At 31.0% G+C, this 144179-nt stretch overlaps 1 protein-coding gene across 4 annotated transcripts; it reads right to left on the bottom strand.

Annotated features, from left to right (window-relative positions):
* Positions 1–43276: 43276 nt before the first annotated feature.
* LOC129959999 (C-terminal-binding protein-like) lies at positions 43277–118009 on the bottom strand. Of its 4 annotated transcripts, none has more exons than XM_056072973.1 (9): positions 117614–118009; positions 72560–72613; positions 61268–61412; positions 60016–60173; positions 53065–53209; positions 49883–50089; positions 49550–49774; positions 48522–48653; positions 43277–47427 (listed from the first exon to the last, which is right to left on the bottom strand). In XM_056072973.1, exons 3-9 carry the CDS (start codon positions 61314–61316, stop codon positions 47066–47068), a joined length of 1278 nt encoding a protein of 425 aa, XP_055928948.1. In that variant the 5' UTR covers positions 61317–61412; positions 72560–72613; positions 117614–118009; the 3' UTR covers positions 43277–47065. The 4 variants fall into 4 exon arrangements, with proteins under 4 accessions (XP_055928948.1, XP_055928949.1, XP_055928950.1 ...); XM_056072974.1 differs by lacking the exon at positions 117614–118009 and adding an exon at positions 104369–104387; XM_056072975.1 differs by lacking the exon at positions 72560–72613.
* Positions 118010–144179: the final 26170 nt, after the last annotated feature.

Below are 144179 nucleotides of genomic sequence, written 5' to 3'. Positions count from 1 at the left end.
ATGTATGTAAATGTGTATGTGTATTTATGTATGTGTGTGTGTTTGTGTATGTTTTTATGTGTGTGTATGTGTTTGTGTGTTTGTATATGTGTGTATGTGCGTGTGTGTATATATGTGTGTTTGTGTGTGTGTGTGTGTGTGTGTTTATGTGTATGTTAGTATGTTTGTATGTATTTATGTGTGTGTGTGAATGTATATGTGTGTGTGTGTGTTTGTGTATGTGTGTATTTGTGTGTGTGTGTGTGTGTTTATGTGTGTGAGTGTGTGTGTATGTGTGTGTGTGTGTAAGTGTTTGTGAATGTGTGTGTGTGTATATGGGTGCGTGTGAATGTATGTGTGTTTGTATGTATGTATGTATGTGTGTGTACGTATGTGTGAGTATGTATGCGTGTGTGTGTATGTATGTATGTGTGTGTGTGTATGTATGTGTGTGTGTATGTATGTGTGTGTATGTATGTGTGTATATGTATGTGTGTATATATATTAGTATATGTGTGTGTATGTGTATGTGTCTGTATGTGTGTGCGTATGTGTCTGTATATGTGTGTGTATCCGTGTGTATGTGTGTGTGTATGTATGTGTGTATATGTGTGTGTGTATGTATGTGTGTATATGTATGTGTGTATGTATATTAGTATGTGTGTGAGTATATATGTGTGTGTGTGTGTTTCTGTCTGTGTGTCAGTGTGTGTGTGTGTATGTCTGTATGTGTATGTATCTGTGTCTGTATGTGTGAGCGTATGTGTGTGTGCATGTATGTGTGTGCGTATGTGTGTGTGTATGTTTATTTTTGTGTGTATGTGTGTGTTTGTGTTTTTGTGTGTATGTGTGTGTGTTTGTTTGTGTGTGTATGTATGTCTGTATGTGTGTATTGTGTGTGTGCATGTGTGTGTGTTTGTGTGTGAGAGAATGAATGTGTTTGTATGTGTGTGTGTCTGTGTGTATGAATGCATGTGTGTTTCACTGTGTGTGCAAGTATGTGTGTGTATTTGTGTGTGTGCGTGTGTGTGTGTGAGTGCGTGTGTGTGTATGTGTGAGTGCGTGTGTGTGTGAGTGCGTGTGTATGTATGTGTGTGTGTTTTTGTGTGTGTGTGTTTGTGTATGTGTGTATCTGTGTGTGTGTATGCGTGTGTGTATGTGTGTGTGTATGTGTGTGTGTTTATGTGTGTGTGTATGTATGTATGTGTGTGTATGTATATGTGTGTATTTATGTATGTGTTTTTTATTTATGTGTGTATATGTATGTATGTGTGTGTATTTATGTTAGTATGTGTTTGTGAGTATGTATGTGTGTGCATATATGTATGTGTGTTTATGTGTGTTCTTATGTGTGTATATGTGTGTGTGTGTATGTATGTGTGTGTGTGTTTTTGTGTGTATGTATGTGTGTGTGTTTGTCTGTGTGTACGTATATCTGTGTATGTATTTATGTGTGTGTATGTGTGTGTGTTTGTTTTTGTGTGTATGTATGTGTGTGTGTTTGTCTGTGTCTACGTATGTGTGTGTATGTATGTATGTGTGTGTGTCTGTGAGTCTGCATGTGTGTGTGTTTCTCTGTGTTTGCATGTATGTGTGTCTGTTTGTGTGTGTGTATGTGTGTGTGTGTTTGTGTATTTCTGTGTGTGTGTATGTATGTATGTATGTGTGTGTATGTAAGTATGTGTGTGTGTGTTTGTGTGTATGTATGTGTGTATCTATGTGTATGTATGTGTGTATGTATATGTGTATGTATGCATGTGTGTATGTATGTATGTGTGTGTGCATGTATGTGTGTATATATACGTGTGTGTATGTGTGTGAGTGTATGTGTGTGTGTATGTATGTGTGTGTATGTATGTATGTGTATATGCATGTATGTATATGTGTGCGTGTGTATGTGTGTGTGTCTGTTTGTATGTGTATGTATGTATGTAAATGTGTATGTGTATTTATGTATGTGTGGGTTTATGTGTATGTTTGTATCTGTGTGTATGTGTTTGTGTGTTTGTATATGTGTGTATGTGCGTGTGTGTATATATGTGTGTGTGTGTTTGTGTGTGTGTGTGTTTGTGTGTATGTTAGTATGTTTGTATGTATATATGTGTGTGTGTGAATGTATGTGTGAGTGTGAATGTATGTGTGAGTGTGAATGTATGTGTGTGTGTGTGTTTGGGTGTATGTTAGTATGTTTGTATGTATATATGTGTGTGTGTGAATGTATGTGTGAGTGTGAATGTATGTGTGTGTGTGTTTGTGTGTGTTTGTGTGTATGTTAGAATGTTTGTATGTATATATGTGTGTGTGTGTGAATGTATGTGTGAGTGTGAATGTATGTGTGTGTGTGTGTTTGTGTATGTGAGTATTTGTGTGTGTGTATGTGTGTGTGTTTATGTGTGTGAGTGTGTGTGTATGTGTGTGTGTGTGAGTGTTTGTGAATGTGTGTGTGTGTGTATATTTGTGCGTGTGAATATATCTGTGTTTGTATGCATGTATGTGTGTGTACGTATGTGTGAGTATGTATGTGTGTGTGTATGTATGTGTGTATATGTATGTGTGTATGTATATTAATATGTGTGTGTATGTCTATGTGTATGTGTATGTGTCTGTATGTGTGCGCGTATGTGTCTGTATATGTGTGTGTGTATGCGTGTGTATGTGTGTGTGTGTATGTGTGTGTGTGTGTATGTATGTGTGTATATGTATGTGTGTGTGTATATGGGTGAGTGTTTGTGTCTGTGTGTCAGTGTGTGTGTGTATGTCTGTATGTGTATGTATCTGTGTCTGTATGTGTGCGCGTATGTGTGTGTGTGTGTATGTGTGTGTATGTGTGTGCGTATGTATGTGTGTGTGTTCGTTTTTGTGTGTATGTGTGTGTGTGTTTGTTTCTGTGTGTATATATGTGTGTATGTGTGTATTGTGTGTGTATACATGTGTGTGTATGTGTGTATTGTGTGTGAATGTATGTGTGTGTACGTATGTGTGTGTGTTTTTATGTATGTGTGTATATATATGTATGTATGTTAGTATGTGTTTGTGTGTATGTATGTGTGTGCATATATGTATGTGTGTTTATGAGTGTGCGTATGTGTGTATATGTGTGTGTGTGTATGTATGTGTGTGTTTGTTTTTGTGTGTATGTATGTGTGTGTGTTTGTCTGTGTGTACGTATGTGGGTGTGTTTGTGTGTGAGAGTATATATCTGTGTGTGTCTGTGTGTCTGCATGTGTGTGTGTTTCTCTGTGTTTGCATGTATGTGTGTGTGTGTGTGTGTATGTGTGTGTGCGTGTGTGTGTGCATGTTAGTATGTGTGTGTATAAGTGTGTGTGTATGTATGTGTGTGTGTGTTTGTGTATGTGTGTATTTCTGTGTGTGCGTATGTATGTAAGTATGTGTGTGTGTTGGTGTGTATGTATGTGTGTATCTGTGTGTATGTATGTGTGTATGTATGCATGTGTGTATGTATGTGTGTATGTGTGAGTGTGTGTGTGAGTGTATGTGTGTACGTGTATGTGTGTGTGTATGTATGTGTGTGAGTGTATGTGTGTGTGTATGTATGTGTGTGAGTGTATGTGTGTGTGTATGTATGTGTATATGCATGTATGTATATAAGTGTGTGCGTGTGTATGTGTGTGTCTGTTTGTATGTTAATGTATGTATGTATATGTGTATGTGTATTTATGTATGTGTGTGTGTTTGTGTATGTTTGTATGTGTGTGTATGTGTTTGTGTGTTTGTATATGTGTGTATGTGCGTGTGTATATGTGTTGTTTGTGTGTATGTGTGTGTATATGTGTATGTCTGTGTGCGTATGTGTGTGTGTGTGTTTTTGTGTGTGTGTATGTGTGTGCGTGAGTGTATGAGTGTGTATAAATGTGTGTGTATGTGTATGTATGTGTGTGTATGTGTTTGCATGTATGTGTGTGTGAATGTGTGCGTATGTATGAGTGTGCATGTGTGTGTGTATATATGTGTGTGTATGTATGTGTGTGTAAGTGTGTGTGTGTATATATGTTTTTATGAGTGTGTGTATTTGAGTCAGGTTGTGTGTTTTTGTGTGTGTATGGTTGTGTATGTGTGTATGTGTGGGTGTGGGTGTGGGTGTATGTGTGTATGTATGTACGTATGTGTGTATGTGTGTGTATGTATGTATGTGTGCATGCATGCGTGTGTATGTATGTATGTGTGCATGCATGTGTGTGTATGTATGTATGTGTGTACGTGTGTGTGTATTCGTGTGCTTATGTGTGTGTGTGCGTGTATGTATGTATGTGAGTATGTGTGTATATATGTGTGTATGTATATATGTATGTGTGTATGTTTTTGTGTGTGTGTATGTGTGTGCGTGAGTGTATGAGTGTGTATATATGTGTGTGTATGTGTATGTGTATGTATGTGTGTGTATGTGTTTGCATGTATGTGTGTGTGAATGTGTGCGTATGTATGAGTGTGCATGTGTGTGTGTATGTTTCTGTGTGTGCATGTGTGTGTGTATATATGTGTGTGTATGTATGTGTGTGTAAGTGTGTGTGTGTATATATGTGTTTATGAGTGTGTGTATGTGAGTCAGGTTGTGTGTTTTTGTGTGTGTATGTATGTGTATGTGTGTATGTGTGGGTGTGGGTGTATGTGTGTATGTGTGTGTAAATATGTATGTGTGCATGCATGTGTGTGTATGTATGTATGTGTGCATGCATGTGTGTGTATGTATGTATGTGTGCATGCATGTGTGTATGTATGTATGTGTGTACGTGTGTGTGTATTCGTGTGCTTATGTGTGTGTGTGCGTGTATGTATGTATGTGAGTATGTGTGTATATATGTGTGTATGTATATATGTATGTGTGTATGTATGTGTGTGTATATATGTGTGTATGTATGTGTGTATATGTGTGTGTATGTATGTTTGCGTGTATTTATGTATGTATGTGTGTGTATGTATGTGTGCGTGTATTTATGTATGTATGTGTGTGTATGTATGTGTGCGTGTATTTATGTATGTATGTGTGTGTATGTATGTATGTATATTTTTTATGTGTTTGTGTATGTGTGTATGTATGTATGTGAGTATGTGTGTATATATGTGTGGATGTATATATGTATGTGTGTATGTATGTATGTGTGTATTTTTGTGTGTTTTTGTATGTATGTATGTGTGTGTATGTATGTGTGTGTTTCTGTGTGTATGTGTGTCTGTATGTATGTGTGTTTTTCTGTGTGTATGTGTGTCTGTATGTATATGTGTATGTATATATTTATGTGTGTGTATGTGTGTTTATGTATGTATGTATGTGTGTATGTATATATTTATGTGTCTGTGTGTATGTGTGTGTAATGTTTTTCCATCATATCTATACATGGTTCATCATGTGTTTTATTTTATTTCCTCTTAATAAATTGTGTTTAAATTAAACCTTTCCTTTTGTCGGAGCCAATCTTGGGAGACTTTTTTGTCATTATTTCCACTGCAGTACTCTAATATCAAACGGCTGAATGCCTTGTCGTTAAATAAGATATCGCTTTTACACTGAAAATACTGAGCCTGCATAATTGAGCTTGCTAAAGCGCTGATTCTATTCCAATATTACTAAAAGATGTGGCCGTCTAAACGGGCTTTCAACCTGTTAACAATATTTGAGATACTTTTGTCACAGACTCGCAATCGAAAGTTGAAGCAGAAAAACTCATACACAATGACAGAATGACTCATACACAATGAAAAAAGAAGGAAATATATTATTTGCAGTGCACATTAGGCATAAATATCTTTTTAAAATTTATTTCTTAACAATTGAATCTTCTCTATCCATAAGGTTCACGAGCATTGAAATCAAAACTAAATACTAAAATTGATTTTAAACAAATTGTGATTCACTAACAGAAAAAAATCAGGCATGACACAATCTTGGTACAAAAAAGCCAAACTTCATAAAATAATGAATTCCACTAAACATAAACAGTAAAAAATGAATTAATTTAAATTATAAGTATTATTAAGCATAAGTAATATGTAATATGAAATAAGTATTAAATAAAAAGTAAAATGAATAAATATATACAAAAAGGGCTTAGAATATTAAAAAATATTGTAAAATTACTACATAAAAGAAAATTAATCAATATTTTATTTCCTTTCATTGTCATTCCCTTTTAAATCCCTGTTTAGGATTATAGTTACATTAGTTATATCATTACGAATTATTAATTACAAATCTGTGGTAGCTACTTTCTTAAAAATTTACCATTTACTTTATTATCATTATTATTATTATTAAAATATTAATTAAAAAGAAAAGATGAATATAAGTATATTTCCAGGAAAGCGATTAAATTTTAATGACTTTTTATTTTTGCAAAAAATCGGATTCTTTGCCATACTATTAATCTATACTTATAATAAAGCTCAATGTGTGTGTGTGTGTGTGTGTTGGCGCTCTACAGGCCAGGTCATTTGACATACATCTATCAAATTTAGTACATGTATACCTTAGAGGTCGGGAATGTGCACCTGGGGTCTCTTTTTTGAAATTTTAATTATTAATTAAAAACTAACTTTCCCGCCAAAAAAATCTTCCATTTTCCCCACCGCCAACTTTTCCGCCAAAAAAATCTTCCATTTTCCACACCGCCAAATGAGTAAGGCTTCAATTTTTTTTTCTCCCAACAGTAAGGATTCTGGGGTTAACATTTTTCGGCGGATTATTTCAAACGATTCTGTTTATTTTCTTAATGTTTTATGCATTTAAAATTAAGCATTGTTAATTAATCCCTGTTTCAAATTCATTCTGAAGTACTTTTGAATTAAAATAACACAGAATAAAGGAAATTTAAAATGTATAATCTGCATAGCGTTACCCCAACTGGCGTAGAAAAATTCACGCATTTGCGTTACCGGAGCTGGCGAAGAAAATTCACGCATGCGCATTCTGATTGTTGCCATGACAACCGTTATCAACGGATGATTTAAATTATTTTTAGGTTAGTTGCATGCTTTTGTAAGTAAATTGTATTTATGTTAGTTATATATTTTTTGTATATGCTTATAGTTTTAAGTACATCATTTTTTAAGTAGATTTTTTAACCTGTTTTCAATTATTTCAATTATTTTTAGGTTAGTTGCATGCTTTTGTAATTAAATTGTATTTATGTTAGTTATATATTTTTTTGTATATGCTTATAGTTTTAAGTACATCGTTTTTTAAGTAGTTTTTTAAACCTGTTTTCGACCGATTATTTTAAACGATTCATTTTATTTTCTTAAAGTTTGATGCATTTAAAATTAAACATTGTTAATTAATCGATCTGTTCATGATGAATCTGAAAAAATTTTGTTGACAAATTCTTGAGATATTACATAACTTAAGAAAGATATTCTTTAATGCCCATAAAGTTTAAACGCTCAGTGACTCTATTATCAGTAATCATATTATTAAAAAAAATGCTTTGTTTCAGTAAAAAATATTATTATATTAATTGCAGTTTAGTCATTTCCATTTTAATTTTAAGCATAAATTCTACCGGAACTAACAGAAAATTAGAGAGATACATATTATGTTATGGCTGAAGGACTTTATATTATTATGAGTGAATTACATGACTATCAAAATTTGAAGCTTTAAAATATTTGATGAAGAAGCTATTAAAGTAGGAATTACATAAAATATTTAATTATTAAAATTTTAACGAGCATTAAGATTGCCGAACCGGCTAGTCGCCAAAGGCGGCTAGTATAGAATACGACTGAGACATCTTTCTTTAATCTATTTTATTTTTGAAGTCAATGAAGATAGATATCGAAATAGATGACAACGAAACAGCTTTATTAGTTATATTAATCCTTATCAATAATAAATCTTAATAATCTTTCTTATTACTCACTACTTACAACTTTTCAGAGTTTTCTAGAATTTTCTGCATGTATTAGGTTTTATATAATATTTTCATTTAAGAATAAAATTAATTTAAAATGTCTTTGTTTTTTCATTCTTTGATTATAGATTAGCACATTAATTTTATTGGAAAATACTTTTTATGATGCATAAATTTTTATTTTTACTTATGCCGTACAAAACTTTAAAAGTTTCAGAACACCTGTATTATCGAGTGACAAAGCACTGATATTAACTAGCACAGCTATGGCTTTAGTGAAATCGAGTGGCAGTGGTTATCCTAATTAAGTGAAAATGGTGCAAAACAAAAAGCCAAAAAGGATATTTGTTCTCAAGCCAAATCGCTTTTGTATATGTGATTTGGCTTAATGCGATTTGGTCAAGCCAAATCGCTTCAGTCTCACACTTTTTATACTCTCATCTACACTGATTTGATAAAAGGGAAAGGAACAAAACGCCACTTTGACAAGTTAAGCGCACAACACATACACAGCTTCAGTAATTTTACAAGGAACTGTGAATTTCATTTTAAAACTGACAATGTAAAGAAAAAATGATAAAAATACTCGATACAAGTTTGTTCGAGGAATTCCTATAAATACATATTTTAAAATTTTCAAAAAAAAAAACAAATATTCGAATATTATAAATTTTCTATAAAATAGCTTATTTAAATATAATATATAAGAATTTTGTTTGAAAGCAAAGGTATTTGAATTATAATTAATCCACAGTATGGTAAGACACGCAATGATTATCATTTGAATGGTATTTTGAAACCAGAGCCGGTATAATATAGGGTCTCCTAATTAAAATAAAATTAATTTCCTACCACCTCCGCATTTTCTCAATCAAACTTCAAAAACCGTATTGGTTTTCATTAATGATTTTAATTTACTGAGTGCAAGATCTTTTTTAATAAACGCGTATTAATCCTTTAAAGGGCCATTTTTTTCTAGTCATATTATGTTAATATATTTTTCGGCTTGAAATTAGAATAAGAAAAGGGATTCATTTAACTTATTAGATAAATTTAATTTGATTTATTAATTAATTGGTTAATTAATAATTAAGTAATAAATCAAGACACGTCATTTTGTGTAAGATAAAGAACTGAAGCATCTAAATTTCTGCTTTTCTAATAAAATTTGTCAGAACTTATGCCAACCTACATAATTTCATACAAAGATTGATAAATTTGGTGGGAAGCATACTTCCCACGGCCCTAGAAAGGGTTAAGATGTATTGAAATAACAAGACATTTAATAGTGTGATTTTCACAGAGATAATTTCAGTATTTCGCGTAGGAAAAATTAAATTAAAAATTTCTTAACTCAAGTTTCATTTTTAAAACTAAATTATAAAAAAAATATAAAACTTTTTTAACACTAGGTTTGCCACGGGGTCATTTTGGTCCCTCTGAGAAAACTTTTCGTTAATTTTCTTCAAGATAATTATTTCCGTATATTATGAGAATATTTTAATTAATTTTTACTTACATTTATGAGACATACAACATCAAATATTATCCTTTTCATTTTTTAATTTCGGAGGAATGTACAGGTGGTTATCAAAATGATGGAAACACCTGTGAATAAAAGTGACAGTTTTGAATGCGCTTCGTAAGCATTAAAATAAAATAATAGCCATAAGACTTTTATAAATTGCAATATATATAATCTGGTAGTATATGTTAGTTTTATTGAAGTTCTGTAATTCTTGGATTTTTTATATCCAAATTATTCAAATTATTATATGCTTTAGAAGAACGAATTGAAGAAACAAGAACAGGTAGAATTAGCAACTCTTTTCCTGTATTCGCAAAATCCACAAAACATTTCTAGTGCAGCGAAGAAATCTAGTGTGCTTTCTTTAGCTTCAAAAAACCGAAATTATCAAGGTATCTGAAAAGATATTGTCTAGAATATTTCCGAATTCTTACGTGGGAACCTATTGTGATGAAGAGCAAATCGAAGAAACTAATCATCCGAGTAATGCTTTTTTAAAGGAAGCCATGGAAAAATCAATTCATAAGTTTCTTCAAGACCCTAAAGGAAAACTTACAAATCCAGACACTGAAAGCAAACGATTCTTATTTCATTATTTGAGGCAAGGAATAAAAGAACAAAAAAATTAGATTTGTTATTTGATGTCATGGAAACTATAAAATCAAGCTGAGTAGCTAGTGAACGAGTATTTTCAATTTCAGGCAATATTGTCTTCAAAATAAGCACAAGACTTAGCCACCATTCAGTGGATATTTTATGTTTTTTAAAATCTTATTTTCTTAGGAGAAATTAAAATTATTGAAAATAATATAAATATTATTTGAAATTTTTGTTTGAGTTTTCGTTATTTTGTGTTAGTAATATGTATATGAATCCATAATATTTTTTTATATTTTGACTTTGATAATGACTTTGTTTTTTGTTATTTTATATAAATTAAATATTTTTCCTTAATCTTTTTTTTTTTGACAAAAATTCAAAAACCGACTGAAACCGGTTTTTTGGAAATATTGAATTCGAAAATCGGTTTTTCAAAAAGTCGGTTTTTGTATAAACCCTAATACTAATAAAGGATTCTTTATAAATCTAAGGTGTTTTCATTATTTTGATAAACACCTGTATATAGTATACCTACTTTTGCCGAAGTGGTCATTTTGACCATTCGAATAAATATTATTGAGAATGCATACATTTATATTTAAATATGTAACGGCTTGATAGGGACGCACATAGATACAGGCGTAAATATAGAAATAAGTATGTGTTAATAAAATGTGCGTATGTAAGAAGCAAGAAGACGAAGTCGAAAGTCAGTCAGATAGAAACTATTATAGGTTGTTAGTAAGAAGACGTGTAAGTCAATGTTTTGGTAGAAGAATAGATGGTCTTGAATGTTCTAAATTAGAAATAGATGGTCTAGTCTATCTTCTAGATTAGAAAATGAACACTTTTTTTAGTAAATAAACACAGAGGAACTACCTTTTCATCACACCACTCTTCAACAAATATATTGGAAAATATATAAGTGTTTTCTACTTCAACTTCATAATAGATAGATCAATTTATATTTTTTTTCTAATTAAATACCGAAAGGGTCCAAATGGCCCCTTTGGTAGAAATAGGTACATGCCAACTCATGGTAAACCTAGTATTAATGCATTCTAAATAGTTGAATGCAAAGTTTACCAAGACTATTTTTTATGATTCAGTCCACCAACTATAAAAAGCCATCATCTGCAAGCGACTTTAAAAACATGAAAACAAAACCCTAAATATAATGTTCTAAAATTTAAATAATATTTGTCCAATTTGAGTGTGTCCAAGTAAATGCCAATAATAAATCTACTGAAGGCAGAAAATTAAACAGCCTGTAAACACCACCAGCATTACAAGGTCTCTAGACAATTACCTGATTAGTCTATTTGATCATCCAATCATGTCTATACTTTTCATTTCATTCTCGATTTTTACCCTCTCAAATTTCCGCCTCTGCAGATTTTCTAATCTTAATTATACTAAAGATGATCCAGAATGATATTATACAAATTATAAATACCTATATCTGCCAAATAATTTTATTATTCCATGTTTATGCAATAATGGAGGAGAGAAAAGCATCATTTTCAATATATTATTAATTACTCAAAGAATGGCAACTTGATTCGCCTGTGAAGGGGAAAAAAAACTTTTCTTTACTACAAAATTAGTTGTCAAGGCGGGAAATGAGGGATGAAAGTTGAAGTGGTCTCCTCGAAATTTTCTCATACACTCAGCTGTAATTAATTTCCCCTTCAGCTGTATAAAAATTGTGGACCATGACTGAAACAATGAACAAGATTGCTCAGATTTTTATTTACAGAGTCTCACACTTGAGTGCTTTGTGCTTCGTTTAGTTTAGTTATATTAACGTCCTGTTTGAAGCAACACTAGGGCTATTTTGGGATGGACCTCGTAATTTTGAACCGCTGTCAGACGACGAGGACGACACCTGAGCTGGCACCCCCCTCTCTACACCACATCACACCAGCGGGAGGACGTTTGGCATGACGGATTTAACGTGCAACAGACCCCCTTACACGACTAGTTCTTCAGTGTAATCGGGTCACGAACCTGAAACCCTCCGGTTCCGAAGCCGAGACCTTACCACCAGGCCACCGCGGCTCCTGTGCTTTGTAGTATAATGAAAAAAAAAACAAGTATTCATTTTGTTGCAAGTTAGAAACAAAATTTTGATTCAGAATTACAATTTAAGTAACAGTATCACCAACCAAATTTCATTTATCTGAGTCATTGTGTTTTTGAATTATCGGATCTATGTGTGTGTGCGTATATATATATATATATATATATATATATATATATATATATATAAGTACGGGTTTTTATCTTCCCACACTGGATTTCTAATATATATTTCTGTCTTAAACTATATAACTCCAAAAAGTTTTCTCTCCCTCTCTTCTTCCTGCCTTCTTAGACAAGACACTGAACTGCATTCCTCATGGCTTTCACGAATAAATCTTGACAATAGATAAAAGTTGGACTATTTCTATAATATCATAAGGAATAAAAATTGTTAAAAAGAAATCCGCTCCTTTTTTAAAATAAAAGAAATTTTATTATTATTATTATTATTATTATATAAAATGTATACCTTTTTTCATAATTTTTACTGCACTGCTAAATTATGAGAAAATTACAAATCTTGTTGCCTGACTCGTTTTTAAAAAACACTGACCTACTCTGCAACTCTGACTGAGGGATTTCTTTATAAAGTAGATGCTCAGGTTCTACTCTAACCTATGCTTTAGAGTAGAACTATCTACTCTAAAGCATAGGTTTAAAAATTTTCAAAGCTTGCCCATTTCTTGAAAAATATGAGACCTTGTTAAAAATCGCTTTGAAAAACTGTATTGTTGCATTGAAAATACATTCAAAATGCTCTAGGAAGCTAAGCAAAGATTTTAAAAAGTGAAAGAAGAAACTCATTTAGTGAATATAAAATTTTAGCCGATAGTAAAAAGAGGCGTTTAATTGCATTTATTCTTTCAGCTATAATCAAGGCTCAATAAATAATTTCTAAACTTTAGAGAAAGCATTTACTTCAATTTTAAAAACTGCTCTAAATGGCGGAAGAACAACAGAATTATGATGATTGGGTGAAAAAATGTGCAGCTGAAAGATTTATAAAAATCTTAATTTTATGCACTCAATCGATCTATTAATCATATTTTTAAAAATATTTTTGCCGCTTTAGCATTTTAAATAAAAATATTCCACTCCTCTATGATCGAAATAACCAATATAATTGAATTTCATTATTTTCAGCCAATCAACGGCCACCGCCTCCTCGACGATCTGTTCAAGATGGAAGTTGAAACTGTCTAAAATAGTAATGTTTTAAGTTTTACAACTAGATCCTATTTAATCATTGAAGTAAAGAACTTCAACGTCATTAGCAGTTAACTATTTATTACTAATCTGGATGAGAAACAATAAAAAAAATTGTCCTTGTAAATGGTTTTTTTTTTCTGAATATTTATTGACTCAAACAAAAATATAATTCTTTGCCTTATTTAGAACATTTGTTCAACAAAGAGTATATGCTTATCTCTAATGGTTTATAAATTAACTATTGAACCACGATTTAATAAACAGCTTGTACATCAGGATGCTTTCTTGTGAAATATTTTATATTGATTTTTAGAACTTCTTTACATTAGAGCATGCGTAAATACTACTCTTATTCACAAATATTTATTTACAAACGTTGTTCGAAAAAAAAAAACTTTAGAAAGGAATAAAAATTGCACAAATGTATTGCCTTCTTGTAAACATGAATTCTTTTTAAATTCCATTAGTTGTAATCCGAGTCTTCCGCTGAAAAATACCACCAAAAGAAATTCATCTCAAAAATGAAATTTAAATCTAAAATAATTTTAAATAAAAGAGGCATTCAAACGGAAACCGTCTCGTAAACATCTCGGTTTCAAAGAAAAGGGAATTAAATTCACTTTGCATCCATCTTAAAGTAATAACAATATATAAGATATTTCAAATAAGTAGAAATTGTGAGAGTTCCTAAGAAAATGGTAAGAAAGAAATCCTAAGGAAGAAGTAATTCAACACCGGTGTTTATTTTAACAAAAAATGCAATTATATTTTCGTGGAAGAGAAAAAAGAAATCCGATAAAATGTATCTTCAAAAATGGAATATTTCATCCCATTTTGTTATTTGAAAATACCTTTTTCGTTTAATTTCAGTTTGAACAAAACAGATGAATAAAACGGATTATGATGTGAAAATCCCAAGGAGAGAATGGTATGTTCGCTTTATATCGAACAAATATCGTTAAAAAGACATTAAAAGATTATGGGCGGTACAGTTTTGAAAAAAATTTAGAAAATGAATATTATATTAACGGTTGATAAATATTCTGATTTTTTTTTTTAATAGAGCAAAATTTGCCTAATTTCAAGACGGAAGAACTGCAATAAAATTTCGATTTGTCCAAAAAAATTTAAATTATAAATATGGAACAAAAGATGACATCCGTTTTAAACTTAAAGTGATAGTGCAAATTCTTTTAATATTTGAAAATTCTGGTAAATAAGCAGTAATTAATTTTAATAAAGTAAAAAATAATAAGTCAAAACTGTAATAACTTTGGTAATCAAGCAGAAGTGTTCCCCTCGAAACTTTTATTCCCCTTTAATTGCTTAATCCCCCGCTTAAAATTGTGGGCCAGATTATGTGTGCTCAGATTTTTATTTTCACAGTCACACATGTGAGCGTTTTTCACTTCTTGGTACAGTGAATAAAATATACTTTTTTGCCGATTAAAGCAAAAATTTGAAATGGAACATCAGTTTCAGTTACAAGATCGCATACCAAATTGTTATTTAAAAATTTAAATTATAAAAATGGAGCTAAAGATGACTTTCAGATTTTAAATTTAAAATAACAGTACAGTTTTTTTTATTTTTAATATTTAAAAATTTTGCTAAATAAGCAGTAAGTAATTTTATAAAGTAAAATATAATAAGTTAAATCTGCTAAATGTTGGTAAACTAGCAGGAATGGTCTCCTCTAAATTGTCTCGAATACGCCCTAAAAATGGCGTTATCCTCTTCACTTCCGCATAAAATTGTGGGTCAGATTGTGTATGCTCAGATTTTTATTTTCACAGTCTCACATAAGAACGCTTTGTACTTTGTGGTTTAGTGAAGAAAATATGCTTTTTTTACCGATTAAAAAAATTGAAATGGAACAGCAGCTTCAGTTACAATACCGCAGAGAGTTAATGCATTTACTTTAAATACCTCTTTTGGTTCATTTAGTAAATGAACTAAAGTTCATTTACTTAAGTTCTCGAGTTTCTGTGTAACGGTCGACACAGTAGGAGGTTTTATTCAAAATTTGCATGCATCTAAATTTTAGATGTTTAAACTGCGTACGAATTTTATCTATCTAGCTCTTTGAATTTTGTAATAATCGGTAAAAACTTTGGTCACTTACTCTCCGACAGACAGGCAAACTTCCCTTGAATTTGTTTCGTTCTAAATTAAAGAGAAATATGATGTGAAGATCGAGCTAAAACGATTTTGAATTATAACGTGTTCACAGGCTGACACACACAGACTGGGAGACAAAAAGGCATAATTTTAAAAATATGTTTTTCTGATTCAGAGAAGCCTGAAACTGGGAGAAACGTCAAAATATCGAAGTTAAAATTTTTGACAATTACACTATTTTCTCTTCTATACGAATTTTTTTAAAAGAAGAAGCAACATAGCAAATGGTTGAAATTTTATATATTGTCTTGACACCAAAATTAAATTGTTGTAAAACTGTTTATCTGCTCGCCCGTGTTCATTAATGTAGAAACATAGGCAACTAAATAAATGAAATTTGGCATATGTATTCTACCATTATAGTCTGTGTATTTTCTGTAGGTGGTTCAAGGTCACATTTTCTACCTCGTTATTGGTTGTCTGGTACCAGTAACGCGGTAGAAAATGTGACCTTGAACCTCCTACAGAAAATCTCCAGACTAAAGATATGTAGATCTGTATGAAATTTTTGGTTCAAATGCGCTAAAGAAGCAACTTTCTATCTATTTATTCACTCTTATAAGAATTCGATAACTCGATTTTGAAAAAAAGCAGTAGACAAGATGTATGTGGTTCTCGACTACAAAATGTAGATCTGTATAGAATCTGGTTAAAAGAAAGACGTTGAACTACATACCCACCTCTCTTCAATATTCTACAACACAAACTACGAAAATGCAAAGTATTTATTAGTATACGAGAAACCAAATGATGAATATTTCCGCTGGTTATTTTCAGTTCTTAAATGTGGAAAAATGTATTAAAAGTTTGTTTGTTTGTTTTTTACTCTACAAGAAATCTTTTGAAAGGTTTCTATACAGTTTGTAGAGCTTTCTATGAATTCCGGAAGCAACAACATACAGGGTTAGCAAGAAGTAAGTTACCCACTTCAGAAGGCTCTAAAATACGTTCTATTGCTCCAAATAAGATAAAATTTGAACTACAAATTATTCAGATGATGCGCTTTACATTTATTAATTTAAAAAATTTAGTACAAAAATTCACTAATAGATGCACTGTAACACAAATGGCATTTATTTGCTTATATTGAAAATGTGAAACATAATTTGCGTTACAGCGCATGTCTATTACCATTTTTCTTTGGATAAAAAGAAGGTAGATTCGGCACGAACATTAGTTTCTTCTCTGTTCGTCTTGCCTACGTTGCAAGAAAAAGCGCTACTGGTGAAATTGTTCTACCAGAACCAAAAAAACTCCGTTGCAGCTGTAAAGGAATTTTGTCTTATGAAGCAGATACGAAGTGGTCCAATGTCTCCAGGTGCTCTACGCAAGATGATGCAGAAATTTGAAAAAACTGGGCCACTTGGCATTCTTCCAGGTAGAGGACGAAAAAAAAATCCCAACTCTGTTTTTTGTAATCCCAACTCTTCTACAGCGTGAATGCCTTCAAAACATTAGTTTCATTCAGGATGGTGCACGACCTTATAATAATCGTCGTGTAAAGCGATTGTTAATACAGCATTTCACAGAAGCACGAGTTATCAGTCGTCATTTCCCAATAGCATGGCCTCCTCGCTCGCCGGACATTACCCCTTCCGACTTTTGGTTGTGGAGTTATTTGAAGGACAATATCTACCGTCAAAGGCCATAATCTCTACCAGATCTGAAGGACAATATTCGGCGCCATATTCTTAATATTCCGGCAGACTCACTCCGGTCATCTATAGAAAATATGGTTATCCGATTACAGCACATTGTTGAAAATAAAGGAGGACATATTGAGAAATTTTAATTTTACTTTATTTAACAATTATAAACCATATTAAAGGGCTTTATGTGTATTACAACGCCACCTAACAGTGAATTTTTATACTATATTTTTTTTTTTATTTAATAAATGTAAAGCGCGTCATCTCAATAATCTGTAATTCAAATTTTATCTCATTTGGATCAATAAAACTCATTTTAGAGCCCTCTGAAACAGGTAACATTTTTTTTCTAACCCTGTATATTCCATTCTGACCGTCGCCTTTTCAAACTAAAAAAAATTAATGGAGAAGTAGTTCCCAAGAGATTTCTATCGGAGAACCTTTCATTCCATTGAAACATTTTTAGAATTTTTTTTTCAGTGGTGTATAGCGTAATAAATTTTCAAAATAATATATTTAAGATAAACAACAACAAAACCATATAAAAAATTTCATTCTGGTTTCAAATTCATAAATTTCAGTTCGTCGTTGCGTTTCTACTTTCTAATATAAGAAGTATACAAAAAAAAAAGTATTGTAATCATCGAAAAATGCATATAATATTTTTTATGAACCTCTGCGTTTCAGACCTCTCTGGGTTTGAAAAATACATATTTGGAATTATGTCAATATGTCTACCTGTTTCTGAAATTTTGGATGAAATCCCCTCAGCCGAAACCTGTCTGCCTGGCTCTCTGAGTGCAAACGACTAATTACAAAACTTAAAGAGCTAGAGAGATAAAATTTGGTGTACAGATTTGGCATCTAAAATGTAGATCCACATCAAATTTTGTACAAATTGTTGAGGAGTTTACTGTCTGTCTGCCTGTACTTTTGAATAAATGTTAATGTGATAATACAAAAATTAACAATTTAGGTAAATGAAATTCAAAATTTCGTTCTCAGTTTTATCACTTAAATTATAGATTCTTAACAAATTTCAAATCAAATCTATTAAAGTTTTGACCATCTGTCAATCTGTACTTTCACAAGCATGTAAACATAATAGCAATACAATGAGTTAAATAAATGAAATTTGGTATTTGACCTTGAAATTACAATTCTGTATCAAACTTTTGAAAAAAAGGTGTCCAAAATATATTTTTGATCATCGGGTACCTCTATATTAACCACATGCCAGTGACTAAAAGTGAAAAATCGGTCGTTGGATTCAGAAAAAAAAAAGATAAATTCTCGCTATAGATCTATATCTCTTAACCCTCGTTCGGCAGTGCCATGCAAGTCACTCATGGCCTTACCCACTACCCAAGATAATACCTTTTTCATAGGTAGTATGCGAGAAAAGTTTGAGAAAACCACTCCAATGGATTGATCTATCGCTTTTACATGCACGTGAATGTAAAGACAGTTAGACGGTCAGTTTGTTGACGAATTTTGTTTCAAAATTATGATGTGAATCCACACTTTAGATGTTAAAACTATATGCCAAATTTCATCTATCTAATTCTTTCATTTTGCATTTATAGTGTTCACTTGCATTTAGACAGACATAGACATGTCTCTCCTGAGAATGATTTCATTCAAAATGTGACAGAAATCTACAAATTTGGAGTAAAGACCAATTACCAAATTTCATCCCTCTAGCTCAAGGCATTTTTTGAATTTTTTTATTCACTGACAGGGAAACATACTCCCCAAAGAAAGATTTTTTTCTAGAACACAGGAAGGTTTGATCCGTGGAAATTTGTTAAATATTTGCCATCGAGTGTATCAGGTTTTTATTATGTGAGAATGTAAAAAGGGAGTAATTGTAATATATAAAAACTTCAAAATAACAATAAAATTTCGAAAATACAATACAATACAATAAAATTTCGAAATAAAAAATGCAATTCACATCTGTACGTGTTCAATTTTTTTTCAAAAAAATAAACAAAAGTGCTTTATTATTATCATTACTATTATTATTGAATACAGCCTTCACGGTCTCAAGCGAATAAGGAACCTTAAAAAAAAAAACGACGTATTTAAAGATCACTAAAGTCAAGAGGTATGAAAATATTTAACTATAAGCAAAGCAGAAATACCTTCTTAATCATATTTTTGAATTCTTAATCTTTTATTTGAATTAACCAAGATAACTTCGAACTCTTAGACAATATCTTAACATTATGTTAAAAGGAAATTCAAAGGATCAAAAGATATTTGAAATGAAAACTTTCGAATTAGTCACCATTTTACTGTTCTGTTAATAATGAATATAATTTTATAGAATTTAACAAAATTATTTATTTTGGCTTGATTAACAATTATGTAATAACAAGCTTCTAAAACTATAAGTCTCCACTAAAACCGTGCTGACGTACAATAATTTAAGAATATAGAAAAATTTATCAATCCGTGCTTCAATATTCTTCAATATTTGTGTGGGTGTGATGGGTTTTAATGCATCAGTCCACTTGGATTAGCTTAATCTTTTTATTCTTGATTAACAATTGATGATTCTGATGAGCTTTACAAATGAGAATTCAATGATGAAGGAATTTATATTACATGAAGATGGACAGTTGATGTCGTTCAAAGGATCTTTCCCACCTACGCGTGGTGCACTGGCATTTTCAGAGGAATCCTTCAACGCAAGAATTCCAGTTTCGGCCCTTTCTCAGAGTATCACGGCTTCTCGGTTTCCGGTCGCACCCTTCTCGGCGGACGTCCGTTCTCTCCCCTCGTCTAGTGAACTCTGAACTCCGACTGCTGGCTATCAACGGAAGAACGCAGAGCGCCCTCTCGTGAAGTTAATTTACCACATCGCTCGGTCATCGACATGTGAGGTCCTCCGAACTCTGAAACACACAAATGAAGGAGAAAAAAAAAGAGAGGACATTGAAGACAAAGGATAGAAATAAAAAAAAACAAAAAAGGGTGATGATGAAAAACGAAATGTATTGATCTCAAGTTGCAACTGCATCAGTCCAGGGCTTCATGTGATCAGCTGAAGTGGAAGTTGCCTCAGGCCCTTCATGAGATCTTACTTTTGCTACGTCGTAACGATCATGTGGCTTTATCTTGACCACTTTGTAAGTTCCAAGAAACTTAGGTCTTAGCTTCATACCTTCTCCTAGCTGGGTTCTTTTAATTGCTACCAAGTCGTTTATTTTATAGAGTGGGGCAATTCTACGATGTTTGTTATATTGCCGTCGGTTCTCTTCTTTAATTTTGAAGATATTTGCTTTGGCCTCCTCACGAATTGTTTCTTTTTCTTGAATCATGGAGTGCAAGAATTCTTGATCTAGGATTTCTTTGATTCTTAGGTCCGTTTTGTTTCGCATCTTCACACCTGTCCCGCGAATGACCTCTAGTTCCATCGTTTCCGGTACAACGATGAGTTCACGTCCATCCACCTGTACGTACAAGACATCTTCTTTTATATGGTAATCATCTTTGAGTTCTTTCTCGACCAGAGTTTTCAGCAATTGCATACGTTCGTCAGCTTCTTGTGCAGTTACGATCTTAGATGTAATTTTGCTTTGGGAACGGGTGACCATGCACAATGCATTCCTGCTCAATGCATCTACCTGTTTATTTTCGGTGCTTACCAATTCATTATTCTGAATAAGACTCAGACATTTTGGCGGGAAAATTCCCTCCATTACTAATTGATCACTTATAACTGCCTCAATCTCAACGAGTTTACATTCCTCATTAAAAGCAAATGAAAAGGTTGCAGTTTGAGCAAAAACTTCATTTCCAAAACAAGTTTTAATTTGTATATTTCCCGTTGTTTTTTTTGATAGGAAAAAATGATTTGTTCACAATTATAAGTTCACTTCCTGAATCTTTTAGAAATTTTACTTTTTTTCCATCCACAAAAATATCAATATATTCTAGCATATTTTTTGGCTTAGTTGCAATTCCTGATATAACAAATTTGTTTTCTGTCTCACTTTCATTTGCAGATTTTTCTAATCGTTTTGGACAGTTACGAGCGAAATGAAAGTTTTCCCCCTTTCCCCGCATACATAACAAATCCTTTCCGGTTTAACATTTTGATTTTTGTTTCGACGAAATGATTCACTTTTCATTGCCTGTTTTTGAAACCTTGATGCTTTCGTTTCACTACTATGTACATTAGAATTACTGACTTCAGATAACGATTTACCCCGAGATGAAAAAAATAAATCACATTCGCGACCTAACTGAGTTGGCGGAAACCATGTTTTTCCTTCGCGAATACCTATGTATTCTTTAGTTCGGAAATCCAAAGTTTCGTACAACTTATCTGCAACAATTAAATCGCATAATTTTTTAAAATCTCTTTTTACTTCTCTTACCTGACAATAGTAATCAAATGTTGCAGTTAATCGCGATGCGAATTGTACGTGCGATTCGCTTGGTAAACGTTGAGCATTTTTAAAATTACTAAGACATTCTCGAGGTGTCGGCTGAAATTCAGCTAAAAATAACTCTTTTAATTTTTCATAATCCGACAAATCCTGCTCAGTTGCATACGTTAAAACATTATTAGCTTTAACCCCTAGCAAATTAATTAATATCTCAGCTTGGAAGTCTTTAGGAACTTCTTTAATAATAAATGCCTTTTCTAAGGAAGTAAAAAACAAATGCAATGCCTCGGGTTTATCAGGAACAGAAATTGTTAGTGTTTTAATACTTCTTATTAAATTTTCAACACTAAAAGGCACGTTTGATCGCTCACTAGGCAATGATTGTTTTTTCAATTTTTCTAGCTCAATCTCCTTCTCGAGTCGGGCCAATTTCATTCTTTCAATCTCTAACTTGGATTGTTCAGTAACTGCCTTAGCCGTACGATCCTCAACGATCGATTTGATGACGCCACGGACAAATTCTTGATCCGTTTTAAAAACATCAGAATTCTCAATTAATTTCTTAAGTTCCAAAATTTTAGCATTTTCTGACACAGTTTCACCGAGTTCTTCGGCAAGTATTTTTAAATCACACTTCTTTAAATTATTGAAGATACTCATTTTCAGAAATATGAAAGACTAAATCTAAAACAGAAGTAGCACTGTACCTTTTAAAATTTGCTGTTCACCGGCTTCGAGCCCCCATGGTTGTGGGTGTGATGGGTTTTAATGCATCAGTCCACTTGAATTAGCTTAATCTTTTTATTCTTGATTAACAATTGATGATTCTGATGAGCTTTACAAATGAGAATTCAATGATGAAGGAATTTATATTACATGAAGATGGACAGTTGATGTCGTTCAAAGGATCTTTCCCACCTACGCGTGGTGCACTGGCATTTTCAGAGGAATCCTTCAACGCAAGAATTCCAGTTTCGGCCCTTTCTCAGAGTATCACGGCTTCTCGGTTTCCGGTCGCACCCTTCTCGGCGGACATCCGTTCTCTCCCCTCGTCTAGTGAACTCTGAACTCCGACTGCTGGCTATCAACGGAAGAACGCAGAGCGCCCTCTCGTGAAGTTAATTTACCACATTTGTTCCATCAAAAAAAATTTAGAGCCATTTTGATCGAGATATTTGATGACAACAACAGCATACTTAAAAACAAATTTTCAACAAAATTGAACTATTTTCATTCAATTAATTGTTCATATTTTTCTTTCCAAAATAAATGTACGATTAAGAGAGATAATAAATTTTTCACCACAAAATAGCATCACTTTTTTTCTTCTTTTTCCTTTTGACAAAAAGGTCACAAATGGGAAGAATAGAAAACAGCAGAACGTTCCATAAGTTAATGAGTACATAGAGAATTATTTTTAAAAATAATTATTAATTATTCAAATTGAAACCAAGAATTTTAATTAGATTAATTTAAATATTCAAATTTTAATTTTAATTATCCAAATGTTTAATCATCTTGATTAAACATCTGAGTAAAGTTTTAGAAGCAATCATTTGAAGTAAAATTGATCTGTTTACCACCAATTAATATGACATATGTGCATTTGAGGTAGCGAAAAAAATGTTTTTGAGTTAGGAGATCACGAGTTGCGGAAAAAAAATTATGAAGTTCTTTTTTACAGAAATGTGTGATGTCCTGTAAGTTAGAAACATCTAAAAAATGATTCTCAAAAATGATTTAAAAGACAATCTTAATTTAAGCTTAACAAATGGCGATTTTAAATAAAATTCCTTATCTTATCACCAATTAGGTGATAAGATAATGGTGCATGCATGTTTTATCAACGTGGCTTTTACATTCAAGTATGGGTTTTAGACATTAGTACATTTGAGATAGCGAATAAAATTTTCACTACAAGATGACATTGAGATATTTATTTCGACTAAAGGAGATGTTTAAGAAGCCCTTCTTTATCGAAATACAGATCTTTCTTTAATTTGTAGAAAATATAGAAAATGAAATATAATTAAAAACTTTGATTAAGACATTTGATTAAATTTTAAAAATAACATTTTTAAATAATTTTTTTTTCATAATTTAATACTTCATATATGCATATGTAGTTGTGAAAAATCTATTTCACTTTAACCCTTTATTTACTGATGGTACACTAAAGTACCTTTTGAATCAGAACTAATATCTTCGAAATGAGACTATTTTTTCTGACGGTATTCAAAAAAAGCACAAAGACAGTAGATCCGACAGCAAGCAGTAGATATATTTTAAAGGTAAAAATTACTTACTAATCAAGATATTTTAGTTAGTTAAAAATAGTTTTTTTTTCTGGGTTTATTCTGCACTAAAATTTATCTGATGATACAAAAATAAAATTGAAAAATTGGTAATAGTATGATTAGATAAATAAAGGATTAAAATGATGTCGCGAGCATTTTTTTCGACACCAGAGTAGCGACGGTGAAAAAATTAAGGAGGCATTTTTAATCAAAATACGGGATGTCCCATTAGTTGAGGAACAATTAGGTGAAAAGATTCTGTATATATGCATATTTTTCGCCTCTCTGCTCGAAGCATTAACGCAACTAAATCACTTGTTCGTTCACGCTCCAGCGATGTGGTCCTAGTGAGGCACAATGGATTGAATCTCTTCTGCTTACACAAGCATGCCAAAGACGTGGTTCGTAACAAGTAATTTTGCCATTATAAAAAAAATTTTGAAAAAAATTTCAAAGTTTAATAATTTTTAATAAATTTCTAGGTATGAGCAATCATACAGAATATTTCAGAATTCATAGGGCATACTTTAAGGAGTAATAGAACACACAACAACATTTTTTTTTTCGGGATTGCATGGGTTTAAAATGAAGAGCTGAGAACAGAAAAAAATATTTTTTTTTAACTTTTCAGATTCCAAATTTTCAGAAATTATTTATTTTTATTACTAGAAAATGTACTCTTCTGGATGAGCTGCTAACCTGTTGAAGAAAAACAGTCGAATCTCCATAGACGAATGGTCATGGCAATGGTCTCATAATCAAGAGACCATCCGTGGATTCGAATCCCGTTAGAGAGACAATGCGATTCATAGTATATGTAAATATTTAATTCCTTGATTTTCTGTTTTCCTTTTTCCATGTTCCAGAAGATACTGGGCATTTCTTTAGTTTACCAGACAAGTATTCTGAAACTTTCCCTGCTAGTATAAAAGCAGAAGATTTGTCAGTCACTGTGTTCAGAGTTGAGTTAATAAATTAATTTAGCTGTACTTCTTGTGTGTGTCATTGAGTTCCACACTAGACTACCTATTGACATTCTTTGGTGGAGGCGCCGGGTACGATTCCAGCCAGCGTAGAAACAGATTTACGAAGAAGTGATCGCCTTAAAATCCTTGAACCAGAGTTTGGACTTTATAATCCACCATCCAGAAAGACAAGGGAAATGCTTGTGGAACCGGAGACTAAACCGGTCAACCCAAACAAATGGCTGATGGAATAAGACAGAGTATCAAAATTCAACAGATGGGATGACATGACTTGTCTCGCAAATATGTTCTTTTTTCTGGACGGCACAGCGAAGCAATGGTACGAAAATAATGAGGATAAATTGATTTCCTGGGATGTTTTTAAATCAGTGTTAAAAGAGGCATTTGAAGAAACACAGAACTATGTAAAGAAGGCAGAAGATGAGCTCAAGTATAGAGCTCAAAAATCTGGCGAAAGCACACAATCATACATCCAAAGCGTGTTGGGATTATGCCATCAAGTCAAACCAGATATGTCAGAAGAAGAGAAAGTGTCTCATCTGATGAAAGGAGTCGCCGAAGATGTTTACCAGGCACTTCTGACGAAAGAAATAACCACCACAGAGGAAGGACTTTATAAAATGGTGTAGAAAAATCGAAAAAACGCAGCAAAAGATGATCCGTGGTAGGAAATTTGAAAGGCTCCCAAATGCTGTACCAATGACTGCCATTCACCAACAATAGGATCTGGTGTCACTGGTACGTTAAATAGTGCGTGACGAGGTCCAGTGCCTCATATCTCCAGTAGTCGAGTAGTGCCCAAACTCCAAGACAACGGAATTGAAGCCATTGTTCGAGAAAAAGTGGAAACTGCTTTGGCTCCTTTGTCACAGACAACACCAGAGTGGAAAAAGGTCAAACCAAGACGCCAAACTTCCTATGCTGACGTTGCCAGACGACCTGCGACCGTAGCACATCAACCACAAAGGAAGACACATGTCTGGCGCACCCCTGATAGAAGACCTGTCTGTTTCCATTGTTGCCGATATGGCCATGTAGTTCGATACTGCCGACATCGCAAAACTAATTTTGAGGCATATCGGGCTAATAGGAGAGATTTCGGCCGTCCGCCGTCGAATGAGGGTCGCTATGCCGATGAATACAGCCGACAAGCAGTTTGTCGCCCAGCCCATCACGAGGACGATCGCCGACACGCCGCTATAGATCTCCGTCGCCATATAGAAGATCCAGTCAATCTCCTAGCCGGAGAAATGAGGAAAACTAAACGGTGCGACCTTCCTTGGGGGTGAGGGCGCTAGTGACAAAAATCCTAAGATGCCGCAAAGATGAGCGGAAAAACATATAACTAATCGTCGTCAATGAGCTAGTACCTGCCCTTGTGTACTCTGGAGCCTCATTTTCTGTTATCTCGGAGAAGTATCGTCACCTGCTGAAGAAAGTTATGTTTCCAACAATTAACAATGTTCTTTTAAAAGTCGCCGATGGAAATTACGTGAGACCAGTGGGAAAAAGTACACTTCGTCTCGAAATCAATGGCCGACCTCAAGCTTTTGAATTTATTGTTTCGCCACAATGCAGTCACGATATCATCCTTGGTTGGGATATTTTGGGCGCTTCTCAAGCTGTTATAGATTGTGGCCGTTCGGAGGTTTTGTTTCATGAAGTCATTCCAGAATCCCAAACTCCAGACTCCAGCCGTTTATTCACGTTGAAAGATTATACAGTATCTGCTCGTTCTATCAAAAAGATCACCGTCTTAGGCCGTAAGAACCTTCGAGCTATCGACGTAATAGTGGAAGCAAATAGGATGTCCTCTTGAACAAGGAAGTTGCTATTCCGTCTACTATAGTAACGCTCCTTAATGGTAAAACCGAACTATGAGTTGCCAACGGACAATGGTAACCTTAGATCATCCCTAAAGGCATGTGCATCGGATATGCCGAACCCTTACGCAAAAACTACGTAAATACAATAGATGATGGATCCCCTTATTCCACGACCGCTTCAAAGTCAAAGCTGGGTGTCATCGACTGTACCACGATGATAGCTCCGGATTTGAGGATCGATCAAAAAGAAAGAATGTTGCATCTACTCCAGAGGTTTTCAGAAATTTTCGATCAAGAAAGGAAGTCATCTGAATGTTAAACACCGAATAAACACGGGTGACCACTTAACTATCAGTCAGAGAGCTTACAGAGTGTCCCCATCTGAACGCCGCATTATCAGTGAGGTGGTAACCAAAATGTTAGAAAGAGATATCATTCAACCATCAGAAAGTCCATGGTCATCTCCAGTCGTCTTGGTCAGGAAAAAAGATGGAAGCTGGCGTTTCTGTGTTGATTATCGCCGACTCAACAAAATTACCAAGAAAGACTTGTATCCATTGCCGCGTATTGACGACACCTTGAATTGCTTGAAGGGGGGAAAAATATTTTTCGTCTATGGATCTCTACTCCGATTACTGGCAAATACAAATTGATGAAGCCGATCGTGAGAAAACAGCTTTTATAACACTTGAGGGATTATACGAGTTTAAAGTGATGCCATTTGGCTTATGCAACGCTCCTGCAACTTTTGAAAGGATGATGGATAATCTTCTGCGACATTTAAAATGGTCAATGTGCCTTTGCTATTTAGATATTTCTATGCTATATTTCTTTGCTATTACTATATGCCTTTGCTATTAGATTATCAGCATCTTTGTGTTTTCTTCCACTTTTGTACACCACTGATACGTCGTATTCTTGGAGTCGCAGCACCCATTTATAGAGTCTTCCAGAGCGATCCTTCAGTCCTGTCAGCCAACACAGGGAATGATGGTCAGTGACGATCTTGAAAACCTTTCCAAAGAGATATGGCCGAAACTTAGTTATAGTCCATATGGCCTCAAGGCATTCTCTTTCAGTTGTGGAATAGTTTCTCTCAGCCTTCGTCAGACTGCGCGAGGCATAAGCTATTACTTTTTCCTTCCCATCTGGGATTTAGACTAATACTGCGCCGATTCCGTATCCACTCGCGTCAGTGTGAAGTTCCGTTGGTGCAGTTTCGTCATAAAGGCTTAAGACAGGATTGGAGGTAAAATCTTTCTTCAAGGTATTAAAAGCTTCCACTTGTTCAGGTCCCCAACAGAATTTTGTGTCCCCCTTTAGTAACAACTGTAGAGGTTCGGCTTCATGGCAAAAGTCCTTTATAAATCGGTGATAGTAAGAGCAAAGTCCCAGAAAGTTTCTGATGTCATGGATATTCCTAGGCAAGGGAAAGTCACTCACGGACTTTATTTTTTCAGGGTCGGGTCGTGCGCCATCATTAAATACTGGGTGTCCCAAGATCTTTATCTCCTGTTCTCCAAAGCGACATTTTTTTGGATTAAGGATAAGGCCGGCGTTCTGTATACACTGAAGGACGGTTTTCAACCTCTGAAGACGTTCATCGAATGTTTCTGAGAACACCACAATGTCATCTAAATAGCAAAGGCACATTGACCATTTTAAATGTCGCAGAAGATTATCCATCATCCTTTCAAAAGTCGCAGGAGCGTTGCATAAGCCAAATGGCATCACTTTAAACTCGTATAATCCCTCAAGTGTTATAAAAGCTGTTTTCTCACGATCGGCTTCATCAAATTGTATTTGCCAGTAATCGGAGTAGAGATCCATAGACGAAAAATATTTTGCCCCCCTTCAGGCAATTCAAGGTGTCGTCAATACGCGGCAATGGATAAAAGTCTTTCTTGGTAATTTTGTTGAGTCGGCGATAATCAACACAAAAACGCCAGCTTCCATCTTTTTTCCTGACCAAGACGACTGGAGATGACCATGGACTTTCTGATGGTTGAATGATATCTCTTTCTAACATTTTGGTTACCACCTCACTGATAATGCGGCGTTCAGATGGGGACACTCTGTAAGTTCTCTGACTGATAGGTAAGTGGTCGCCCGTGTTTATTCGGTGTTTAACATTCAGATGACTTCCTTTCTTGATCGAAAATTTCTGAAAACCTCTGGAGTAGATGCAACATTCTTTTTGGTCGATCCTCAGATCCGGAGCTATCATCGTGGTACAGTCGATGACACCCAACTTTGCCTTTGAAGTGGTCGTGGAATAAGGCGATCCTTCATCTATGGTATTTACGTAGTATTTGCGTAAGAGTTCGGCATATCCGATGCACATGCCTTTAGGGATGATCTGAGGTTCCCCTTGTCCGTTGGCAATCCATAGTTCGGCTTTACCGTTAAGGAGCGTTACTATAGTAGATGGAATAGCAACTCCCTTGTTCAAGAGGAGCATCCTATTTCCTTCCACTATTACGTCGATAGCTCGAAGGTTCTTATGGCCTAGAACGGTGATCTTTCTTATAGAACGAACAGGTACGGTATAACCTTCCAACGTGAATAAACGGCTGGAGTCTGGAGTTTCGGATTCTCGAATGACGTCTTGAAACAAAAGCTCCGAACGGCCACAATCTATAACAGCTAAGAAGCGCAAAAAAAGTCCCAACCAAGGATGATATCGTGACTGCATTGCGGCAAAAGAATAAATTCAAAAGCTTGAGGTCGGCTATTGACTTTGAGACGAAGTGTACATTTTCTCACTGGTTTCACGTAATTTCCATCTGAGACTTGTAAAAGAACATTGTTAGTTGTTGAAATATAACTTTCTTCAGTAGGCGACGATACTTCTCCGAGATAACAGAAAATGAGGCTCCAAGCGCAGGTACTGGCTCATTTTCGACGATTACTTCAATATTGTTTCCGGACATCTTTGCGGCAATCGGAGGATTTTTGTCACTGGCGGCCTCACTCCCAAGGAAGGTCGCAGCACTTAGTTTCCCTCATTTCTCCGGCTAGGAAATTGACTGGATCTTCTGTATGGCGACGGAGATCTATAGCGGCGTGTCGGCGATCGTCCTCGTGATGGGCTGGGGGACAAACTTCGGACTGCTTGTCGGCTGTATTCATCGGCATAGCGTCCCTCATTCGACGGCAGACGGCCGAAATCTCTCCTATTAGCCCGATATGCCTCAAAAATAGTTTTGCGATCTCGGCAGTATCGAACTACATGGCCAGGGTGGCCGCAATGGAAACAGACGGGTCTTCTATCAGGGGTGCGCCAGACATCTGTCTTCCTTTGTGGTTGCTGTGCTACGGGCGTAGGTCGTCTGGCAACGTCAGCATAGGAAGTTTGGCTTCTTGGTTTGACCTTTGTCCACTCTGGTGTTGTCCTTGACAAAGGAGCCAAAGCATTTTCCACTTCCTCCCGAACAATTTCTTCAATGCCTTTTTCTTGGATTGTCACAAATCCAGCAACGGCAGAGTGCTTCATGTCCGGCTGTATACATGACATCTCTCGGCGGATTGAATCTTTCAATTCCAACAGATTAGATGGAAGAAATTGATACACCCGGGATTTTAAATTTCCCCATAGCCAAAATTCTGCTGGTGTCATATCTGGTGACCGAGAAGGCCATGGAAACCTGCGAAGTCTACTAATGATTCTCTCTTCCCCGAACGTCTTTAGCAGGAATTCCTTGACGGGAATAGCAGTGTGACTTGTTGATCCGTCTTGCATAAACGTAACAGCAGAAAGCGCATCTTTTTCAATCAAACATGGAACAGCCTTTTAGCGCAGAAGCGTTGAATAACGCTGAGCGTTTACTGTCACCGTTTTCCACCCATTTACCGGGCACTGTGTTTCAAAGAAGAAGGGTCCTATGATGAAGGAACCTTTGAACCCACACAACATTGTGTCTTTGGGGGAATGCAGTGCTTCCTCAGCTTACACTCGTGGATTTGACTTCGGCCAGGTGCGCCAGTTATGTGTACTAACGTCGCCATGTAGAGAAACTGAGCTTCATCTATCCACACGATGTTAAAGACCCAGGAGGGATCTTGTTCAATTTTGGAGAGAGCCCACCTCGCAAATGTTTCTCTCTCTACAATATCCGATGCTAAAAGTTCATGGCAAGACTGTAATGTTATGCTGTAATGTTGCATATCACGAATGGTGGTAAGCCCAAGCGTCTATCAGCTTCTCGTGCACTGCTAGTCCCTGCTGTTGTTTCGGAAGCTAATGTTTCCATTTCGGCTGCAAGCGCTCCGAACGTGTCTGCATTAGACTTGGTCGTCCGGACTTTACACGATCTTACAGCTATCCAGTTCCCTCAAGTCGCTGAACAAGTTTTATGAGGCCTGCCACTGTTAAAGTTCCTTCACATTTTCCCCATTCTTCACATTTTTCTGAAGTCGGAATTTACGCAGTGCAACAGTCGCTAATTCCTGGTTCAGGTAAAACAGCTTCACCAACAAAGTTTTATCTTTTCCACGTAGCATCCTTGTTTACTTGCATAGCATGCAACGAAGAACTGATTCTAGATCATGAGCGTAAGTATTTATAATCGCATGTCTCATTTGCACATTTCCAACTAAGTCGTTCATACCAACCCCACCTATTGGCTGTTTTTGATTATTTTTTTTCTTACCTAAAAAAAATCCCTTGATTTATCAATTCTAAAGCTGCCGGCTTCCTGGCATAGGGGTAGCATCTTCCCCGTGATATGGGAGTCCCGGGTTCGAGTCCGGTTTGGACATGGTTGTTCTTCCTGTTCTATCTGTGAGATGTATGAATGTGCCCTCCTGTAAAAAGAAGTTGTGCAAGCGAATGAGTGATGTGTGAGTAGTTAAGTCGTACTCTTGGCACAAATTGGCTCTACGATAAAAACAAGAGGCCCTCCCTTAGGCTTAAATTGACTGTCTTTGAACAGCGGGTTTGTCCGTGGCAAGGGCCATAAGAAACAACAACATGCTAAATCTGCAAATCATTTTTTATTTTGCTTACTTTTACGGGTTTTATGAATTTTTAAATTTTTTACGAATTTTTTGCCCAACCGGTAGTATTTTTATTAGTATTATTATTTTCTTTAATATTAAAATATTATATTGCCAGAAGCACTATACAATATACGAAATTTCATAACTCTAGCACATGAAGAAATGAATGAAAGGCCAATTTTACAGACTTCTAACTTTACAGATATAAAAAAAAGTTAAACAAACGCTTTGAGAAAAGGATCGAAACATTTCTATTAACACCTCATTTATATGCATTGCATATGAAATAGACGCTAGTCTAAAAATATACATAATTGTGTTCGCTTTAACACATAAAAAGCACAAAATTGAAAATACTTTTTAGTTATTTATTCACACGTTTATCTTTTTTTAACTGTGTAAAAGTTAAATTCTTGAGATAAATGGCGAACATTTGACACTTAAAAATGTAGAAATGAGTTATTACAATTTCATTCTGCAAAGCATACATTTTTATATTTATTTCATTTTTCCCTGGAATATAAAAATGAAATGATATAGATATATCTGTTGTTAAAATATCAACAAATTCTTAAGCTAAATCTATAAGTAATAAATTTAAAATTTTGTTATTTTTAACACATTGAGTACCAACCACAAGATAATTTGAGATAGCTGAATTCCTTCAAAATAAGATTGGCAGTCTGAATATTAATAAATAAAAGTCTAAAAGCGTTTCTTCGAAAAAAAGTAGATAAAGCTTAGTACATATCAAATAAAGTTACAAGGAAATATAATTATTTGAATTCTAAAATAGTTTAAAATTGTATTGACACTTTTTAAATAAACGACAGTAAAAAAATGAATAGTAGAAACGTGAGTTTTGTTCGGATTTCAAATAGATACAAAAAGTTACTTTAAATTTCCTGAAAGAACTAAATATTCAAAGCTACAAAGAATGGAAGAAAAAATTATAGCTTTCTAAATAACAAAATTGCATTTAAAAAAGGGAAGTATTGGGCATTTCTCACATACTATAATCACTTATGAAATGAAGAACAAAATGTTTGTATCAGTAACCAGCATCAACAATCCCAAAAAGGACGTCTAAAAGTAGACCTTTAATGTGAGGTTGTGTTTTTTATTCAGTGCTCTTTTTATTTTTAACTATCAGTTTTAATGTTTACCGATGGCAATATCAAATTTTATCATGGGGGACGACTTCAGTATTATTTTAATATTTAAAAAATTAACTTTTTAGTAATACTGGCTAGAAGACCACGCTTGGTAAATTTTTTAAAAACTTAATTTTAGATATATAGTAGTACGAGAAAGTAAAATAGATTCACAACAGAATTCATCACAGGTTTTAATTCATGAATCTCAATGAATGTAATTTATTAAATTAATGGCGCGTCTTACATGAATGAAGTTAAATTATTAGAAGTTTTCCCATGATTTGCTGGAAAATTCCAAATTACCCTTTGAATAAATAAGTGCATCATCGATTTACTTCATTCATATAAATCATGGATAAGTGCATCAGATGGCAGCACGTCACAAATGTGCTAGGCTTTAAAAGGAAAAAGAATCTTTCCTGCACTATGCTATTACAATTAAATAACGACAATGAAAAATTTCTTTTTATAAATCTTATGATTCATCGACTTAAAAATAAGTGTACATTTTCACTTCTTTTGAAAGTTAGAATTAAATTGAAAAATTAAGCAAGGATTCAAGAGTGTATTTATTACAATTATGTAGATACACAAAAAGCGTCTTATCTCAATACATATAAAGATTTCATCTACAAATCTTTTGCAAAAATAAAAAATTAATTAATTGCATTAATTTAAATGAATGAATAAAGATAAACTATTTCGATATGGGCAGGGGCACAAATGAAATGATATGTTGCATTTAAATTAATAAAGCAACTGGGTACGATATAAAAATAATGATATATTTTAGCTTCATATTTTTACTTATTACTGACAATTTTCGACAACCAGTTAGTTCGCCGGGATTTATGGTATCTAAAATTTCCAAATAAATATTTTATGTACCTTACTCTTGATGGGTTATCGAAAATGGAAATGTTTAAATTTAAATTAATAGAAATAATACTTCCTTGATGAAACTAAGCATTTTTATTTCAAATACAAGAACTTTTTAACAAACTAGACTTTTTGCATTGAAGTTTTATGTGTACCACAGAACATTTTTCATAGTTTATATAATTCGAACGATTATTTAATTAAAAAAAATTTCTGATTCTAGAAAGATTCAATGCAACTAAAATAAGACAGTAATTTTCAATCGATAAGAAGGGTTTTATTGTTATACATCTAATTATAGTGCATTAAAGAACGTCAGTGCTTAAAAAATTGGCAGAATTTACTAAAAATCATCATTGTTTACTTGTGAAGTTAAACCTTAATTGTAAGAGCAACTAATTAAAAAAATATTCCAAAGCATACTTTAAATACAAATATATTCATTATAAGAAAAATAAACTGTAATTTCATAATTTCACAGTGCAGGAAATTCGAGATTAAATGTTAGCAGCAATAATGAAGACAATATGAGTTTCATTTCAGCGATGAAATATATTGCATTAAAATGCGCTTAAAATATTTTTTTGCAATACTGTAAAAATAGGAAAAATGGAATAATTATAATTATTTTTTTAAAAAATCTCTCCAGAGTGTTCATTCCCACCCTCCAAAGTACAGGGTGGTTATAATTAAAGTTACCCTGTTTAGACCTACGTAGTGTCCGCTCTAGTGGAAGGATGTCGAAGAAACTTGATATTTAGGCTGTATGGATCACGGGGAAAAGAAATCTCCAATAAAGAAAAAGTTTAAATTTCGACCGATAGATGGCGGTTTTCACGTACGATAAAGGCCGTTATGCAAATTTAGAGTAGTTTAAAAAGCCAGTACTCGATACCGCAAAATCATTCTTCGCCATGCCGTTAAAAGAGCTTTATTGATAAAGTTGTTTTATCAGAACAGCAATAATTTGTCAGCTGCACAGCGAGAATATCGGCGCTTGAAAGACTTACGGAAAGAGCCTATATCCAAGCAGGCTTTGAAAAAGGTGATTGTTAAATTTGAAGAGCCTGGAGAGTTGGGTGTGGTACAAGGAAGAGGACGGAAATGGATTTCAAATGAAACTGCGGAAGATGTCGCTCTTGCCGTGGTCGAAAGAGCGTCCGATTCGCAACATTCTTCATCAAGTGCTCGAACGGCGGCACGTGATTTGTCCCTCCATTGGTCTACAGTACGAAAGGTTATTCGATCCATTATAAAGTGGTATCCATACAAAATCCATCATGTACAAGCGCTGAATCCTGCAGAACCGGAGAAACGAAATCAATTTGCTAGAATTTTTTAGCCAGAATAGCCGTTGACAATTCATTACCTTGGAACATTTTGTGGTCGGATGAGGCTCATTTTACCCTAGGCGGAGCAGTTAATACTCAGAACTGTCGCATATTGGGTATTGCAAGTCCTAATGATGTGCATGAACAGTCTCTACATCCTGATTACAATATTGTATGGTGTGGTTTTACTGTTGATTTCATTCTTGGTCCCTTTTTTTAGGAGAACACTCCTCATGGCCCTCAAAGGTGTTCCGTTATGGGTGGCCGTTACCGCGACCTTCTTCAGCAGCAAGGCATTTCTGCGTTACAAGAACGAGAATGTTTAGGGACTACTGTCTTCATGCAAGATGGTGCACCACCTCACATTGCTCGACCAGTGACGGCATTGCTTCGTGCCCATTTTGAAGATCAACGGGTAATTTCAAGAAGTTTTCCAACTGCCTGGCCTCCACATTCTCGGACTTGAATCCCTGTAATTTCTGGTTGTGGGGAATCCTGAAAGATCGTGTCTATGGAGGAAGCATAAGGACTCTGCATGAATTGAAAGCAAGCATAACACGTCATGTTGCTGCAATTGATCGAGAAACCCTTCGTGCCCCTGTTGAACACGCTTTGAACATGTGCTTGACGTAAATGGAATGCATATTGAACATATATTGTAATGAAATAAAGTTTTTAAGTTCCAAATTGTGTTTTTTGTTTTTTATGTGCCGCCTTCTCACCTGGTGGTTGAAATGTGAACTAATTTTTTTTATTGCAGATTTCTGTTCCTCATGATCCATATAACCTAAGTATCAAGTTTCCTCGACGTCCTTCCACTAGAGCGGACACTACGTAGTCTAAACAGGGTAACTTTAATTATAACCACCCTGTAGAATCAACTGAGGTGACAATAGTATGAGATAGTAATATGCAAATATACGGATAGCTGTAGTATAGAGTACAAAATGTATAAATGAGGAGTGCATTGGCAGGGCTTTCATTTATATTCAAGTGATTCATGTGAAAAAAAATTCTGACGTGATTATGGCGGCAGGACGGGAATTAACAGACTTTGAACGCGGAATGGTAATTGGAGCTAGACACATGGAACATTCCATTTCTGAATTGTTAGGAAATTCAACATTCCGAGATTCACAGTGCCATGAGTGTGCCGAGAATACCTATTTTCAGACATAACCTCCCACTTTGGACAACGCAGTGGCCGACCGCCTTCGCTTAATGACCGAGACCAGCGACAAATGCGTAAAATTATCTGTATTGAAAGCCAAGCGAGGCTGTGTAAAATAATAGCAGGAGTAAATGTGGGACGTACGACGGATGTGCCCGTTAAGATAGTGCGGCGAAATTTGGCTTTCATGGGCTATAACGCAGAAGACCGATTCGAGTGTTTTTACTAACAGCACGACATCGCCCACAGCGCCTCTCTTGGGCTCGTAAGCATATCGGTTGGACCCAAGACAACTGGAAAACTGTGGCTGGGTCTGATGAATCACGATTTCAATTGGTAAAAGCTGATGGTAGGGTTTGAGTGAGGCGCAGACCACATGAAGCCACGGACCAAAGTGTTCAACAAAGCATTATGCAGGATGGGGGTGGCTCCATAATGGAACGAGCTGCTTCAAGAGCCTATCTTTAATTCACAATGGTGAACTTGATCATATAAGCGCAAGTATTGTAAAAAGAATACAAGTTTGTGTAGTTGTCTAAGATATCCAACAAGTTTTCAAGCTCTTTAATTAAAGTATTAACCGGCCATTCTTTTTAATTTAATGAAAGTTAATAAATGCGGTTTTAATTTTTGATTCTGCTCATTTAATAATCTTTGGTGCTATGTATACTATCTCTGAAAATTACAATGATAACCACGCCCAAATATCAGTCAGAAGATGGAAAAATGGTCTACGTCAATAAATTTGTTTTACGATATCTCAACAAGTTTTTCAAACAGAATCAAGAAACTTTGTATCCTTATAGATAAATGTAAGGAAAATATTTTACACAATGACACTTTTTCATTGCGGGAAGCAACTAAAAATTCAGTTTTTTGTAATTTTTTACCATTTTCCTCTACAGAAGTCACAGTATTTTCATACATTTCAGTACCTTATTTGATGAAAGTTGCAATTGCAAGTATATGCCTAATTGTAATAGTAAGGAAATAAATGCTTATCCCACTTTCTTGGGACTCTTGTATACATATATGTATACTGTGTATGGGTGCGTGCATACATACGTGGAGAAAATCTATTACAGCACACTCCCGAGTATCCGGCCTAGTTTTCTTTTATCGAAATTAAATGAGGAAGGCAAGGCGTCTATTAAGGACTTTTTAAAATCTGAAGTCTGTAAATTTTGACTCTTATCACAGGGTTATCTTTTCATATCTGTGTAATCATTTATCAGTGAAAAATAAAATCAGTTTGAGCCAATTTTCTTAAGAATTAGGCCTACAATTCATGTTAACAATTTGTTTATGTTGCCTGCATTTAAGTTGAGCATTACAGAATTTATGTTAAAATAAGAACAGTTTATATCCTTTAACTTACTTTTTCTCTAATAAATTCTTGAAATGTGCAGTGCAATATATAAACATATATAAACTACAAGTACAAAGCCTTCTATTTTAACTCGACACGTTACCGGCATATGCGTCTATAATTCACCGGGCCAAGGTTTTGTTCACATTGAGATAAATGGAGGGCTTAGTACTCAATAAGAAGTGAGAAAATACGTATTATTACAGTGAGTTTCGGTATAAAAACTTTGTCTTTTGGTGATGTGCAAAGAAATGAATTCATAGAACTCCGGCCTATCAGCCCTTTTTGTTATCCGGCCTGCCCTTCCGCCACATTAGGCCGAATACTCGAGAGTGTAGTATATTATCAAATGCAACAAACATGGTTCTTTTATTTATGATGAAATATTTAACTAGCCCATTAAAAATGCTTTCTAAGTTCATTAGCTCGTGCTAATCTGTTGAATTGCTTTGAAAATCAGTCTTTTTCCAGAGCAAAATATAATTATATTTCCTTAAACAACTCATTGGCCAATTGTTCATTGTACTTATAAAAAGGAAGAGAAAAGCCAAGTTGTTTGTATTTTGAAATGTAAAAGTGTTTTGTATATTTTGAAATGCAAATTTACTGATCATTTCAAATGCCGGAATTCATTTTTACTGTTAACCAATAATGATTATCCACGATATTTGAAATGCTTTGTCAGTGAAACTGGAAACTTTGTCATCGAATGAACTGAATTAAATTCCTCATAGAAGAACCTTCATAGTTATAGTGGAGTATCAACATCATCTGAGTAGAGCAAATAAGTCGAATGCTGTGACTGCTCGGGTGATGGGATGCTCAACAATTTTGTTCTTATCGAATATGCGTCATAGAAATCTTGCTTTAATGTATTGTTTTTAAAGTATCAAATTAATACAGCAAAAATCCAGTTCCATAGGCAGAGAGAGGCTTTTATTAAATTCTGATAATTCTCTAAAATAGTGAAAATAGCAGCTCTGAGCTCTTTAAAATTTCGCTGCATTTATTAGGAACTAATCAACAGAAATGTCTGAAACTGGGAAAAATAGGGTTTCCGTTGTTACTTTTTCAATTGGCATCAGAACATTTATGTATTTCTATTCAATAATGTTTAAAACATAAAGTCATAAAAAAATTTAAATTATAAAACATTATTTTAAATTTTGAAAAATACATGTTTTTGATTTAGCAGTGTTATGTAAGAGCTTAATATAAAGCAAGAATAGTTGTAATCAATTCATTACAGCTTTAAAATGTCGAAAAGACAGCAAATTTCATTTAACAGTAGGAATCTTAAATTCCAGCGGCCCATAATTTATCATTCGCTTCTTTGAGACAAAAATTTTTTATATGCATTCGATCTCATCTAACCCAGAAAATTTGAATATGGATTCAAAATTGAATATTACCATTCGAAAAAAATTTAATTAGTATGTATTTTAATACGAAGACGACCTCTTGCATTAACAAAAAATGCATGGAGATCATTTTTCGGCGACATTTTAGTTTTAATATGTGATGATTACCCCTGCCTCAATGCAGCATTCGGGCACTTTTTAACAGACTGGCCTAGCACAAATAGTTCGTTTTATTTGTATATTGTATTATATTCACAAGTTTTCTTTCATTTGTATATTGTGTTATATTCATTTGTAAGCTACTCTGATGGATCTACAGTGGGATGGAAGATTAGTTCAACAGATCTCCAGTAGAGAAGATAAGAAGAACCTAAATGCTCCTGATGATTACCCCTGCCTCAATGCAGCATTCAGGCAATTTTTAACAGACTGGCCTAGCACAAACAGTTCGTTTTATTTGTATATTGCATTGCATTGCATATTGTGTTATATTCATTTGTAAACTGCTCTGATGGATCTAGTGGGATGGAAGATTAACTTCAACAGATCTCCAGTAGCAGAGATAAGAAGAAATCTGAAAGCGGACTGATACGGCCTTCAGAATGCATAATCAACGTTAGGAGATATGGTAATTTTTGAGTTATGCATACACACTGAAGATGTGATATAGGTGTCTGTTTTTCCATTATAAAGTTATAGACGAAATTATTTAGTAAAATTTACCTCATTTTCATTTTATTCCACGTTTTTCTCCACAGTCAGATGAAGAAAATAGCAGAATTATATTATTTATCATTCTCAAAAATTGTTTGTCGTGTTAATCGGGGTCCTCTTTAAAAATTATATTCAAGAATATATAGTTTCCACCATTAAGATCTATCCAGAAGAATGACGAAGGGTGGGATTGTTTTGTTTGTTTTTGTTCATTGTTCCGAATTGAAGTATTTTCGTAATTTGCTATTCCTCAGCTAATTGTTACCTCGCATATCATGAGTGAAAAACATTTATTTGATGCTGACAAAACTCTTAATCTTGAGAGTGGCTGCAAACAGAGTTTCTGCAGTGATATCAAACACAACCAACCACTGTATGCCTAACCCTTTTATTTCCAAAAAACCTTGATTTGAATCGCATTTTAAAACATTGCGCTGTTTCAGCAGTGAGAAAATAAAAACTGAAATTTGATTCAGAAGTAACACATGTTTCTATAGAATAAAATGTTATATTATTTTAATTGCTAATTATGAATGTTATTTTGTTTTTACATTGTCCTGTGCACTTTAGAAAGGATTCAATTTTGAACAAAGATATCTCATTTAGTTTAACTGAGAACATCATTTTGAAACATCCAAATTACAAGAATTATATGCCAGAAAAGAAAAATGTATCACATCAATGCTGAGCTAATATTTGGAATGAAAATCATTGGAAAATGATATTTTTATGTTCTAACAAACACTTTCAGCTTTATTTGGAAACAATGGAAAAATTAGAATAAGCAGTTAAATTTTATTTTCAAAATATTGAATGAAGAAATAAAGTTGCTTCAATAGAATGAAAATAAAGAAGATGTTATTCAATCTGCCATGCCACTGAATTTGCCAAGGAAAAGAAGAGGACAGTTATCTATACATAAATGTGTTAGTACCATATGTGTTAGCGGTAAAATGCTAGACACTGAATAAATACCGAAAATATGTAGATTTTGTATAAAGGAAAACTACAAATGGTAATTATCATCATAGTTGTACTAAACATGTAGGTTATTCTGGTGGCATGAGACTTGTGAAAGTGCATCGCATTTTCAAACTCTTCTCTCGAATAATAAGATTGCAGATTTTTAAGACAATGTGAACTCAAAGAAATGATGCTGAGAAAAAATACTTATTATAAAAACCGAGTTACAAAATAAAACGCATATTAAAGAAAATGTTGGTTTCAGACATTAAAAAATGGAAAATACACACACACACACAAAAAAAAATCTTGTAGAACTATGTAAACTGACACTTTTATATATAAGTTTCAAACCTATCAACATTATCTGGAGTTTAGTTAATTTTCATGCTTTCTAAATTAAAGTTTAATATTGAATAAATTGTCTAGAAAATATTTTCTAAACTTTTCTTCAGCATTTACAAACAAATACTTTCAATACTAATATAAGAAATATTAAAAACTTACGGAGAAAATTTACTATCAGTGGTTTCTAAAAATACACACATTCAGCTAAACAATGTACATTATAATATTTTAAACAAAAGTATTCTCTACATTAAAATTCTTATTTATGAAAAGATTTTAAACTAAGCAATGATGGGTATATGAACTAGTATAATAATAAAATTTTAGTAATATTCCTTAGTTCTTTGATTTTAGGACCAGTTTCATATAAATTAATGAAAAAACTATATTTCTAGAAATGTAGAAAAATCATACTATTTTATAAAAAAAAAATAATATTTTGATATTTAACATATTAAATTCAAATCTCTGAAAAGTATAGTATTTTTTTTACATTTTCTGAAATGTTCAGAGAGTATTCAGATACCTTTACACATCAAAAGAGGATTTTTTCCCCTTAATTAAAACTAAGTTAACAGGTGTAATTGTGGTCTTTATTCAAAATTCTGGAAAAATAATATGAAAAGTTCCACATAATTTCAAATAACTCAGGATATAAATGTGATATACATGTATGCGTGGAAATAAACACTTTCATTTTTAAAACAATAATTAAAAATGAATTTATGTTTCACTGAATAATTTCAGTAGTTTACCTTTTTGGTTTCTCAACATTTTTAAAAGTTTTTAAAAAAGGATAAAGGAGAATGCTAGTTAAAGCAAGTGGTTACTTATGCTTTAGAAATTGCTTGAGTTTATACTTTTTGGTTTTTCAATTGGAAATTCAATATGAGCAGCAAGACATCTTAATGTAGACACTAGCTTGTCACCCATTTAACCTTCAAGAGATTACATTCAGTTTTGTAGAACAACCCTTCAAGTATTAGATATGAAACTGAGGGGGAAAAAAAATTAAATAAAAATTCATAAAATGGAAGGGATTTTGTTAAGTTATCCAGATACTCTATTTTCTAAAATATTTATTATAGGCAAAATTTCTCTCGATTGAGCTCTCAAGATTTTCTTTCGGAAAACTTCCATTTCTTTTTTTTTTATGAAAATAATTAATATTTATAGTGTGCACGGCTTTACATCAAACAAAATTTAAGAAAGACCAAGAATTTATTTCACAAATCTGGAATGTCCAAATCAAAGTAAGTTATAAATTCTGAATCCTGAATCACAATCACCCTACTCAAAAATATGAAATAGAAGTAGTGATATGATGAGGATAATAGGTACCTGGGGGTGTCTCATTTTTTCACATCTTCCTATTTCATTTCAAAAAATTATATTAATGCGCATTTTCTTCTAATAGCTCTACTATAAGATGTCCCTCTAGTAACTGTTCGCTATGCCACTGAATATGACATTGCCATGAGCGATAACGGAAATTTATTTTATGCCAGAAATAAAAAGAAATGTGTTTTAACAAACTAGATGACCTAAGCATCTCCATCCGTGAAGGATGAAGTGTAACCAAAAAATTACCGTATTACATTCTAGGCTTTAAATGGATAAGGCCACCAGCTCTAATAATATTACAGAGAACTAACATTTAATTTCTTTTAGCAGATAATTAAAGCTGATTTTATTTATAAAACTTTTATATGAATTGAAACCAAATACAGAATCAATTAATGCATATTTTTATCATACCCCAGAACAAAGTAAACATATTATTCTATTACCTTCACTTCTCACTTTTCAACTTAATGATAGTTAAAAAAGATTTGACATTTTATAAATTGAAATTTCATTCTACTGGCTTATGTGTTTGGGATCCACTAAATGAAACTTTCAATATTTAAATTAAAACATAACTGTTCTAACAAATGCCTGTATTTGCAAATTTTAAAATACCATAAAGAATAAGGAAAATTTATAATTAATTGCAGCATATTAACCATTTTACAGTAGTGAAAGCTCCACACGATCACGAAAAATAATTTTCAAAATTAATATTCCCATATAAATTCTAATACTTCCAACTAATATTCCATGTACTTACTTAAAATCAATCAATTACAATAAAAAACAAGTGCACGCATGTCTTAACATTTGAAGTAAAAAAGGCATTAAGGTAAAAACTCAAATAATATTCACATATTAATTTTTCATTGAAAATTTAAGAGAAAATCATGGTTTTAATAAGAAGGATAAAATATAGACAATAAATATTATCTATCAGTGAATAACAACTCCATTTTATGTAAGTAAACTATATGAAAATATGTTACAACTAAAATATGCACAGAATAAAAATTCACACAAATAGAAATGAAAGTGTCATTTTATTATCACTGCCACCCATGAAATGATTTGATTCATACATACACACACATGGCAGATTTACATGACAAGAATAAAGATGGAAAACTACAGGCCACTGAAGCTACAAGACTGCACAAACTAAAATTTTCATGACTTTGTACAAGGGCCAAATGAATGTTAATGCCCTCACAAAAAGATGGGGATAGATGATAAGCAGCCTTGTTTGCATGTCCATAACCTGAGACAATTAGTCATGACACAGAAGACAATTATGAAGTCTTACAAAAAATATATATACTCACAAGCCTTTAGTGAAATAGCTAAACACACAAACTACAATGTAACATTTTATAAAACCAGCTAAACCAATGAATATCTAAAGAACTAGTAACTAAACAATTGAGCACTGAAAAACTGACAAATACTTTTAAAGTAACAAATATCTAAAAAAAATACTTTTGATTTAAAATCAGTAAATGTCAATTCAGCTTGAATACAATAAAAACACGAGCAGATGAAAGAAAACTAGAAAAGTCAATCAACAATATAACATGAATTTTTAAATCGTACAAAAGCGAAACAATAGGTGGCTCTGATATATAACCTTTGCATATGAAATTCAGAAAATCCAATACAGAGGAAAAAAATTCAAACATGTAAAACTGCATTACAAATTTGAATATTGCAACTGAGAAGGAACAATATACCAAGAAAATTAATACCAAATAAAATCATGAAAACAGCATAAAATTAACAGAGCTTTTATTTATTTTTGTGCATATCAACAAAGATGATTTTTTTAATTGCTTACATAACCGACAGTAAAAGTGTATCATCAACAATGCACCAGTTCATATATATATATATATATACATGGAAAAATAAATACATTCCTTCAGATATCACATTTTAAAACGAAATCAATATAATCTAATAGTTTTTGAAAGAAAGAACTTCATTGCCTTCTTCAAGCGAGAAATACCCTATATTGTTATTAAGTTCTTTTTTTAAAAAATAAAAGAAAAACAGCAGCTCCTTGACAATTACATTTCATGGCACAAAACCCACATAAGATTATGCTGTGCCTAACATAAGCAATATGTTTCAAATATTATTCAATATTCTGAACATCTCCAATGCTTTCACGGAAATGAATAATCTTAAGACTTTCAACATTTAGTTTAGTCATAACTTAATAAACAACCATTAATTAAATCAAAACTGATTTTGTGGACAATTTAAGTCATGATCCAAATTCAAAAATGTCTTCAAATGTTCGGTTCAAAAATGTTGGGTCAGAAGGAGAGTTCATGACAACTAACTCATACATGGATTAACATTTTTCAGGCCAATTTAAAATTGAAACAATTAAAATAAAATTTAATCTTTAGGATGAAATAAAATATCAATACTGTATAGTGCATAACACTATAAAGTTATAAACAAGCGTACCAGTCGCACATTTATAAAAAATACATAAATCACATTTTACAGTAAAAATTTTAAATATTTCATACTCATAAAAATATAAAGGAAGTCAACGCATTTTGATATAACAAAATTACAATTATTAAGGTAATATGCAAAGGATAAGATACAGATCCTTTTACTGAAAATTTAAAAACGTCTGTACACGTGTGTTTGTTGTTGCAACGGTAACCTTTTCCTTACAGGCATACAGATGTTACAAAAGTAACCTTACATAAATCAATCTGTTTCTTTCCTATTCATTTCACAGATTATTTTAATATCTCTTTTATTCAATATCTCCTGTGGGATGGGCCACTATGAAAAAGAAAACAAAGCAATTCCATGTGGCAACCGTAGATCACAGAACTTATCATCCAATTACTTGAAATAAATATATTCTCTTTTATGTTTATTTTACACACCACGCTGTCAATCTGACAAAGCCATAAATTGCACGAGGATTATGGAGTTTTCCTCCAGCCCGTAATCCAAAGGTAAAGGTCCAATAGCAGCCACAATAAGTTTTTGAGGTATTTTTATAACAGTTAAAGAATTTGATAGAATTATAAGTTATAAGCAACTCTTATCCAAAGTAATTAACTGTTATTATAACAGAAAATCCATAAAAATATCAAAAACATGTCCACACTTAATTTCATTTCTACCTTTGTGCATTTCTGATCTCTGGTCTGGACATCAAATAGACCAGTCTAAGAACATCAGAACAGAACAATAATTTCCTCGTTTTAAATAATCAAACAAAATAAACAAAAATTGCACTTTTTTCTTCCAAATCGTTAACAAATGAATTTCCCTCTCACAAATAAAAAAAATTCAGGTGTCAATAGCGCGAAACGGAAAAGGTTGATTTCAAGATATCACAGATGGCAATATATTGCTTTCATTATTAACTGTTATTATAACAGTTAATGATTCCAATACTTCTATCAATCGATGGAACAGATGTACTCAAATTAATGCCATCAAAGAATTACATAATGACCATATATCACATAAACAAAATAAAAACTCAATTTAAACGATTTTGATCTGTAAAAAACTAACTCGCTAAAATTCAAAGACAACATAGAGGAGAAAAGCAAAACTCAACTAAATCAATATCTATATCCCCCCCCAAAAAAAAATGTATTCTGAATTTATACTTATAGCAAAGGCTTATTTCAGCACACCTTAAAAAATACACAAGAAAAAATTACACAAAAGGTAACACTTTCAGACACCAGGACTTAAAAAAAAAAAAAAAAAGATACTCCTTCTAAGCATTATTGGCTTAGCAGTTTTATAAATCTATGATAATTGGAATGATCTTACTACGATATGTTAACAGCAGATGAAAACGGGCAGAAGAGACTGACATTAAACACAGTTAGTCATAAATTCGAAGTTACACATAACTAAAGATTGAGACAAAAATCTTTTAATAAATGGCTTGTTGGAATAGATTTTCTACAAAATATAACACATAAACCTTTGAAGCGCTATTTAATCATGTAATTAATATTTATGTTACATTTTCTTCCTTGTTAAAACAAGTACTGCCTGAGACGAGATGTAATCATTACAATTTACAACATACTTAAAAAGTTTCAATCTACCTGTTTTTTCTTAATGATAGGAGAGGAAAGAAGAAATTTTTCTGCAATTGTTTCCCTGATATAGTAAGGCTGTAGTGATGAACAGAAAAGTTATACAACTTTCTTCTCCTTAATGCTATAAAGTTGCTTTTTTTTGCACAATAACAAAATTATATATTCTGTGTATAAGTATAGATCTCTCAGAGACTTGATGTGAACACTATCACTGGATAGTAACTTGAGTTCCATTCTGATGAAAAAAGTATTATGACTAAAGTAGATTTAAAGCTGGTCTTTGATTTAATATATCATCTTGCACATCAATACAATCTTGCAAATTTCCACAAGATGAAAATGACTGGTTAGAGATGTGGCCGGACTACAAAGCATGATACCCACCTTTACTTTTTTTTTTTTGTCTTTTATGGAATTTTATTCTGAAGAATCAACACTTTTTATAATAAATACTAATTTTTAGTTATTTTGTAAAAATCTATTACAAAAACGTCCAGCATATCGATTGAGGGAGAAGGCATTTATCCCTAAAGGGGTATGACAAATCACATAACTGGATGGCTGACAAAATAATGCTTCTCCATACAAACTACATTTATAGAGACAATTCAAATAACCTGTAGAGGGCTGTTTTGTTAAAAGAGCTCTGACTTGCTGCACAGAAATAGGTGGGATGCAATTTCATGGCACGGCAAAAGGAGGCAATGGAGCTAATGAACTTCAGAACTCTCTGGTTTTGGAGCCAAATGATTAGGAGTATCTTGAAGTGTAGAATGTGGTTGTGAATGAGGTGTAGGGATGGCTGGTGATGTTGATAATGGTTCTAAAGTAGTGGAATGCGGTACTCCCATTGGATTGTAGTTATAACCACTAGCTCCATTAATGCCTTCACTATATCCACTACTCACAAAGTACTCTTTGTTCACGCAATTTCGAAGAGAGTCTGGAATACGGCCAACAATCGCTCGACGAATTTCACTAGCAGCCATATCACGTAATTCAGTAGAACTTGCATCACTGTACCATGCTGCATGAGGAGTGCATATAAGGTTAGGTGCATCTTTTAATGGACCTACAAATATAGAAAACATTCCATTCAGTTATACAGTATAATATTTACATATACAAAATTTATCTTACAAAGCATGGAAAATAAAAAAAGCGAAAAAATATTAAAATCCAAACACCCAATACTTTAAATTGTTCACTACTGAAAAATAAAAATGACTCTCAGGGGAAATTATGCCTATTCTTTTGTATTATTATTATTATTTTTTATTAAAAGAAAATATAACCAATCAAAGAATATATTAGCAATTTACTGTCTTTTCTGAGATTCAAGAGCATGATTTCTAACACTAAAATACTCAAGATTAAAACTAATGCACTCGGTTTAGTAGGCATATTGCTTTTATAATATATCATATATATGAATGCTTAGAAGAATTCCGTCATTTCAGTCACTATCCAATTTAAATACACCAGGATATATAATCATCAATTATCTGGCAAACAAAAATCTTTACAATTAATTATACTGCAAAATAAATATAATTTTATTAAAAGTGCATAAATAGCCACAAATCTTCAAATATAAAATTTAATTATTATATATTTAATAATAATTTGCAATGAAAGTTATTTTCACGTTCAAAATTTTCTTCCACAACAATGTTTAATGAACTATAACTTGATAATTTAATATTGATATATTTTAATTAAATTCATTGTAAAATATTAAAAGTAATTTAGTATTAATTATATAGAATTTAATTATATACTTATTAATAACACAGAATCCAATTATTATATACTTATTAATTATACAGAATTTAATATAGTATTTTTAAACTTTATTTTTTTTTAAAAATTAGGTGTGTTTTACAATTAGAAAACAAGAGCTATAAGTTTGTTAAATCAAAAAAAAAAAAAAAAAAGCAAATACATAAACACATTAATACTCATTTTGGTATTCTTAAGTAATATAATCACAATGTACTGAGGCAAATATGGCATTTAAAAAGTTTCAGTTCATTTTCAAAGAATAAAACGATATTTTTAGTAACATTTATACTTCTATTCAAAACATTTGTAAAAGATGTAAGAGAGAAATTATTGATACACTGTTAACATTCACAAAATAATAAAGATAGACAATATACATACCTGCTAAAGCATTATATGGTTCATTCTCGTGGACGTCTAAGGCAGCCGCTCTGATTCGACCATCTTTTAAAGCCAAAGCTAATGCATTCTCATCAACTAAACCTCCTCGAGCTGTATTTACTAAAAAGGCTCCTATAATATAAAACAAGAATTTTAATACTTTCATTTCTACCTCAATTCACAAAACAGAAATTAGAATTGTAGGTTTCCAGATGAGTTAGCATCTATTTTGCAGTTCCTAATCTTGTAATAAGTTTAGATAGTGTAATTAGCTTTGAATTCCAGCATTAAATAGGCTTGAAAAACAGAACTACCAATAATATAATATATGTAGATAAATAAAATATCCATAATTAAATCATAACATCACAAGTGCACTTTTGTGGAGGGAAAGTAACTTTAAAGCTCATGTTCTACTAGCTTACAAATATAAAATTTCACAAACAATAAGGCAGAAAACTTAATGAAAAAAGCGAAAAAACAAAGAAATAAAACGATTAAAAAAAAAAAAGTAAATTCTTGAGAAGAAATCTATAATATGCTTTCCATTATTAGTAAGTTTAAGCAAAAATGTTAAGAGTTATAATATGTGCTAAATATGAAGCTGTAAGTTAATTCTACAATTACCAGTCTACACCATAAAACATAATACTTTTTTAACTCAACTTATTCCATCCACTGAAAACTATTTCAAACAAGCAGAAGTTATCCTCTTCTTAAAAAAATCAAATTTTCATGCACTGATTTAAGAAGTATTGTGACATATAGTATATACTGTAAACTGGATAATTAGAGATTCAAAGAATCAAATACAAATTCGAATTAACGAAACTGTGCCATGTTGATATTATGATAAATAGGAAATTTAAGGAGAAAAAGATAAATTCAAGTTTAAACTCCCCTATGTGTACACAATACAAAATGAATAATCAAAATTAGTTCATTTTATTTCGCTGAACAAAGAAAACTTAAAAGTGGCAAACTTTAAATCAACATTAATAAAGAAATGAAAACTTTGAAACACTTACCTGGTCGCATTTGCTTAATGGTGAACTCATTGAATACATGGTGATTGTGTTCATTAAGAGTACAATGTAATGACACGCAATCACTCTGAAAGAGCAAATCCTGCAATGTGTAAACCCTTGTAAGACCTAAAGACTTTTCAATGCCATCAGGAAGATATGGATCATAAAATATCACATTAAAACCAAATGCTTTGGCACGTAGTGCTACAGCCGTTCCAACACGCCCTAAAATGCAAAATGTCCAATTAAAGAATAAAATACAATAACATATTGTGGAAATTTAAAATTGGACATAAACTTCATTTTGATTTTTAAAAAACATTTTATTTGTACCTAGTCCAATTATGCCAAGTGTGTCTCCACGAATTCTAGCACATCCCTGAGCAGCTTCACGCACTTGTTCTGGACCCTGAAATTTCTTTCCTTCTCTTACCATATTTGCAAGCCAATATGTACGCCGATACAAATTAAGAATGAGGCACATTGTAGTATCAGCAACTTCCTCTACTCCATATCCTGGGACATTACAGACAGCTATACCTACAATATTAAGTCTTTTTTTTAGAAAGTCGAAAAGGAACTGAAACATATCTACAAAATATAAATTCAGAGACTAAATTCAAGGAAACATTTAAACAAAGAGTATATAGATACAAACGAAAGATAACAGACTATAAAGTAACTATTCTACAGACTTAATCACTGTTAATAAATTTACTTATACTAAGGTGATTCACCTACAAAAATATAATGAAATTTTAAATAGTTTTTTCAGTACACGCTGAAAATTTCCAGACAAAAACATTTTTAAAATTGAAAATTGCAGGGAAAGACAAAAAAATTCTGTGTCTTTACAAAATATAAAATGCATATTTACATGAACCTTAATGACTACTATTTGCATTTTACGATTAGATTAAATGCAAAATTGATAACAGTAAGCTGATTACAGTATTTTCTATCAGTTTTGTACAAAAAAAAAAAAATCAATGAAGCGTACTAAATGGAAAAACATTTCTCTCCCTTCTCAGCCTGTTTGCTGCACATATACTCAGTTCTCCAGTTTGTAAGTTTTACCATCTTAGTTAATAAATCAACAAAAATATGGACAAGGATCATCTAAACTATCCGCCATACGGGCAAAATTGACAATGGTAATAATTAAAGCCATCAATAGTAAATGATTCACAAAAGATAGAAAAACAAACTTTAAAATAAAAAAAAATTCAAAATGTCTTAATGGGGAACAGAAAGATTTTCAATCATATTTACTTAAACTTTTGAAACCGAAAGATAAGACAACATTAAGATATTACACAGAAGTCATCCAACGTTTAAATGATGAAACAATAAGGTATGGAGACAATTTTCTTTAAATTAAATTTTACAAATCATTTAGAAAAATTATACTGAGATGTTACAATACTGACAGATCAAAAAAGATTATGCAACTAATATCTATCCTCAACAATGGAAGTATCCATTATGTCAGTTGGTTTACGACATCTATATGGAATATTAACAAGGAGAGAAATAGTAATTACAATGGACTTCCCTTAATGAGCATAATTTGTTCTTGAATCTCATTCATATACGAAATATTCGTCAACTGAAATCATTTTTTTTTCATAGTATCTATGTAAAATAGGATAAAACGTTCCATTCCTAAAAAAATTCATAAATACAATTTACATTAATGGTAATTTATTATTTATTATAGATGCTTTTTTACTTTCCTTTCGCCACAGAATATCCCCGAACTTGGAATCTCTAGGATACCCTGTCGGATGCTTTTTTACTAGAAAGTTGTCTAAAGATATTGGTTTTTGCTAATGCGAAAAATCTGGCAAAATTTAGACACAACAATATTGTTAAATTTGCAACACCCATAGCAACTGGCTTATAAGCGCGATTTTTCTCAACATACAATGCAGCAGTTTCCTATGCTGTCATTATCTCTTTATTTTACTGGAAGGTTGATGGTCTACTGAAAAAGTTTTATCCTCCTCTTCAAATGAAATTTCCTCTATTAACTTTTCGCTGTGACACAGAATGCAGCTGCTGGTTATGCTTGCATTTGTACTCGTATATTATTGAAATATTTCTACCCCCTATTACAATGAAAAACATGATGCTTACCAAAAGAAACTCGCTTTCGTTTATTCGTACTGGAGTAAACAATATATTTTATGATTCCATTCATATTTTTTTTTAAATATCGACAAACAAGCGTTAAACAGAGTGATGGCCGAGATACACGCAGGATTTTGCATATGACCTTAAGATGTATGTATCTTCGTTACTTGTTTTGTGAGACATCACTCGTTAATTGGGTCATTTTTTTTAAAAAAAAATGTTGCGTTCGTTATGTGAATCATTCGTTGTGGCCAATACAGAAACATGGATGAACTCTGCTTTAAACTATCAGTAAATATTTTACTTTCAATATTTGCAAATGATGTTATTTTTTTCTACTTATGAAAAAAATAGCGAATTGTCATCTTCAATAAGAATTAACGATTTATATAAAAAAAAATCCAGTTTTATAATAAATTTCCCTGCCTCTTTCCGATCTCCTGGAAATCCCAGACGATTCCCGGTCGACTTGCTACTCTAAATATGTAGATGTAATGCACGGTTAGACATTTTGTTAACGCATTTTAGGAATCACTGAGGGTAAAAAAAATAAAATTTCAAAATAATTCATGAATGGAATGCTTCCGAAGAAGTTTAGAATTTTTATTTCATGTTAAGTACACAAAATAAAATTTACATTCCTCATAAAGATGCAACTTTTCGGGGGTATGGGTCAAAAGCTTTACCTTAAAAAGGTAATTATTTCCATTTTCATTCCATACTTTTTGAAAAATTTATTTAATTTTTCTCATCGTCTATAATAAACACTAAGTTTCCTACAATAGTTGCATTGCATGCATTTTGCAATGTACAATTATATAGTTTTAAATACTAGAAAAAGTTGGCTTTGATACAAAAAAAAAAAAGAAGAAAACAATGAACGTACCTAATACATAAATAAAAACATTTTAATACTTGTAGTAAAATTTGATATTTTTAATGCATTAATGCAGAAAATAATAATTAAAAAAGGAGTAAATGTCATAGCAAAGTAATGTATTAATTATAAATGCATCCCCCCCTTAAAAAATCTGAAAGAACTTAGCATGATTTATAACCCCATGCTAATAGAAATGACTTCTAAGAATTTAAAATGAGAAATACATTCGAAGTTTGTTTTTTTCCCGCATAATCAAAAATAATTTTGGTAAAAATTAGCCAACCATTTTAACACAATGATTCATTTTTAACTTAACTAATGTTGCATCCACAGATTCAGCAACAAAATAATGTACATTAGAAATTGCTACTAACAGCAATATTTACAGTAATTATGTTTATATTGCCATTTCACAAACAAAAATGAACTATTTCAATTCATAGGATTACAATACACTGCAGAATTTCTGTTGCTACATTTAAAAATATATATATCTCACCTAATTCACCAGCAGCTTTGATATCAATGTTATCAACTCCTGAACCTATACGGACAATTATTCTTAGAGCCTTGAATTTATCTAGATCTTCTTTAGTTAATGTGATGGTATGCCACATCAGTGCTCCTACAGCTTCATTTAAAACCTACAATACAAATGCAGTTTTTAAATCCTGAATTCTTAACAAAAAAAAAAAAGAAGCATTTAACCATTATCAGTGTGAAAAATGTCTTTTTATAAAATAAATTTTCAACAAAAATACATAAGCATTTCAAATTAAACAAGTAATAAAGATTAACACTAAATTTATGCTTTAACAAGAGAAAAAATAGGACACCAAACGTTTTACATTTTGAATTCTTTAACAAGAACACTCATTTTTGCTAATAAAACAATAAATGCAATTCTTTGATGTAAATATAACTATAAAATAATAACACCATAGAAACGCTTCCATATAATTAGACATTAAAGATCATATGGCAGAAAGGGAAAAAGGGAAAGTTCCACAAACTGTAAACTTGCATTTACATTTTTTATAGCTGATTCGTCTAATACTTTAATTTTTACTTATTCAACTTTAAATTAGTCTAATGTTTCTAACAGATTTTAAAAGGGAAAAAAACTTCATTGCAATTGATAACATTTAACAGTTAAGAATTATAAAAAAAAATTAACTCTATTCAATTTCAAATAATAGAATGGAGAATGGGCTTAACTGGAGCTATAATTATTTATATAAAATATTCTACCAATGGGTCCGATGTTTTAGAGAATAACAAGACGGGACGAAATTCAGGTCCTGCAAAATTCTAATCAGTGAGTTTAAGGAGTGTATGAAAAACTTAGAATAATGTATGGAAATATCAATCACCTAATTTTTCAGCAAATTCTTAGAATAAAAAAAAAGAAAAATTACTTGTAAGTCACATTTTTAATGCATTAAAGATATCCATCTAAATATTATACCGTATATTATTTATATATATATATATATATATATATATATATATATATATATATATATATATATTCATCTGAATATTAATATAAGAATCTAATTTATACTAAGCTGGTGAAATATTTTTTACAAGGTATGATGACAGCTTACACAAGATTTAAACAAACATGTTGTTAGCAATGAAATACGAGATATGAAATGTAATAAAACGCAAGTATAAAAAACCTTGCACAGAAATGTAAACTAAACGGAACATTTCTGCATAGATAACTATGAAAAAGTCTAATGTAATCTAAGCAATCCAGTATGTCAAATAATAATAAAATCAAACCTATTAAATATACACAGTAATACAAAAAAAAATGCAATATGGTATCTAAGCATTCAAATACATTATGTTTTAATAAAACAATGGAAAATAAAAATAATGGAATAGAGTTTTTAGTTGTCTGCATAATAGAAAATAAATAAAATTACTTAAAAAGAACATAAAATGAAATTACAAATAAAATTAAAAACTAAAAATGTATAAGCTGTAATTTCTTTATTTTGATACCATTTTCAGAAAAAAGTTTGTTTCAGTCACAAATATTTCCTTGAATACTTGGTTCCATATTGCTAGTTTTTATTATTGTTGTTGTAAAGAGATTTGGATATTATTTTTGAAAATCTCCCTCTTGTTAAAAATCTAAAGTCTCAATTTTCAAATATGTAACAGAACCTATTCTTTTCCCGTGAAGCTTATATTTTATTCCTATTTCTGCACTGAAAGTAAATGCCCTCATTCAAATTGTTTCAAAACTGAATAAATTTTCCACTGCAATAAACACTGACAATGCCTTTGACCCATAAAAAAAATAAAAAGGGGCATTATTTGGTGCATTAAATTTTATATTTCAATGTCATTTTACCATTAATTTATTCAGTCCTTTTGAACTGCAACTGTCACAATATAATATCAATAAATTATTTTACCATGCGAGTTAATTGCATCTGCATTAATACACTGATAACACAATTTCACATATATTTCAGAAATAAAAAAACTCTTGAATACACCAGATATAAAAGCAAGCCAGTAAGAAAAATTTTCAATTGCTTATTTTTTTTAATAGGTATTTCAAATTGTAAACAATTTTTAGTACTTAATGCAGTTTTCATTTAATTAAATAAATGAAATTTTATAGTTTATAATCATACATATTTTTCTTAAAACTTGAAATATTATTGAGATTGAATATGAATTAACAGAAAGCAAATTTAATAAATATAAGAACTTTCTTGGTATAAATGCAGGAATTGTAAATGGAGATTCTTCAAAAACTGAAATGCACTATTTTCAGCGTTGAATAGTTTGAGCAAATATTCGCCATTCCACTAATTCATAGACTGCAAAAATTTCAAAATCTCATCATTGTCATTAATGATAATTAGTTACAAAATAATATTTCCTGAAATGCTTCTTCTATCGAAAATTAGATTATTTAAAATATTAGGAGAGGAATAAATTATTACTGTTGCATTAATAAAATTAAATATACTTTTTAATAACTTGTGATTTTTAAGGAAGTGCAAAGAAAGATAAACTTTTTGACATGGCTTTCTTTTTATTACAAATTTTGTTCTATAAAAGTCTAAATCACAGATTCTGTAACAACCACATATTACACATATAGTCTATCAATGGGAATTTTGGGGGGAAGGGAGGCGAATTTCGATAGAAAATTAAAAATTGTAAGAAATGAAAAAAACAGACATTTAACAAGAAACAATGATGTAAAATTATATAATTAGCGTCTCAAACAATATAATACTCCCACTTAATTACATAAGAAACAAAAAAACATGCTGAATGAATAACATGCTGACATAACTTCAGAATAAATAAATTCAGTATTTCATACTGAATGAATAACTGAAAAATATGCTATTTTGAATAACTTCGTGAATTCAACCTTTAATATTATATTATTTCAAGACTACCAGCAATTCATTTCAAATTTCAAATATGGAAAATAATATCTGGCCTTGAAAAGAAAGATATATTTTTGTTTAAAATAAAATTCATTTATTTGCACATTGATAAGCTTACTATTTTATGGAACATAACATTCAGTAAATCATGTTCTGAGGACTGAATTTTATATTTCTTAATACAAGCAAAAGAAATTATATGATGCAGGTCTTGCACAGAATTTAAATTATTCATAAACCACTCTGTTAAATAAGCAATAATATTTAAAAAATTATCACAGCCTCCCATAATTTTTCTAAAAAACTATCACCACCTACTTAATAAAGAATGTATTCATTTAACCAATTGTTTTGATATCCAACTTCCTGAAATTTCATGGACAAAAAAAAAATTGGTTAGAAAAGCAAAATTATAAATGTAATACCAAGAATTAAACACATCATTTTCTCCAAAAGAATGTGTATCCAAGTCTTCAAAAAACATCTTCATTCATTTCCGAAATATGCCTTCAGTTATAGACTATTCTTCATATGATCTGCTTGTATATTTATCTTGGCTTTTTAGATTTTTTTATTCTCAAAATACTGCACTGCCAGGGTGAAATTTGTAGCAAAATATAAAACACTTGGATTCAAAAACAATGAGAAAACAATTAAATCTTAATAAGTTTAGCATAATTTATCTCAGAAAGCCAGAAGAAAATTCATAGCGTACGATGATAGATGTATCATCAAAACTGAAGATGGTAGAGAGAAAAAGAACATATAAGCTTACGATTTAACAAATTGGTTTGGTCTTTTTGTAGTCTTTGTAAGTCAAACAGTCTTTTTGTATGTGTTAGATATACGGCATATGCATTAAATATATTTGCATCATACAGTAGCGGTTTCCAAACTGTGCACCATGGTACCCTGAGGTGACCCGACGTCCTCATTAGTGCATAGGGAGATGATATGTAGAATGCTAACTAGAATCTTTAACTGTTCTGCCTAGTTTCAGAAGGACGACAGCTACAGTTAGGAAAATGATGCCTATATAGAGTGAAATGATCATGCGCTAAGTGATGAATTTGCATGCTGTATTTTATAGTGGTATCTAGTGAAAAACTACGAAATTAGCTTCCCTATCTCGAAAATGGTACAAAATAGGAGAGAAATGCAAATTATAAAATTGTAGGACGTTAACGATTTGATACAAGACATTCTGTGCACATTAATATCATGGAGCATTTAAAATCCATGCTTGTTTCTTCGCATTATTCAAAACTGTGATATAATAGAACTTGTAGGAAAGAGCATACCTTTATTTTCAGGGTACAAACTACTTTCCGTCATTTACAATGTAGATTTGGATTCTTATTCAAATTTAATTTTGCACACTTTTTAACATATCATATATATTTTAACATAGCATGTCACAAAAATCAGTAGTATGTCATCGAAAGTCCAATAATATTGGTAGAAAAATCGCAGATGTCTATTGTTTGAGTTATTTTCACAGAAAAATACATGACTTTTTTGTTGTTGTTCAGAAAACAGCATCATCTCCTTTTGTCTAAATCTCGTGAAGTCACAATTTCGGAATATGCGAACAGACAGATGTGCAGTTTAATCATTCTGTTCTTGCTATTATTATTATTATTATTATTATTGACAAAATCTATACCTTTCTACAATTTTATAATTCGCATGTTTCCCCTACTACCATTTTTAAGATATTAACGATAATTTTGAAGTTTTCCACTTAATGACGCAATAAGTAGTCTCACTGCTTAGTGTTAAGTCATTTTACTATACTATACTTTGATAACTACAGCTACCTTCACTTTGAGGTTAGGTATGTAAGGGATTTAAATAGGCACCTTATATAGTTATCAGAAGTAATAAAGCTTCTAGAGAGGCAATTCATGCTCTAGGAACAAAAGACTGAACTGGGTCTCTAAGACTTTATACGAATGAAAAAGGACTAAATTTCATAATTCCGTTCGCTACTTTGTACTTGTGCTAAAACAGACTTTAGACAGTTATTGTCATAAAATCTAATTATTGCGCGAAAATCAACATGAAAAAAGAAATAAGGGTAGGTGCGTTCAGTTCAATCCCACGATTTCTGAAATTAGAGGTACTTAACAAGATTATTGATCCACTAATTATCATTATGTACCTTCAAGTCTGCTTAATAAATTTTTATGAAACCTTAAATGTATTTTAATTATTCATATCAACATAACCAACAGATTACAAAATATTTTCTAAAAAAGTAGAAGAAATTTTACACATGGTGCTTTCGAAAAACACTGATTCAGAAAAGCATTATGGATTGAAAAATTCTGGGAACGACTAAGAACATCAATTCATGTACTGTATCCTATTTTAAATATTGTTCAAATACAATGCAGAATTCATTGGATTTCCTAATTTTATGGTCAATCTTTCGTCCTAATCAGACAATTAAATGGTGTTTATCACACTTGGATTTCTTTAAGCACTAAATTCTTAGATTTCGTGCTGTCATTCTACGTTTTAGCTTTATGGCTATAAAAATAATAACAATCCTTGTCTACAAACAATAGAAAAATATGGAAGATTTTTTTTTAACTAATCATAAATAATATTTATAAAGCACAGTTAAAATGGCATTTCCCTATCAAGATTTAGATCAAAATATGATTCCAGGAAACTTCAAAAAATTTTAAGAATAATATATACAATACACTGCTGATAAGCGATATATTTTGGCACATAATTTTTATGAGAAATTTGTGCATAAGGAATAAAAATAAAGCTTCTAATTCACATTCATGAACTTTTTTCAATATCATATAGTTTTCTTGTAGGAAAATGATGAAATGAAACTTCCCTAAAGCGAAACTTCGTTTGAAAGAGAACAAATGAATTCATTAAACATAATAACTGGCGATCACATTCCAGATACATGCACATTTTTGATGAAAACCTTACTCTGTCCACGTTTCTCCCATATTCTTGATAAAAAGAGTAAAGTATCAAACAATTTTAGTTTTTACTAATTAACTGAGTTGGCAGAGAACTGTATATTTACACTAAAAGACTTTAGGTAAATAACAAAGATTTAAAAACTAACATTGAAATTTACAACTCAACTATATTGAGAAAAAAGTAAATATATCAATCAAAATCAGTTTTGCAAGATCAATTCTCAAGTTTTTAAAGCTTCATGAGAGCCATTTGGAACAGGCTTCAAACTTTAAACCGTAACATGTGAGCTGACATCTACATTCCAAGTTTTACTGCTACAATAACAGGAAGATGCCTCACTTTTGACAAATTCAACATGTGCAGGACTCATACAAACAGCAGATTTACCCATGGAAAATCATATCCTGAACCTTGACCCTCCTTGTCCTCAACCACTCAAAACCACAGCAGCATTTCAAAATTAATCATACACAGCTTTTTAGGTGGAAGGGGATAATGTGAGAAAATTTTAGAGCCAGACAGAAGAGTGTAACATTCATAGTTATTACGAAGAAACGTATAACAGAGTTTGAAATTCAAAGAGCAGATTATAATTTGCACACATGTCAAGCACCTTTTATGATGCAATAAACCTAAATGTCAATCATTATATAAAATTTTAACATAAAAAATATAATATAATTACTTTAAAAATAAAAACATTGATTTTTCACATATTTTAAACAATGTCATTTACTTTTTTTATCATGAACAGCAGAGGAAAAAATGCAGACACAATAACGAATGAAAAAAACAATAAAGACTATAAATGACAAAACGTAGTAAAGACCATTAATGACTTAAAACAGTCCTTTATTCGAAATGATTAGGAAAATTTTCTGAGAAAAGGATGCTTTTAAGGTATTGAAAAAATAATAATTGCTTGGTTCTTAAAATATGGAAATCAAACGATTATATTTCCACTTATAGCAAAACTTATCAAGAAAATTGCAAAACTTGTATGGAAAGTCAAAATACATAATCATAAACAAGGAAATCCTTTAAAATGACACATTTACCTTCTCATGGATTTCTTGTGTTGACTGAGCATCACAGAAGGCTACTGTTGCCACATCTTTGAGAATAGGCATTTCAACAGAGCAATCCCTGCCATCCAAAAGTGCCACTAGCGGTCTTGTATGCATAGGCCCATTTGGAATCGGAGCACGGGCACCAACTGTAATAATAATAGTATTTGAATTAATGTATGGATGAAATTTAATTGCAAAATTTCACTACTGGGAAATTTGGCATAAAATAATAACGCCAAATTTCAACTCGTATTGTGAGAAATTATCAATTTCAAATAATGCAATATTACATATAGATATACAATACATTATAGGGAAACTTGTTTAATACAGTAGATTTCATTGGATGCATGAATATGACTTACCTTTTTAAGTTAAAAAAAATTGCTTGTAATAAAAATTAAAAATCGATTTATTCAAAATGGTCTCCTCACAATCTACAGCATTTGACCATCTTTCGGACAACAAACAAATGGACCAAATTGACTTTTGATATCACCATGGGAATTTTATTTCTCTCTAAAAAAAGGCAATCCATAAGAGGCAAATCAAACAGTAATTTCAAGGAGCAACATCTGGTCAATACAACGGGTGATGCAAAACATTCCTGGGAAGTGATTCTAAAATACCTTTCACTAGTCTGGCAACATGTGGGTCAGCATTGTCTTGCCATATTCTGGACGTTCCTCCTTTAATATTTCGTTTAAACTAATCCCCTTTTGCTTCCACATCTGCATATGGGGGGGGGTTACCACGGTCTTTTGCCATATGTATTGAAATAATCATTTTTAAATCGCAGTAACATAAATATCCAACAACAACCAATATGTTTCTACTACAATTTTCTTTGCAATGAAATAATCTTGCATAACTTCCAATAAATATCGTTTGTTTGGCTTAAAACTTGATATATTTTCTAAGCTAAAAAAATATATGCATTTTTTTAATATTTACTAGAGGTCACACACTCATTTTTAAAGGTTGTTGCTAAATCTTTCAAATACAATCTTCCCGATTTATTTGCAGATAAACAATATTACCACCGTCATCTATTAAAAATGGGCTGAATCATATTTATATATGTAATAAAATAATCATTTAAAAATTTCAAATTAAAGTCAGTCAAATTACAGTTACATGACCATATAAAAAACACTAGAAAAATACGCAATAATTATACATATGAGCATCTTAATTTTTACATACCAAAGTAAAATAGAAACAGATAATGATTACTAACTGGGTATTGTATCCATGCGAGGCCGTTTGACCGGCTTCTTTTTGTCCATAAGTGCAGACCAAGTGCTGACAATCGGAATTTTGAGGCCTTAGAAAAAACACAGTTAAAACAGAATTTTCCTCCTCCTTTCACTTTAAAGTGAACCCTGAAATGCAAAGTTATTTTGTTTAATTACAAATCAGCTTATCAATCACTGAGAAGAACTGTGTTATGTGAATGAATAAAAAAAATATAACGATAAATTCTAATAAGATTTTATGCCCACAGAACTGTCTTTATAAAAAATATATCTTAGTAGCTTAGAAATATAGCATTAGACGAGAAATAATAAATGTCTCTTAAAAAATGAAAACATTTTACACACATAAAGAGCATTATATATATAAATCTATCATTTTACTACATATATTTCAGAAGAAGAAAAAATGTTATCAGAATTTGTGTGGTACTTTTTAAAAGATTAGCACTTTAATACACCAATAAACATGTCATTAGAATATGAAACGAAAAATTAATTCCATGAAACAAAGATCATACAACCTCTCAGTTAAAAGCCCGCCCCCTCCTAATTTACTGGAACCTATAAGAAAGCGGAAGATATTATGCCTATCAGTAACACATTTACAGTTTCAAAAGTAAAAACATTCCTCCCAGATAATGCCCTCCACCATCCTTGAATACATGCAAAAATACGCAGATTATGATTTGTCTCAAAAAGAATGAAAATAGTGTATTTAATATTCATTCAATTTCATACCACTATAATTTGACTCACGAAATATTATAAGAATAATAAGCCATACAAAAAGTGGAGTAAAAATACTCTTTTTAGAAAAACAAAATTATAATGAAAGGATGTTTAATATTTTTTAAATGTATTCTGAATAAATGAAAAGTTTGGCAGATTAATATTTTGAAAACAAAATATTAAGAGAAAACTATCCTACCACCACTATGTTGCCTTTTAAAATTTGAAGTACAATACATAAAGAGACACAGTATTGACTAAATAAAATATTCAAATACCCAATGCAGTAGCGGCTTCGCAGAATGCCTAAATACATAACCATTGACATTTGAAACTTGAAGGTAGAAAATTCCATAAATTACTAAATACTGAATACAAAAACTGCTAAAATTGAGTCTGATATAGGGTGAAATGCAAGTTATCAGACACTTATCTAATAATGATAATTGACTAAATTTCTCAAAAAAAATGATAAAGCCTGCCTTAACCTTGCAAAACAGTTTTAGCAAATTTTTGCAAATCCAAGCAGACAAATAATTCACGTAGAGTTAAAAACATTTTTAGTTGCACTTAAAATGAAAGTCATCCAATAATTTGTTATGCCTAACAGCTTGTATACCATAAATGCATATACTCATATCTCATAGTTCAATAAGTCTGATACAGTACATTGTTATTATAATGAAAGGTTGCAATAAAATGCTTAGTTAGTAGGAGAAACGTTAATGCAAAATAGTTAACGAAATATCACAATCACAACAAATAGGTCCACTACTATATGAGGTATTCATCTTATCTGGCCTTTACTAGTCTCACCCACACAACACTGCTAGTTTTAAAAATCTGTTTGCATGTCCCTACCCCAGTGTTTGATTATGGCCAAACATAGATATAAAAAAATTCAACAATCTCTTCAGCAGAAAGTGGGAAATTATCTGAGTCATTTTAATATTTTCTTTAAAATTTTTACTTTTATGTCACATTACTGTGTATTTGGGCCTACTGAACTCATAAAAGTAGTTATATGGATGGAACTCATATAATAGTTATTTTGATGTTAAAGTAAAAACTTCTAAAAAGACCAGAAGAAAAATATTTTTAAGAATACAGAAAAAAAAAGTAGAAAAAAAATCCTTGCTCAAGAATGAACAAGTTATTTAAAAACGATATTCAGTTATTTTCTTAAAACGCTGTTTCCTGAAACCAAGAGAACAGAAATATAAATTATTTAATTGAAGTGCCTCTGAGTTCTACTTGCCATCACATAATGCAGTTTGAGAGCTGGAAATTATCCAGATAATTTCAATTTTATTTAAATAAACAAAAATTTTCTTTTCAAGCATGAAATACTCATAAGTAGTACAAATAGAAGAAATGTCTTTTCTAAAAAAAAAAAAAAAAAAAAAAAAAAAAAAAAAAATTATAATTCCTTTTAACTCTGTTTATTTCAATTTGCAACAAATCCATAGAGGAAAACTCAAAATGTATTATAAATAAGCATTCTTTATAATTCCTTCTCGGCAATTATGGATAAAAGTAAGTCTATGCCATACATCTACTATAAAAAATAATAATAAATGTTGGCAAACACACAAATCATTGAAGAAAGTATATAATAATAAAAAATATGCTATCACAATTTTGATGTCTTCCTCATTTGCAACTGTTATACTCACAGACAGCAGAAATTATTTAACTGAATAATCGGCTAAGAAATGATGAAAGCGCCAAATGTTTCCTTAGTGTTTGCATACAAAGCTGTAATTGTTCCATATAAAATGAAATATGAAGTCCAGAAATATAAGAACATTTTTGAACTGAAAATTAAAAAAAAATAACTAAATACATTTATTATCTGCAATTAACAAAACAGGTCTCCAATGTGGCTTCTAAAAACAGCCCCCCCCCCCAAAAAAAGCCTTAATTATTACTTCACAGTTTGTTTTTTAAGATAATGAGACAAAATGGCAATAAATACAAAAGTAATTAATCAAATTCCATTATTGAAATTTTACCACAACATAGCAATAAGGATATCCAAATCATATTTAATAAAAACTAATCTCACATTAATGGCAAAACTTGAACCCATTACTCTCTGACCACAATTATCAACTATTACTTTAATATGCACCTTTAAAACCTTTCGGACCCTTAAAAATATATTATATTAAAATTTTACAGAGAGAATTTGGTATTTTGCTTCTATTCTCTAGCCAGGAAGCAACTTTATTATTTTTGCAAAAGTACTCAAAATCTTTAATTGAAATTTCCTATTAAAAAATAAAGAATGCCGCATATAATGTGTATCTTAAATAATATCAAAAAATGGAATATTTATTTCATTTATTTTATTTGTTGCTTAAAAACCAAATACATATGAATGGAAAAACAATGGCGTTCAGTGAAACTCACAGTTATTCGAAGCCCAATTATGTGAATCGATTTGGGGAGGTAAAAAATGTCAAAATTGAGAAAATAATACCATGAGCGCGGCGGTGTTGGCGCATCCTTCCCCAACCCAAGATTATTTTTCGCAATCAAAACAGGATGCATACACATTGTTATGTTCATATTGTAATTTTAAACCTAATATTATATATATATATATATATATATATACACACACACAGAAGAAACTTTCATAAACAATTTCTGATATATTTTTTTCAAGTTTTCTGGAAGCTAACATACGGTAAAAATTTCGTAAATAAAGGAATTTCCCCTCGTCTTATGTCTTTACGTTATTTCTTTCAATCATTCAAATTTCTGCATATCCGAATCGTTCCGATTTCCGCTTAGTTCGGATAACTGGAGTTCTATTGTGTGTTCTTATTTGATATTAAAATAATCACACTTTCTTAAAACTTCTTTATCCACTGCTCGTCTGCATGAATTTAATCTAAGCTTTATTGAAAAAAATATATAAATAACCTTAAGGAAACGGAATCGTTCTAGGCATTTTTATGGAGTGATTACTTTCAACAATGTAATGTTATAATAATTTGATAAATGAAGTCGCACAGTTTTTTCACATGTTCCATCCGCTTTCTAAATTATGCAAAATTGTTGCAAAATAATTTAATTCAAATTTTGAAACAATAAAATAAATGAAAAAATACGATCAATAATTGGGGTAGAATTTTCAGGAAACTATGTCGCATGGCAGAATTTTTTTTTTTTTAATCAAATACACAGAACTTTATAAAGGATACTGAATTCAAGTCCACTCCAAATATAAATTTTTAAATTAAAATGAAACTCATTTAAATATTTTTAAAAATAGATACAGTAATAATGAAATAGAACAAAATAAAATTGTAACTATATATCGTATGTTAGATAATATAAATGCTTTAAATACACTTAGTTCGCTTTTAAAACTTTAAATGAGAATCAAGCAAGAGGGAAAATACGAAAAAAAAAAACATAACTAATAAGGAAAATTAAATAACTTTTTTAACTAATTTCAAAGTAATTTAAACAAATAAAACATTATAGAATTTTTTTAAAGTATATAAATTTGAAAAACAGAATTCAAAATTACCCAGCAACTATGTTGTTTAAATGTTCCGTCATTTCAATTACTTTAAGAAAATATAGAGAATTCAATAGGAAATTGCAATGCAAATGATAAGGTTAATTAAAATTTGAAATACATATACTAACATTACCCTATTATGTTAAAAACAAGGAAGAGTGATCCAATACATATTTTACAAATATTTTAACTTTATACCATTAATCAATGAAACGTTTTGTAGCATAAGGTAAAAAACTGGACATGAATTTTGTGACTTTCCCAACTGATTAACTGCGTCCAAAATTTTAAAGAGATCTACCATTTCTGGTTCAAAACAACATACTAAATTTCATTTATATAGTTTGTAAAATTGTTGTATTCACATACGCACAAAGAGACAAACTGACATACAATTAATCCTATGATGAATTTGACCCAAAATTTGACTTAAATCTTCCAGTTGGGTGATAAAATTATGTCAAATTTCATCTATACAGATAGCCGAGTTTTTGAATTCTTATATTCTTATGCAAATGGAAAAGCAGACAAACCTCTCGAATTACGCCGTAAATTCGATAGAAATCTTTAGTCCCGGATTAAGACTATATGCAAGATATTATCCAAATGGCTTTTGAGTTCAGAGACAAACAGATATCGTTTCAAAAATAGTTTCCTTCGAATTGATTGAGCACTAAGGAGAGATCTCGATGGTCAAGTTTTCTAGCGGTTACACTATTCTTTGCATAGCTTCATAAACAAAGTATATGCAAAACTTAGCTTCGAATAATTTCTCGTATATACTTTCTCATACGCTGGAAAGAGAAAAAGCAATGATTAAATAACACGTACATCATAATTAGTGAATTATACATTTGACATCAACAAATATTCTATTCGTAACAGAAGTCACAAAACGAATGTAAACAAAACAAAACAAAAATTCTTCATTCAATATTCCTTGTAGCAGAAGATTAGTCATCTTCCACTACACATTTACATTCCTACAAGAGCGGTGACATCGTCCGTAAACACATTTTGAAATATCCAAAAGTTAACCATTTAATATCAAGACATACGATAGAAACCTGAAGTCAACAATCTACACTTCAATTATAATATTTTCAGCTCCGAGATCACCCCACTTCAAATAATACGCATCCTGAAGACATCTACGACACCAAAAATAAAAGAGAATTGTCACGTGTCTCCGCAGTTGGAGAAATTTTGAATACAAACAGCATCACTCAATGGGAAACTTCTGATTGCATCGAAGAGGTGAAATTTTGTATTCATGGAATAGCCAACCTGAAGTTTGCAGAATTTTGGAGATTGGTCAAACAAGCTTGCGGTTTTGGTCGGCTTCAGATAATTTATTATCCTTTAAGGAAATTATTTTAATCAACAATGCCTTTAGGGTTAGGCTTGGGACTTCATCTACCCCTCCCCAGTCAATCACACAGGAATCTACACCAAATAAAAGTACTATTAATTCAAAACATTGAAAGCGGTTTTGACGGTGAACAAAAAACTAAATTAGATCTAGGAATACATCCACCACTATAACTTGCACTCAAAAACAAAATTTAAAAAATAATAATAATAATTAAACCAAACGGAATTTTAATAAGTTTATTAAATAAATTAATAATTAATAAAAAAAATATTGCAAAACAGCAGTATTTTCAACCGACGTTCTCATATATACAATATAGCAAGTTTAATTTAAGTTTCGAAATACAGTGGAGAGAATCGTACATGCATTTGGACCGCTTCTTTTTCGCCGATTGGATACAAAACTTGATACACATTTACAATTTTGAATTAATGCAACTTGCAAATTTTATTTATTTAACTTGCTAAAAGAGTTTTTTTTTTTTTTAATTGAGTAATCCCATTCACAAATCCACTACCACAGACAAATAGATAGAAAAAGCCAACTAATTGCCAATAAGCCAACTCTACAATTTGACAGGTCCAAATTTGACTTGCTACATTTTCCATTTATCGTGCAAGCATAAAAACGGATGGACAAACTTACTATGCCCGGTTTTTGTATAAAATCTGACAGATATTTACAATTTTAACGTTATAAATACATATCAAATTCCAATGAACTAGTTCATTGCGTTTATAAGTTACAGCGTTACAGACTGTTTGACTGACACAGACAGACTTAATTCCAAATATTATTTTTAGAGGACTCAGAAAAGTCTAAAATATAATGATTTTGCAATGCCTAAAGACTGAATTTTTGGACAATTAAATACATTCGCTTTATATACTTCATATACAAGAAAGTAACAAAAAAAAAAAGTCACACAAAAAATTATGATCCACAATTTGGGAATAACGTTTAAATATTTTTTTTAAGTATTGATATATGTTATCAGTACAGCCATTGTATAGAAAGCCAAACATTCCATTTCATACGTTTAGTATTTCTACAATTCCAAATATAACGAATTATATATCATACATTTTCAAGCTTTGCAATGTATGTAATGCCAAATGACAAGCTGGCAAAGTACGACATATATCACCGTTTCATTTCAAATATTACTTCTTTCCGTACTTAGGCTGAATATTATAATCATACTCAAATAATTTTCATATTTCATACTTTGCCTAAAAATGACAAAGCGTTCTACAGAATACGGACTTTTTATACACTGTCAATAGCATATACAAACGTAAACCTTATAATTAGAAAATCTCGCACAATTCAAACTTTTCCTTCGTACCATAATTTATTTCCAGAATGTGGAAATCTTATTTCTTTCTTCCTTTAAATTTAACTCCAGATTCCCAGTTTGTGTGTTAAAATTACACTTAAGTATTTCTACATAGTAGAACTCTATGAATTAAACTGAGATCGAGACAAATTCGAATACACGGAAATTCGATTTAAGAAACTGAAGATTAATTGTAATAAAGACAAAGAGTATTAAAATTTTAATAATTCTACTCCTTTAAAAAATATGCTGCACAATGATGGAAGTTTCGCGTCAGACGAAAGATGCCTGACATAAATAAAATTCTACTCTGGTTGAAGAAATTACGCTTAACAAAGATAATTTACCAGCCAATTTGAGGGATGGATCCCAGAATACTTGAATTCTAATTCTTAACCTCCGGTCTAAAGTTCAAAGTAAACACCAACAGGTGCAGTTACATAAAAAAATACTGATTGCAGAAAGCAAATAAAACGTCAATGTACAAAAAAAAAAAAAAAAAAAAATGGAACCTTTGAAGGAGCGGAGAAAATTAAAGAAGGGAAAAAAAGGGGGGGGGGATAATAAATTTTACATAACAGAAGTTCGAATTGAAAACTATTAATACTATCAGATTTATATAAAAAACACAAATCAAATTAAAGGCAGACATGAAAATCGCATATGAGATACAGAATGCTGCAGGAACCCGCATTTTAATTAAAGCATACCGAAAAGAAATCATTGCTTTGCAAAATTAGTTCGCTTCCATGCAACAAAGTCCGTTTTTTTAATTTTTCCAATGATCCCCTCCCCCCCCCCCCAAAAAAAACGATGTGGAAAATATGATTTCAGGTAATTGGATTTCTATTTTAAATTTCAAATGCATGCGATGAATCCGGAATTTCAGTAAATACTGATAAGAATCTTCAGGTTTAAAAGTACTCGCTGTTACGGTATTAGCATTATTTTTATTGACTTCATAAGTTTTAGGTAATATCATGGCTCCAAATGAAACAGCGCAATGAATTTTAGGGTCGCGAATTTTCTCATTACATCACTTCAGTCTCTTCAAAATTTTAGAGTAAACATAATTTAGAAAAAAGTCTTTCCTAAAAAAATTATTCTTAATTCAATTTCCTTTCAGTGATCATCAATTAAAATTTTAGCATCTTATTTATTTTTCAACTTGAGGTCTTGTCAAGATTTTTGTTAGGAAACGGGGTCGCGACTGCAAAAAAAGTTTAAAACACCAATAGAAGATACATTGGTGAAGCTCCAATTTATATAATTGCTAAAAGACATCTCAATGAATATTAAAATTATAATTTTAAATCAATGAAAGTAGATGTGCAATGAAAAAATTCAGCTAAAATTAAACATCTAGAACATGATGATAATCGACAGTACCTACAATATCTCGCCTTAAGAAAATTTCAACTCAAAAATATAAATATTCTTAACGATATTCTTAATTTGCAATAATCGTTATATAAATAATTTTGAAGGCTCGTAATTCACTCGAGAAGTTTGCAACACAGTTCATGTATTTTTTAAAGCGATAAAAACTATTTCCTAGTGTTATTAAAAAGTACACATATATTAGACGTAAATTATGTTATTTATTGAATGCAATTTATTTTGTTTTATTATTAATTGCAATATTCAAAATGGTAAGCAAAATTTATTATATTTCATTACCATTACGCTATTAAAATTGTTTACTGTTTATTTATGAATTTTTATTAAAACACAAATATTAAAATAAATTTTTAGTGGCATTTTCATTTTTTCTCCTTTTCCGTCGATTTTTTTAAAAAGATTTTTACACCTTTTTTTTTTTTTTTTGTCGTAGTTGTTAGAATTTTTGGAAATTCCGAAAATCTAATTTGATTCTGTCAACTTTGCATTTAAGTATGCTTCGGGAATATCGTAATGAAGCAATTTTTAACATAAAACATTTTAAATCTTGAAACACAAATATGAATTTATATGAAAACAAACATACGAATTAAACAAACGAAATTTTTTTTTGACCTATTTCTCTTCCTTTACTCTCTCCAAGGACAATTTTGAAAACAAATTATCCAAAAAGGCTTATCCCTTTGTTTGATTACTTTTTTATATTTGTATAATATCGATTTCAATGCAGCAATAAATAGAATTTATTTATTTGGATTTTTATCCAACAGATACCAATCTTTCCCATTCAGAATCATTTTAATTAAAAGTGAATCTAATTTCCTGAAGAGATTAACATACCGTGAAAATTGTAAGCACTTTTTTTTTTTTTTTTTTTTTTTTTTTTTTTTTTTTTTTTAGTTCAACGGCCGACAAAGGTTTAATTTCAATTGAATCTCTAATGAGTAATTTGATATTCATGATTCCATCAACAAAGTATTTTTACACTGCAAATTGCGATAGACATTTTATCCATGTTATTTCAGTCCTTTTGCACCTGTTCTGTTCATTGTTTACATGGCTATATCTAATGAAGTCAAGTCACATGACGTAACTATCCGAGTCATCTAACATCTAATTGAAAGTTGTCGCGCCAACTTCTTTCTCTTCATGCATAAAATGCAGCCACATTCCAACGTTTATATTGTTTATGTCCATCGAATACTATAGCTGGATTAAAATATGTCGGTAAAAAAAAAAAAAATAGGGACCCATAATCATTCAACTTAATGAATAAATGTCCTATTATATCTAATACTTTGGAAACCTTTGTTACAATTTCCATAAAAAATTAAAAGGGGAAGGATTGATTACGATATAGCCACAAAATATGAAAACTTAAGCAGAATTTCTGTTCCTTAAATTTTCAACAATGGGGGGGGGAATACACGCAATTATACACAATGAAAAGGATTGAATTTCATTACGACAATCAAAAGTATAGCTGAAAACTACACAAAATATATTTTTAAACATTTGATAAATTAGGAGAAAAAATTGGTACGAATGAGATTGTATCTTTTTGAACTTTAAGGTAGTGTAAAAATTAATTTCAAAAGGTAATATTTTCAAAAGCTACCACCAGAATTATGTTTAATTTTTAATTAACTGAAATATTAGACAAACTGTTTAGAGGTGAGCATTTCTATCCTCCTAAGTATATTTGTGTCAAATTTGTTAACTTTCGGTCCAACAGTCATCTTTGTAAAGAGTCAACTGACAGACACACAAACTACACATATTCGCTTTTATTAATAATAAAGATACTAAACTCGAAATAAAAAAAAATAAAAAAAAGAAGAAGATTCGGTTTGACTATGCGTTAAAAATAGTGGTCAAAATTCAGTTTTATATATTTAAAGACAATTTCGAGTTAATTCAGTTTCGAGTTTCGACTTAATTACCATATAAAACATTTTTTTTTTCCCCATAAGACAAGAAAATACTTCCATCCTTATGGCTAACAACGTTTCAAATTTCTATTCAAAAAGATTCTTGAAAAACATATTAGCAGAATTTCTTTAACAATGACTAGAATCTCAATCCATGCAATCTACCAATATATGCAATCCAATACTGGAATAGACTAAGCATAATAATAGACTAAGCATTTTAAAGTGATTCAATTCTCTTCCATTCAACTTAATATCCAGAATTCAAGACTAATTAAAGTTTTAAAATTGATTTAAATCTGAAAGTTTTGTTTTGTTTTCTTTTCTTTTACGCGCATTCTGCACTCAAATATCTTTTTTAACTATCGGTATTCTTTTCAACGTATTTTAGTTATAGTTGCTTACCTATAAGTTAATATGCCATTTAATTTACTTTATCTTGCAAATAATACTTTTTTCTGTCGCTTCATGTGAAATTTACTGCATTAACAAGGCAATTAATTTAACTGATTTCTTTCAACTGGAAAATAACCCAAATACACAAGATATCCAGTTTAATTACTACCCTTTCCGCTCTTTACAGTTATTTTTAAATGTTTGAAATAAAGGTAAATATAAAACATCAAAATTCACATCTTGATTTCAACCCTTTAAAACAACTGATCCCCCCTAAAAGAAAAATAATTTATGGCAATGCATTTTTTCTTAAACTTTCTGGGTTAAAACATTCTTTTATTCTTACAGAAATTGAATTAAATTACAAACATTCGATTTCTTTGATCTAAAGACAAAACTTCAAAACCTTAAATTGATTCAACAAAAATATTTAGGCGCTAGAGTACAAAAGTGCAGCGGTTATATTTATTCACGAATTCTTTTATTTCTAAAAAAATTTAAGTTAAATAAGTTTTATATTAGTTCAAATGTATAACTTTAAAAAAATTGGGGGGAACTTACCCTTTTACATCATCTTCAGAAAGAAACGAGATTAGTCGTCATTTTTATAATAATCTGCAGAAACAAATGCGTAAATTATAATACAAGTTATTGAAAATAAATCAAGAGAATTTATATAAAAATAATAATAGTAAAAATGATAGCACTGAAAATGTCACAAATGTCACATTATTCCAATTTTGAAATCAAAACATTTCACACTATTCCTCCCTACCTTAAAAAATATTATATCCTATGAAGTTAAATTGTTCTTTTGATACCAAAATTTAAATGATATTAATTGCTGTGTAAAACATACTGTAATAATACTGTCAATTCAAATTTCCACAGTTAGCAAATAAAAATACTATATCAACATGAACTTTCTAATTCCAATCAACTTAAAAATGGTATCTGAATTATTCCAAAGAATGTCAAGAACTACATTCGTACTGGCGTCGCATATAATCAACAATTAAAACAATCTGTCATTTTATACAACAAAAAGATAATAAAGCGGTTCACGGTTAATGAATTAAAGAAGGAAGATAGATGTCCCAGTGTAACATTCTTTGACTAGTGCAATAAAATTATCATCGCTGAATAAGCCAAATTTCCCGTGCCTTGTTTTGTTTCATGTAAATCGAAATAACAGTGAAGACACATTAGTAGGGAAAGTTAGAATCTCTGTACTTACGGCCTCTTCTAAAAAAAGAATACAAGTTTCGCTATCAGTTGACGTCACACTCCCCGGCGAGCACAGCAAAAGGGGTTTCTCCCACCCCCTTTCGCTGACGTTCACTGACCTCCGTAACATCCTCCCCTCAAGAATGCGAATAGGGGACACAACAACCTTCCCTCCTTCAAGCAAACATGTCCGCCGCAGGGAATTCCACAAGCAGAGTAAAAGGAACCAGACTCGGAAGAATCGGTCATGAAACTGAGGAACCGCGCAACGTAAACGAGAACCATAAAAACCCATCAGAAAATCTTAATTTATTTTTATTTCTGTTCATAAAAAACACAGAGATGCTCAATAAATGATTATAAGCATCCTGTTATAGATTATATTTAAAACAAAATGCAATAATAGCATGCACGTATAATATGGAGCATTTATTTCTGCGGTGAAACATCAACATCGTAGTCAAGGCCATTCTAGGTAGCCTCTTCAGAGGCCCCTTTCCCTTGAAAAGAGATCTTCTGGTTCCGCCATAGAGAGAAAAAAGAAAATTCACAAGCACAATGAATTCAAGAGGGTTGAAAAGAGCCCAACTTTTTTTTTTATACGATGGCGGAACTAAAAGCCCTCTTTTTAAATCTTCTGAAACACAATGTGGAATCCACTAAATTTTATATAAATCGGTTATTAGAAGAAAAAAACTTTTATAAAAATGTTCAAGTAAAAAACTATATACGAAAGAGTATTCAATTTACGTCGCTGACATCAAATGAAGGTGTTATTCAGTGATAACATACTTGCAATTCCTGAAATTGTAGAATAGATACTAAGTCACAAGAATTTGTTTCAAGATATCTCAAACAATTCAGCATAGTATAATGGTAATTGATAAAGAACGAGTATGTGTCGGTTACTTTTATTTTTAAAAATAACTTTGATAAAAGTTATTATAATCTATATTAAAAAATTGTCCAGCACAAACATTTTATTTGTTACAATTACGTAATACTTGTAACAAATAGAAATATATATATGTGAAGCAGCCTATTACTGATATAAAAATACGAAGTAATACAAGAGGAACTGGCGGAATTTTTTAAAAATCGATTCGAAATATATTTTTCTACTTCAACAATAAAAAACAAAAATCTCTTATAATCAACATCAGTCACAGCTCACTAAAACATGATTTACAGGACTGAAAGGTTTAAGCAAAATCATCAGCAATAATAATGTGCCTCTTAACATATTAAAAATCATGTAAAATGCAATCAAAAGTCAATTTAAGAAAAAGATACTCACTGAAACATCAGCTAATTTAAATTTGCTATAAAAATAAAATAAACAATGTTATAAAAATACTATACTGAATTTATGAATTCCCATGAAGCTTAAGGATTGCAAATTTAAGAAAAATGATGAAGAGACGAAAAAAAAAAAACATCCCTGATGCAAAATAAATGACAATTTTATTAAATAAAAGATATATTGAAATGTGTTATTTTGTACAGTTATAAACTTATAAGTAAAAACAAATTCCTTGATATTTAATGAAAGCATCTCAAATAATAAACTTTTATGACAACTTAATACTCGCTTAAATGTAACTGCATTACTTATTTGATCACCCCTTCCCCCACACAAGGAAAGGAGGGAAATCTGACATTACCTGCTGTACACACCGAAATCGGGACAGGATTACTTAACGCTTTTAAGCGAAAGCCGATACTGCAGATTTATTCCAAAATCGATTACAAACCTGCAGCACTACGGACAACCACCTCCCCCCCCCATCCTTTTCTGGTCGAAAGACAATGTATCTTCGGAAAAGAAGAAGTCGCTAAGTTATTGTTGCGATGCAGATGAGGAAAAACCTATCGATCGTGATCAAAAGCAATTGCAATGAATCACACCGAGGGCTAATGACCGGGATTCCACACCAGACCTACTTTCTGTTGGACAATGGGCGCATGCTAATCCCACAATCGATTGTAGGGGTTTCGAAAAAGAGGTGCGTGTGTGTGCGGTGGCCGTGACTCAGCCACTTGTCAGGGAAGAGTGCATCCATAGGGTTCAATTTTCATCGGTCACTTGTTTCAGCCCCAGCGACAACACCTATGCGAATTGTACTTTGGCGTCAAAGAGGTGGTTTACAATTAGACCTCCACTTAAAAGACAATTTTGAAGCTAAGAATCCTGAACATGTGAAAAACCACTTCAGAGGGAATATCAAGAACTTACCTGACCTCATCTCAGTTCAACATGCAAGGCTCCTCCCTCTTCAAAAGAGCCCCAATATCAAATAGAAAACTGCCTAGTGCCTAGCAACCTTGAAGAGCTCCAAAAGCTTTCTTTTTTACACTGCATTTTTAGAGTAATTTAAATTTTGTGCTTTTAATTTGATTTTCCAAAAAACTCAAACTTATTCAAATTAAAATCATGTTTTCGTTTCAATTTCAGAAATGTTTGCTTCTTTTTTTTTTTTTTTTTTTTCTTTTCCGTTCGCTGTCTTAGCTCACAAGCCCCTGGCAAACCTTTTCTTAAAATAACTATACATTTTGTAATTATTTTACTATTTTGTTTGAAACTAATTTTAGTTTAAAAAGTATTTCGGGCGTTAAGAGAAAGGCATTTATTATGATGAATCAATAATAATAATATAATAATTAAAAACTCCGTCACACAGAAAAAAAATATCATTTAAAAACAAAAATAGGAGTATTAAAAAATGGTATTGGTGCTAATTATTTTATCAGTCTCAAAACAATGAGTATCAAATGTTGAATAGACAAGATTAAGAGAAAAAAATGGTATATCAATCCCTACAAGTTAAGACAATAGAATTCCAAAGTAAATAGGTAACGAAAATAATCAGAAATTCCGTCTTTATCGAGCAATTTTGGAACTGAGAAATTAAACTTAGTTCTGAAAACATCAAAAGCTTAAAAAAATAACTAATTTTCATACTAAATTAATTATTTTCAGCAGAATTCAGAATATTAATTTTTAATCTGAAGATTTCGTATGTTGTTGTTTTTTTACAGAGATAAATAGTTAATCGAAATTACTGCGTGCCAGCAAATTAATTAAATTCGATTCGATCATATGTCGATCTTCTTGTACATTCTGTTTAGTTCATATTCAGTCGTTTAATTATAAATAAGAATATGAAGAAACTTCATAAAAATTTTCATAATTACTCTTGATAAACCATATATCCCTGGAAATAAATTATTTTGACAAATGCATATAATTAATATTAAAAGAAATTGTATATTTCGGATATACAGCAGTTCGCATACACTGCATTCAAATAATACATGACCTGCATGCAAATTATTTCAAGGTAGCATGGAAAATGAAAATTAAAAAAAAAATCAGGTGTAAAATGAATATAAATTGTTTCGTTATTTTTAACATCCTGATAATGAAGAGTTTTCAAAGTAAGGTAGCTTTCAAATTATTTCATTTGAAAGCTACCTTTCAAATGAAACCACCTTTTTTTCCCCTATTCAATGGATAAAAAAAGTTTAAATAAATTAATCTTAATGTTGTAAGTTTAACGAATAGAAAATATTCTAATCCTAACACTAATTAAATGCACACATTTTAAACTTGCGCTTTCATTTGACCTACTTTTTTTTTTTTTTTTTTTTTTTTGCATTGTATAAGTTTTGGGGAAAGTATTACATTTTATCTTTCAATTAAAAAGTTTAAATCCTTTTCCAATGAATTTACGGTCAAAGCAGATGTCTGGGAATGGGAGGGAGGAATGATTGCTCTCTTTCAAATAATAAGCTTTCCTTCCACTAGAGGGCGTTGTTTGGCAGAGGAGTTAAGAATGAATCAGCGATTTCAAACTAATCTAGTTGCTAATTTCGGGGGAAAAAAAAAGATAAAACCAACTAGCAGAAAACTTCTCAAGTGCAACCAAATAGAAAACCAGCCAAGTGTCTATTCACGTAAAACAATTGGGGGGAGGGGGGGATAAAATTATAGCCTCGAGTCTGTTAATATGGTGGTAAAAATTACAAAATGTATTATCTCACGTTAGAATATGTGAAAGGATGGATACTAAATGATGTCCAACATAAAAAGAAACTGGATGCATTTCTTTAATAATAATAATAAAGCATGGGTTAGGAATATAGATACATTAATATTGTCTCTTGCGACGATAACTTCTTTTCACGTTTCAGTTAAGAATTAAAAAGGGAAAATATCCGAGTGTAGAAATAAAATCTTCTATATTATCATAAAAGTCATAAGTTTATTTTAATACCTAATATTGATAAAACATTCAAATCGCGCTTTTTCCTTTACTAAGTGTGGTAGTACGTATTTAATATAATAACCGATTTTCATTTTTTGTGAAGACTTATATAATTTTCTAAGATGAATTCTATATAATTTTTCTTTTATCATTACAAAAATTAACAAATTCATTTTGTATTCCAGTTTAATGCAATCACAATATATATATATATATATATATATATATATATATATATATATATATATATATATATATATATTCTTTTATACCATTAAAAAACAAAACAGGGACGTGAAACTGGAAGTTTCCTTAAATGAATCTAAATCGTCAACATTTTATGTAATTAATCGACGCATTATAAAAACCCATTTTAAAAGTACGCTTTCCCTCTTTCTCTCTATTTCAAGGGGGCTGTGAGGGGGGATTGGAAATCGGTTACTGTCTAAATTGAGATGCTCTAAATCATCAAGATTCGTCAAATTTACATGGAAGTTGCAATTTTTAATATCTTGACCTTCGCGATAGCGAGAACTTGCAGTTGTTTTCGAAACAAACAAAAAAAAAAAAACTGGCATAAAAAAAAAGCCACTGGATGCAGATATCTAATAAATAAACAAAATTTTCAAACAAACTATTTTTCACAAGAGAATGGGTAAACACAATAATCATAAAAAAATTAACAATTTTATCATTTATTTTTAAAAACATTTCCGGTAGAAAATCTCAGATTTTAGATATACAAACTTTATACTTACTTATTCTTTCTAATCATTCATAATGAGAACATAATTACATCACAGTTTATATATTACATGAACAGTATTCAACAATTCATAAGATGGAACAGAAATCAATGATCCATGAAGTCTAAACCTTGAATTAAATTTGAATTACAGCAGCGTTCAGCATTTGAGAATGATAAACACTTTCTCAAGTACTTCAGATAATTTTTAAAATAATTTTCAGTTCTAACATTTTTAACAGCTTTCTGAAATATTACATCACTCGGCCCGGATTTGAAATTCAATAGCTGATGAGAAATTTTTACAGCAAATTTAAACAAGTCGCAAATTTCAAAGAAAGAGCATTGTTTCAGATTAACTTTAAAACGTCTCAAATGAAAGGAATAGCATCTTCCAAGATTTCCAACACAAATCAACGATAAATGCAACGGATATACTTTTTTTTTTTTACTGAATAAATAATGTTTTTTAATCATGTAAAAAAATAAATATAAGTTTCCACAAATAAAGGATATAAGTACGAAAAAGCTGCGGAAGTTTTCTTTTAGGTTAATCAAAAAAATGTATAGAAAAAATAAGTACTTATTAAAGCATTACTTTGCGTGTGCGTTAAGTGACGCTCCAACGATTACAAAAAAAGATGAACGCAAATTGAATTCAAGATTTGCAAAAGAAAAACAGAAAATTGTACTCTAGACGAAGCAAAACTCGCCTAAACCTGTATAGAGAAAAAATAGATCGTCTATGGTGGGGAGGGGGACACTTTCTCATGAATAAAGGGGAAGGCAACTGAAGATGCATTTCCCCTCTGTCTGTTCGTAGCCTGTGACATTTGGCCCGCCACAAACAAGACAGCTTCCTCAAGGGCAAAGAACTGGCAGAACAAGCTTCCAGGATGGTTCAGCCACATGGAAACGAAAAAAGACCCGGCTTTTCCAATGTTCTCAGATGAGTCGGTTTTTAGGGCGGCAGGGGGAAAGTTCTGCCGAGGAGGACCCTCATCATCTATCAGAAGAGGAAGCAGCCCATATCACTAAATCAGCAAAGCGTCCGCTGGTGCGCGGCAGTTTCAACAAACGCGAGAAGAATATCAAATAAAAGACGGATGAAAGGGATTAGTAGCTCGCCTGCAGTTGGCCACAACCGTTAAAGTTTATTGGAAAATTAAACTGTGGTAAGAGTCAATTTAGGAGGCTCCCAGCTTCTTTCAGTTCGGAGAAAGCGAAATGTTGCGTTACAAATAATAAGCGCATGAGGGTTTGGAAATTGAAATGAGAATTAATTTCATAAGATTTTTAATTTTATTTCACTTTGAAAAGGGATACTGTAATATGCAACTAATTACACTCTAATTTTATGAATGTTGCATTCAGGACAATAAGAAGTGTTTTGAATACACAGATAAACTTACAAATGCGAAATTCCATTTTATTTTATTCTGCCTAGATTTGCTAGATTTCAGTTGTGAGAGAATCATCTGAACGGTAATAAAAATTTAATATAAATGAATATCAAAAACATTAATTAACATTAATTATCGAACATTAATTAATGTTCGATAAAGGGTAATAATAAAAAGGATAAAAGAACATAACTTGATTGTTTTTTAATGTATATATTTCGCAATCAGATACAGAAAAGAGAAATTCCAGTAGTACGAGATTTATATAAAATATTTAAGAAATTGACTGACTAAAGAGGGAAAGCTTAACTTATTCTTTGATATTGGACGAAGCGACAAGAAATATTTTCTCGTACACATACATTCATAGATCACTTTTTAGAATCCAATCTTGAAGATTAAAACGTTATATCATTCCGATATCTATTTTAGACTCCCCCAACCTCATGATAAGAGAAAAATGAGGCGATTTTAATATGGCGATCTTACAACTAGAAGTTCTTCCGTCAAATTAATAGGATAAATTTTTGATAGGATTGGACCTTTATTTAGACAAAGAAAATATATCAACATTCGCAGTGAAACGATCTTGTGTAGTAAGAGAATAAAAACAAGATAAGAATTTGACTGAAGATATTTTACAGAAATACAATAACAATATTTATCATAATTTACAGCCTATAACATCTCAAGCAAAAAATAATAAATTCATAGAATTAAGTTCAAAATTCTTCCAATGAAAGAAGGTATGCTTATGAGTAAAATAATAGAAAAAAGCGATTCCGAACAACATTTACAATTTTTCTTCTATATTTATCCAAACCAAGTAATATCTATTGAACAGCATACAGTTTCACAAGAATAAGCCTATTTTGCAACACATTTTTAGGTACTAGAATTTCTGGTTAATTTTTTTTCCAACGAATGTAATTAATTCACGCCCCCCCCCCAGGAATGAGAAGAGAAAAAGCTTCTTCTAGAATGGTAAACCACATCCTTCCTTTCATGGTATCCAAAAACAACAAGAAACAATTCACAAGAAATACAGTGAGAATCAAAAATATCCGAACTCGTAAAGTGGAGGTTATTTTTAACGCTGGGATGCTTCCGGTGATTTCGGTCTTCACCCTATAATTCTTTTAACTTTTTACGAATTATAAGGTGGAGATCGAAACTATCGCAAACAGAAGCCTTTGCATATGTAAGACTTCGAAAGTTTTGTGTTTCCATACAAATTATCACAGAAGAATGATGAAAAACAAAACCACATCATTTTCATTCATTCTTAAGAATCAAATAACATCGAAATACAAACATAATACAAACAAATAATGCAAAAAAATAAAAACCGATTACACATGAGGAAATCGTGTTGCTCAATTTACCAGGTTACAAAACAGAATAAATAAAATGATACAGATGAGATACAAAGAGGAAGGAAGTGCTATCACATAAAACTGACGCCAATAACTTTTTTTTATGCCAACCAATCTGAAAAGAGTCCACAGAAAATTTTAAACTCATAAAATTTTTCTTTGCATGAAAAACGTGCTTTTTTTAAATTTATTTTTTTTAATAAAACATACACAAATCTAGCAGAATATTATACATTTCGTCAATTTAAAATTTTAAAAAGACATTAGCGGGCTTGAATAAAACAACGGCATTTTTCAAACCCAATTATGAAATCAAAACATCAATTTTCTTATATTTATATGCAATTCTAAGATCACATTATAAACAACAAATTAGTAATTAACTCTGAAGTACTGAACTCAAACCTTCATAAAACAAAACATCAAAAATATATGGGGGAAAGGGGATATTCGCTGACTATATAAGTCGCTTTAGACTATATTTATGACTATATAAGTCGCTTTAGACTATATTTATGACTATATAAGTCGCTTTAGACTATATTTATGACTATATAAATCGCTTTAGACTATATTTATGACTATATAAGTCGCTTATGCTAAATAATTTGTAAAACATTTTAATAAAAGAGCATTTCGATAGTTAAAACATTTAAAAACGATTATTTCGAATTAAATCATTCTTCAAACATTAAACTTCTAAAAAGCCTGCCGTCCCCCCCCCTCAAAATATTTTACACTTTCAATACAATTACATACAACTGCAATACCAAACAGAAATCAACATGTACAGATGCTTTAGTGTGATACATTATTATATTGATAGTGTTCATTATGTCTAATTATACCTGCAAACACTCAAACAGCTGTTAAATCCTATCTGACATTTACAAAGGGTAGAGAAATTCATTCTCAGAAGAGTTTAATGATACATGCAAAACTCACCTAAGAATTTGCAGTGATCTATTTTTATACAAACCAAACGGCGATGTGTTTACATTTTGGAAACCGCGAGTTTCGCGTTGAGGAGGAAAGAAACAAAGGCTCTCGTGATAAAATAAAACTTCCGAATTCATACGTTTGTTTTGATAGGAAAATGTGAGACAAACTTTCTACGCTAAAGAAAATGCAAGAGCAAGCAAAATAGTGATAAACAAACATGCAACCTATTTTCGTGATACTGAAGCCTCCTGCCAAACTCTTTCAAAAATTCATCAGAGCGAAATATAATGTCTCGCTGTCTAAGAGCTAAGAAAGCTTTTTTTAACGGGAGGGGGGGAGGGGATTTCGAGCACGTAAAACAAAGTTAGGTGAGCCGTCGGCAAACGAGACGCATTGACTGTCACATTTACATTAGCAATGCTAAAGTTAAAAAGGGTTCCTAGAAAAATCTTGCGTGTCTCTTTAACGTTCATTTAAAAAGTTTCGGTGAAGGAGGAACAGTCTACTTACACATACGCGACGACTTTTTAACGATAAAAGGTTGCAGAACCACTAAAAGTAGGAGAGACAGAAAAAGAAAAAAAAAAGATATGGAAGAAGTTATCGCAAAAAACGTGCTAAGTAGGCCAAATCCTTCACATACAAAGAAGTAGCGTATGGCATTACGCGCAGAAATTGGTGATAGTAACTGGAGATTGATTTATTAGATAAAATACATATCAATTCTATAAATACACAGCAAAAATCTATACATATTTAAAAACATTCATTTTTTAAACTTCTGTCGATTTTCTGAATTAGTATTTTGCACTTAATATTTTACGATGATATAAGCATTAATAATCCCTTTAAATAAGATAACTAACGCTTTTTCTATTTTTCCTTCACTACGCTAGTTCAGTGAACACGTTGGCTGTGGCGTGAATCGCCTGCGCTTCACACCTATTATCTAATTAGATAAATGGTCCAAATCACAGTTTGAATCATTGCACTGAAAGTATTAAATAAAAATCCAGGAAGAAAGAGATAAAAAGTTAAAAATACAACTGGGAAGAATTCATTATGAACTTTTTTCATTGAACGTTTTCTTGGCTGAATTTGGAATAATTTATTCGCAGACATCCTTCCCCACATCGATTGCTACACTTGAAACTCCATCTGCACGTTGCAAGATACAACAAAAATTTAAATAATTTGCAATATAATAAACTATTACATAACTCCAAATTATAATCCTACATTTAGACAGCTAATTTTCCTAACCCCAGTGTTTTATGTTTGGTTTGGTTTGGTTTAATGGTACAAAGGCTAATAACAAAAAAGAATTGACTGCTTTTAATTCATTGCTTAAAAGATATTTCTTCAACTTCCTTAACAAAATTTAAATCCTTAGTGCATTATCAAACAGATTTACAACAAACGACCAAAAGCTGCTAGCTATAAAGGAATAGCAAACAGACCTATTCTTATACATAAGGTTATAAACAATAAAAACATTAAAAAACATTTTTTTTTTAATAGAAGTTAGCTAAAATGCAATAGAAATGCTTTAGACAGGAAAAGTTTACCAGACAAAAGTATTGAAAAAAAAAAAAACGATTAAAAAAACAGAAAAACCACAGAGACATTTTACTACTTCTGAATGAACATCAACAGAAATAAACTTTTAGGGAACTCAACTAATTTAAACTATTTTAACTAAAGTCCAATTTTTTCTTTCTTTCGTCCCTTGGATTTTCTATGACCAAATATTAAAATATCATCTATAACACGAATTTGTAATTTTATAATTAGAAAGTTCAAAAGTACTCAAAATTGCAAAAAAAGCACCATGCTACCTCAGAGATCGTAACTAAAGTACTGCTGCACAATACATTCAAACAAAAAAAAAAGCAATAAAAATTTTCTCATCGTTTAATTAAGAAAAAGAAATTTTAAATCGTGTTAATTCTGAACAGTTTTATTTATTCTAAAGATTTATTGTACAATTATTGATATCAAAACAACTCATTTAGTGAAATTGCCTTTTAAATCATTTAAAATTTAATTACAATTATTATTACTTAATTTGTTAAACATCTTTATAGCCCATTTATCAACTACGGATTATCTATTAAGACCACGGCATATTAAAGCAAATTTTTACAACATTTTCTAGTTTAAAATCATCGATTTCTCTTCCTATAATCATTTCTATAAACATTTTTTCCCCTTAATTCTAATTTTTAGATAAATCAACTTTTTTTATAATCCCGTCAGTCACGAATTAGTCAAGTTCCACTACACAAAAATCAATCACAAGGATAAAGAAACGAGTGAACGATAAAAGATACAGATGGCTTTGAAATAAGAAACAGGGAAGAGAAGAATACTAAATGCAAGTTTGAACTAACAGATTTCCTTTAACGTCTTTTGTAAACGCTGCACGCGGTTTATTTTGGGATACCTTACAACAGAACCGGATTTAGATCAGTAGGGGAGCCTTAGGGAATGGAAATTTCGGGGCCTCACTCTCCCTTTCAAACTTCAAAACCAGATGCTTTTATAGATTTTCATTTAATACATATATAAGTAGTCTTAAAGTATCAAGTATTTACCTTAGAATCTTAAGTATTATTGTTGTACTATGTTAACACGTTATTATAAATTATTAATTTTTATAAACAAAAAAAAAGTAAAAATTATATTAAGCCAGCGACAACACTAAAACATTTAATTGCGAGTCATTTTGGAAGAGTATGAAGCGTTCGAAATAATTAAAAGCAAAAGTGGTTTTAAGCAAATTAGTGAAACAAATTACAAAACTTAATTAATGTATTCTAAATTCTCAAATACAAAATTTGACAGGTCTGTTAACTTGCGAGTTTAATCAGTCAACTGCAAAATAGGACCACACTGAACTGAAAAAGAATTCGGAAGCACGAAAAAACTTTCAAGAATGATGTTCTGAAATTTAAACGATACTTGACACAATTTGAATATGCCCGAATAAATAACTCGAGTGAATAAAATGAAAGCGCAAAATTAAATTACCCAGAAAATACCACAAAAATAAACAAAAATGTCGAGGTCTCAGAGGCCCCAGACAGTTGTCCACTTTGCCAATTTGATAAGCCGACCCTGTTTCCCAGACTTCAAATTAGAAAAAGAAATCGCATTCGAAAGTAAATTTGCGCTAGAGATGAAACATAGAGTCAACTTAGAAGAAAAATACCATTCAATGCAAACTCAGCGAATAGAAACGCAACCTGAGAACAGTGAAACTAATAGTAGTTTGATTTCTGCATTAAATTCCATCAGAAAGTTTAAACAAACAAGAGGTCGAAGCCAGAGTGAAGATCTTGTTGACGAGCAAGCAGCCAGCAGGAAAGACAATGAAAAGAGAAGCAAATGTCGCACGATCGATGGAGGAAGAAGTCAAAAGTGAGGGGAAGAAGATATTGCAATTGTGTAACGAGTGTAATCAATGCGTATCGATTTGTCTGCGGCTATTTAGTAACATGTCTGGAAATGAAGTTCGGATTGTGATGGTGGAGAAGGCGAACGAATCTTCATTCGGCAACTCTCATCGCGAAATCGAAATAATTAGGTACTTCAAACAGCAAACAATCTCAATACCAGCGGTAATGTAAATGTCATTTTCTATTACGTTAATGGTTATCGCTTAGGGAATGTATGCATAGTTATAAAAATATTCAAGCTTAGGTTGCTTATCATAAATTATTGAGTAGAGGTTCTCAGACTATGCTATATGTACAACTAGAGGAATATTACATCCTTTTTGAAAATACTATTTCCACACAGATTTAAACGAATATAAAATAGCATCGCTTTTAGTACTTTGTTTTATCACTGATTATTAAGATTTATATTTTCCCCATGTTTTTGGCACTACTCTTCCACCATAAATGACATCCATGATGGTTGGACTATTAGATTATGAGCATAGTTTGTTAAAAAAAAAGAGAGAGAAATTTTTGAATATTTCATGTAACAAAAGTCTTTTAAATGAGATAACAAAATACAACTTAAGCAATTTTTGCTTGAAACGAAGATATAAATAAATAAGCGTATTCCCGACGAAATGGGGGGGATAGATATTAATGCCCTTCAACACATTATTTTTTCCGAAATTAGATTTTCAGCCATGCCATTAGATAAAAATAAAAATAGAACACGGGTGCAATTTAAACCTGATTTGCGCTTGAAATTAATGAATATAAAATATGACATACTGAAATTGGTTGCAATGAAACGGGTTCTGTCATTGCACTGATCCTCATCATTAATAAATATAAATAATTGCTATTACATATTATTACCCATTATTTACACCTATACACAATATATGATCCGTTTTGATGTTATTTATGAATATTCAAAATATTTTACACTTTGGTTATATAAAATAAAGGTGAAAATACATTTTACAGTTCCTCTCATTTCAATAATCTTTGAATAGCTTCTTCGGCTTAGATTTAACTCTAAAAGACAAATCTAGTAAACAAAAACTGCCATGTTTAGTTGGTCTACTGGGACGGCAAATACAAATGATTACAAAAAAATTTTAACATTTTTTAGAAAATCTGAAGCAAGCATCTGACGGAAGCCGACTGAAATTTGCCGTCATCTAAATAGATATCTCAATGCATGTATATAAATAAAGAAATAAATTTAGAAAGTTAGTATGGAGGTAAATGTTATAAATTACGATAACTTACGTTCAGAATAACCCAATAAAGGTGTAAACAGTCCAAGCACACACTGCAAGTCCCTTTCATTTCAATAATCTTTGATCAGCTTCAGCTTAGATTTAACTTCAAAGGATAGATTCTCATCACAAAAAATCGCCATGGACTAATCGGACGGTAAATATAGAAGATAAAACAAACACTGGGGGAAAAATTGAATGCCACAGCAAACGACTAAAAAATCACAGCCAATCTGAGATCAGCATCCGACGGAAGTCGATTGAAATTTACCTTTCTCTAAATAGATATCTCGTCGAAGGCATATACATACATCAGTGATTCTCGAAATCCTCGCGATAGGCAAAGGTAAAGAAACCGACACTGTTTGACGAAGTTTTCAGATGATAAATAACGGAACAGGCAAATAAATAGGTTTTATCATTTGACTAATCAGAAATTTCTAACGGAAACGAGAATAAAGGTCGTTGCGAGAAACTAGGTTCATCAAAAGAACTGAAAACAACAAATGAAGCTTCCATGATCCAAGCTACTGGGAATTATATAATGGAACCTGACTAATTCGAATCCATCGCTAACCCCCCCCCCAATCTTAAACATCGTTTCCTTGAATTAATTTTCCATTAACATAACGCATTGATATCAAACATCATTCGAATTTATTTTGGGTCAATCAAACTCAAAAGATCAAAAATCTGTAAGAAAAAAAAATTAATTTCAAATTTTGCTCTTCTTTCTTTAAATAAATCTTCATTTATACACAGAGGATTTATTGCACAACTATTATATTTAAAATAATGTAGATTGTTTATTAAATTAGCCATGATATTTTTTAATTACAATTATCACTTTATTTATTATTTATACATTATTTATCTATGCTGTTAAATATTAAAAACAATTCTTTACTGCCATTTTCAACTTAAAAATTATTTTTTCTTTTGCTGCACTCATTTTCAGAAACATTTTCATTTATTCGAATTCCTACCGTCATCTTTTCCGTTTCATACTAGCCAAATTCCATCGTACCGAAAAACATTTAATGAAATCGCTTTATTTTATCAAGTTGAATAACTTGAACGTATAGAACTAAAAGAAGTTGAATAACTTGACATAGGTAACAAAATAACTAACGTATTGCTCAAATGTATTTTTATTATGCATTCGTGTATTTGCGCAATGATCTCATTTTGATTTTGTTCCTTTTCATAGCTCAAGCGCAAAATTTCGAATTTCAGATAGGAATGTTTTCTGTTTACCTTTGCTAAAGAAAATTGCCATTTTTAATGATGAAAATTTTACCGTAATTGTTTGAATCATCATTCAGTAATATATAACAACTCTGTATTTTTAACAAATTTAATACTGGTTACATACTTGAAAAAATAAATTTACTTAAAACAACGGAAATTGGCAAAGAAGAATTGAGCATGCGCATTCAAGCGATATATATATTTCATCAGTAATAAGTCAATGAATTCCGTAAACAATTTTGAAATAACCGTGACAACAGCCATAACTGCCGAAGGAAACATTATGAGAAATTATCTTCAAACATAAAATAGACTTTCCAATTGTTTTCTATATTAACATAACATAAAGAGGGAGAGAGAGAAAAATGGAAAAATAAACTCTATCGATCTGTTTATTCTATACAAACGAGAAAATATACTGGATGCTACACAATAAATCTGACACAACTATTGCAAAATCAATTCCATAAGCGTTGACAATATCTTTTCTTTCCTCGATTCCCCCCCCCCCTTCTTCTTCTTTCATATGAATAAATTTTTATTCAGGGTGATTTTTATTGTTTATCCTTTCCTCTAAAGATTGAAATGAAGCAGATTTATGTTTACGAGCTGAGTAAAATCCCTGCGTAAAATTTCCCGGAGGCAGAGAGTCTACATTGACAATGTCCATTCAAGGCATCTCTTCAGGTTAACAATTCTAAATACCACAATAATACATTGCATCCTTAAACTAACATTGATACAATTCAGAGAAATAAGCTCTGAGTTATAATAAATATAAGCCTGAAACAAGCAAAACAAATGTAAAGAAAACCGAAATTTTGAGTTTCCAGCAGTAAAAAATTGCAACCGTATTTAAAACATTATTAACTGACATAAATATTTAGAGTTACGCATGTAGGGATTAAATTAACATTTATATTGATGCGATAGTTTTCCCCGAAGAGTGCGATATGATCATTATTTCTTAACGTGAAAGAAATGCCCCCCCCCCCATAAAACATCATACAATAGACAAATATCATTAGCTGTTAAAAGGTATCCGAAATTCAATAAGCAAGCAAATTCAGTTTCAAAAACAAGAAAACCATGGTATGGAAATTGATTAAGAGTCAAAAACCCTATTTTTTGATATGATATTTACTAGTCAAAACATTCTCTCTCAAGCAAATAGAAAAATCTCATTAAACAAAGAACTAATAGCTATTTATGATCGAAGCTTTTCAACAAACTTTATACATCGAAATATATTTTGTTTCCATTATTTTAATATAGTTAGTATTCTGGTTCTTGTATATAATCGAAAGTAAATGGTATATAGGATAAATTTTTTTAGAAATATTGAATAATTTTTTTTACGATGTGAGTATTTATAATTAATATTTATCACCATTTAAATTATTTATTACTATTATTTTAATTATTAAATTACAATTTAAGTATTAAAATAATAAACATTTATACTTGCATAAAAATAAATAGCGTATTAATTAGAACTATCTGTAAATAGTTAATTAAATTTGAATAATTTTATTATTATGTATTTCGATAATAAATTTTTATTTTGGATGAAAAAAATTAAAAACATATTAATTAAGAGTATTTGTAAATTTTGAATTGAATAAGTTATTAAAAAAGAAAAAAATTCCTAGCCAGGTTCGAACCCTGACCTTCCGTATAAGAGACGGTTACCTAGACAACCATGCCATCGGGATCATCGGAACAGGAGTCAAGTTATCAGTATATAAGCTTTACCAAAAGTTTGAGGGTCATTTTCTCGAAATTGACTGTCCATTGCGTTTTAATATTTTCATGAATGAACATTCTAAATGTATACTATCATTATACTAAATCTCATCCCGATCTCAGATTTCAAACCCGTGACTTCTCCTTGTTAGAAGGATTAGACAAGGAGCTCAAATAGAAGATGACATTAACCAAGCAGAAGTACCTTTTATATTATCGATATTGAGATACAAAATGTTAAGCACATTCCAGAGAATCTTATGTCATTCTTTCTTGTGCTTTATGATGCAATCGTTTCTCTTTTCCGCTTTTTTAAAAATAAGAATCCAAAACGTTCGATAAAACTAAGCAATCCGAAAAATCAAAACAGAAATGGAACTTGGCAAAATCGAACGCTTTAAATTAGAAGTCGTCTGTAATGGGAAATTCTGTACCACAGAATTTCTTATTAATATAATGTTATTATACAGCTTATTATTTACTTTTATTAATTCAAAGTCAAAACAACTGTAAAACAAACTCTTCATTTCTGAGTTCATGTATCTGGTTTCCTCAGTGACGGTAAATTAATATTTTCTTAAGGCCCTTAATTAATTCAAAAGCTAAACCACTATGAAACATATTCAATAAAAAAAACAGTCAAATGTTCCATACAAAAAAAAATACAAGAAAAAACTCGAACACAGCACTTATTTTTCTTCCTTTTTTTTCCCCACAATTATTGCATTCTCACTGCTATTTCTTGTTTATTAAAATTATTTACTATTTATTTATTAATAATGTATTATTTATTAAAACATTTAAATAAATATTTGCCGCCATGTTTAATTTACAAATAGGCGTTTTCTTTTTTAAACTCATTTCCACATTCTGTTATTCTAAGTCGAATTCTTAAATAAATTTTTATTGCGGCCCCGACAGCAACGAATTAGCCACGTTCCACTCTATTAGTACATGATGTTTCAGTTAATCAACGTATGTTTCTTTCGTTTGAGAATCGCCTGGCAACACTATTTTTGGTTAGAAAAATGTTACGTTGTGCCCACGAAATTTCTTTTCCAATAATCACTCCGCAGACAAAAAAAATAAATTTAACACGCATCAATGTTTTTCTAAGATTCTTGCAATAAATTGCATGACTTTTATTAGGAAAAGCAACACATTTTCCAAATGTTTGAATTCACTTTTCCAAACGCAGGAGAATAATTTAACGGTCAATAAATGTCGTCCCAAGCACTTGGCAAAACAAAAATAGCTCGGCACGCCATAATTATATTGATTTGTGAGCTGCTTTTGATAATGACTTTCGTTTATTCTTTAAAGCCTATTTGATTACAAATATAATCAGTCACACGAATCTCATTCATAAATTTGATAAATAATCTCCGTATTCAAAACACAGAAGTTTGAATAGTTTAATATATTCAGGTACTTTTTTTAATACAATACTCTACCTTCATTGTTTCAAAATTTAAATGAGCATCGTAAACTTTTAACTAGCAATAAAGATGTTTGGAAGTTTCTAAAACAAATTCGTTATAATCGATGACAAAATTATATGATAGCTCATCAAGATCAATAACGCACACAAAGCTGCTTCAATTTTCTTTCGTGAGAGAAACATCTGCAAAATCGGAGAGATATAAACATATCCAACAAGCACCATTTAAACACATTCTACAGTAAAACTGGCAAACTCGAAACTGATTAGACTGCAATAAAAATTCACCTTCGGAAAAATCGAGTTTAAAAGTTCAGCGAAAGAAAATGACACTGAATTAATAAGAAATTTATGTTTTAATTAGAAATGGCAGCAATGATGTATTGTTTATAGTTAATATCTTTAATAAATAATACTAACCAATAAACAAATACTTTAAAAAATAATCATAATTTTAAAAAATGTCAATATTTACAGAAATTCTTTTTGAAGCTAAGTAATTTTAATAATCAGCAAACATTATTTTAAATAAAATAATTAAAAAGTAAACTCCAAAACAGTATAATTCACATCTAACGTGTTCAATTATTATTATTATTTTAAAACATTTTCTTTGAAACGCCCACCGAGGAGCTCTGAGTTGCCTTTCTGAGATATGGACTATGTCTCGGCACTCATCCCTTTCCTTCTGCCAAGCATGGTGAATGCGACTTGATGCTCCCATGTCTGCATAGTGTACGTTTTAAAAAATGCAGTCGGTCCAGATAAAAGGCGGCTAAAAAAAGCCTATTACTGCGCGAAATACAGCCAATACGACCTCCACATCGAATGTATTTTTCTCTTGCATTTGTTCCTTTAATTAATACATTGTATAGCAGTTAAGTCCAAAAGTGAATTAAAGACATTAGAACAATTTTTCACTCAAGATCATTGAGAAACCATTCAGAAATAAAATTTAATTAATTTTTTTATCCTTCAATCGATCTTATGTTTAGAGCATTATGCCCTACATGAGACCATGTATAATCTAAGGGAGGGAGGACATACCACTACTACAGAACTATAAAAAAAATTCCAATTTTTAGTTTTGACTTAGAGCTAAGAAAACTGAATTTGAAATATGGATGATATTTTAACCTATTAACAAGAAATTCAAGGATGCAGAGAAAAATTCGCAATACTAACTTTCGAAGTAGCCAAGTTTTTACAGTATTCCTTTTTTCGATACTACTGAACTGACGTTTTTTAAACACAGAGCTATGTTATGATGGCAATGAAAAGCTCTTAGTTGCATTAATCAACTAGCTCTATCATAAGAATAATTCCTATCATAAAGGTACCAGAATAAATTGTTATTAACGTTAATAAAAACTATTAATTTAGGAATTATGCCCCAAATTTATAATACAACTTCAGCTGTGACTTCTTTATGGCATTGTCCTTTTAAGATAGAGCAGACAATTGAATTGCACGTCTCATCGGAATTTGAATCTAGATGTGGCAGCTCACCGAAACTTCAGCAGAATAACAAGCACGGATTACTTTTATTTTGAAAATCATTCAAATTGTACAATTTAGAATCGATGTCAATTTTCTTAATTTAATGCATTGATAGTCAAAAAAAAAAGCTAAGTAACTGATTATTACATGCAACAAATACATATCAAAGAGTTCATGTAAGATAGAGGGGGGAATAAAAGTAGGCGTTTAGGAAAGATTCTTAACAGTGTCTACACGCTCACAAATCTTAATGATTTTTTATAGAGAGCATGCAGAGATGTTAAGCATATTTTATACGACCCCCAAATGTGGGGTCACATGAAAATGGTATTCAGAACATCAATAGAAACAATAACAAAAGAAACGATAAAATATTAAAATAATCATATCCCATGTTTGATTGTGTCTAGCCATAACGCCAATGTCTAGTCTTCGCAACATTCAGACTACACAAAAATGTATAAACATTTGGCTAATAAATTTGAATTTTAAATCATCTTTATCATTTTGCATCGCCATGAAGAGGAATGTTATAGCATTCACTTCCGCGAACACGTTAACACTGCCCACAGAATAAAAAAACATTCCCATTTGAATGGAAAACAGCGAAAGATCAAGCGGATATTCTGTGTTATAACACTGTACACTGTAGAACATAATTGGCACAAGACAATCAAATATTTGAAAAAAATGAAATTGGCTTATGATGTATTCAAACTTAATGACTACATAAACGGTGTTTACATTTTGTATACTTGCATACTGTATGAAAATATTCATTCGGGACATTTAATTATAACTACTAAAAAAACTAAAATTCTTTCATTCACATGTTAAGAATTTCAGCAATTGATTCAAGTAAGAGCTGCAAAACAAAATCCTGAGTAAACATAGCAGTAGCAGTGGTCATAGGTCAGATTATTCTTAAATTAAAATTGCAGTTAAGGAATGCTCACATAATCTGACCAAGTATTTTTACATGGAGTTATAACATGAGTGATTGGTTTTGTAACTTAAAAATAATAATGAAAAGGAAAAAAACGAAAAACATCTATTATTTTCATGACATTTGAAAAACAAAAACAGCAGAAGTTAAAAACCATTTGAGCAAATCTACCGGCAATGCTTAATTTCTGATAAAATTTTAATTCGAAAATGACGACATGCAATTCAGAAAACATAATATTAAATTTATAATCGCACGTACTTAAATTATTATAATGTAACTAAAACATATTAACTATTAAATAAAACACATAGCTTTTTACTTTATAGCATATGAAGCACAGAGATATAGTCTTGAAATCGTCAAAAAATACGGCCTCCAGATTTTGATATCTCCACAATTTTGATTGATTTTTTTTTTTTTTTTAATGCTGCCTGTCAATCGGAGCATAAGCGCGTAAGTGGGAGAGGTTTCATATTTGTATTTATTGAATCAGCACTTCAACATTCCATAATTCCTTTTTAACGTAACTTTTCATTGACAAAATTACAAGAAATTTATATCGTATAATGGTTACTTAATATTTTTGAAATGCAACAAATTTCATATCTAACTTTAATCTTAAAAATCTTTTTTTATAGGTAAAGTAGTTTATTTTTTTTTAAACTGCAATTTTTTTATAGATATTTTTTGCATCATTGCTGATTTCTGAGCTGACGAGCCATCGCTCATCCAAAGTTTGTTCTTTGAGTGGATCATATGAGGATGGGGGGGGGGGGGGGAATTGGGTGAAACTGCTCTTCAAAAAATTTTGTTTTAAAGAAGTAACGTGAGAAATTTATAAAACGCAGAAAATTGAAAATAGCACTCACCTAGAAAAATGTCTGCCGCTAAGTGTCAGTTTTTATATATACTATAATATTTTTGAAATGTAACAAACTTCATTTCTTCATTCAGTGGTAGTAATGATTAAAATCACTACTCTTCAAATAAAGTTTGTTTTACAAAGGCAAAGTGAGAATTGCATAAGACAGAAAACTCAAAATGGTGCTCACCTGGAAAAGATTGATTCTAAGTGGGAAAGTTTTTAAATATACTATAATATTTTTGAAATGTAACAAACTTCATTTCTTCATTGAGTGGTGGTAATGGCTAAAATGACTACTCTTCAAAAAAAGTTTATTTTAAAAAGGAAAAGTGAAAAATGTTTAAAGAGAATATTCAAAATGGTGCTTACCTTAAAAAGATTGGTGCTAAGAGAAAGTTAGAAATTATACTTCTCTCCGGATCTTCTTCAAATGAACGTCCAATCTCCTCCAAGTCTTCCGAGAAAACGAACGCGACAATGATCCTGACTATTTATATCTCTGAATTATGTCGAGTAATCAGACACTCAGTTTCAACATTGAATCTGAACCGTCGATATTAAGTTCAGTATAGAAGACAAAAATATAAGAGAAACGATTGAAAAATATACGTTATATAATAATGAAACACAAGTCCTTTTTTAATGAGCTTCTGGGATATAGAATCCCTCGATAAAAAAATAATAATGCAATTATCGATTGATCATCTTGCCTAACTTGAGATTTCCTGAAATAACCACCTATTTTTAACCTTGGGTATAATAAATAAGATAGGTGAATTGCATAATATAGCTTCTAGGGAAAGTGTAATTAACAATAAACGCCCATGGTTAGAATAAAACGATTTAAAATAAAATTAATAGTCTTTTATCTAATAAAAATGTCAATCTATGCCTTTTACCATTTTTGTATGGAAAAACCGATAGTTTTCAGATCTGATCTCTCTGTACTAAAATATCCTCAAAAGGATCTATTGAGTTAGTTTAGTAATATATATATTAAAATCCCGTTTAAAGCAACACTAGGGTTATTTTGGGACGAACCTCGTAATTTTGAACCGTGGTCAGATGACGAGGATGACACCTGAGCTGGCACACACACCCTCCGAAATTCCAAGCCATGGCAGAGGGAGGGCGTTTGGCCCCGATGGATTTAACATGCAACAGAGCTGCTTACACGACGGTTCTTCGGTGGAATAGCGTCTCGAACCTAATTCCTCCGGTTCCGAAGCCAAGACCTTACCACCAGGTCATCTTGGCCCCAAAAGGGCTGTGACAGCCTAGTCTTAAGTATTCGGTTTCGGGGCAAAAAGCCTATAAGATCGAAATCCGACTCCACTAAAGATCTTTCGTACATGCGGGTTAGGAGTACATTATATTTGACATCGTAAATCAAATGCCATCCCGTTTGGGGGAGGAGATGTCAGAGGCTGCCAGCTAAAGTGTCGTCCTCAACATCTGACAGGAGTTCAAAATGACAAGATCCTTCCCAAAATAGCGCTACTGGAGCGACCAAAAGAAACATTAATAATACTAAATTTAAAATAACCTCAAGCCCACCAATGATCTAAGGCCATTGGTGAAATACATAAAAGGTGAAAGAAAGTTATGGTCCTATCCTTTGGTTGTACTTTTAACTAATTTCATTTAAAAATGGATGAAAAGATAAGCACTCTAGCAAGGAATTGCTCGCAGCGATCGGGCTCGTTGTTGGACTTTTTATCCAAGCGATCCATAAATGTAGATCAGATTCCCCTAAAAATCCTCTAAGAAAGCAACTTACATGTAGATACTCGAAAAAAAAAAAAAAGCTCGCGCTATACGATGTATCGAGCACTGAATCAAATGATTCGACAGCTGAAGAAACAAAAGTTTCTGCTACACAGCGCGGGGAAAGTTTGATCCACAATTAAGAGATAGCAAAGAAATCATCTATTAGATATATTATCCATATCGCAGGCGTAAATCATATCAAAGAGCATGATAGCCATATACTAAGAGGTAAAAATTAAAGCATCCTTTGTCAAAGTACGTATACAAAAAAAAAAAAAAACTAATCAGAATATGACTAACCTCAACCAAGCATGCATGGTAAAGGGAAAAAGCGTGGCATCTTTTATTAATCAAAACAACCTGGAGCACAAAATAAGTAATACAAGTCTGGCTTAGCTCCTATCTAGGGGGATACGTTGCCTTCCTGTTGGATTTTCAGGGGACATTGACCAATTTTTTATTTCAACTGTAGAAATACCTCCAACGACCAGCCCAACCACAGCGAGCAATTCATGCTAAAACGCACACAGATCTAGTAACTATTAAATAATTAAAATTTGAAACTTCTTCCCTCCTATGTTATACAGTGCCCACAAGGCCAGTAATAATACGAAAAGCAATGATAAGCATTTCAGGACATGGCACAAAAAAGTTCGAAAAATAAACGACCGAAGAAGAAAGGCGAATAATATAAGCAAAGGTGAATTGTTTTCGTACAATAAATCTGTCATTGTTGTGATGTATGTTAATTACAACAAAATGTAACTGACAGAAAAATGCAATTTATATGCAAATTATCAAATATTCAAATGCCTATTTAACTTACCTAAATAAGTTATCAAGGAGCGGGAAAATATATTTGTCACGTGAATATTTTCCCTTTCACTCATTTCTTAAATATATAGAGCCACTGCTAACATTTACAAATATACTGAAGGATTTTCTTCTTTCGAAGGAAAAGAGGGTCGATACATATTTTGAAGTCATTTTTCGGGTGTAGATATTCATTTTTTAAAATTATATTGTGTAGTTATTAAAAGTTCGTCAGAGAAAATTTCGATCTATGATGAAAAGGATCTTAAAGCAAAATTTTAGGTGATTGTTAATATTAAAAAATATAAATAACTAATGCTTCCTTGCAAGGTACTAATGTTATGTATCTTTAGTCTGAGAGTCCAGAAAAACTATGCCCTTCCCCTTCCCAATTTATTTTGAAACGAGTTTTCTTGTCATAGCTTTGAGTTTCCTTTACACGCGATTCTTATTTAATCGAGAAATTATAAAAGCGCTGTTATATCGAAATTTTTTGCCACTTTTACGAACACCAAGATATTGTACTAGCAGCACAAAACTAATAAACTTTAAATTAAATTTCAATTAATTGTTGATAAATAAAAGTTCACTTAAAAGAATTTTTAAATTACATTTTCATTAGTGCCCTGAAAAGGAGACAATTTTTTATTTTGTTTCCTACCTTTTAATCTTTAGTTTTATTTAAGCTATTATAAATTTTAAGAAATCTTGAAGTTATTTATTTTCCTCAAAGTGTTTCACCTACCATGCTACCACCGAAATTTCACTTACTATGTGGTCCCATCAGTACAAAATTTAATTAAATGAATGAATTAACTAATAATTAACTTCGAAAAATGTTTAAGTAGTTGAAGATAACATAAGAAAAACTAATTCACAGATGCCTTTTAAATTTAACATTTGTTAACTGGTTGACACCGACTATAAATATAAAAATAAAACAAAAATACAAGTAGAAAATAGTAAGTGTAGTTACCGTTAAGTTTAAAATACGGAATTAATCGTTTTACCATATAAAACATATAGTCATCAAGAATACAAAACAATATAAAATTCCAAAAGTCAAGCTCATCACAAGGCGAAAGTAAAATATATTAAAAAATTCTGTCTTCACAAACATTAGACAAATCAAACTAAAAAAAAAATTTTAAAAAAAGTGAAATATATATAAGGTTTCATTGTTATTGCAACGACTGTTTGTTTCATTGACGTCAATCACTGTCATTTTTTACTGTTTTACATTTTACACACTACAACTATACTTTTGAACTCAATATGTGCGATCAATCTGCAAACTTCTAAAATAAAAATGGAAAAAAATTTCACAAATGCGTTTTATTAGCGTATACAAAAAGAGAGAGAGAGAGAATTATTTTATCTAAATTTTTTGTTTATTATTTTCGAGCTTAAGACATTCACTGCAGGTTATTTCCTTATCGGATTATTTCTAGTACCTTCAGCTTTTACGATTTGGTTTTAACTTCTAGATTTTAGATTTTTTTTTTTTTATTTCTTTGTAGTTAATGTATACCACAATTCATTATTATAAATATAACGGAATCTTGTAAATATCTTCCTCCTCCATTGCGCAACCAGAAGGCACCTCTCTTTAATCACAATTTTAGCTAATCGATTAATTGAAATTAATCGATTAGATCATGAAAATATTAACAAATTACGTTACCAACTGCAAGAAACAACTATACACCAAGTCTCAAATGTGACTGTTTGCGGTTTATAGTGCTAGGGTCATTATATGACCAAAAAAAAATTAATTTAATTTTTAAAAATCCTACAAACTTACTTTCCTTAATTCAATAACTGGTATCACTAAAGCAAGTGATAAAAATTTAATGATTAAATTTTGACGAGTTAAACATCGAAAAGTAAATTTGAAAGAGAACTAAAATGGTTTTGAAAAGTAGTTTGAATCTGAGAAAAAAATCGAATAATTTTTTGAAAAAGTAAATATGAGAATGTCGATCAATCAGTGCAGGTTAAGACATATAAAAGAAAAGCATTAAAGATTATTCTCTTTGTCAAGTCAAAAAATAAAAAGCTGGGTTTTAAAATGAGAGCTTTCAATAAGGATGTGTTTCAATGACGTTAAACATTTACGATGAGAACAAGTAGAATCTGATTCATCCAGAAGACGATGGTGGGTACAATTTCGTGTGTCCAATAGGTAGCCTGATCAGATTGGTGTTCGTATAAAATCTCAAGACCACTAATAGAACAGGAAGTAATTGAAAAATCTTGTAAGAAAATTCCATCGTCACAAAGACGAAACAAGTCAGATTAAATAAAAGCGTGGAAAAAAAAAAAAAAGAGTCTTGTAAAATACTATTTAACTTCTTAACTAGGAAACGAACAGAAAGAAGGGGGAAATAAGAGGGAGGGAACATCAAAATTCTCAAATTAATAATGAAATATTTCTTCACGGAAAGTACTTATTTAAAAAAAGAAAAAGAGGAAAAAAATTCTAAACAATACTAATTTAAAAAATGAAACTGTTATCAGCGGTTATTATTTTTTTTTTTTCTTTAATCCTATTCAGAAGTGGGAAGAAAAAAAAAAAAAAAAAAGGCTTCTAAAAAAAAAAGTTTATCCACTTGGAACTGATACTTAAATAGCATATCCCTTATCAAAGCGTTGAAATATTCTTCAAAAAGATTGCAAGCTTTAGAATTAGAAAAAGGGGTTCACTGCAAATCTAATAAAAAAAAAAGCAAACAATAAATTATTACCTTTCAAAAAAATGAAATAAAATTAATGTTTAGAAAAACAAGATCATAATACAACGTTTCATGAATTTGACTACATTTTTTTTTAAATCTTATATTAATAATGAATCGATTCATGGTTATATGAAACGTCATTTGATGCAATTATGTTTCAACTTTTAACAATACGTTTTGAAATCGAAATTTCAAAGCACATTATTTCACATTTTTTTGGTTTTGTTCGATTTTATTTGATACAGTTAAATGGCACAAAAACAGTTTTAACTAGATTGTGCCAAACATATGGAAGTCATCAAGTCCTGTTGTTTTAAATGCTAATTCAAAAAACACTGTCATATATTATGACTTGTCACTCTGTACAATCTACAAAAAAAAAGTAGTCGCAAAAAAAAATACTCCATTACTGATGTAATGTGTTTATAAAAACATTTATATCAAATTGCAAAATTCAATCATTTTTAAAGATTTACGAGACCAATTGTTAAAGGAAAAGTAAGTAAAAAAAAAAAAAAAAAAAGCTTATCGACAAGATGTGTTGCATGAAGGCTGCCTACCTAAGAACTAAACAGAAATATCTACTTGTTCTATAAATTTTCATCATTAATTTTAACTCCACGCGAATTCTGAAAAAAGTACATAAAAAATGAGTAGTACTTATTGCTCTCTTTAAATTAGTAAAATCGATGTTGAGGCTTTTATATTACATATATATATTATATATATATATATATATATATATATATATATATATATATATATTCAGTGAATTCACCGAAATTCAACACTGAAGCTAAAAATTCAAACCTTAAGCTTATGGTGTATAGTTTATTTGAAAAATATTTTTTTTTTATCAACAACAGTAAGTATGTTTAAGTAAGATGGGTAAAGAAGACATGATATAAATATTGCAAATTTTATATCTCATTATACCATTTGTGAAAGCAAGAGACTTAAAAATTAAAGAGTTACTTAACCATGTTTGATACAAAAGTAAAAAAGGGAAAAAAAATCTTTACGGGGATTTTCCTTTCATACGGATTTTCTTCCCCCTCTCTTCTTTAACAGCAAATCTCTTCGAACGTTTGCCTCCTTTCGATCAATCTCATATTTTGAATGCAATGCTTTTTCGTATTCATGAAAACACATACAAAAAAAAAACCAATTTCGAAAAAAAAAGAGGGGAAAAAACTTACTAAGCAGCGCACGCGTTGAACTTGAAATGAAAAGGTATTGATACAGCTCTAAGACCGGTTCCTTCACATAAAGAAGAAAATTCATCGGAGTAACTACGTTTTCGCGGAATTAGACTGCTTGACATCTTCAGAACGAGTTGCTTTACGCATAATAAATAAAAGGAACGGGATGTTAATCATATAAGTTTATGATGGAAGTTTTATGATGTCAATGATAGCTCGATTTAACTTCGTTTTCTTTCAATAAAGAAGCAGCAGTTGAAAAATATCATATAAGAGTCAATTAGGGCGAGATGCAATCGTAATTTTTGGACAGCATATATACAGTGCACACACACAAAAAACATTAATTTTTTAGATGACTTTTTAAAACAGCATTAGAAATATAAACTTAATAACGAAAAAAAAAAAAGTGCTTCCAGCTTGGTTAGCAGATTAAAGTTGATGAAAACTTTATAATTAAATATTAAAGGAAACTTTTTAAACGGAGAAGTTTGGGCATCCCCCCTCCCTCAACGTATAAGATAAAACATTTTAAGCACATTAATATATGCAAACCCTTCATTGAATGAACATCAATTTTCCTCGCGGCATAATAATCCAATCACAATTTGATCCTAGCTGGGGGAGGGGGGGGCAGAGCTGGAGCTGTTTGGCATTTAAATTTTAAAATACGAATAGGGTGATTTTTGTTATTATTTATTTATTAATTGTAACTTTTCAGACCATCTCCACTCAGGATAGCAGCTGATATCCAATTTCGGCAATTAGATATAAATAATAATTCTATTTAATCCTCTTTTTAAATGAACATATTATAAAAACTATACTGGTTCCTATTGTTGTTTTTCAATAAGATTTTAATCATTGTTCTTTTAAATAGCACCTTCATTGCACACACATAAATATGCAGGAAAGAATAAAAGAGAATGAAGGAAATGAAAAAATCGTGTAACGTAATTACATAGATATTCATCCGCACTATTATATTCCATAGTTCGATAGCCTTATTCCAATAATTATAATTATTTTAGTTAAAACATGATTTGCACTTCCATAAAGAAGAAGAAAACTTAAAAACCACCTATAGGTTTTTTTTAAGCACATCTTATAAGGGACAAGAATGTGAAAAATTAATATAGAATCTAAATTATCCAACTTAATCTTGGAACACCACAAAAACTCGGGGGGAGGGGGGAGCGATCGGAAAAATAGGAGGCAGCATACAAAATGATATTCAAAAATACATAAAAATTTTATATATTAAATACATTCAAACAATTAATCAGATACAGGATTACAATAAGCTACTGGACGTGAAGGCTATAGCATTAATTTTCATTATAATACAAAACGATACGAATGTGATATTAAAATTTATAAGCCACAACATGCATCCAATTCTAAACAACTTTAATTTTTTTTAAACTAATACTATCTTAAAGGAATGGCCAAATGATTCATTGAGCATTTTCATTTTGTCCAGTCTTTTCTTTGCTATTTAAAACTTTCCTTAGGCGGTAACTGAGCAAATAAGAAATATAACACTCCCACTTAATAAATCGCATATCAATTTCTGCAGCTCATCAAAATGTTGCTGTCTGTGAAAGGATTAAAATCTTGTTACACTCGACTTTCTAAGAAACAATATCAAGAAATTACTCTAAGTAGAAAATGAGGAAAACAGTATTAAAATCATCTTTCGTAGTATTAATGCTTGGTTATCAGATAATAACCACAGATCCGCTGGTAAAAAAATAAATTCGTCTGCGTCACTCAAACACAGGAGGGTGAAGGGAAATACAATGAAAACTTACCGATAATAACAAAAATAACAAATGAATTATATAATGTGCATGCAGACCTATCCATACTCATAGAATAGAAACTATACAATGAAAAACCACCATATCATCAAAGAAAACAAAAAAATAGATTCATCTCACGGGAATCCCGAAGGCGCGTCACTCGTGTTAACCAATGACAGGAAACGCCACAGGAAGAAAAGTAATTGTTTCATTAGACAGGCAGCCATACGCAGACCAAAATAAGTGCGGCTTACAAACAATCTGATATTTGTAAAATATAACTATAATTCCACCTTGTTAAAACAGTGTAGATAAGTGATGCACATGCAACCTTTTAAAAGAAAATGCACAAAATTTTACAAATAGTCTATTAGAAATATTAAATTGATCAATCCCTGGTCAGACACAAAAGGGAGAAACATGAAACCAGTGCTAATTGCGTCTCACTCTAATTGTATCTCATTGTATCTTTTACTCACTATAATAGATATGATTAAATGAAGAATTTGATCGAAAGCATCAATTATTTACATAATTGGCAAAAGCTTAGAGGGCACACTTTCGAAACGAGGATTCAGACGAAGCGACCTATTCACATCTAATTACGAAAATTGAATTCCTGGAAATAAAAGGGATCACTGGGAATATTATATAAAATAATAAACAATCATTAGTTCAAGTTGAAAAAAAAAACTTATTGAATAACATATCTTCGGCAAAAATAGATAAAAACGCAGCGGTAAAGGTCATTCAGTTGTCATTCGAAACCCTTCAAATATACTTCAAAGCTCGTTTCATTCATTGCAAGTATTAAAAGATAGTATCTTTAGTAGTAAACAATCTGATACAGCTATCAACTTTCGAATAAACGGCAGTACGGTAAAATTTGAAGAAAAACTTTATTTCGATCACGTTATTTTCAGCATATAAAAATATAAAAGCAGCTTCAATAACAGCACATTTACTTGACAGCAAACGATTTTATACGGTTTCCATTTCAGCACCTAACATTTTTATTTAAATTCTATTAACTCTAGAAGTCGAAAAACTATGTGATGCGGTCCCAAAAGTTCAAATTCATTGTACCTCACAGCAAACGCGTGTCTTCTCAATTTCTTAAGTAAATTTTCGTTTAAATTGAAACAACGTGTAATGAGCATAAAATGAGCTGCTTACGCATAATCGGCTTAACAGCAATACAGGATTCTTTTATTTAGTATATGAAAACTGAAGTATTACGTTGCCCATCAAGAATATAAATTCATCACACCTCACATCAAACAAGCGTGTCACATATCTTTTAAGAAATTTCTTATAAATCTTATAAAAACTAAAGCATAAAACGAGCAAGCTTGCACGTAACCCGCCATCTACAATACTAAGTTCTTTTATACGCTGGCCCCCTTCATATCCTGCTGAAAGAAAGAGCCCATTTCTGAACCGAGTCTTCCATTTTCGATCTTTCTTCGCGTCTACACGGATTAACTGACACGCAAGGAAGGAACGACAACATTGTATCCAAAACTTCACAGCACCAGGGACTTCCTTAATTTATATCGATCCCCACCTCAGCAGAAAATAGTCGTTCGAGCCACAAAAGAGCAGTCACTCGGATTACCTGTCGTAGGGAACCAACTCATCGATTCGGATGTGCCGTCAAGGATGCAGCAACATCCAGTAGTAGAAGACGTCCATTTGAATTCTCTCGATTATTTGGCTAATTAAGAAAAGGAACGTTCTCCTTAGCAAGAAAAAGAATGCCTGGATCGAACAAGCAACGAGTTTTGGAGACCATGCGCAATGCCATTGCAGACGCGCCGACATTTGTTCCGCCGTCTGAGAAAGGAAGGGGAGTGGGGGAAGACAAAATTCAAAAATGCGTAACCGGATGATGAGAATCAGAACGCAACAAAAATAAAAAAAAGAAGAGTAGAGGAGAAAGGAAACACAAAAAGGGAGAAAAGCACCGATTCCTCTGGAGCCACTGGCTGTGTTTCCCGTTCGATAATGCTCTTCTATAAAAGCCAGCCTCTTCCGAATTGTTCGCGGCGAAAACGAGAAAAATCTCTTCGATTCCGTACCCCCCCTCCCCCCTCTACGGCGATTAAAAGTCCTTTGCTGAAATTAAGTTTGACTCATTTAATTTGCACAGTCTCTAAAGTTGTCATGCTGCAAAGAATCAATATTTTGAACCACTAAATCGCCAGTAATATATTATTTGCAGATTGTAAAGAGAACTGCTTTTCAGCTGAGAGCATCTTTTCATTTCGGTCAATCGGGAATTCCTATGCAATTTTCAAACTTTCTCGTTATAAGGGACATTCGAATTCCCCCTCTCTCTTCATTCGACAAAATCCATTTTGAACTTTTAAGTAAAAATCTTGCAAACTGAAATCTTAACAGTCAAATTAAAAATTCTTCATGAAAAACAATTTAATATATAAATTATTTTTTATTTTTTACTTTAGGTTTCATCAAACATTCTAAAAAACGACAATTAGAATCTGATGAGATCTCAATAGTCAAACATCAAAATTAACAAGTTAAAACCAAACACGGAAAGCTTAGTGACTAGTTAGTTATAAAGATGCTATAAAATTACAAAGAAACCAATTCATGCTCACGTGATGCACATCCAGGGCATAATTTAATTCTAGAATTCATTTTGCAGTTTCCAAAAGAAAAAAGGTATGACGTCATAAAACTAAATATTAGACAAGTGCAGTACGCTTATCACGTGATTTGCATCGCGTGTATCTACTCCATTAAAAGAAATTAAATATGACTTAAGGTTTCACCAGCAAGCAAATAAAATATGACGGCAATTTAATGATTTTAGTACTCATTTTATTTACTTTTCCCAAACTATGAAACAACAGGATGAAGAATCCTTTTAAATTTATCTTTACTTCCTTTTTAAATTGAATTTTACGGGACAGGTGCAAGGAAAAATGTATTTCCTGTTCCATTTTTGTTACGATGTTTATTATTCATGTATGCCCAAACCAGGCAAATACGGAATCCCTCATGTGCTGGCCTCTATTGGAAGCATGGTCGTCGCCGAAATGATCGACGACCCGATAAGTAAAAACGCGTTTTTACCCTTAAAATAGTGTAGCAATTTATGAAGGCGTACATTGAGCGAACTAAAATCACCCGAGCTTTCTGGCAAAGTTTCAGGGTCACATGATTTGACAAAATTCCTGAAATAAACAAGGATGTAGTTCTTGTTCCGGTGTTGATTGAGCATAAAGAGTTGTTTTCTACGCATGCAAGACATCGTTTTCACTTTGTTTTAAGTTGCTTAAAATGAAAAAGGAAAAAAGGGGGGAAAGTTTCAACGTAGAACACATTAAGATATTGTTCGCCCAATGCATGTGACGCTTGGCAAACGTCCAATTATTTCTCAGTTAAAAAAAAAAGAAAATGAAAATTTAGTTATCAAATTTTGTTGTACTCTTTTGTAAGGTATTTTTATTGTTTCAAATAAACGATACTACCAGTTTTTATAAAACTTATCCAAGTTCGATGTCAGGAGTTGATTATCATTTTCTGATTTACGAAAAATGATTATATTATTCTTTCAAGCATACGGATATAATGTTGTTACGAATCAAAGAAAACAATGGACTGTCGAAATCTACATTACGTAATGTGTAAAGATTTGTGTATTAAGAAGAAAGGCAAATATTCCGACTTTTTTTTATGGCTTTTCGTATACCACGGCCAAGCAGTGAAAAGAATGACTCTGTAAATCAATTTATATTCTACATATCTGAAATAGCATTTTTACTGGGTGCATTGCTCTTTAAAAATATTAACGTCTAGAAAAAAATCCAAGTAAAACTTCGTCACATATTTCATAAAATTTATTTCTTTTAACTTTCCTATTTATTTTTGAAACCAATAGTATCAATTCTTATTAAATTATGCTTTAAATTAAATATATATATAACTATTTTTAAATATTGCTCATTTTTTAAAACCAGCGAGTGAGTGCACTTGTACTCTGCTCTAACACTAAAATATCAAACCAATTAAAATGATTGGTCATTCTTTGGTAATTCTAATGTTAATAATTTACCACCGAGTTTAATTTAAAATAAGCGGGGTAATTCAAATAATTATTTTACTTTTTATAAGTGATGAATTAGTTTCATTAAATCAAAATGCTAGATATCAACAAATCTTACTTCTAATTCCTTTAAAAGAATTTCATACTTCATTTGAATTTTTTTACGAAAATTTCTTATTTAAATCGCTCACTCCCACATCGAGTATTAATTACTTCCACAGTTCAGTTTTATTTGCCGATTTGTCTTTTTCTATCAAATTAAAAAAAAAATTAATCCAAATTTGGGGAAACTTGGTTTATACAATTTCCTATTTAATTTTTAATGCATCAACACGTGTAACTGCCGCACAACCTAATAGAAAATGGCAAATTTCCCGAACAAGTTTATTTCACAAGCACGAAAAGTTTGATATTAAGCCTAAACATTGAAAAAAATACAGGAGGCAATGAAGCAAAGAGAACTGGTGGAAACGACAATTTGTCGTTTGCTCCGTGAGATAAAAGACGGTTTCAAAAGAATCAATCAAGCAATCAGCTTTTAGATATATAGCATGATTTCGACTTGGTATCGATGATACTACTATCGTTATTTTATTAGACAAAAAAAAATACCATACAAAAAATATTTAGTTTATATATTTTCAAACATTTCGAAACAAATAATGGATTCTTCGATTTTTCTATAATCGTACTTGAGCTTTGGACAAGGAAAAAAGAAACAAAAAAAAATGGCAAAGCGGACAGCTAACTTTGAAAGGTGAGAGAAATAAGTAATTAACTTACAACATTCATTTCAACCTTGGCGCATAACCTGCAATTTTCTAGATTCGCATCGTTAAAACTAACCGCCGTTAACTTATGCTTACGTATTAATCTTGACAAATAATGGAAACTGGTTTCCTTATCATCACATGTTAACTATTTAGCCATGCAAATTATTTTACAACACGAGGAAAAAATTAAAGCAAAAAGAAAGTGCCGTATTTATTCTTTCTAATCCAAAAAATACATAAATCTTAATATCCATTCGTAAATATTGTCTGACATTAGTAGTTGTTTGCCTTTCCTTACTAGCATAAATAATTACAATCCATAATGCATCGTTTTAAAAATAAAATTCTAATGTCACATGCTATCCTAATAAAATAACAGGGGGTTAATCTTCAAAGATAATTGGGAGCCACTTATTGATATGGCATTTTTTTAATAGCCATGTTATGGATGTCAAAGACCACTGAGCGCGTATTCTATTTGAAAACCTTCCCATGAAAGAATAATAAATTTAACAGTAAACTACGATAAACTATATTTCTAATTAATAATTTATCAACCTCTAATAATTCAAAATCATAAATATAATTGATATTTTAGAGCTCCGGAAAAATTTTTAATAAAAATCCAAAATTCGCGACATAACGTGTGTAATAACTGCATATTGTATCTAATATCAACTCAGTTACACTTCTTTAAAGCACATGTGCAGCATTTTTTTTAATGGATGTTATCTTTATTTCATGAATCCATTTCTCTAGGATCCGCAACTAATTTTCCGAAATTTCATCTATATCCTACCAAACGCGCTGGATGATGATGAACGTTAATTGAAATAACACCTGGCAATGTATCCTAGTAGGCAACTACATAAAGAAAAAAGAGAAGAGAGAAAGGAACTCTCAATTTTCATTTCCTTTTTCGAAAACACGACAAATACATATAAAAGGAAATCTGAGGATCACAATTTCATGCGTTTGTTTTATAAAAATTGTGATAAAGCATGTATTGAAGCAATAACCTTCGTTTCCACGTTCTCATAAAAGTCCGTTTTGAACTAAGGGGATTTATACACCGAAAGTTAATTTTCAGTTAATGTAAAAATAGGTAATTAATATTTAACTCCATTAATTGGCTTTGGATCATTTTATTTCAGAATTTTAATTCATGAAGGAATGAGAAGTGTTAGTAAATAATTCATTTCAATAAAAAATACAATTTTCTAGTTATTTTCTTGCTCACAAAATAGCAAGAAAATAACTCAATAAACAAATTAACTAAACATAATATATATCTACATTAGATTTGTCCTTGACATTAACTTTCAAAAATTCAAGTGAAAGAGTTGACGATGAAATCTCTCCATCTGAACATTAACTTTCGTCGATAAATTTTAATACTCTAAAAGTCACTAGACAAGATTACAATAATTCGTTCACCCACACCACATGGCGCACTCTACCATTTATTCTTGTTTTCCTTCCCTCTTTTTCGCTTGTACGAACGTAAATAAACAGTTTATTTTTTGCATCAACAGGGTGTGGTCGTATTGTATACTTCCTGTAAGACATAACTTCCTTAGAACCTGGGTAAGAGAATTTCCGAGATAAAATACATAATGAAGTCTTCTTTCCTCCCCTATATACTGACCATAACTCTTGTTCAAATAATTTCATATTCTAAATTATTTTTTCGATCAAACATTTTAAAGTGGATTCTTTTATATTAAACATAAAAACATCAAATTTGCAAATAAATAAGTTATTTTTATAAATAACCTAGTATAAAAAGTATTACTACCCCTAATGAGATAATCACAAGCATAAACAAATTATATTTGGTACTAATCATACAACTAACTGATTTAAGTAAGTAAGCCAATTCTAAATTTTGAACTAAGATTCTTTAAAAGTTAATGAACTAAAATATGGATATTTTTTATCTAGTATCTGCTGAAAAAATACAAAATAAAAAAAATTCTCACTAATTTGCACTTAATTTAACACCCGTAAGACCGACGTGGAAAATAAATAAAAATGGTAATAAAATTTTATATCAGCAATAATAAAAAAAACATCTAGTATCTTTATGCATAAAAAGTATGATAAATACAAATAGTTTAGTATAAAAGAAAAACGAAATAATCAAATTAGCATGCTTGGATTAATATTGTATACAAGTTATTCTTAACTGCAACTTATTGCTTTTTAGAAGGATTTTTTATGACAGAAAAATAAAACTGCATATTTATTGACTCAATTTCCATACTAAAATGAATAAAAATCACGATACCTATAAATCATTTTAAATGAAGGGCAGAAATACTTAAAGAGAAAGGAAAACACTTGCGTGTCTAAATTCGATAACGTTAGAATAAATGAACGTTAGTTTGGACTAGAATGAAAATTTTTTCCTTCTCTGAACACGTTTTTTTTTTTTTTTTTTTGGGGGGGGGTAATTAAATCAAATAAAGTTTCGATCATCATAAAGCTACTGGTTAAATCCTAATCCACTTCAAAATTTAACGACATAGGAATATAATTATAGAAATCACACAAAACAATTATCTAGAATTTTAAGAAAAACGAAAAAGTCAACTTCACGAAACTAATTTAATTCGATAGGAACCAAGGTAACATCTCAATTTAAAACTATTCTTCTGTCGTTAAAACCATTAACATGAATCGCATCCAGACAAATTATTAACTTCAACAACAACAAAAAAAAAAAAAAAAAAAAAAAAACAATGAAAAAGAGGCAAGAAATTTTTTTCCCCTTTAAATAAATCTCACAAGTGAATATTAAAGATGGTTGACTACTAACCACATACTAATTAGCTGCAAACGCGAAAGTGTATCTTACTGACTAAACTGCTAGTATAATTTTACAGAAGATAATAAAAGAAAATGCGTTTCTCCACGAAATTTCATTAATTGATTTTAAACATAACTCGTACAGTAAGCCATCAGGGATCACAAAAACAATTTCCAAAACAAAATAATTCGAAATTGACAATAAATCTCCCGCATTACGGTGCAAAGGAAGGGGGGAAAATGTTTTCAAAACTAATATTACACAATAAAATATCGATGATAGAACAAAACCAACTCTTCAAGAAAGAATCGAATAGAATAAGAAACGTCCACTAAATTCTGCATTTTTTTTTTTTTTTTAATACGGTTTGGTTTTCTATCAGCGAGTGAGGTCAGTAGAGAAAGGTATAGGGAAACAAGTGTATACCACCAAACCAGGGAATTAAGCAGATCTAATCAGTCTTCCGTTTTGTTTCATTCGTATGGCTTCTTTCTACCTCCATGCTTCGTGTTCTGGGAAGGTGCTTTAAAAGCGATATCTCTCTTCGAAAAAAACGTCTAGAAATTACTATACTTTTGCACTGTATTACTCCTTAAAAAAATATGGAGATTACTTTCAAATGTAAGCGAAAGTTGCGCCGAAAATAATTTCCATATATTTGTTTTTTATTAAAGGCATGTTGTCCAACAACATATTTTAAAACCGTTTCGGTTTCTAAACAAATTATTCGCTTTCTTTATAAATCAGCTTGATAATCGAAGACAAGGAAATGTACTTGAGAAATCGGAATTTATAAAGGCAGTATATTATTCTACTGCCTTCTCAGAATTAAAAAATCTATGGAAAAATGAAATTGCAAATTTTAATATTTTTATCAACTAAATATCATTAAGATATCTGTTGTGATAATAATAGAACAAAAAGAAGGAAAATCTCAGAAGTGTTAAAAATCATTTTAAAGATCAACTTACAGTTTTAAAAAAAATTATACTGAATACAAATTTGCATGCAATTCCTGCATGAGTTTAATCTCTTAAAGGTATTTCTCCCACCACTCCCTACTTCCTATCCTGTTAATATTTGAGTAACAATTGAAACTGCAAAAAAAAGATAAGAATAAATTATTTTTTCTGCTTTTATAGATTGCAAATTTGTTAACAAAACCTTTAATACAATACTTTCTATTTCATAAATAAATATTTATTTTAATTTTCAGCAAATTACTTTTATTTTAATATAAACTTATAAAACAATATAATTATTCTATTAAGTTACTATTAATTGGCGAAACAAAAGCAAAGGATTAGTTTTTAAAGATAAAGCTAATGTATTTCCTTAAAAAAAAACATAAAAAAATATGCCTACATCAATTTAGTGAGAACATGAAGTATTCATGCTTTCACTATAATGTGTTAAATTTGAAATCAAAGCATTAGCTCCCTTTGCAGTGAATATTTTACTAAAATCAAAAACTGTCTACTTATATTCAAAAACTGCATGAGTTTAAAAAAAATACATGGAATATTTCAAATGAGAGCACTTCAATATAAACTACCACTTATTAGGAGCTCAATGAAAATTCTCACTTCTATACTTCGGATTGCAATTATATTTATCTTCAGCTTTCACCTTAATTCAATACAGAATATAAGCATCATATTCCTCCATACTACTAAGAAAATTGGACTATATGATCACAAAAATACACTGAAATCGAAAGGTTTCCTTTCCTGTATCTCAATAAAAGAATGGATATTTTTCTAACTGTTCAAATTTAATATATAGCCATTACTGTACAGTGACATACACAATTCTAAAAGTACCATCAGAACATACTGGTTTGGTAACTGTTTTATTTAATTTATTAGATAACTGACTGCTACTTTAAAATATTGAAGAGATGTAGACTTATGAGGTGATTAATTCATCTGAACTTTCAAATTTTATCAAATCTGTTATTTTGTCTTCAAATAATTTGATATGAAAGTATTGGTTAAGCTTGAAAAAAAAATATTTTATCCAAAGAAAAATTGCCTTATTGTATCCAAAAACCTACAAAACCTTTAAGACAACTACATACTACAGCATGCAAGAAACATTATATTAAGAAAAGATGTCTCTGGGATATATATGTGAAATAAAGATCCATTTTGGTTTCTAATTAATTCATCCCCTTAGTCTTAAGTTCTAAGCTTCAAAATTCTTTTTTCTTATTTTGAAATTGAAAACTGTTCCAATAAATTGCCAGTTAGATACTACATGAAAAAATATATACTTCCATGCATCTTTCAACTCATTTTTCTTGCATTAACGTTGAATTTGTATCTTTTTCGAACTTAAAAAAATACTAATTTGTTTTCTATGAAAATTTAGAATTAACTGATTTGATACATGTATCCCATAAATTATACAGCATCTAATACTTCCAGAACATTTTGCATCACACAGCAAGACATGATTTCCATCTGTTGGTTACATTTATGATCACATGCTCTATGTAGAATATTTTTAGAATCAGTATGTTCTACAAACTTTTATGTTTGAGCCTTGAATTCTAATATACAAGGACTAATATATATGAATTTAACTATAAGCAGGCATCACATATTATTAAACTTTGTGAAGATTCTATAGTTTAACAAATATGTAAAATTATACTGTCATTCTGCCTTTTTTCAAATTATATATTATTTATTATTTCAATGCTATGATATATTCTTATGTAGGGTCAATCAATTAAAGCAAGATGGCAAGTAAAAAAAAATTAACTGCAGATAATGAATATCAAGATAAAATTTATGGATTTTGTAGATTTGACAGTTTTTTTTTAATTGTTTAATAAAGAATTTGCATATAAAAATTTTCAGGAAGTTATAATACATATCTCAAATGAGTAACTGACACTACATACCTTATAAACAATTTTTAATCAACATTTACTAAAAATCTGAAGGTAAGCTTTAGTTGCAAGTAATCTTCATTAAGCTGCTCACTATAAGATTAACTGGAAAATTCTATTGAAACTTGAAAATTTTTTGATCCCAAATGCAAGAATGATAACAGTTTATTAACAAAATAAAGAAACATAAAAGCCAACACTACAAAGATCAAACTCAAGGTATAAGGAATAGCCCATTAGATAGCACTCAAAATGTCAGATCTAAAAAGTTTAGGATGCTTTTCAAAACAAAAATGCAACACTGTAGATTTCTTAAATCCTGAAGTGAACTCCTTATGATTTACAATTAGCTTACAAAAATAATTATAAAAAAATAATTTAACTAATTATGGATTTAATTTGATTTTCATTTTATAATTTTTTAATAAAAGGTATACTGTTTGCTACATGATGATTATAAAATCAAAAATTTAATTCACTGATGATATTCTATAGAACTGAATAATTAAAAAAAATTTAGATATAAATAAATGCACATCATCATCATGGACATTATATTCGTGTTCGGCAAACTAACAAAACCCACAAATAATTAAACAAGATTAAATTCGCTTAGTTAAACATCTTTAATCAATTTGTTTATTCACTGATAATTTGCTTTCTTTCAATCAATTGATGGTTATCTATTTAATTATTTTTGTTCTTGCATGTAAATACACGAGCCAACATTTTTAAGTGGAAAATGGTAGTGAAAAAAATTCTTAGAATGAAGAGATAACAGATTTTTTACTAATAACTTTAAATTTAAATGTTGTATAATTAAATTATGTTATTCAGAGAGATTCATATCTAATTAAACTAGTTATTGTTATACTCTAAGAAATATGCAGAAATTAAAAAAAGTGGATTGACTTTGACTAATAATACATGCAAATCATAGTAATATCATTAATATACTTTTGTACAGATAAATTTGTGCTTTTCTAACTTTTACAAACATTTATTTTGTTCTATTATTTGCATAAATAATATCAAAAAATTTCACAGAAGCCTCTTTACTAATTTAAAAAGTATGAATTTCTATTTTAGAAAATATTACCTAACAAAATATTCACATATAAAACAATTTTATGTTCAGCCTTATCTTAATTCAATACCAGAAATGCTCATTTTATTTGCATATAAATTTTTTTATTGATCAACTTACATTTAAAATGGAGAGTTACCAAGAAATGTAAATCACTACAATTAAATTATAAAATGATCTTTTAAAAATAATATAGTGCATTTAAAACTAATTATAGCAATTAACAATATGTTAATATATGTGTAACATCTAAAATTAATGCATTCCAGTCTTTCACAGGTTATTTTCAGCTGCTAACATATAATTTTTAAAATATTTTAATATAACAATTTGTACAAATACTAAATAATATCATGTAAATATTTTTGCTCTTGGGTATAAATGTAGAAAAAATGTCTACCATAAAAATAATTAACAAATTGGACACAGTTTTTTTGTCATGAAATTCAAGCAAGAAACTGTTGCAAGTACATTACTGAACAATTTACAGCAAAATCAGCACTATTTTCATTTGAGTAGGTTAAGAAAGGATTACCTAATACAGCTGGCAAAAATTCAAGATAACTGCATAAGAAAACAACTGGGTTTATGAGATAAAATGCCAACAATTTAAAGAAAAAAATTAAGAACAGATAAAAGAAGGAATGTCATATAAGCAAATTAAAATTGCTTATTTCTGTTGAAATTTATCAATACAGTTTATATTTGTCTGGTTCATTCTTGACTAATATAATAAATCATATACTTAATATTAAAGTTTTCATGTTTTATATTATTTTAAGATCATTCTATATGTTAAGAAAAAATTTTATAAGATTCAATCTAAAGTATATAAAATTATATTACATTTTTAGAGGGGAATGAGATATCAAACATTTTTTAATAAGCTTATTAGACAGAAAATTAATTTTAAGAAATATTTAATTTCTAGAAACTTAGCTTAAAACTTGTATTTAGGATACCTTTGCTTTAATGTAATACCTTTTTATTTCCTAAATTTAAAAATATTCTGATCTCTCAGTCAATATAATTTAATTGAAACTTAAATTATATTCATTTATATAAATAGATGAAATATGTGAAACTAAATATAATATGCAATAGTTTCAGAAAACATTTTTGTAGTTCAAAAAACTTAAACAAGCTCATATAGCTTATAACATACAGTACCAAATACATACATAAAAACAAAATCAGATGTATTTATAAACACAAATCCTACATATTATTTAAGATTCTACCAACTAATAATATTTTCTAAATTAAAAGCAAATTAATACGTTGATCCAGTTTTTGTATGCTTTTGATTAGTTCTTTATAAAAGTTTCTTCCTTTAACCATAAATTTCATTTAGACCAAATATTTGACACAGGAAAAATTTATAAGAAACAGCATACCTTGTATACTTTTCATAGTAAATCTAACTCATTGGTAAACAAACTATACAGTAGCAGCTTCACACACAAATGCAGCACAACAGTGCAGAAAGCATGTTTAACTCAATGATACATAAGGGCAGGGAGTGGGGAAACATATTTCATCATTAATCACAAGAAATTATGTAATTTAATAGCTCCTTGTAGATAAAGAAAATGAAAAAAAATCTGGAAAAAGAACTGAAATACTTCTCTAAATACAAAACTGCTTACTGAATGCATCTGCAGTTTAAATTTAAATTCCTTTTAGTCATTAATATGCCAATTTAGCAAGATTTATATATAGACTAACAGTCTGCATGTAAAAATACATACACAAAAATTTGCATCCTATAACCCAATAGTGATAAGAAGGAAAATAAAAGATTGATTTTGTTTTGACTAAAAGCTATTTATTCCACTCAGGAAGTCAAAGAATTTACAATGCTTTAAAAAAAAATCTATAAGTTTATAATATTGCAGACATGTTAATTTGTTTCAGTATAAATATAACAAAACATCTTCATAATTTGGATGTTTACATAAATTCTAATGCTTAACATACTTGGTTCAGTTCAATTTATTTGCATTCTTAATAGAAGAATCTATTTTTATAATGTAAACAGAATTAAATGCAGAAAGGATTCTAAAAAAAGTAGTTAAGCAGTTTAGAATTTAACCATAATACTTTAAAATGATGAATATTTTTTTTCAAAATATTATTGAATTAAAAAATATGTATAAAAGAAATTTATTTCAAAAGTATGTATTTAAAATAATGAAAAATTACTTTTGAATGAAATTATGCTTTTCAAATATTAACCTGCTCCATAATATAACAGCTAGATAATTTCATTCTGATGTAAAACTAAGAATAAAGAAGTATCAAGTCTGTATTATAATAATAAAGTTTTATACAAGTATACCAATACTTTTAATATAAGAATGTAATAACACTTCAAAGTTAGGAATAACTAACACAATAATAGAATAACTAAATGAATTTAATCTAATCATAATATTAAAATGCAATTTCAAATTCGAGTGTTTGACAACTTTCTGCAATGAATTTATATCCCTATAATGTAATAATTACTCGTGAAAATCACTGAAAACTTATCAAGACAATAACAAGTTAAAGCATTAAGTTTATGATATGTCTTTTAAAAAAAGAAAGAAATACAAACATTTTTTGAATGAAATTTCAGCTAAATAAATAGAAAATTTGGTGGGAGCTCATAGCAGCATTATTTACCGTTGGTGAGATGAATTATGTACACAAGTACAAAGATTTACGTTGTATCTTTCGGAAAATTACATTTCAAATAAATCAAATAGAGCAAATAAAGTTATGTAATACACAGGAATCCGGAACAAACAGTTTTTAATATAAATATAACACTATTAAGTGCGCTATTTGCACCTTCTTGTTCAATTAGGCAATTCTACGAACTACAGCAATTTTTAAATCGCCTATACGGATCTCTTCCTTAATTATATGAAAATATAATAACTACTTTCCATTAAGAACTCCCAAAAAATTTCACACGAATCATAATAAATTAGCATCAACTAAGAAAACAAATACAATTGTCCTACATTAAGAGAGTAAATAAATAAAAGCCCAGTCTTCGGCCCCCTACCCTCTCCCAGAATATCCCGCCGCGACACTTCACTCACCGCTGCTTACTTCCCACGCCAACGCAAGTTGCAAACCGCGTCAGGATATAACACCGCGACCTGAACCAATCTTTAATATTACAATAATATTAACTAGCTGAACATAACTGAAAAGAACTTACTTTATCACAATCGTGCTTTATTTAAAATATTCCAAGGTCAGGAGGTCAGTGACACACAACAATATGAATATTACTCTCGTAAATTAAGTAGAACTTGAGTTTTGATAATCTTTTTCCCCTTCAAGGAAGTCTTTAAACAGAAATTATCAATTCCTCGCTAAATCTGCTATTTCGACTCAAGATGTCCAGTGTCTTCAATTCAGAAAAATCGCATGAGAGGTTTAGAAAACAATTTAATGTTTAATAACAATGATCCGGAATCGCTGTCGTTAAGTGATCAGCGGTAGAAGATGTGTAGAAATGGCGACGATCAGAGAAAGACCGGACAAGTGAGTCGTGATAGGACAGATTGAGCCAACCACTAACGGTTCTTTCTGGCGGAGTTCTCTGTGGCAGAGTCGATTTCAGACGTAGGAGGAAAGGTAGAAGTGCTTGCCTCTTATTGTTCGACGAGTATACATATTTACAAAATGACTGATTGTTCTCTAGTCGCCAGCGATGAGCAGAATCTGGCGGGATTTTGGAATTTCGATAGCAGGGTTGAAATTTTCTGATTAAATCAGAAATGATTTTTTGTTTATTATTTATGCTCAAAATCTGATGGAGTGAAAAGTTTTAAATTCATTAAAAAATTAATTAATTATAGAAATTAATGTTGAATTTATATGATTTAGTTAATGCATTTCAAAATAATAAAAAACTTATGAATTGAAAGCACTAAAGACAGTTCTTAAAGAAGTTAGATACTTACGATAATTAAGTTACTTACTAATATAGTATCGTCTTTTAACACTCAAATAAATAACGCTTCTGATACTCAGTAAGGACTTTTTACTTTGTAAAGGTTTAAAAATTTGAAATTCGGAAGTCACTCAACTTATTATACTAACTCAATATAAATGATGAAGGCAAAAATTCAAAAATTGAGGGCTATACGATACTATAGCTTTCTAAAAAAACTAATTAAAACGATATTTTGTTTAATTGGTATATGTGGTGATTTTATGAAGTAACATAATAAAAATGAGGAAAAAATAGAGTGGCACTTTTCGGTATTATTAGATTAAATGAGCAAAAAAAGAATTTTATAATTTACTTATGAAAAATATAACATTTTCTTCTCGTATACTTTCGCAATACAGCGCGTCTTGTGTTTGTCTTTTGGAGAAGAGAATCGAATACTCATTTTGAATCTTTAATTAGTTGCTACAAATCTGCAATTTTGATAGCAAGACCATAAACCGAATTTCATTTATTTAGTTTGTTGCGCTTTTTATTTATTGCCATTTATTCACATATGCTTTTTATTTATTGCCATTTATTCACATATGCTTTTTATTTATTGCCATTTATTCACATATTGTCAGTCCATTTATTCACATATGCTCGAATAAATGGACTGACAGACAGTCAACGTTTTGGCAAATTTGGGCCAAATTTTGACCCTGATATATAAATTTGGTAATAAATCTATATTCCAAATCTTATCCATCTAACTTGCTGTATTTTTGAGTTATCGGATTCACAAAAAGAGCGACAGATTTCGTCCTAAATTTAATGGAAATCTACAGTTTTGATGGAAATATATCTTTTTCACCCTTGTTTGTTGCGTTTTTTAATTGTCGTATTCTTAGACAGATCGACAGACATAATTTAAAAAACTGTTGTTTCAGACTCTGGAACTGTAAAACTAAGAGACGCAGCAAAATCTGAAGGTCTCATTTTTTCACGATTACCATAATTTCTCTTTGTTTACTTCATATACCGGAAAATAGTGGTGGATTTAGATATTTTTCGGTCCTATGCAGTACATATAATGAGGGCCCTATTTTAATAAGATTGTCAGTTTTGTTTCTTATTTCAGCACATTTTTAATATGTTAATGGTTAATTTTAAATTAGTATATTTTTATTTTATTAGCTTTGTGAGTATTATTTGTTTTTAACTATATATAATAACTCCAAATTGTACAGCATCCATGCCTGTATATAATGTTATTGAAGCAGATGTTCAGTTTTGTAAATAATCTAATAATTAATAGAAAGTTTTGGAACAGATAGGAGCATGACCAATCATACTTAATAAAGTGTTAATATTATCCTAGTATTTTATTATCCTTTGAATTTGTATTTTTTTCGCGAACTTATTTACTTGGCGACAAAGGAAATAATTTATTTTAATCGCCATTTCCTGGCCCTAAGAAATCTGCTTGAGGCTCCTTCTCAGCTTAGTGGCCTAAGAAATGCACTGCGCTGGAAAACGGCACTGCGAGAAAATAATATAAAGAAAAAGAGACAGTTCGGAAAATTAGCAGGAATTTCGAAATTATATTTCAGAGCTTCCAAACTTTTGCATTAATGCAGTTTTCACTTCCAACAATAAATTAGTCCAAAATGAATTCTGAATAAATTATTGTTATTGTTGTAATTGGGTGTTTAGCCTATATCTGCCCACACAAATCTTACTCTTAATTTCCAACATCAAATTTGAGAATGAGAGGCTCACATGAAGCAGAAAAACAAAATGAAGAAAAGTTTCACAAAGGATATCCATATCCGAACTTCAATTCATTAAAGAGTAATGTCTTTAAAAAATCAAAACTTTTATCTAAGGAAAAATACTATGCTTCAGTTCTCTCACTATCTGAAGTATATTACCTAACGAAAGATTATGGTGCATTTACTATTTATAGCTAACGACAGTTTCCAAATACAATTGTTCGATCATTTGAAAAATTAAAAATCTGATCAAAGGAAAGTTCATTGTTCAATTGCTAAATTGGAAGTTAACGCAGATAAAAAAAATACAGGCTGATCCCGAATTCCTGGTACAAACTTTAAGAGTTAGCGCAAGACTATATAATAATCATTTATTGTGTAGGAATGTATGGCCGCAAAGTGACACGGAGAGGGGTGAATACGGAAAATTAGAGATGAAAGAAAAGACGAAATGTTTTCTGAGTGCGTTGTTGACAAGTGCAATGTGTACAATAACTATTCAAAATTGTGTTCACCAACAGTGATACATGCTTGACAGCTTTGGTGAAACGATTTGCGTATACGCTTAAAGATGCCAGATATTTCATGTATACGTAAAGAAGCTACGGATATTCGAGCGACGAGATTTTCACCGTAGTCAGATGGATTCGCATATACAAGTCTTCGGATGGGCCCATAAAAAGTAATCGGGGCTGAATAAATCAGGAGATCGGGGTGTCCAAAGGACGATTTCACTCCCCCAAACCCTCTATTCTCTTTCCTTTTCATTCCAACTCCAATTATCTTTCCTTTCATCTCTTATTTCCTGTGTTTGAGCCTCATCGCATCACTTGAACCCATACATTCCTATACAGTAACTGATTGTTACAGTGTTTGTTCTACACCAGCCCTTAAAGTTTGTACCCGAATTCTCGATTACCCTGTAGAACGGAAAATAAATATGCTAAGTTAATCAATAATGTAAAAACTATTCATTGAAATCATTATTTATTATCGCATTAACAAGACTGAACAATAATTATTTAAAACAATAGACGGGACAAAATATTATTTCATTATTTTTCTTTTTAGCTAAAAATGCCTTATTTGGATTGGATATTGTAACGCCAGATTTTTTGACTTCGGAGTTAAAAATGTTGTTAAATGTTTATGGAAATTTCATAACTCGTTTTCTTCTTTATATAATATGTATTTGTTCTCTGAAATGTTTCATTTTTCAACAATAATTTTAAAATACGCATGAAATTTTTTAAAAAAACTTTTTTGCAATGTGCTTGTTTAATGTTTGTAAAGATTAAATTTTCCTATCGATTTTTTATTCACTTATTGGATTGATAGAATGTTGAATTTTATCTTAACTTGATGTTTATACTGATTTATTCTTAGTTTCATTGTTTTAATATTTTCAGAATTCAGTTATCATTTAAACAATTTATTTAATTAAATTTCGATTTCCCACAAGTGGTGCCTGCCATCTGGCTTTGAATTTGAGAAAAAAATATCTTGATTCCATATCATTTATAATAGTAAATTACGAATTGAAAAATAAAAAATAAAATAAAATATCGACTTTTTAATGCACTAATAAAAGTGTACTTTTAACAAGTGTTTTTATTAAATCTTTTTAAATAATGAAGAAATGTTATATCTTTATTTTCGGCAACCATTCTGGGTCTATTTTCACAACATCAATACCCATGAGTTGTCTTTTTGTACAAAAATTAATAATGTAGCATCGTAAAAGCTTATGAATTGAAGTTACATTGAAGATTCTTCCAAGAAGTTTTTAAATATGAATAATTTGATGCTACAATAATTAAAATAAATTTTCAGTTTGCTTAATAATTTTAATTTCGCCTGCTAGAAATTGAACTCCGCATGTAGCTAAGATTTTCCAGAGACAAAATTAAAAATTTTAACTCACGGGCATTTAAACAAATAGAGATTCTTTTTCTCCAGATTCGTAATACTTAAACTAAAACACCCACCCTGGCGATGTTTCCTTTAATTCACCTGTACATAAATATACAAAATCTATAAACTTGCTTAAATCATAATTGTTTATATTATTATTATTTAATAATCATAACTCTTAAACATAAGCACTAATTTAATGCTATTATTACCTGTTAATAGCTACCAATTAAGATGTTTTCAATCCCGGATGCTCAATATCTCTAATGAGGGTATCCTAATTTCATTGACTTTAGGTGGCTTGGCGACTAGGGGATGGAGATAACAAAAGGATAAGTTAAGTTCAAGTGAGAAGCAGTCTAAAGGGATGCCATGGAAATATATATATATATGTCACTTTTTAAAGTTAAAAGTGACGATGAGATGAAAAACCATTTCACGCGCCTCTTTTCACTTTGATAAATCACGGGTTATAACAAGGGAGGGGGGGATCATAGTATTCCCCCTGCGCCAATTGCCCTCACTATCCTTTGCTGACATCGCCCTTCCATACTGCGTAATACAAGGTTTTTTTCCATTTAATTGCTGAAAAATTCAATGCAATATTTAATCATTTTATATACCTTATTGTTATACTATAATTAAATTATCGGTATTAAAATTATTACTTATGTAACCAGGACTTTTGAAGAAGATATACTAACGAATTATTCAAATTCTTTAAGGAAATCGATATTTTAAAATTTGTATGAGGGTAGGTAGGTTCACACACTATTTGTAACATTCATAAAAAAAAAAAAATCTTGCGAAAAGAAATTGTCTTAAAATAAGTCCTATTTAGAGGATTTGATTGCTTTGATAAGGATTTTAAAAGTATTAGATCATTTAATTGCAGAAGTATATCGGAGAGCAGGCTAAAATGAATAAACTCACAGAGAAGACCAGAACGCATTCTAGGTTGTAGGGCAAACGATGATGATGATAAATTATAATTATTAAAACTATTAAGTTTCTGAAGACATTCGGCTATCTATATAGCAAAGTCTCATCGTTTCAATTAAGGGCTCAGTTAGAATGAAGATCTGTCAAATAGAAATCTGTAAATTAACTTATGAAAACGAGGAAAAAAAGTGAATGCTGAAACTTACCTATCCTCTTTATTAATCTTATCGCATGCCCGAAACAGTGAAAAAAAATCTATAACCCTTCTTTGTTCAGGTTTAATATAAAGATCATATTTTTCATAAAAAAATTTCACACTTTTGTGCAGATTGAAATACATTATCTCCAATGTCGCATTGATAGAGTAAATCCCCTTGATATTGTCTTAAATGCCGTTGGCATATTCTTTTTGTGAAGGCTTTTTAATAACCGACTCATTATCATCTTAATCACTCACTGTATTGTCTTTATTACTTTTCATAACACTTTGCAATACATCATGCTCCGTAGGATATTCGGCCCACACAATAGCTTCATGAATGTGGAGAAAATTAGGTGGCTCTGTACCTTCTGTAAGATATGCAGCACTCGCGATGTCTACATCAACGTGTAGATAATTATGCTAATCTATATCTTCTGTAATAGAGCTAAGGTTATGGCAGTAAAGTTGTAGATTTTGTTGCAACTTTAAAACTGAAAAGAAGCAAAACGTCATGAAAAAAAAATTAAGTTAGAAATACTTTGTTAAATAGAAATTATCTTCCAGGATATGGAGGGCAAATGACTTGGAGATTTCGTTTAAAGTCAAAGTTCTGCAGAAAATAATGCTAAATAGAAAATTTTGTAAAATGGAAACTGTATTGTGTACATATTTATAAAATAACGAACTTTTAATCACATCAGGGGCAATGATCTTTCAAAAATCTTCTCACATGCTCTCTATTGAAAGTATTATCATTCCCTCCCCCAGTATAAAAATTGCTGACCTTCAGAATAGCCTTGAGTGTCGCAAGATTCAGATTTTCAATTTTAGTGCCGCTCTCATGAATGTTTTGTGCTTTGTATAATAAAGAAGACCAAGAACACATTTTGTACACTTTTCTCTTGAAATCAAAATTACGCGCAGAACTACACTTTTAATAATAAGATCGCATGCCATATTTCATTTATCTAATTCAATGCATTTTTGAATGAACCTCAGTTACTTGCATGCAAATGTACAGACCGATATACTCTTAACCTTTAATAAGATTTTGCTCGAAACTCGACATGAATCTACACTTTAGATGATAAAACTGTTTATCAAATGTTATGCATTTAGGTATTTACGTTTTGTAGTTATCATGTTCATTTGATTTAAGATAGACAGACTTCCTGTAAATGGATTTCGTCCAAAATTTGATAGAAATTTATTAATTTGGTGTAAAGATCGCTTACCAAATTTCATCTGTCTAACCCAAAGTTTTTTGAGTTATCTGATTCAGAGATACACGATTTTTTATGAGTGTTTTATGGATTCAGGAAAGACTGAAAAATGAATATTCGTCAGTGTTCGAATTTTTCGGAGATTAAAATACTTTTTCTTTGGAGAAAAAAATAGGTCAGCAAAATACCACTATTAAGAATATAAAAGGATGTGAAATGACCGAATATTATCATTCCAAAAAATTTCAAATTGTTCTCTTGCGCCTATCTTAACTCTCGAAATATTTACAGTATCTTTTCATGAATGCAACATTTTTTCTTTCATTTAACTATTGTTTTAAAATATTGCAATTTTTAAATGGTGCGGATTTTCTTTCAGAAAATTATTATTGACCTTGAGAATACCAAACCCCCGTTAAATGTTGACTTAGTCAACTGAAGAAGACTTCCTGAGAGTCTAAGCAACATTTACAAATAATTTTAAATAGCATTTAGATAATTTAAAATAAAATAATATAATAATCAAATTAATTTATACACTTGAACTACGATATAGATGTTTTCCAATGATTTTTTCAAAAAATACTTAGTATAATATTTTCTGGAATTTATTCAGAGGATTTTGGCTAATTGGAAGCTAATGGAATCACATTAGGAATTCGATTTATCAAAAAGTTCGAATTAAGAAAAACTGAGCCTAAAAAGAAATATAGCAAGAGAAAATAACAATTTTTAAATGAAAAAAAGTAATAAAGATTGGTGTTTACATCTAAAGTGCTAACAAATAAGACATAATGCATGAACAAGCAGTAAGTAAATCCCAAAAATAAGGTAAACGTTGGAAATAATTCAGAAATAAAACGCTTTGTTTTCTTGCAATTTTTAGTTTTTTTCTTCAAATCAAACAAAATAAAATTCAGAAAATATTTTAGCATTATGTTTAAACATCGTCTGCAATCCGAATTTATTTTTGTTAACTTGAAGATAAAGCTAATTTTATTTTTATAAAATGTAATACTGATTTAAAATAAACCGAAATAAAGTCGGTTTATTTATTAACAGGAGATTCAAGGAATCGCGCAAAACATTCAAACTGTTAAAAAATTCGAAATAAAAAAATAAAAAAAAGTGGAGGAAAAAAAAACGCTTGTTCCAAGGTATTACAAAATATTAAGTTTTCGTCCTTAGAAGATAAATACACCCTCTTTATAAATGGGGAATTCTATAATGCTATCTCCTTTATTGGTACAGGGATTACTGTAAATGGTATCTATGATTCAGAATTTCATGGTTTAGGAAGCTTTCCATATTTTCCTTTCATCTTCTTAGACAAAATTTAATATTGAATACCAATCTTTCCTTCGAGCGCTTCCTAAAATAAATAGAAAAATATCGATTTTTCTCTATAAATCGGTTTTTTCTCTCTTCTTTTCTGTGAATGTACAAATAACTCGAATTGAAATTCATGTCAGTCTATTCCGAACAACTCAAAGTAGAAAAAGAATTCATATTTTTTTCTTATACTTGTCTAGAGACATGATATTCTTTTTGTAATTGATACTGACTATACGAAAAGTTCTTGTCTTACGATTTCATTTAGCTTATGATCGGTTAAAACTCAACAATTTACAAAGTGATGATTAGTACTTTTGTAAATGAAGAAGACTATTAAAGACACCAAAATATGCAATTTTGCGCAGTTTTTTCAAGCCAGTAAATTTTCTTCTTACTCACTTTTTAAACAAATAAATCTACGTACAGCATTTTATCCATCAAGTGCTCTTCGTGCTCCACCGGATATTTTTGCGTAGATGAGGCTGTCATTATTGCTTTTCTCCTGCCTTCTCTAGCTGTATTCCTGACAGATAATAATTGAAATCCCATCAATATATAAAATAGTTTATGATTCATAGTAAATAAAAGTAACTATTCGTAAAGAAAAATATAATCATATTTATTTTCAACGAATCAATTTTCTTTTGGCTGCTAATCAAAGGCTCAGTTTGATACTTTTGTGCAGCTTTTCCCAGATTATTATTCATACGTTTATGCGATAAAAATAATTTTTCTAATCTATTAAACAAAGATATGTGTACCAAAAAAAAATTTTAGAAATGCTTTTTTTAGAAGACATTTTTACATTTTCGTATTTAGCCTCAATATTCAAGTAAGACTTGTGAATACCGCTTTTTTCAGCTTTAAAAACTTAGATAATGGTAAGGAGGTGATAGAAAAATTTTCTTTCCATAAATTCTCGAACAGATATTCCATTAATGCATTCTTCCTGGAATGTTAAAGACTTATCGAAAACAAATTAAATGAAACAACCAAACACATTAAACATATTTTGTGAATTCGTTCTCCAAATGTATGACGCTGGAATTATTCGAAATGAATAGAAAATAATATCTTATGAACAACCTCAAAGCATTAATTAATCGAATAAATTCCTTTCTTTTAGCTAAAATTAGCCAAACCTTTGAAAGTCAGTTTTTCTATATTTTTAATAACAACGGTAAGAAAACTGAATCTTTTTTAAGTGAAATACTGTAACCCTCAATGACATATTAAACTAACATTTCTTTATTTTCGAAGAAGTAGACAATTTCAGCAAAATTTTTGTCATTTAAAATCCTTAAAAGCTATAGCGATAAGCTTTAAATCTTCCTGTAGGGTTTTAACTAAGGTTTGACGGTTTTCAAACCCGGTTTTAAAAAACCGGTTTTTTAAAGTAAATTTGTCACATTCGTAAACCGGTTTTTAAATTAAGAAAACCGGTTTTAAGAATACATATTATTATGTAAAATTAATTTTGAACTTATTTGATTTGCTATTCATTCTATGCAACGAGCAGCAAACACATTTTTTCAACGTTGCAAGTTGCGTTGGCCAGTGCTTGTGCACTGCACAGTTGCGCCTCGAATTTGTCAATTTATGTTTTTTATGAATATCACTTTTCACTTTTTTTCTAGGTGAAACAATAGTTTGATAAAGTTCATCTCTTGCTTCTCGTCGGATGTTTTGTCTATCGGTATGAAGTCGATGCTAATAGAAACGTCAGCAATTTGACTGGCTCGTTTCGAAGAACGTGTGAAAGGAATAAATAATTCCCCGTTTTCTGCTTCTTGATCTCAGTATTTAATGATATCATATAAAATTTTCTTCGTACCACTACTGAAAGCATTTTTACACGAACTAGCCATATCAATATGAAATATTCAGTTAAAATGCTGTCAGAAATGACATAACACTCACATACACGTGAAAAAAAATAGAGCTAAAAAAGTATCTAATGCGAGAAATCCAAGGTCAAATGTGCTCATCGTTAAGCGTCTCACCCCTTAATGAAATGGAATTGTCGAAATGTGGTCTCAGAATCCGATCCGTCTCGACTCACGACAGGTTTGCTTAATATTGTGAAGGTGAAAACTGGAAACAAAAATATAAATTTGTTATATTTGGTAAAAATAACGTAAGTATTAAGTATGTTTAATTTTTATGTTAATATTTTCTATTTTACATTTTAAAATTTAAATTTTATTATATAAATTTATTCTATCAAAAATTAGTGTAAAATAAGAAGTTCTGGCTTCTGTTTAATGGAATTTTAAATAAAACACAGGGTGTTAAATATACCATATTTTCTTTCGCAACGTTTTAACATAAATTATGTCTTTAGCAAGCATCGGAATTAGATTAAGAAGTGTTTTTTTTTTTTTTTTTTCAAAATTCCTAGAAAATGTGTAGATTAGGTTATTTTAAATTGCATTAATATTAATAGTTAAAATAATAAAATTGTAAAATAAACGTCAAAAATATTTATTCAATAACTTTAATTTCATTTTTAGATAAAAATGAATAAGTCGGAAGTTTGAGATAGTTTCAAAAAGTTCGGGATAGACAAGGCAATCTAAAATCATTGTAATAAAATGTTGAGCTGTAAAGGATCATCTACGAGCAATCTACATAATCATTTGAAAGCAGTTCATAAAATAACTGTCGGAAATAATATAATTGTTTAGTATCTTGAAGACCCTGAAGAAAAACTTACAAATCCAAATACACTGAAAACTGAATTTTCATTATTTGAATAAAGGAACAAAAATCTTAGATTTGTAATTTGATGCCAAACTCAGTAACTAGTGAACGAGTATTTTCAATTTCAGGCAATATTGTGTGCAAAATAAGAACGAGACTTAGCCACCATTCAGTGGATATATTATGTTTTTTAAAATCCTATTTTCTTAGGAGAAATTAAAATGAGTGAAAATAATATAAATATTATTTGAAATTTTTGTTTGAGTTTTCGTTATTTTGTGTCAGTAATATGTATATGTAATCTTTAATTTTGTTTTTTATATTTTGACTTTGATATTGATTTCGTTTTTTGTTATTTTATATAAAATAAATAATTATATAAATTAAATAGAATAAGGAAAAATATTTTTTTTTTTATTCAACTTTTTTTGACAAAAATTCGAAAACCGGCTAAAACCGGTTTTTCTGGAAATATCGAATTCGATAACCGGTTTCTCAAAAAGTCGGTTTTTGTATAAACCCTAGTTTTAACGATAGTTCTCAAGAAAAATTATTTAATCTTCATAAAATGCGAGTTCAACAGTTTGATGAATCGCCTCATTTTAGACATTTTGAGGTACGAAAAAATTATGTCTGTTAGTCTGTGTTGTATGAAAACGATAACACAAAAACGAACAAGTGAAACGAATGAAATGTAGTACGGGAGTTTTACACAAAAACAATAAAATTTCTGTCAATTTTTGAATGAATTCTATCAATTGCTGAAAGGGATAAAAAGACTTCCCATCAACGGGAAGTCCGTCTGTCTGCCTGTCTTTTCATCCGGAACTCAGATCAACGAATCCAAATTTCAATATTTTGCATATAAAAATTCTAAAATTTAAACCAAAATATTTTTTTAAAAAACTGCATGACTTATTAACACTATCTAAATACTCTAATACAACGCTTTTCAGGGCTGTTGACTTACAAGACAGACAACTGCAAAATGGATTGTTTGTTTGTTGCTTATCCCCTTTCGATTGAACACCAATTTAAACCAAGTCCAAGAGAGCGGGGGAAGAGAGGGGCAGTAGCTTCTGAGGGTAAAGACTCCTGAGCACCCGAGGGCAGCAGTCTGACTTTAGCTCACACGAGGATGACACTCACACAATCGCTTGCGCAAACCCTTTTTACATGGGGCCTCTTTCACACACCTCACAGATACAACACAGGGTAAAGAGCAACCATGTCCGAACCAGGACTCAAACCCGGGACACACAGATCACAGGGAAGACGCGATACCCCTTGGCCAGGACACCGGCCCAAATTTGATTGTATTGCACTGATCTTTAAGCGAATTCGAAAACAGGAAAAAAAAATTCTAATAACATTCTGAAATTCAGTTGACACTTGATTTAACCCTTTCTAGGGCCGTGGGAAGTATGCTTCCCACCAAATTTATCAGTCTTTGTATGAATTTATGTAGGTTGACATAAGTTCTGACAATTTTTTTAGAAAGACAGAAGCTTAGATGCTTTGGTTCTTTATTTTACACAAAATGATGTGTCTTGATTTGATATTTAATTATTAATTAACCAAATTAATTAATTAATCAAATTAAATTTATCTAATAAGCTAAATGAATCCCTTTTCTTATTCTAATTTCAAGCCTAAAAATATTTTAACATAATATGACTAGAAAAAAATGGCCCTTTAAAGGGTTAAGTTCCAATGAGTTTGAGAATAATGGCTATTGTAAATAGGGTGGCTACTAAATACTGTAAAATTCAAAATTAAAAAAAAAATTAAGTCGTTTGGTAAAACAATTTATCTCTCTATTTCTGTAGTTGGTTTCTAAGAGTGCATATGATTTTTTTTGTATAAAGCAAAAGTGTAGAATTATTTTAAAAGTGGAACCCAAAGGGATAATCGTTAAAATGCTTGTTTGTTTTATTATGGATTATCTGCAGGTAAAATTGAAAGCGATGGTTTTAATAGGACATTATTTTATAGAGTTGTTAAATCGATTATTGGATAGAAATAGCTAGAAAGATCGGCCTACATCTGCCCATCCACATTCAGATAGTACAAAACGGCGCATCAAAATATTCGTAAAAAGATAAGAAAAAATCCACTGAATTTCGCAAATAAAATGGTTGTAGAAGGGAACGTGAGCTACAGAATTTTGTAAGTTATCATAAAGAAAGACTTTGGTTTCGGACTTATCACACACAGACTCTGAAAAAAAATCAAATTTGATTGCCATGCAAATATTAGAAAAAATCCTATAAAGATGCGATTTATGGATGAACTGGCAAGGTAAAAAAATGTTGACAGAAAAATATTTTCCGATAAGAAACTGTTTTGAAGAAACTGTTTTGTTCTGAACAATGTTGTAATGTAAAAAATGTTATCGCATATTCAGCAAAATTCCAAGATATGCTTGAAAACCTTGGAGCGATTAAACGCTGTCAGAATAAGAACTCCATTATAGTTTAGGTTAAAAAGGCAAATATTAGAAAATTGTCTTTGAAATTCATTGATAAAGAGGTAAAAATCAATAAATATTACAAACATGACATATTGGCTCTACATTTATTGCCGCATGCCGACATACTGTATCTAAAAAAGAATTACACATTTCAACAAGAATCTGCCTCATCTCACTAAGCTAAATCAATATAATTAATACTCCTACTCAAATGTTCAAATTTTGTTAAGCAAGAAATTTAATCTTATAATTTCTTTAGACATTTTTGTTTGAGGGTTTTTAGAAGCGAATGCTAAACTGCGTAGATGTTTAGATTACTCTCTGAAACTTTCTATATTGCGTGAACGGGAGAAATTATCTCTTAAAATGATTCTTACCGAAATGGATAATAGTTTTAAGCGATTGTTATTGGTCATCGCTAATGATGGTGGTCGGTTCGAATAAAAAGGTTCCAAGATATGATATTCATCATATTGATTTATTGATCATATCCTATTTGATGTTTGCAAAATAAAATGACTCAATATTTATCATTCTTAATCGATACATCATAGTATTGAATGAGTAGATTAAGGAAACGTTTTAGATCGTGCGCTTTTACATGGAGTCAGTTAGAATAATTGGAAATGAATTTCTTAGAAGTTGCCATTTTCTTTGATTTAAAATGTTCTTGTGAGAAGGAAAATGAATCTATAATTTAGGTGAATGTATAATCCTATTTTGGAGAGTCTGTTTTACCAAATTTATATATTAACAAATCAATCTTTGTTACAACAACTTTCATCCTTAATTCGGTAGGTATCGAAATTTCTCAGAAAATATGGAGCAATTGAGAACATGTATTTTAGCTTCTGATCACATTTACGAACTGATTTGAAGAGAATATATTTGTAATGAAAAGAAATGACTGCTTAATTCCTCAGAATTTATTTTACCATCCCTTCTCAAATATACTATTTTTTTTCACTGTTTTTCAATAAAAATATACTTTATATGATGGAATATCGCATAAAAATTGTCATAATAATTGAATATCCTTGATATGGAGTAATTTACAAGCATTTTGTCCCCAATTTTTTCTGTAAATTAATCTTTATAAATTAGAAATGTCTCAACATTATGAAGCACAAGAAGGAAATGCGTAAGGTTAAGAAACTGACTTTAGAAAGAATAAGAGTTCGAAACACTGACACTTCTTGTGCTTTTTATTATGATTTTTTCAATATTTACTAACAAAAATAAAAAGATTGATTTATATGTAAAATATTTAATAAGTCAGCAGGAGTGTTATTCCCATGATTTTATCAAATACTTAGAAAAAAATTCACCCTTTTCTCCGTTCTTCTATGCTGTTCTGCATCTCCTGAATGCGTAGAGTGGATAGAGCAGAGCAGAGAGGGAGGAGCTAAACCCTCGAAGGTTACAGCAGTCCGCAAGCTTGAATAACCCCTTTCCCGATTTCTCTCTGTAAAGACGCAGTATGGTGCGTTTTTGCTTCGCAATATAATGAAGGGAGTAAAGTACGAATTTGAGACACCTTTTCTTCCATTAATTGGGTCCTAAATTTGAGACATATATACAACTTAGTTCATAAATATTCATATCAAATTGGTTTATCTAAACCTTTGCGTATCATTCTCATACATACATACGAATATACAGTAAATAGTTGGTGCTCCTCTTGACAGATTTAGTTCAAAATTTAACGGATTTTTACAATTTTGATGACGAATCAGCATATCAAATTTTATCCATATAGCTGATTGCATTTTTGAGTTATCGTATTCCCACGGATACGGATAGACAGATGGACTTACCTCAGTGGGATTTCGCCCAAAATTTGATAAAAATCTACAAATTCAGTGTTAAGGCTGCATACCTGATAATAAGTCTGCATACCTGCACTATCTCAATGCGTTGTGGCAGATAGACAGACAAATATAATTTCAAAAATGTGTTCGTCGGGTTCAGAGGAATATGAAACGTAGAAATGTTTCAAAATCCCGATGTCGAAATTCTTAGATTACTCTTTCTTTGTGACCTTCGTATACGAGAAAGTAAAAAGGGTTATGGAAGATTAACCTTATTTCTTTTTATTACTAGTCAATTAATGCTTGTTTGATTATTTTATATTTCGTGTTTATTCCATTTCTCCAGCTCTATTTTACCCTGATGTCTTCATTTATAGTCTTCTTAGTGTGATCATGGAAATTAATGCACGAAATATAAGACAAAAAAATTTAGCTGAAAGAAGTTATTTTTTAAAATATTCAAATAAACAAATAAATAAATAAAAAATAAGTACCTGCGTTAGGCTATCATCTCTCATTAAAGACTAACCCTCAACAACTAGTTAGAAATTCAAGGAAACGCTTTAACAGGTATGATTTAATAAATCAATTATACTTTTAAACCCAATAATGCAATAATTAGAATGTTCATTCATTAATTGTGGAAGAAAGGAAATCCCCTGACACGGAACTTTTCGAGATGTGCAATCAGGTCACAGGTGTTTATCTCTTTTTATGACTGCCACATTTAAAATTCTAAATAATCGAAAGAAAAGATTTAGAATGAAGCATTTTTATGGCAATAAAAAAACTCAATATACAGAAAAAGCAATTTAATATTTTTGAAGAGCTGAATGAATTAAACTTTGCGATTAAACTTGCATTCTGTGAAATAATGTCAGAAACAAAATCAGTATTGTATAAAAAAAAATCTTTTCATAAAAAACCATTCTAGAGAATTCCACAGATATTTCGCGCACTTTCTAAGTTTAAAACGTTCACCTTACATAGTTAAATCTTTAACATTATGCACAAGTTCTGATAAAACATCATGCCTAGGACCAGATTAATATATAGGCTAAGAAAACTGTTTGGGGACCTTGCAACTCTGGGGGAAAAGGGCAATGTCTCCAGTATTTATTATTTATTTATTTATTTATTTATTGCGGCATTTTTAGAGAATTTCAATTTACAAAGATTGTGCACTTGAACTTATTCATAAAAAAAGTTAAATATCGTTGAATTTTTCAGCATTATTCTAACAACATTCCTAATCATCGTATGCAAGTTTCATATTACGTTATGTTGTAAATTTGACAAGATATATTACTTTCTAATTTAAAAGCTGTACGATCAGGTAATTCAATATTATTTAGACTGTTTTGAAAGAAAAGCTTTCATTTTTATTATTATTTAGTTTACAAATCTCTCTCTCTCTCTCTCTCTTTTTTTTTTTTTTTTTTCGTATAAGAGCTGCGGAAATCAACATGAAAATAACCCGAAATTAAATGTTTTGTCATTTCAGTTTGTCGAAATTTATTATTTGAAATTGTGTATAGAGATTAAAATAAATAAAAAAAAAATTCGGTTTTGGAAGTTAGGGAGGGGAAAAGAGGCCACATATCTTTCATTGCCTAAGAGCCCCTACAGAGCTTAACCCGGTTCTGAACAAGCTAAACATCAGGTGTTCCTTGAGAAATTTTTCATCAATGCGATAAATGAAAATCAACACTTTTATGGCTTAGAATACTATGTAATGAGGCTACAATAAGTTTATGTTTCCACAAGCAGAATATAAAGTTACTAATTTAGAGGTACTTTGGCATCAAAAAGTTCGAAATTTTAATTACAGTGATAAATGAAATAATCAATGAAAATCAGCAATTTTATGGTTTAGAACATACACATTAGAATGCGATGAAACTCGAAAAAGTTTATGTTCCAAAACCAGAATCGAGAGTTGCCCATCGAGAGGTACTTTGGCATAAAACAGCAACAGCAACAGCTACAAAAGATTTTAACTAAGCGAAAAACGATGCGGGCAATCTCATAAATGAAAATCAACACTTTTCCATCTCACAAAATTATTTCTTGGCTTATAAAATGATAAAAGGCAAGGTTTTAAAATTGCTCCTGCAAAAGAAAGCAGCACTTTTGTGACTTATAAAATGATATGGAATGATTGCAACGGAACAATCAAAAAGCATATGCAAGTGGATGTTCCTGCAAGTGGAATAGTTATGTTCCTGCAAATGGAAAAGTTATGTTCCTGTAAGTGGAATAAAGAGTTCTCGATTGAAAGGCACTTTTGCATGAATAGAAACCAAGATCTTATGTATCAGACGCTAAAATATGAATTATTAATGAATGTGAAATGGAAGTACGTTATGAGATTACAATTTGTTTCTAGGAGATCTCTGTTCCCTGTTCCTCTGTAAAATAGAAAATAGACAAAATATTATTACAGGATTGGCAAGAAGATTGAAATAAATATGATTGGGAACTGGGAAGAGGATCATGAATTTCACTTCTTGTGATGACAAAAATTTTTTTAATATGTAATAAATTTTTAATTTTCTTTTTATCTGGATATGGACCATTTCTCCATTATCTAAATCGATTCAAAAAATTAAATTCTTGTTTATAGGTCGGTCGGTGATATTGATAATTTTGTTTTAGATGTTCATTCATCAAAAAATTTTATTTTAAAGAACCAGCGAATAACCACTGATTTATTTAAATTTAAAATTTACGAAAATAAAGTAAACAAAGGGGCACTTCTGTTAAAATTTTTAAAAAAAATCCTTTTTAAATTTAGTGACAACATTTGCGACTGACTTTGCCACAACTAAACGTGAAGCAGTGTTTTATTTCCACTTAATTTTAAAATAAAAATTTTAATGAGATACTTGCTGTTATTTGCATTTTACTCTAATTGGTTTATAGAATTATTTTATATTGTATTCTTTTGTAATTCTGCTTATACCTATTTTGACTCTGGTAAGTTTGCTTATAATTTTCTTAACTCTTTCGTAATTTTGCTCACGATTTATTAAAATGTTTTGACATTCGTAAATAATTTACACTCCATTTATGGGTGTAGTTTGCGTAGAAGAATATTGTTTCCTCACCGCTTACACCCTACCGCGTAGACTGGGTCTGTGAGGGTGTTAAAAAAATAATTAGTTTTTCTGAAGAAGTTTTAGAAATTTGCACCCTAATTTGCGTTCATTCAAAAAGAGTGAGAAAGACAAAGATTGGATTGAACATAAAGGAAACATTAATTATTTTAACTCTTAAGCTTTGAAATAATGTATTTCGAGTACAGTAGACTCCCGATTATCCGCGCCTGCCGCACTAAGTTTTTTTTTTTTTTTTTGCTTCCAAGCAAAGAGAAAATGCTTCCAAAGCAAGAAGCAAACACAAATGACTGATTTCTTCAAAAAGGTGTAGTTTTACAGTTATGTTTTTGTAATTACACAATACATTACAGTATTAACACTTTACCGACCGGCCGTCGATTAATCGACGTTTTGTTCTCAGCGCTTACCAACCGGCCGTCGATTAATCGACGTTTTGTTCTCAGCGCTTACCAACCGGCCGTCGATTAATCGACGTTTTGTTCTCAGCGCTTACCAACCGGCCGTCGATTAATCGACGTTTTGTTCTCAGCGCTTACCAACCGGTCGTCGATTATTCGACGTTTGCTCCCCAGCGCGGTGAAATGGCATAGTATGTTCGAACCGCTACCGGTCGGTAAAGTGTTAAAACAGTACATATGTATTAATTTTTCTGTGTATCCTTGACGCCTCTCGTAAGTACAAAGCACTTTTCTGTTTTCATTAACAAGATGCATTTTAGGTTAGTTTTGAGTGATATACTAAAATATTAAGCGTTAGTTAAACATTTCCTGCTGTTTATTTTACGTTTTATTGTACATTTTTCAAAGTTGGAATGACTTTCTCTTTTACTATACCCGTTTTTATTTTTCTTTTTTTCGGATTATCCGCGATTTTTGTTATCCGCCGCTGCCGCGCCACCCAATTCCGCGGATAATCGGGAGTGTACTGTATATATTATTTATAGACAAAAACACTGGAATTCAGTTCAATGAAACCAGCGGGAATGCTTTCCCACAGATTTTCTAGTTCACTAGCACAATATTGCTGGTTTATAATTCATAATCTTATAGAAGAAACGAGTATGCATTGAAAAAATAACTAAGTACGCATTTTCAACGACTTCCATTCGGCCAAATGGATTCAAAGTTTGGAAGAAATCCACAATAAAGTAAAAATTGTCTGCCATATTGTTTTTATCTGAGTCATTGCATTTTATAACTATCACATCCACATATATGCAAATATACAGATCCACAGACAGTCAATCCACAGACGTATTCGTTCCAAATGTTGATATAGAACTACATTTCTAGTTGTAAACTCACATATCAAATTTAATTTGTATGGCTAGTTGCATTCAGGCTCGCATGCACCCATACCGATAGACAGACTCGATGGATTCAAAGTTTGGAAGAAATCCACAATAAAGTAAAAATTGTCTGCCATATTGTTTTTATATGAGTTATTGCATTTTATAACTATCACATCCACATATATGCAAATATACAGATCCACAGACAGTCAATCCACAGACGTATTCGTTCCAAATGTTGATATAGAACTACATTTCTAGTTGTAAACTCACATATCAAATTTAATTTGTATGGCTAGTTGCATTCAGGCTCGCATGCACCCATACCGATAGACAGACTCGATGGATTCAAAGTTTGGAAGAAATCCACAATAAAGTAAAAATTGTCTGCCATATTGTTTTTATATGAGTTATTGCATTTTATAACTATCACATCCACATATATGCAAATATACAGATCCACAGACAGTCAATCCACAGACGTATTCGTTCCAAATGTTGATATAGAACTACATTTCTAGTTGTAAACTCACATATCAAATTTAATTTGTATGGCTAGTTGCATTCAGGCTCGCATGCACCCATACCGATAGACAGACTCGATGGATTTTGCCCCAAATTCGATACAAGCTGCACTTCTTGTGCAATGTCACACATAACAGATTCCATCCTGCTAGCTCGTTGCTTTTCTGAGTTTTCGAGTTTATAGATAGACCGACAAACTAACATAATTCCAAAAATGATTTTTTTCCCCCAGAATGAGGGAGGTTGAAACATGGAGATTTTATAAAACCTCGAGATCGAATTTTCTTACGAGATTACAATACTTCATTAGTTGTATACTCCATATACATGAAAGTAAATATGGAATTTACTTCTTACATATGATTAGGCATTTTCGAGCTGCAGGAATTCATTAAGGCATTATTCATTGACAGAATTATTTCTAATTAATTTAAGGAACCACTGACAGAAATTTTTAAGAGGTGCATGAATGCCTTTCTTTCTGATTTTTCTCCTTCTTTTTTTCCAGAATTAAGAAATGAAAGTCAGAATGGAATTTAAATCATCTGTCTTTAATCTGAATTAATTATACAATTTAATATTTAAAAATTAACTTTGTTTACCAACAAGCGCATTTAAGTGTTTTGTATTGACTTTCCAAAATCTAATTATCATTTAATTTCTGAGATTTTTTTCTCTTTATACTACAATGGTGAAGTGAATATGGTTAGAAAATTAGCTATAATATATTCAGAAACGGCTGAAAATAACGGTACATAATGTATGCTTTCTTCACTTGATTATATCTGAGTATAATTATAGAGAATTTAAAAAGTAGTGGGATGAATTGTTTAACGATTACAGCCTTTTCTATCTGTATATTTCGTATACTAGAAAGTAAAAAATTCTTTTAAATTTGTAGTATAACCTCAGAAAAATTTTAAATTTTTAAATATTAATAACATTGACGGATGATTCCGAGACCTTTCAGGGAAGTGGAGCCATCTGACATTTCAACACAACTTCAATACTTGTTTGATATGTTTTATCAAGTCGCTAGAAAGAGCTATTGAGAAACATCATCCTTATTACTTCAATGCCATTTTTATTCTCCTAAAATTATCAAAAGGATATTCTCTTCCACATATCTGATCAAAGTTTCACATTCATTTCTGTCAGGTAAGGAAGACAATGCTACGCGCATTTGAATAAACCATTTCATGTACTTTCATTTTTTTTTTTTTTTTCAGTATTTGAGACACCTTAGCTATTCTTACATTTTTTCGCGATCTGATTGTTCCATTTGTTTTAAGCTTCTTTCTTGCACAGCTAAAAAACTAGAGCTAAAGATCATATCTGCCCAGACAATTAAAAATAAAACAGATTTATTTGCCCTTAACACAAGTTTTATGATCTCTACGTGAAGAGACATAAGTCTGGAAGTGAACTGGGACTATTCTTGTGTGAAATCATTTAAAATACAGATTGTTGGCGACGCTCGCTGAAAAATTTTATTCAGAAATACGCCCACGTGTGTCTCAGTCTTTCAGGCTCCGATTCTTGAACTCTGCCTAGTAGTTGGTTGTATATGCCGACGTCTCGCTCCTGTGAAAATGGACTTAGATAAAAAGATGCCGGCATGTGTTAATATGTTCGAAGCGCCGGTATGAATTCACAGGTACGGATATATCCAGCAATCGTTTTTCAAAAATGCAAAGAGCCGTTTGGCAGGATGTTAGTTGTCTGCGCTTTCCCCTTATAAAGAGAATTTCTCTCAGTAATGGTTGGAATTTTTTGAAGGACATTTCCACAAAAGATTTTTACACTGATATTAGTAATGGATAATATATCATGCTGCAAACCAATTAAGATGAAGAAATATATGATCAGGGGCTTAACTATAGGGTGGTATGACTGGCAGTGGCGTAGCAATTGTATGGGCAAAGAGAGTATAGATGCCCCAGGCGCCTTATCTTAGGAGGTATCATGGAGAGAAAAAAAATCAGTGCGTTTATGTCACCTCTAAGTCAAATATGGAAAGGGGTGGGGAAAGAAATACTATGCCTACTTTTGTTGAGCTCCTGATGACGGAAGAGACAGAAAAAGTCATGTTATGCCCGGGCGCCTCCTACTTTAGCTACGCCCCAAAGGACTGACAAAACGTTAGTAGCTCACAGTTGTATGAGGGTTCAACCTGGAGTTTTATAATCACATTAATACACAGAAAGTGCAACTATTAATGGAATCGAATTAAAATTTAATTGCACCCCACTATTTTTAAAATCAGTTAACAATATAATAAAGAGAGATTAAGCACTTTAAAAACTAAATGCCTTTAAATAAATGATGGTAATTAATTTAATTTTTCAAGAACCCAACCTAAATATTGCCTGGAAACTCATATTGTAAATGATCGTTTGTATTCAAAGGTGGTACCTTAAAAACATTTACAAAACAGCCCCAGTGGATGCATTATCTAATTACTTCGTTAAAGTAACGTATTTTGAATAGTCATAGCAGAAAGAAATTAAATTCCATTCTATAATATATTGATAATGCTCTGATATTCAGTAAAAATATCTGAATCTACTGCTTACTGGAAAATGTGGCATTCGAACAATACTGATTAAATCTGACATCGTGGGTCAAACTTCCTCTCTGTGGTATGCTACGGAAGTTTGGAAAGATGAGCGCCAGCTCAGGAGTTGTCGTTGTCATCTGACCGCGGTTCAGAAGTAGGTGATCCGTCCGAAGATAACCTTTGCATTGCTTCAGAAGGGGGCGTTTCCAATATTGTATTATAACTATACAATTTTTAATCAATCAGAAATTCTGGCCCAATTATCCATATTATAGAAAACAAAGTAGAATGATGTAAATGGCCTGATGGAATAAAATGCCCTCATACAGGATACATAGTGGTATCCATTTACAGCAAAATTACGTTTGAACGAAAAAAGATAATGTCCTGGTATAAAGTCATCCTGTAGTAATGACTTTAATCTGTAATATTATAAAAGATTGCAAAAAAAAAAAAAAAAAAACATTAAATTGACAGATTGTGAAGCGTCATAAATTTAGTACTAATTTACTGTTAACATACGTCGATAACTTAATTAAAAATCATGGCTGGAAGCATTCTTTGAGAATATTTACTTTCTCGCAAACGAAGTATGCAAAGAGAAAGTACTATAATTGTCAAAAAATTCGAAAAGAGTTTGATGATCGCGTTTTAAAGCTCCCAGAGTTAGAAAAAACTAATTTTTGGAATTATATCTGTCTGGTAACACTATAACTAAAAAGTGCTTGGGGATATAAAGATGAAATTCAGCATATGGATTTTAGAAAAAAATTTGTAGATTTTTTTTTAACGAAATCCATTCTAAGAAAATCTTGTATTACCGGCTGTCCGAATATAACGAGATAACTACAAAATTAAGAGAGTTAAAAGGATAAAATTTGACTTACAGATATAACATTTGAAGTGTAGTTACGTACCAAATTTGGAATCAAATCTGTCAAGGGGTTGACCATATGTCGGTCTGTACTTTTTCATGCATGTAAACGCGATAGTTCAAAAACGAAATGACAAATAATTTAAATTTCGTTCATAGTTAATAATTTAAGTTTCGTTCATCTAAAATGTAGATCTTTATCATATTTTGAACAACTGTCAAGGGGCTGTATCTTCACAAGCATCTAAACGTAATGATTTAATTATATGAAATTTGGTATGTAAAATTGTGGCTTTAGTTGTAGTTCTATGTCAAATTTTGGTTTCAATTGGTCAGTAAAAAAGCATTTAAAATATATTGGGTTGGCAACTAAGTAATTGCGGATTTTTTTTAGAAAATCAAAGACAATTTTTTCATGGAACTAAATAACTTTATTCTGTAATGTATTGCCCATTTTGATCAATGACCTTTTGCCATCTTTCAGGCAGCATCATAATCCCACGTTCATAAAACTTCTGGTTTTTATTAGCAAAAAACTGAATCAGGTACGATTTGACATCATCATCATTATTGAAATTTTTACCATTCAAGGAGTTTTGTAAAGATCGAAACAAAAAGTAATCAGATGGTGCAAGGTCAGGACTATATGGTGGATGTGGCAAAACATCCCAACCAAGCTCCAATAATGTTTGCCGAGTGACCAAAGATGTGTGTGGCCTTGCATTGTCATGATGGAATACAACACCTTTTCGATTTGTCAATTCGGGCCGCTTTTCTTCAATTGCATTGTTTAATTTCGTTAGTTGTTCAATGTAGACATAAGAATTGATCGTTCTGTTGGGTGGCAAGAGTTCAAAGTAGACAATTCCTTTGTAATCCCACCAAACTGATAACAAAACCTTCTTTTGGTGAATATCAGCTTTTGATGTTGTTTGAGTTGGTTCACCTGGCCTACTCCACGATCTTTCCCGCTTGATATTGTTGTAAACAACCCATTTTTCATCGCCAGTTATCAGTCGTTTTAAAAATGGATAATTTTCATTACGTTTCTTTAGCAAATCGCAGCTGTTAATGCGTTGCGTTAAATGCGTTTCTTTCAGTTCGGGAGGAACCAATGTATCGAGTTTTTGAACATAGCCAAGCTGTTTTAAGTGATTTTCAATGCATGTATGTGATACATGAAGCTTCTCTGCAATCTCACGTGTTGTACTGTGACGATCCGAATCGATCATTGCTTTTATTAGGTCGTCATCAACTTCAACTGGACGACCAGAGCGTTTTTCATCTTTGAGTGAAAAATCACCAGAACGAAATTTGGCAAACCAATTTTGACACTGCCGTTCTTTTAAGGCTTCGTCACCATAAACAGTACATAACTTTTTATGAGCTTGCGATGCGTTTTTCCCTTTGCGGAAATAAAAAAGCAAAATATGACGAAAATGTTCCTTTTGATTTTCTATTTTTCAGCGAACGCCAAACGAAAACTACGCAACCGATCAAAAAACTTTTTTTACTGATTGACAGCTGAATTGCCAACTATCAAATAACAAAATGTGTTTTACATTTGTACTACGTCTGCAAACCTTAAAATTCAACTGAAGCCATCTATGAGTGAAATCCGCAATTACTTAGTTGCCAACCCAATATATGACCGTTTATAGGTCTGTACTTTCAGAGCTCAAAAAAGCAATGAATTAAATATGTTAAATTTGGTATGGGATTTTGTGACAACCAATGTAGCTTTTTAGCAAATTTTTGTTTAAATCGATTGGGAAAACCGCATTTAAAATATAGATTCCATCCGATGCGACTCAATGTCGCTGTATCGCGCCAGTCGAGTATTAAGACTTAAATTTAAGGCATTCTTCGGAAATCTGTTTTTGACATATGAGACAGAAAAGCCTTCAACAATTCTTAAACCACCTTTGTTCCGACACAACTGTACTAATAATCTGCAGTCTTCGTGCTTCTCAAGACTATATATAATTAATCCCAAAGAAAGTCAATCCTCACAGACTCAGACATAAGATGGATAAATTTGTTTCCCTTCCCGAAGATTTTGATTACCACTCTTAACGGTACTTATGCCATTTCAAACATCCTTTCTAAAGTTTAATTCGTCTTATATTATTAATCCTTGTCAAATGAGATATTTGTCATTTACAGTCGATACTGTTTTCATTGTTGAACAAGAAGGCTTCATTCAATACTGGATTAAGCGTTCTTAATCTATGGTTGATGTCAAAAGCGGTATGGCCTCTTAAGATATTGGTTGCTAGGAGACAATGGCGGCCCACACGTAACCTCATTGCTGTCATTTAGTTTTTGTCGTTATAATTTTTGAGATCATATATAAATTGAGAATTTACAAATGAAAAAGAAACTTATAAATCGGATGCACGTTATCGAAATTTATAGATATACCTCAAATTTTGCTCACAAATGATATGAGTATAAGGAAGGTTTTTTTAGTGAAGGTTTCGTGACAATTAATGAAATGGTCAATTTTTACTAGACAAAAATTACTTATTAATTATGAAACCTGATACATACGATAAAAGGTTATTGGTCAGAAAAATTATAGTTTTATTTAAATTTATTAATAATTAACTTAAAAGTATTTATATATAAAAATATTACATATTGTTGTTGTTTATAATGGCACTTGCCATGGACAAGCTTGCTGAAAAAGTCAGCGATTTTAAGCCAAGGGGGCTTCTCTTGTTTTAGTACCGCCAACTAGGACCAAGAGTACGTCTTAGCTACTCACGCATCACATTCGCTTGCACATTCACACATTTCACATATAGAACAGATGAAGAACAACCGTGCCCGAACCGGGACTCGAGTATAGTATATAGTAGAGAAAACCTAGATGGAATTCTTGAATTCTTCCTTTAGATTAATTCTGTGTAAAATTTATTTAGATCGGCAATTCTGGATTCAAGATCACATACAAAATTCATTCACCTAACTTGTTGAATTTTTGAGTTAAATCATTTATATATATTTCAATGAATAGACCGATAGGCGATCAACCTGTCAACAAATTTTCTCAAAATTTGGCACATTTCTATTGTTCTTCTAATAGAA

The sequence above is a fragment of the Argiope bruennichi genome, chromosome X2 (genome assembly GCF_947563725.1).
Source record: "Argiope bruennichi chromosome X2, qqArgBrue1.1, whole genome shotgun sequence".
In the NCBI taxonomy this organism is placed as follows: domain Eukaryota; kingdom Metazoa; phylum Arthropoda; class Arachnida; order Araneae; family Araneidae; genus Argiope; species Argiope bruennichi.
This window is presented reverse-complemented; position numbering and strand designations above follow the sequence as displayed.

Bases quoted from the DNA above. Each gene is read 5' to 3' on its own strand.
- LOC129959999 (XM_056072973.1), bottom strand. From the start codon at position 61,316: ATGGACAAAAAGAAGCCGGTCAAACGGCCTCGCATGGATACAATACCC. The intron at 49,775-49,882 runs GTACAAATAAAA...TTTGCATTTTAG, and splicing joins ACTTGGCATAATTGGACTAG to GGCGTGTTGGAACGGCTGTA. The intron at 47,428-48,521 runs GTATGTATATTG...CTATATTTGTAG, and splicing joins ACCATATAATGCTTTAGCAG to GTCCATTAAAAGATGCACCT.